The 144,179-nt window shown below is 45.5% G+C and overlaps 1 protein-coding gene and 1 long non-coding RNA gene across 2 annotated transcripts; both read left to right on the forward strand.

The window, feature by feature from the left end:
- Window positions 1-23,991: 23,991 nt before the first annotated feature.
- KCNK1 (potassium two pore domain channel subfamily K member 1) lies at window positions 23,992-77,904 on the forward strand. The gene is made up of 3 exons (XM_027046901.2): window positions 23,992-24,442; window positions 73,455-73,850; window positions 76,921-77,904. The coding sequence occupies exons 1-3, from the start codon at window positions 24,088-24,090 to the stop codon at window positions 77,178-77,180; spliced, it is 1,011 nt and encodes a 336-aa protein (XP_026902702.1). The 5' UTR covers window positions 23,992-24,087; the 3' UTR covers window positions 77,181-77,904.
- A 4,705-nt stretch (window positions 77,905-82,609) lies between these two features.
- On the forward strand, window positions 82,610-109,936 carry LOC128312625 (uncharacterized). The gene is made up of 3 exons (XR_008292144.1): window positions 82,610-83,812; window positions 100,507-100,648; window positions 109,153-109,936. It is a non-coding gene; the product is annotated as an uncharacterized LOC128312625 (long non-coding RNA).
- The last annotated feature ends 34,243 nt before the right edge of the window (window positions 109,937-144,179 follow it).

Genomic DNA, 144,179 nt, shown 5'->3' on the forward strand with positions numbered 1-144,179 from the left:
TTGCATTTCCCTGATGGCTAGTGATGTTTAGCATCTTTTCATGTGTCTGTTGGCCATCTGTATGTCTTCTTTGGAAAAATGTCTATTCAGGTCCTCTGCCCATTAAAAAAAATTTTTTTTAACATTTATTCATTTTTTGAGAGACAGAGCTGAGTGGAGGAGGGGCAGAGACAGAGGGAGACACAGAATCTGAAGCAGGTTCCAGAGCCCGATGTGGGGCTCAAAGTCACGGACCACGAGATCATGACCTGAGCCGAAGTCAGACGCTTAACTGACTGAGCCACCCTGGTGCCCTGCCCATTTTTTAATCAGATGGTTCAGAGTCTTATGTTGCATAAGTTCTTTATGTATTTTGGATATTAACCTGTTATCAGATATATCATTTGCAAATATCTTCTCCCATTCAGTAGACTGCCTTTTTGTTTTGTGGACGGTTTCCTTTGCTGTGCAGAAGCGTTTTATTTTGGTGTTGTCTGAATACTTTATTTCTGCTTTTATTTCCCTTGCCTGAGGTGCCAAACCTAGAAAAATTTCACTAATGCTGACGTCCAAGAGATTGCTGCCTATGTTTTCTCCTAGACCTTTTATGATTTCAGATCTCACATTTAGGGCTTTAGTCCATTTTGAGCTTATGTTTGTGCATGTCCTAAACGTGCCTTGTGTTTCAGATGCTTGTTATAAGGAACTACTGAGAAGGAAGACAGAATTCAGGCTGAAAGTGGAAACTGAACAGATACTAATATGCTTCTTGGCTATGACTCTTTACTGTAAATTAATATAGAATTCAAAAAACATTTATTTGAGTTGACATGGGCAGCAAGAGGACAGTAAGAAAAATGGGGCTAAGTTCAATGATACCAACTCAGTTTGGTAGTGATCTAATTATCATTTCCTGCTCATTCCCTGTGTATATTTCTATAGGACTTCCATCGCAGAATGTTTAAATATAACGCTCATGGGTTGTCTAAATCCAATTCCTAAATGACATTCATTTTAAAATTTCTGTCCACCTGACAAATTCAGACAGGAATTTATTGGAAATAGTGATATAGTTATTATCACAGAATGAATTAAAATTATATTTAGGCCAGATGCACTTCAGCGAAATAGGTTTTGGTTGGTTGGAACAAACTAGTTAGAAAAAGCAATTTGCTCTGTCAGTGTAACTAAAGTACACACACACATACATACACACACACACACATATGTAAGTATACACGTATATCGTAGACAAGTTATATAGAAAGACATCATTCCTTTATATACAATATCTTAGTAACTAAATAAAATATCTAACCTTGTATAAAAGGGCTATAAATTCTATTAGCCATATTTCCATCGTTTGTTAATAATTCTCACGCATGTGGGAAAAATTATGTCATTCTTATAACGCCTTCTATTTTAAGTTTCTCATGACAGATGTAATCTCTGTCAATGGGCTGGTGTTAAAGCATGGCCCATGTAAGTGTCTGTATTAGACTAGATTTTTGCTTCAGACTTCCTGTCCTTACTTCCCCACATCACCAGTTAACCTCTTTTACAGAAAATCCTTAGGGGCACCTGGGTGGCTCCGTAGGTTAGGCCTCTGACTTCAGCTCAGGTCATGGTCTCACAGTTTGTGAGCTCAAGCCCTGTGTCAGGCTCTGTGCTGACAGCTCGGAGCCTGGAGGCTGCTTCGGATTCTGTGTCCCCCATTCTCTCTGTCCCTCCTCTCTCTCTGTCTCTCAAAAATAAAATAAACATTAAAATTAAAAAGAAAATCCCTAATCCATCATTAATGCCAAACCTGCTAGAAATCTCGAGCATTCATTATTCTGAGGTGCCAGAGAATGGATAAATACAACCACTACACTTGAAAACACTTAAATACACACTGAATACTTGAATACACTTGAATACAATACAACACTTGAACACACACTGAAGCATTGACGATTAGCCAAATATTCATGTTTTTATATAAATTTTCTCTGTCAACTTCATAGAGAAATATAGATGTGAGGATGAAAGCCATTATCTCTTTATTTAGCAATTACAAATAGTATGCTCGGGGTGCCTGGGTGGCTCAGACGGTTAAGCATCTGACTCTTGATTTTGGCTCAGGTCATGATCCCTCGGTTTGTGGGGTCAGGCCCGTGCAGTGTGGAGCCTGCTTGGGATTCTCTCTCTTTCTCTCTCTCTCTCTCTGTCTCTCTGTCTCTCTCTGCTCCTGCCCCACTCACGTGAGCTCTCTCTCTTTCTCAAAATAAATAAATAATTTTGAAAACTAGTATGCTGAATTTTTACTGAACTAAAGCAAAATGTTTTCTGGGGTCCTCTCCTTTTAACTTATTTTCCCTGAAAATCTCTTGTAAGTGAAGCCGATACATTTAACAACATGAGTTTTCAGTATTTTCACTGATGCCTCGATTGGAAAACACCCAGTTTGGTTGAGATCACATTAAAAAAAAGAAGCAATTCTCACCATTTAGAATAAAGTTCAATGTAGCTGATTAGTAAAACAGGAAGATAATTCCTTGCTTCTGATAAAGGGAACAACTTCATGTATAAAGATTTTACAGCTATGATTTCACAAACGGAAATTTTACACTTAAAAACTCAGCATCAGGGGCGCCTGGGTGGCTCAGTCAGTTGAGTGTTGGACTCAGACAGATTTCAGCTCAGGTCATGATCCCAGGGTTATGGGATCGAGCCCTGTGTGGGGCTCTGTGCTGTGTGGAGAGTCTCTATCTCCCTGTCCCTCTGCCCCTCCTCTGTCTAAAATTAAAAACAAAAAATTTAACTCAGCATCAAAGTTTCCACGGCAATATATCTTTAGTCTCCTAGTGCACAACACGTGTATAAGCACTTTTCATGACATGGTCTAGCTGACCATGGGACATAGTCATAGCATTTCAAATGATATAAAAATAATTTCCCAAACCAGGTATAATATAGAGCTGTGGAGGAAAAAAGAATACTCTATTCCTGTTCACTTTTAAGTCTAGAAAAATCAATGAAAGGAGAAGACATAACTTGATATTTATTTACCACTTAAATGACTGCAGGTGCTAAATTCATAAAGACCAATAATGTATCGATTAATTATGGCTGGATTAAGAATTTCTTGGGGAGGAAATCTGAGGGCCCTAGGTCTTTTGTTGCAGGTTCCAGTCTCTTTCCTTTTGGAAATGACTCGAAGAACATGATCTGGGTGGGTAAATAGGAGTATCAGCCCAAAGCATCAAGAATGGAAATGCATGGGGCACCTGGGTAGCTCAGCTGGTTAAGCATCCCACTTTGGCTCAGGTCACGATCTCGAAGTTTGTGAGTTCGAGCCCTGCATCGGGCTCTGTGCTGACAGCTTGCTCAGAGCCTGGAGGCTGCTCTCGATTCTGTCTCCCTTTCTTGCTGCACCTCCCCACTCATACTCTGTATCTGTCTCTCTCAAAAATAAATAAACATTAAAAAAATGTTTTTAAACAATTTTTTTAATTAAAAAAAAAAGAGTGGAAATGCAGATTTGTAAGGAGTAGCTGGGCCTTATAAGTTCCCTGTTTCAAATAAAGAAAGAAAAGACTGACCAAGAAGGTAAACAGAAGCTTTTATTTGATATTTTTTTAACATTTATTTATTTTTGAGACAGAGACAGACAGAGCACAAGCAGGGAAGGGGCAGAGAGAGAGGGAGACACAGAATCTGAAGCAGGCTTCAGACTCCAAGCTGTCGGCACAGAGCCCGACCCTGGGCTTGAACCCACGAACTGTGAGATCATGACCTGAGCTAAAGTCAGATACTTAACCAACTGAGCCACCCAGACACCCTAACAGAAGCTTTTATTTTAAGGCTCCTGCAGAGAAGCATGTATCATGCATAGTGTAGGTTCTAACCATCTCATAGTTTAGATAAATGTTTCTTTGAGCCATATGAAATTGCTTGCATTTGACCTTTATTTTACTTATAAACAAGCCATTTCATACAATTCAACTGAATGTTTTAAAGTATAAAATACTTACTAGAGAGCCCAAGTAAAAATGTGGGGTCCCTACAATTTTATAATGATTTTTATGCCAAATCCCTAATCTTTACCTATTTCACTTAAAGGTTCAGACACTGGGTATTTTTACCTTTTATACTTCTGGCCAAGTTTGTTCTGATGAGATTGAAAACCACAACAAAAGGCTCCCCTTCCCTGATCTCCAAACACCTAAGGGCCGTATCCATTCTAAGAGTTGCTCACTGAGGGAGGTTTCTGCCCTTTAAAAATCTGGATTGAAAAGGCAGTCTTTTAGAGTTATAAAACTCTCAGAGCCACTGACTTAAGTCTATCAGCTTCTTTTGCAGCGACTACTCATTATTGTCTACAATAGACACCAAACATGCTCATTGTTTCAAATACAGCCACCGCTAGTAATCATTTTCATTATTGATTATCTGTCACTTGCACCTGCGTTTATGTAATTTTTCAGCACAGAACAAATATATTTCTCAGTGATTTAAAAGTCCTTGAACGATGACAAAGTAACAGTGACAGGAAGCTGTTATTACCAAGCCCTTAGGTTTCATTTTTAAATATATCATCGAGTACATCATAATCATTTTCTAGGCATGTGTGAGAGCCGTAAGTGCGCTCCGTGACTTTGTATTCAAAGGACAGGCCCCTTTAAAACACTGAAAAAATATTGAACAAGATGCCCTTTAAAAAGCAGTTCACAAATTCTTTATTTACTCATCTAGAAAAACTGGAGAGTAATGCCTGTCTACGTCCACAGTTACTGTAAGGAAGTTACTCTAATGAATGATTTATATGGAAATGACCTACAAACGTTAAAGCACTGAGTAAAATGGAAAAAAAAAAAAAAGGTGGGGGCGGGGAAGGAAAAGTAAAAGGTATTTAAAAGAAAAAAAAAGTGTTCTGAAATTACTTTACTAGCCATTCTAGAATGAAAACATCTAGCACGCAACCTCCATTCAGGGAACAGTAACACAGATGGGGGTAAGGCTGGTGTTCAGTTTACCGCGACAGTATTTCTCAAGCTGAAGGTGCATCTGAGGAGCGGAGGGGAGGTGCGCAGAGGCAGACGGCATTGCCTGGTGGCCAGGTTAACTGCAAGCCAGGGCCACACAGTCTTGAGTCGCACCTTGCACCTTGCACCTGCCCCTGCTTGGTACCACAGTTTGCTTTGAAGCCCGTTCATTCTGCTCTGCTGCATTTCTCCATCCTCTTGGTCACTTTGCAAAACATAGGCTCCTTTGCATATCCATGCTTTTTTGCGCTCTCATCTATAGTTCGTTCCGGCCTTCCTCTCCTCTACCTGTGATTTCCGCTGCTCCTCTCCTGTGCACAGTTTCTATTTTACCCTTTGTGACCTTCCCCAAACCCACTGCAACTACTCCTTTAGGCCAATCGCAGAATTCCTTCTGCCTTCCTGAAGCTTGGTCCTCTTGGCATACGTCCAGCAGCCCCCCGTGGTTGCCGCTCATTTTACTACATGTCTGGGCTGCAGAAGCGATTAGCATGGTCCCCAAGTTCCTAAATCAACTTCCAGTCAATCTCTCTCTTCAGTAAAAGGACCCTCAGTTGGGGGTCAGTCCCAATAGCAGTATTTCTTCCTCTGACCGCCATCTTTGTTAGCTACTAATCTCCCATGCACTCCTGAAACCCTGAAGATTTCTGCTCTTGGGATGTAGCCTCTCTCTCTTCTCCAGTTCTGGCATTGTCTCGCATGTCTTCAATGTCAAAAGACATAATCCTGGACTCATAGCTCATCCAGTGGCTTTCTTCCCTCCACTCTGGCAATGGCTAAATCCTAGAAATTGTCGTCACCGAGAATTCACTCCACGCTTCTAGAATGGATCTCCCCTCTTGTGACTACCACTGGCTCTCCTTTTGTTCCCCCACTGCCATATTGTGACCATTCCTAGCCTCCCGCCTCATGGAGACCACTAATTGCTTAATTCTCCATTTTCTTTCCAAGCTTTTAGCTCCTAACTCCCTTCATTTCCCTCTCTGTGCTACTTTGCAGACACCACAGTACATCATTTTAACTCCTTTCCTTGTGAGGGAACATTTCAGTCTTATTCTTTCACCCTTCCATATCCCCAGAAAAACTTTACTTTGACCTCATTCAAAGAATTGAAAACTGTGGCAGAAAATGCAAACTGAATGGGTGATGGCCATTACAAACAGTCTCCAACCTCGATGGCATTCTCCACATGTCTCAACATTCTCTGCTCCTTCTGTCACTTTTCTCTCCTGTTTTTCTTTCCTCAGACCCAGCACTCATCATCCTCCTAATCACACTTAGCAGATGATCTCACCTCCTACTTCCCAGATAAAATAGAAGTCACATAAACTCCCTCCACTTCCCACTTGTTTTCTGTGGAAGACAGCACGTGTTTTTGTTGCCTGACTTTCCCTTCCTATCCGTCTGTCTCATGAGAGGGCATCTTGTAAGGGACCAAGAGACAACATGGTACCTGACAAGGTGAGAATCACAGTGCCAAATGAATGAGCTTTCATGGTGCTCACGTCAGAAATTTCAGACACCTAAGGGAAGACTTTTGGAGGGGTAGGCCTTAAACTGGGGGATTACCGAGAGGGCGGTCTTTCTTGGCAGAGAGTTAGATGGGAGAAAAAAGAGAAAGAATGGCAATAGGCATGATGTTCCTGAAGACAAACCATTTCTTTTTTTTAAGTTAATTAATTAATTTATTTATTTATGTAGAGAGAGCAGGGGAAGGGCAAAGAGAGAGAGAGAAAATCCCAAGCAGGCTCTGCACAGAGCCAGACTCAGGGCTCGATCCCCCAAACCCTGAGATCACAACCTGAGCTGAAATCAAGAGTCAGACATTCAACCAACTGAGTCACGCAGACAGCCCAAGAAACCATTTCTAAGAAGTGCTTGGCCAGGGGAAGCAAGATGGCCCCAGAGGGGAAGACAAAGCACAGCCACCACCCGCACTGAGCAACCCTCCCTTAGCCCAAACCCCAATTCTCACTTCCCTACTCATGGCTTCCTCCTGGTTCTTCCATTTATTCATCTCACCAATATTCATTTTACATCTGCTCCGCGACAGGCACCATAAAAGATTCTATAGCTTCCACGTGAGCAAACCAGATGCAGTCCCTGCCCCTGTGGAATTTTACAAGTGGAAGGATTTATAGAGCACTTATTCTGTGTCCCATGTTGTGCAAACACTTTATATGCAATGTCTTGTTTATCTTCCCAACCCTAAGTGGTTGGTACATTTATTATTCCCGTTTTTACAGAAAAAGGGGGGAAAAAAACAAGGCTTAGAAAGGTTATATAATTTTACAGAAAGTTTACATTAACAATAGGTGGTGGAGGGGTTCCTGGGTGGCTCATTCAGTTAAGCGCCTGACTCTTGGTTTTGGCTCAGGTCATGGTCTCATGGTTCATGGGTTCGAGCACAGAGCCTGCTTCAGATTCTCTGTTTCCCTCTCTCTCTGCCCCTCCCCTGCTCTCACTCTCTCTGTCTCTCTCAAAAATAAATGTTAAAAAAATATTTTAAAAATAGAACCCAAAACAATAGATGGTGGAAATGATATTTGGAGCCTGGGTGGCTCCGTTGGTTAAGTGTCTGACTCTTGATTTCAGCTCAGGTCATGATCTCAGGGTTCGTGGTGTCGAGCCCTGGGTCGGGCTCTGTGCTGACAGTGCAGAGCCTGCTTGGGATTCTCTTTCTCCCTCTCTCTCTGACCGTCCCCCTGCCAAAAAAAAAAAAATAAAGGAAATGATATTTGAACCTAGATGATCCAACAGAAGTCCAAGCTCTCATTTGTTACAACAGTGTGTTGTAATTGTGTGTTTATCCTACAGCCTGTGTGCTTGTTGAAGGCAGGGACTTTGAACATTTTTAAATACCCAGAATATTTCCTTATTTCTGGAACAGAGTAGATATTTAATAGATCTGTTTCTTTTTACTTTTAAAAATCATTACTGTGGTCTATTAACATATACTATTTACATATATTATATTTACAAATAATAACATTCATATATTTTAAGCACACGCATCACTTTTGTGAGTGTATATCCCTGTGTAACCACCGCTCTAGACAACATGTAAATATTTCCCTCTCCCCAGAAAGTTTCTTTTTCTCTTGTGCAGTCAATCTCTCCCCCACCCCAGGAAACCACCAACCTGATAGCTACCACCACAGATTACTTTCACCTGCTAGAATTTCATATTTATGAAACCACACAGTACATGTTATGTCGTGCTGGCTTCTTCACACAACATATTGTCCTTAGATTCATGCATACTGCGTGTATCAACAGTTCATTCCTTCATTGCTGGGGACGACTCCGTTGGATGAACTCCTACACTCTAAACAAATTGTATTATAAATAAAGCTACTACAAACATTTGAAAACAAGCCTTTTGGTGACGTTTTTCTTGTTTTTAAGAGCTCTTCCTTCCTTTTTTTTTTAGTTTTGTTGAGGTATACTTGACAAATAAAATTGCAAGATTTAAAGTGTACAGAGTGATGATTTGATAAATGTATACATCGTAAAAGGCTTGCACCCATCAAGTTAATGAACACATCCCCCATCTCACATATGTCGTTTGTGTGTGTGTGTGTGTTTGGTGGGAACACCCGAAGGTTTCCTCTCTTAGCAAATTCCAATTCTACAATATAGTGTTTTCAACTATAGTCAATGACTGTTTTCATCTTCCTGGAATATATACCTAGAAATAGAATTGCCAGGTCAGAGGAAAATTTGCAGGATTAACTCGATGAGAAGGTATTAAGATGTTTCCAAACTGACTGCAACATTTCATATTCCCACCGACAATACAAGAAGCCTCCCAGCTACTCTCCGTCATGGACAGAACTTGATATCGCGAGTCTTTTTCTCTTTTAATTTTCACTCTGAAAGAAGTTTAGGCTTACAAAAAAGGTGCAAAGTAGTACAAAGACTTCCTCTGCGCTCTTCACCCGGTGTACCTTAACGTTAACAGCGTGTACAGACCTGGTACAATTATTAAAAGTTTAGAAATCAACATTGGTACAACACCAGTAACTAAATTACAGACCTGAAGAGGAGCCTGGGAAGATGGCGGAGTTGGAGGCCCCTGAGCCCGTTCCACTATTTCAGCTAGATATCGTCCACATCCGAGTCAATAAACCAGAGAGCGATCAGAAGACTGGAAGAACCAACACCACAACTCAATACAGAGAAGAAGCTGCAGCTAAAAGGTCACAAAGGAGGAGAGAGGCTGCCCACACAGGGGAGGGACCTGCCCACAGAGAGGACAGAGAAACAAGCCATCACACCCGGGAGCTCACACTGGGAAGATGAATCCCCGTGCGCGTTTGGCTTTAAAAACCAGAGGGGCTGAATATTCTGACTTTGTATAACCAGGGGGGGACTTGGACCCTGGAGCTTTAAAAGTCAGCTGACTCAGCGCTGGGCACCAGGAGGGTGAGTGATAGCTGGGTTCTGCCCTTAAAGAGACAGCAGCCTACGTGGAAAGGCAGCACGGAAATGATAGTTCACACAATGCCAGGGGCAAGCAGAAGTCACATCTGTTCATGCTGATTTCAGAGCGTGTTGGGGGAGGTCTCTGAAAATGAGGGAGCTGGCAGGGAGGTGCCTTCTTCCTCCCCCGCCCAGCATAAACATAGAGACACCTCCAGGAGGTGGTGTTGCACAGGCACCTGCTACCTAATCCACTAGCAGTGGGCCACACCGAGTTCTCCGGAGGACTCGCCGACTCCAAGCCTGCCAGCCTTGGCCCTGGGCTCACAGCAAATGTTGCTGATGCTGTGCAGGTGCCCCCGTGGCCCCGTGCCAGCCAACCTGTGCACAGCTTCCACCACCCACTGTCCACGTCTGACATGCCACACCCAGCCACCAAGCAAGGCCCAGCCACCACAGCACTTAAAGGGATCCAGCACGGGACTTGTGGCCTACTGCGAATTTTGCTAGAATCGCTGCCCTGCTCCCAAGTTCCCCAGGGGCATGCTCCCGTCCTCCAAAGGTGTCCTGCCTGGGTCCCAACCAACACCACAGAAATCAAGCACAGCCCACGAGGCTGAGAGACAGCACAGATGATGGCACTGAAAGGAAAACTGACTCAGACAAAACAGCAGGGCGTAAGAAACCCACATAAGATACTCTCCTGAAGGGCCAAGTTCTGGTGAACAGGGGACACTGGACTGCAGGGCACTCCAGGACCTCGTTTTAATAAAATCACTACTTTCAAGAGCAGAAGACACAGCTGACTTTCTTAACATGGAGAAACAGACACGGAAAGGCAGAGAAAATGAGGAGACAGAGAAATTTATTCCAAATGAAAGAACAGGACAAGGCCATGGCTGGAGAATCTAAGTGAAATAAGATATAAGTAACATGCCTAACACAGAATCTAAAGCAATGGTCATAAAGATACTCACTGGACTGGAGAGAAAAGTGGAAGACGTGAGTGAGGCCCTTAGCACAGTGATAAGTAACAACATAACAGGGATAAAGGGAGCAATAAATGAATGAGAAACACACTTGATGGAATGAACATCAGGAAGGAAGAATCAGAGGAATGAATTAGTGACCTAGAAGACAGAGTAACGGAAAGTAATTAAGCTGAACAAAAGAGAAAAGAATTAAGCAAAACAAGAACAGACTTTAGGGAACTCAATGACTCCATCAAACATAATAACATTCATATTACAGGAATCCCAGAAGAAGAAGAGAGAGAAAGGGGGGCAGAAAATTTATTTAAAGAAATAATCACTGAAAACCTTCCTAATCTGGGGAAGGAAACAGATAAAAGATCCAGGAGGCACAGAGCACACCCAACAAAATCCAAAAGCAGACCGACAGCAAGACACATCGTAATTCAAAATATAGTGATAAAGAGAACCTTTTTAAGGCAGCAAGACAAAAGATGTTATTAGCTCAGAAGGGAAAACCCATAAGGCTAGCAGGAGATTTTGCAACAGAAACTTTGTAAGCCAGAGGAAGTTGCATGATATAACCAAAGTGCTGAATGGGAAGAATCTGCAGCCGAGAATACTCTATCCAGCAAGGCTATGACTCAGAATGGAAGGAACGATAAAGACTTTACCAGACAAACAAAAAGCTAAAGAAGTTCTTGACCATTAAACCAGCTCTACAAGAAATATTAAAAGGGACTCTTTGAATGGGTAGGAGAGGTCACAAGTGACAATATAGAAGTTGGAAACACAAAAGCAGTAAAAATGAACTTTTCTCTAAAAAAAAAAAACAAAAACATCAGTCAAGCGGCGGGGGCTGGTGCCTGGGTGGCTCAGTCGGTTAAGCGTCTGACTTCGGCTCAGGTCATAACCTCGCAGTTTGTGAGTTCGAGCCCTGCATTGGGTTCTGTGCTGACAGCTCGGAGCCTGGAGTCTGCTTCAGATTCTGTGTCTCCCCCTCTCTCTGCCCCTTCCCCACTCGTGCTCTGTATCTCTCTGTCTCTCAAAAATAAATAAGCATTAAAAAAAAATTTTTAAATCAGTCAAGGAATTCACAAGGAAAAGATATAAAATACAATAACATACACCTAAAATGTGGGGAGAAGAGGAGTAAAGAATGGATTCATACTTAAGTGGCCATAAACTTATTATAGACTGCTATATGCAGAGGAGGTTATATACAAACCTAATGGTAACCATGTGTCAAAAACAATTAATAAATATTCAAAGAATAAAGAGGAAGAAATCCAAATATATCACTAAAGAAAATCAGCAAAACATGAAAGAGAGAAAGACATGAAAGGACAGGAGAAAAATCTTCAGAAACAACCACAAAACAAGTAATAAAACGGCAATAAATATGTATCTATCGATAGTTCTTTGAACATAAATGGATTAAGTGCTCCAATCAGAAGACACAGATGCAGTGGCAGAATGGCTAAAAAAACAAGGCCCATCTATATGCTGCCTAGAAGAAACTCATTTTAGACCTAAAGATATCTGCAGATTGAAAGTAGGGCATGGAGAAACATCTATCATTCTAATGGATGTCAAAACAAAGCCAGAGTAGCAATTCTTGTATCAGACAAAATGGACTTTAAAACAAAGACTGTAACAAGAGACAAAGAAGTATACTATGTAATAATAAAGGGGGGACAATCCAACAAGAAGATCTAACAATTAGAAATATTTATGCATCCAACATAGGAGGACCAAAATACATTAAACAGTTAATAACATGGGGCACCTGAGTGGCTTAGTTGGTGGAGCGTCCAACTCTTGATTTTGGCTCACATGATGATCCCAGTGTTTTGGGATGGAGCCCTGCATCAGGCTCTGTGCTGAATGTGAAGCCTGCTAAAGATTCTCTCTCTCTCTCTCTCTCTCTCTCTCTCTCTCTGTCTCTCTCTGCTCCTTTCCCCTGCTCATGCTCACTCTCTCTCTAAAAAAAATTGCTTTTAATTAAAATAATTAAAAATAAATTTTAAAAAAAATCTCTAAAAAAGTTAATAACAAACAAAGGAACTAATCTATAATAATACAATAATTGTAGGGGGCTGTAACACCCTTCTATATCAATGAACTGATCATCTAAACAGAAAGAACATCAACAGGGACGCCAGGGAAGCATGTGGGTAGAACCCGGTTCCTGTGGTTCATTGAGGTCCCCATTTCCCTGCTGGCTGTCAGGTGAGGGTTGCTGTCAGCTTCTAGAGGCATCCAAGTTTCCTGGCTTCACCAGCTCCCTGACCCCTCCTTTGCCTCATCACCTCTCTCTCTGATGGACTCTTTGACCTTCCTCTTCTGATTTTCAGGGCTCCTGTGATTACACTGGGCCTTGCTGGATGATCCAGGTTAATCTGTTTGTTTTAAGGTCAGCTGATTAATAACCTTAATTCCATTTGCAAAGTCCCTTTGCAGCAGTGCCTGGGTTAGTATTGACTGAAGAGCCCGGGGTGAGGGGCAAATTCTCAGGGGCTGCCTTGATGTCCTGATTCAGGCCAGTAGGAGGTGACCACTAATACAGCAGGTTTGCTTTAAAAACAAGTACAAGGGGGCGCCTGGGTGATTCAGTTGGTTAAGTGTCCCAACTATTGATCTCACTCAGGCCGTGATCTCACAGTTCAGGAGTTGGAGCCCTGCATCTGGCTCTGCACTGACCCCTGCTGGGGATTCTCTTTCTCCCACCTCTCTGCCCCCCCACAGCTGTCTCTCCCCAAATAAATAAACAAACATTAAAAAAAAAAAAAGTAAAAGCAAGTACAGGGCAAGCATATAAATACTGGAGCAAAACTCTGGACGCTTCAGGGAATAAAAAGGTACCACAGCAGTCCTAACTTTGCATTCTGTGGGAACGGCTCAGTCACCACAGGGAAGAAACACAAAGCCTCTTTATTTGGGATGTCGTCGCGGATCCGGGTCTCAAAAGATAGCCAGTTATGGGATATGGTTTCACCAAAATCTAACGAGGCTGAGCAGGAGGTGAGCTTTTGAGAAAGGGGCTGGGCCAGGCACTACACAGCTCGGATTTCAGCCCTTGATATTATCTATCTGCTGAGCCTATGATGCACACACACCCGCTACAAGCTCTCTTCCTATTACTCTTGACACGCTAACGATGACATTTCTATCCTTTCCTGAATACTGACACTGATACTACTTCATACCCAAAAGAATAGACAAACATTTTCTGTTCTTGGGAGAATAAAACCACATTTGAAAGAAAGCAGTAGTGGACCGATCTACGTTTTATTTCTACTTTGTTTATTTACTCAGAGTCTGCCTTCTATTGAATTTTCATTTTAGGGTCAATCTGTGGTTTGCTAATTCTTGTCGCAAATATTTTCCTTAAATTGTTTATTAACATAGGTCGGTATCTACCACCTGGTATTTGAAGTCCCAGCTCAAGAACGACTTCACTCAAGAAGACATTTTTGGGTAACCCCAGGCAGTTCACAATGTCGTTTATCTTCTGAATTCTTGGGGCTTTTATCGCAGCTCAGGTGTGAAAACTAAGTGCAGCCATGCCTTACTTTTCCATAGTGCTCAATTACATATTTATATAAAAATTATTCTCCTTGATTCCCATTGTAGGTAGAGACAGGTGATGAGTTATTACCACTCTGAGGGACATTCAGTGACTTACTCAAGCTGCATAGTTGGATGGAGGTAGAAACAGCGTCTTCTGAAACCTAGTCTCGTACCTTCCTTTGACCTGTGCACCTTCAAAGCACTTGGGGACAATTTCTCAACCTGTTCCCCTTGTTTCCTCTATCACTCCTCAGGTTCCTGAGGACTTTGGCACTAGGTTTATGCTGTCTCTCACACCAACCCCCACCATCTTCCTGGGAAATATTTGACATCCATGTGAGCGTCCCATCCAGCAACCAACATAGAGATCTGTGTTCTTGACCTTCTTTATGCCAGTAATCTTATACCTTGACTAAACTTCAGTCACTCACTTCCATTGCAAAGCCAAAACGGCCATTATCTAGAAGTGTTCCATATATGAATGTTAAATTGGATAACCTACCATGTGGATTTACATCTCCACCGGAATTCTCTGAGCTCTAAGCTTGTATACACAACTGCCTAGTGGGATGTGTTTCCTTGAGCATCTGAAAAGTAACTCACTCAGCTTGTCCTAAACTGAGATCATGAGCTTCTTGTGCAAACCTGATCGTTCTCCCAACTTAGCACGTAGCTCCCACTATGTGTCCAATTCTGTTAGCTACTGAACAGACAGTGATCCCTGCCCTTACTGCATTCACACAAGGAGGTAACCTGTCATCATTTGCCTCCTGGGAACTCCAATGGTCCCATGGCACCCACTCCTGCTCTACTCAAACCCATTCTTCACACTGCCAAGCAGCCATTTCGAAACGTAAATTCTTATGCTGAAAACCCTTCCCTGGATTCCAAGAAAAAGACCTGTATTCTTAAGCTGCCCTGCAAGGAAGGTCCTGTGTGATCTGGCCCCACTGCCTTCATAGCCTGTTTTCCCACCAGTTCCAGACGCTCCTGCAGGCCCACCTCTTTATTTTAGTTAATTCCTATCATCTTATAAACATTTTTTAAACATTTATTCATTTTTTGAGAGAGAGCGAGACAGTGCAAGCAGAGGAGGGACAGAGAGAGGGAGACAGAATCTGAAGCAGGCTCCAGGCTCTGAGCTGTCAGCACAGAGCCCAACGTGGGGCTCGAACCCACAAACTGTGAGATCATGACCCGATCCAAAGTTGGAAGGTTAACTAACTGAACCACCCAGGTGCCCCCAATTCCTATCACCTTTTAGCTCAGCCCAAACAGCATGGACTCAGGGAAGCCTTTCTGGTTCCCATATTCCGACAGAGTTCCCTGTTAGATACTTTATAGGTCCCTGGGCCTTGCTCTTTGTATTTAGTTAATGTTTGACTGTCACATTTGAATATGTTCCTTTAAGACAAGAAACATAAACATCTTGCTCACTATTACATTCTCTGAGCCTAGCGCAAGTCTTGCCACATGGCAGGCATTCAAACTCTATGTGTTAAATGAAGCAATAAATAAATGAATGAACAGACCGACCACTTAACTTTTTTCTCTCTTTGTCTACTTCTATGCTATTGAGTGCAGTCATGCCTACTTCCTCTGAAACCATTCTTTATTAAGTGTCTCCTTTTTCTTCCCTTGCTTAAACCCTACTTCTCCACTGGCTACTTCCCTGCAATACCCAGTCATGCTCAGCTCTCTCCCATCTTAAGCATACAGCAAGTCCACACCCACAACCACTCCCCCCTCCCATCCTGTATCCCCATTAGTGGCTCCCTTTTCTCCATGGGCTAGCTGGATGTTCTGAGCTTACTGTCTTCACTTATCCACCTTGTTCTTCTTTTATTATTATTATTATTATTATTATTATTATTATTATTATTTCAATGTTTATTCTTGCAAGAGAGAGAGGGGGGAGTGGGGGAGAGGCAGAGAGAGAGGGAGACACAGAGTCTGTAGCAGGCTCCAGGGCTCCGAGCTGTCAGCACAGAGCCTGATGCGGGGCTTGAACCCACGAACTCTGAGATCATGACCTGGGCGACGTCAGACGCTTAACCGAATGAGCCACCCAGGCGCCCTCCACCTCCCTCTTCTTAACTACAGTAACTTCTGGGCCCTCTACAACTGCACTGGGTAGGGTTTCCAACAACTCCATGATGGTCACACTTCAACCTTCTGTTTGAGTGTCCTCGTACAGCATCCAACCCTCTTGTGTATTTTCCTGGTTAATCTCTCTCCTCCTTTGTCTTACAGGTCACCACTCTCCCCTGGTTCTCTTCCTGCTCCACTTCCCAGTCCCTTTCTCGATTGTTTCCAATGTCTTTCTGTTAAAATCTCACCTTAAAATGATAGATGACACTCTGTTCGTTCCCCTAACTTCTGTTCTTTCTCGTCCCTTCTCACAGTCAAGCATTTTGGAGGTATTATCTCACCAGCTCTTTCTGCTTTCTCACTCTTGATTTACTGCTCAATCTATACAATCTCCCTCCCCCTCTCTCATTTCACTGAAGCTTTCTCTTCCATCTTTTCCTTTCTTGCTCTTCATGCAGGCAGTTTCCTTCTCTTGAACGTGATCCCTTTCAGTCCCAGCACCCCCAGTGCCTGAGAATCCCCACTGGGTTTTCAAATAATTGTAGGGAATCTGGTTGGTGGGCAGATAATCACTGGTTTGACCAGCTTTGGTTCAAACTCTATCCCTAGTCCAATCAGTCACGTTAGGGATTGGGTCATGGCCATAGTTCTGCTCCTTCTAGAATCTGTAAGAGTGTGTGCTGTTCTGTTGTGCCTTGTTTCAAAGGTGGTGCTCAGGACAAACGATCAAAGTTAAAGTCTAACAGACGACCTTTGCCTTCCATTGAATAAAAAAGAACCCGAGAAGTCTTCTTTATATATGCAAAATCCTAGAATCCCAATGGAACAAAATTAGCCCCAAGATAAAGCATCTCCTTGTCAAGGGCCCCTCGGGCAAGTCCTTGTGCTAAGAACCAGCTTCCTCACATTAAAAGCAATAACAAATACTTACTGCATAAACATGGATAGTTGACCATGGTTCTAAAAATATTTCTCACTAAACAAATCTTTCCTGCTGGGGAAAGTGTAATCATTGTGATTATTTATTAATCAAACAATCAAAGGTATTTACGGTACATACATCATGTGAAAAAACTGTGCAGAGCTTTATCAAGGATACAAAGAACTAAGAGACATAGGGATTTTTCCTAAGAGTGTACACCCTCATTGCAAGACAAAGCGTCTGTGGTTGACCCTTGAACAATGCAGGGGTTAGAGGCACCAATCCACCGTGCAGTTGCAAATCCACAAATAACTTCTGACTCCCCCCAAACTTAACCACTAATGGCCAACTCCTGACCGGAAGCCTTACCGATAACATAAACGGTGTCGATTAATACATATTTTGTATGTCCTGTGTGTTACATGCTGCATTCTTGTAACAAAGGAAGCTAGACAAAAGAAAATGTTATTAAGAAAATCATAAGGGAGAGAAAACACATTTACAGTACTGTGCTGTATAAAGTCTGTAAGTGGACCTATGAAGTTCAAACCCACGTCGTTCAAGGGTCCACTGTACTCATAAAAATAATGAACACTGGGAGCTATATGTTAGGGACCAGGAGGCTCAAACTGGTCACGTGTGTAGCATGAGGGGAGAGGTAGAGTTTTGTGTGTTCAGATAATTTAAATAAGTGACCTGAGGGGCAGATTTGAATGGGGTCTTGTAATACAGGAAAGTTTAAGCAGAAGTGTGATAGGGAGAAAAGTAAACTATTCTAGGATCTAGGGAAGGTACTAATATAGCAAACTCAGAAGTGTGTGGACTGAGCATTTATAGACTTCATTTGAAGTCCTGGCTCTAGTTCGGGGAGATTCAGGGGGCCAAGGGGGAATCTCAGTGTGCCCAGATTTGAAGATTTTCTGAGTAGGTAGGTTCTTGAAAAGTTAAACCACTGACCTTCAGCATAAAGTCACTGTCTGCTGGAGAGCTTCCTGAAGGACACTTGGGGTCTCGCGTGCAAACGCAATCGTTTATGAAGTGCAGTGTGCTGTCACAGAGCTTGCTGGCCAGGTCCTGTCACACGGCAGGAGCACTGATGATAACCAGCACCCAGGCTGGACCACTCCAAGAGGCAAAAGAGATACTGTCCAACACTTTTTTCTCTCTCTCTCTTCTGGCATTAGGGCGATAACCTCCCACCCTGTGTAGTAGTTTGCAACATGGGATAACCAAGCCATTCCTCTGCTCAGACACATGACCTGGTTTTGAACAGTGATGAAGCACTGAGTGAACAGTGCGGGGACCTCAGTTCAGGTGTGCAGGAGCTCAGAGGCAGAGCATGGTGGGGGACCGTGGTGGAGGTAAGTGCAGCTGGGGGTGGGGAACACTGTCCCAATGTGCATGGCACGGCAGAGCAGTGGATGTCATCAGAATACTCTTCTGGGCGCCTGGGTGGCTCAGTCGGTTAAGCGTCTGACTTGGGCTCAGGTCATGATCTCACAGTTGGTGGGTTCGAGCCCCGTGTCGGGCTCTGCGCTGACCACTCAGAACCTGGAGCCTCTTCAGATTCTGTGTCTCCCTCTCTCTCTGCCCCTCCCCCACTCGCACTCTGTCTCTGTCTCTCAAAAATAAACATTAAAAAAAAGAATACTCTCTAAAATAGCTCTTTTAATTAAAAAAAATTTTTCTTTAAGCTTCAGCTTCTCCCTCTTCTATTTGATCTCTTTCTCTTGCTTCCAGGAGAGCCCTATCTTCCTTTCCTTTCCCTCCTTATTCCTTGCACCCATGGAGGCCATGGCGAGTAACAGGTGAGCAGGGATCAATTGTTTTAACACGCACAGGTAAAGTGTGACTGGAGGCGTGGTTAAGAGACAGAGATGAGAGCAGGGAAATTGTGAGCATTGCTCAGGTCAAGGTGGACAGCCTGTCACAGGGCCGCGTGGGAGGGAGGACCTGAAGGGGAGTCATCTGTCGCTCGCTGCTCTAACACCAGACGCTATCTACACGCTGAACCTGATCTGCACTTCTCACAGGATGGACATCTCCCACCACAGTCAGGGGGGATGGCAACACCCTTTGCCAAAAATGGCAGAGAAGCTGGGGGGGGGGGCCCACTGTGTCGGGGTTCCCTGACACATGGTCATGACACCACCAGGAGCTGGCAGCTCAAGGGCCGGAGCGTGTCGGGGTTCCTGGCTAGGAATCTGTAATTTCAAGAGGAATCTCAGGGCAACTTTGTGTCTCACCTATTTTACTCCTGATCTCCTCATACACTTGACCTTGTATACACCGCAAGGGTAAAATCTCAGACTTGGAAGGAGCCTGAAGACGCTAAACGCTCTCCATTGTATCTTGCTAATTTGCGATTGATTGCCTTCTGCTCCAACGCTCAGGGCCGGGAGGTGTTTCCAGAGGCAGCTCATTCCATTGGTGGTCAAGTCATGATTAGAATGTTCTCTCTTAGAGTGATTTCTAAGTCCTACACCCTTTGAAGACACACAAAATAAATTCACATTTTTTTTCTTGGCATGCAGCTATCCGATCATCCTAAATTTTTTTCCCTCAGGGCAAATGTCTGCATTCCTTCCACCATTTCTCCAGGCTGAGTTTCCGGATCCATCACCAGCCTCCTGTATCTCATCTGGGTATGAGCCACATCACTGAGGAACTGTCCCAGTTCCCTGGACTGTCTCAACACTGTCCCAACACTCTCTGGAGATGAAGGATGTCTGCTTCTTCAAGGACCCACATCAGGGAGACAGCCGCTCGCTGGCGGGTGGGACAGCTTCAGCCCAGTCTTAATGACCACATTCCTACTGTCAACCCAAATGCTAACATTTTTTTTAAATGTTTATTTATTTATTTATTTATTTTTTCAACGTTTATTTATTTTTTTTGGGACAGAGAGAGACAGAGCATGAACGGGGGAGGGGCAGAGAGAGAGGGAGACACAGAATCGGAAACAGGCTCCAGGCTCCGAGCCATCAGCCCAGAGCCTGACGCGGGGCTCGAACTCACGGACCACGAGATCGTGACCTGGCTGAAGTCGGACGCTTAACCGACTGCGCCACCCAGGCGCCCCTTAAATGTTTATTTATTTTTGAGAGAGAGAGAGAGCTCACGGGAGAAGGGCAGAGAGTAAGAGGGAGAGACAGAATCTGAAGTGGGTTCTACACCGTCAGTGCAGAGCCCAATGTGGGGCTCGATCTCACAAACCTTGAGATCAAAACCTGAGCTGAAATTAAGAGTTGGACACTTAACCAACCGAGCTACCCAGGCACCCCAATGCTAACATTTTTTTAAATGATGGTAAAAGTGTGCAATTCAGCTGCATTAAGCACATTCCCATTACTGTGTAAGAATGACCGTCGTCTCCAGTATTTTTTCACCCTGCAAAACTAAAACTCTGTTCCTACTAAACACCAACTCTCTGGTTCCCCTTTCTTCCCAGCCCCTGGCAAATACAATTCCTTCTACTTTCTGCCTCTGTGAATTTGACTCCTCTAGATTTCTTACCGTGGAATCATATAGTTTTTACCCTTCTGTGATTGGCTTATTTCACTTAACGTAGGTCTTCTCAAGTTCATTTATATTGCAGCATGTGTCAGAATTTCATTTCTTTTTTTTAAATTTTTTAATGTTTATTTATTTTTGAAAGAGAGAGAGAAACAGAGCACAAGCCAGGGAAGGGCTGAGAAAGCAGGAGACACAGAATCCGAAGCAGGCTCCAGGCTCCGAGCTGTGAGCACAGAGCCACACGTGGGGCTCGAACTCACGAACCGCGAGATCATGACCTGAGTAGAAGTCGGATGCTTGACCGACTGAGCCACCCAGGTGCCCGATCTTAAGACTGAAACATAGGGGCACCTGGGTGGCTCAGTCGGTTAAGCATCCAACTTCAGCTCAGGTCACGATCTCGCAGTCCGTGAGTTCGAGCCGCGTCGGGCTCTGGGCTGATGGCTCAGAGCCTGGAGCCTGCTTCCGATTCTGTGTCTCCCTCTCTCTCTGCCCCTCCCCCATTCATGCTCTGTCTCTCTGTCTCAAAAATAAGTAAACATTAAAAAAAGAATTAAAAAAAAAGACTGAAACATATTCCATTGTGAATTTATACTACTTTTTGCTTATCTATCATCTGTTGATGGACACTGGGGTACTTCCACGCCTTGACTGTTGTGAATAATGCTGTGAACATGGCTGCACAAATGCCTCTTTGAGTTCCTGCTTTCAATTCATTTGGGTATAAACCTAGAAAAGGAATCATAAATGCTAATATTGTGTATGTGTTGCTGATTGGCTGGGTTTCCCTAACACCGTGTTTGTGAATTTCACTTTTTGTAAGTGAAACACTTTCCTAGAGAGCTACCCTGTCTATAAATAGTTCTCATTGTCTCAACCTGTTGAGAGAATAAAACCTATTTACAGGAACTGCTTGCCATTTATGCCTAATTATCATATAGCACAACGGTGATCATTTACATCATGAGCTCCGTGTCAGATTAACTTGCAAGGCTCTGCCTAGTGCAAGGTTTGTTTCTCACAAAGCTTAGTCAACTTGTCTCCAAATTATGCTAATTAATGTGAACACCCTGCAGAAAGCACCTCACTGCCTCTCTCGCCCACTGCACCCCTTCTCATCCCACTCTCCTCCCTTCTTGTGAATCTCTACCCTTTCCTCTGAGTTTTCTTCCATATTCCTTTTTACCCCCCTGAGAAATGCTTGCAATGTCCTCTGCCATGCTGAGGTGGGGGTAGGGTGTCAGGGATCTCAGCTCCAGCTCGCATGGTCACAGGGGGGATGTAGCTAGTCGACAAAAGTCCTGGTCTTGATTGACATTGCTGAGATTGCTAACTACCCTGAAGACAGGTGAATAGTGTATCCAGAGCAGTGGGCCAAGAAGAAGATGGGAGACAGCCAGCCTTTATTCTCATGATTTGGGTCAACTCTGAGAGCCAAAACCACAGAAATACTCGCACTCCCCAGCTCACTCCCATCTCCAGGCTTCACTCAACACATCTCACCCCGTGCAGCAAGACCTGGTCCCCACCAGACCACTCACATGGTATTTCCAATTTCTGCCGATAGCCTGAGGGTAACATACGATTTGCAAGTATTTGGTATCCCTGGCCTAGCTGTAATATGGAACCAAGGTAGAGTCTAAGTCAGAGAAGTGAAATATGGCAGACAATGACAAATTCATCCGAAGAAAACTTCTAACGATGATTTGTAAAGTTCAGCATAATCCAGATGCACGCTGTTCCAGGCACCTATCAGTGCATAAAAAGCTATCTCAAAACTTAACAGCTGAAAACAGCAACCATGTTCTTGCATCTCATGAGTTAGGCCAGGTTCAGCTGGGAGAGACTCAAATATGGAAAATATTTGTATTTTGTCTTATAAAATAGAACTGCATCTGCCTCACAGATCAACTATTTAGAAAAAAACATTTCTGCAGAAAATCAGAAAACCATAAAAATGTACAAGAAATAAAAGTCACTTATGTTCTCCACTATCACCCAAAGACAGCTGTTGGGAGCTAATTTACCTACTTGAGATTCTATACATAAGACTGTATATATTCAATACCTACAATTGCTTATGCTTCAGTGGTTTTCAAACACGTCTTTTTTATGTTTATTTTGAGAGAGACAGAGAGAGAGAGAGAGTGCACATGCATGCAAGAGAGTGGGGAAGGGGCAGAAAGAGAGAGGGAGAGAGAGAATCCCAAGCAGGCTCCATGCTGTCAGCAGAGCCTGATGCAGGACTTGATCCCATGAACCATGAGACCACGACCTGAGCTGAAATCACAAGTCGGAGGCTTAACTGACTGAGCCATCCAGGCACCCTGAAACACATCTTTAATAGCTATATAATATCCATGCTATAGTGATACCATAATTCATTCATTCTTCTATTTGGAACATTTTGGTTACTCTTGATCCTTAATTATTTCATAATATATACACGTGTATTGCATATATATAATATACATATACATATACACTATTTATGAATAATCTTGTCTATAAATCTTTGCCTGATTATTTTCTTAGGACAGATCATGGAGTCAGAGTACAGAAAATGTTCAAGGCTCTAGAAGCATTTGCCAATTTGCCTTTCCAGGAGGGTGTGCCAATTTTTACTCTCACCCACTGTCACCTTAAAAAAAAAGTGGCTCACTGACCCTGTCACCTTAAAAAGAGCATTCGGGAAAGCTCAGTTTCTTCTGTGGACCGTTCTTCCCCTCTTTATGTTTTAAAGAGGGAAGAGTTCAGAAATGTGACTTTTCCAACTCTCTTCAATTCTCGGATTCTTTTTGTAAGGAGTTGAGTGGGTGGGTGGGTGGAAAAAGACTTCTAACGTCCAAAGTGCCTTCCAACCCTGAGGTTCTGATATTTTCACCATCAGCATTGGCACCAGATTGCGAGCCTTGCTTGGACCAATAAGGCAGACGAAGGAAAGAATTCCAGTGCTCGCTACTTGGAAATGCAGGCTTTGATTAACAACAAATAGGTGGCAAGCAAGTTGTAGCTGGGGCCGAAGGCCTGGACAGGCAGCGCACGGTCCCACGCAACACGCGCACACGCTGTCACACCCCGCCCGCGGTCCGCTCTGGTTTGGTTACCCAAGGGGGGAGGACGCAGCGGGTGGCCGCGGCGGGCGGTTCAGGGGTCTGCGCGCCAGCGCCCGGCCAGCGGGACCACGCGAAGGGCGGGGGCCCCGGGGCCGCGCGCCCAGCCCCGGCGCTCCAGCCAAGTTTGCCTCGCGGTCTCGGCCGACTCGCGGGTTACCTGAGCCGCCAGCCACGTCAGCGCCACATCATCGGGGCCTCTTACAGTGCGAGGGAACAGGAAAAGAAGGAAGCAAAACCACTCCCGGGCGAGCCAATCGCAGGCACACGGCGCTGCCGGGGAGCGCGGAGGGCGCGCGTGGGGGAGTGGGCGGCGGGCCGGGGGCGGGACCGGGGGCGGGGCCAGGGCTGCCTGGGGCGGGGCCTGGGCGGGGCCGAGGGGCGGCGGGGCGGCGGGCCGCGCTCGGGCCGGTCTGCGGCGTGGGCCTCGGCTGTGGCGGCTGTGGCTGCTTTGGCGGCGGCGGGGGAAGATGCTGCAGTCCCTGGCCGGCAGCTCGTGCGTGCGCCTGGTGGAGCGGCACCGCTCGGCCTGGTGCTTCGGCTTCCTGGTGCTCGGCTACCTGCTCTACCTGGTCTTCGGCGCCGTGGTCTTCTCGTCGGTGGAGCTGCCCTACGAGGACCTGCTGCGCCAGGAGCTGCGCAAGCTGAAGCGGCGCTTCCTGGAGGAGCACGAGTGCCTGTCGGAGCAGCAGCTCGAGCAGTTCCTGGGCCGCGTGCTGGAGGCCAGCAACTACGGCGTGTCGGTGCTCAGCAACGCCTCGGGCAACTGGAACTGGGACTTCACCTCCGCGCTCTTCTTCGCCAGCACCGTGCTCTCCACCACAGGTAGGGGCCAGCCGCCGCGGCCACCCCCCTGCCCCCTCCGCGCCCGCCGCCCGCGCCCCGGCGCCCCGGGCCCTCCCGCGGCGCGCACACCCGGCGGAGCCGGAAGCCGGTGCAGTGGCCGCGGAACACGCCCTGGGTGTTGCCTCCCGTAACTCTTGGGAAGTGGTCCCCGAAGCCTTCGGCCCGGGGGGCTGCGGGGGCTTCGCGGGCTGCGTCCTGTGTTTTCGCGGTGCCCTGCACCAGACTGTCCGGTAGGAATCCGGAGCATCCCGGCCGCCACGCGGCGAGGCGAGGGGATGCTGGAAACTGTCCACTGCTCCGAGGGCGCTCACCTTCGTCCTGACCCCGTCCCGCAGGGCCGAGGCCGCGCTGGAGGGTCACCTTCCGGAGGGTGCCCTCTCTTTGGGTGATGCATAGATTTCTCGGCTTTTTGCTGTTTGGGGGGAGGTTGTGGGGGTAGCCGAGTGACATCACTCTGCTCTTCGCAGGTGACCTCCGAGCGGACAGGCGGATCCGGTTTCTTTTCAGAGTAGGAGGAGGGGTGAGGGAAGGGAGCATCCGATTGCCTAGGATCCGGCAAAATGGGGGCACCCTGATTCAGCAGTTTTTTTCAACTTTAGGTGTGCGAGGCCACCCTTCAACTTCGCAGCGACTCTTCCCCCACCCCGCACTACTCACCCAGCAGGACGCTCACGAATGGAAGAGCGTCCTCGGGTGAAAGCCGAGGCCGGCGAGTGCCCCAGGGCGCCCCGTACTCTGCCGGATTAGGTGAATGAAGGCTGCATTTTTCCCAGCGGCTAAGTGGGGCACGCACACTTGGTTGGAGATAATTATAAATTGATGTTTGAACCCTGGAAAGTATCCCAAAGAATGCTCAGCGAAGCCCCCCTTTTATCCATGAGATCCAGTCTTTGAACAATCCATCTTGGCGTGCACAAGGGCACACACTTACTACTTCCCAGTGTAGTTCTAGAATCTGGGCCTGGAGTGATCCCTGCCGGGATACTGGACCCGCCCCTGCCCCCACCTCCGGAGCAGGTGAATCAACTTCTTGTGGCGCCAACTCTTACATCACTCCACCCCTTCCACACTTCCCAGGGTTTATTTGTTTATATTCCCCTTGGGCTAAACCCAGTTGATTGTTTTAGTAATAAGTGGTACTGAGTAATAGTAAATAGTACACTTTCCACCAAGATCCTGTGAAGCAATGGTTTAGAAGTCTGAGGTGAATTTCTAAACTGTAGTAAACAGAATTCTAGCTTGTATTGTGATACGTTAAAAACTTAGCCCTAAACAAGACGTATTCTCTTACTTTTCACCTTTGCCAACACCACTCTTTAGCTGTATGTCTCCAAGTGTTCGCTTCCGTTGTCTTCAGCTGGGTCCCTTTCTGGGAACATTTAGAGGTCACCATGCTTTTCCTTTGCAGTACATTTATTCTGAATGGAGAATATTCATTCTCTGCAGAACTCTTTCCACTGGGTTACAGAAAGTCTACAACTGGGTCACGGTGCTGAGTGAACATTGGGAAGAGTTTTTCACTTTCAGTACCTTCTAAGTAATGGTATTTTAAGAGTAGAACAGTCTAAGAACAGTGTTGCGAGGAAAAGAATGCATTTGCTTTTACTGGGTGGGATTTTCTAGGACTGGCACAGCTCATGTATAACCTCATTATAAGCAGCTAATTAAATCTCAAAAAAATATGAGTTTACATCTCGATTAGACAGTTATTTCCTAGATTGTGTCTCCTCTTTTTTTTTTTAATTAGGAAAAATGCAGTTCCTGTATAAATAAGAAAAAAGGTGGGGATAGATGTCTTATTATTGGTATTCAGATTACATTGTAGTTCCTAAGAAAGTCTGTATTCATGCAAAACAAGAGTTCATTTAGGAAATCCGGTGCAAGGGGCACTTAAGGATAAACTAGATGAAAAAGGTGCCTCTCAGTTTGTAACATTAGCAAATCAATGAATTCTTGTCCTCGATAGAACTGACTTCATTAATTCAGATAGGGTTCCAGCAAACTTCAGAATTCCCTAAATCAAAGCTACTCTTCTCCTGGTTTTGTGTCGACCCGGTATCTGATACATTTTCATGTTCCACGTGGTAGCAAAACACCGGTCTCGTGGCCGGAAGTCAGACAGTTGGTCGGATGAAGCCAGTATACTTCATTACTAGAAAAATATGTCCTAGAAAATTACTAGACAACTCGAATTGGAGTTATGGTTCGTGCCTGTCTTTCGGGTAGATAGTAGACATGCTGTGGCCGTGGTTGGTTTGCTTGGTTAACTCCTCTCGCACTGTACGTGGCAAATCCCTGAGCTTATTGTCACCCAGTCAGTACAGCCAACCCTAGAATGGTTGCCTAGAATGGTAACAGTGGGGATTACAAAGTTGCTGTTCTCCTGGTCATCACCTTGATACAGGAACGGGATGTGTCTACGGCAGAACCTTCGCCTCTCACAAAGTCCAGGCTTCCAGTTTATGCGAGGAGCTTGGTGGTCTCTTGGGAAGAAGTCTTAGGTTGGTGATTCAGGGATGATCTGCAGTCTCCGCTCTGCCAAGGACTCTGGGAATTATTTCAAACAACTGAATGTCTCTTTATTTTTCCTTGATTAAAAAAAAATGCAGCAACACCTGCGTGGGAACCGTATGAGAGTGGAAGGGGAAACTGTGGTACACTTTTACCTTTCCGGAGGGAAGGGCTGTAGATAAATAGAAGGAGGCGTTATAGACTGAGGCATTTCCCATACAACTTTTATACCATGAATTTTTTTTCTCCCCCGAGGAGTAAGGAACGCTTGGGAAGGGAGAAATAATTAAGAACATGTCAGTTTACTGTAAGGTGACTTCTTTATTCATCCCCCTGAGCAAGGTTATATCATGCAGATGTTTGGTAAAAGTTTTGTGTGCATATGACTGTAAGGCTGTCACTTTTTTGCTGTGTTGTAAATAGGGGTCTGGATGATAGCTCAGTCCCTGTTGCTGTCAGTTGTAAGCATGGGGCCTTGCATCATGACGCTGCCTTATCCCTGTTTATGAAGAGAGGTTTTGAAACTTTTATTTAAAGTGCTCAGAACAGGGGAGCACCTGGGTAGCTCAGTCAGGTAAGCATCCAACTCTTGGTTTCAGCTCAGGTCATGATTTCGCAGTTGGTGGGTTCAAGCCCCACGCCTGGCTCCGCCCTGATAGCATAGAGCCTGCTTGAGATTCTCTCTCTCCCTCTTTCTCTCTGCCCCTCTCCTGTTGGCACCCTCTCTCTCTCTCTCTCTCTCTCTCTCAAACTAAAAAAATACACTTTATTTTTTTTTTTAATTTTAAGTTTTTTTATTTTTGAGAGAGAGAGAGACAGAGAGAGCCAGTGGGGGGAGGGGCAGAGAGAAAGGAAGAGAGAGAATCCCAAGCAGGCTCCACACTGTCAGCACGGGGCCCCATGTGGGGCCTGAGCCCACAAACTGTGAGATCATGATCTGAGCTGAAACCAAGACTCAAGCCGCTTAACTGACTGAGCCACCCAGGTGCCCCTAAATAAATAAACTTCAAAATAAATAAATAAGTAAGTAAGTAAGTAAGTAAGTAAGTAAGTAAATAAATAAATAAATAAATAAATAAATAAAGTGCTCAGAAAAGGAAGCTAATTTGGTTTGTTTTACAGTGGCCTTTACAGCTCCGGTCAGGTAGGGAGCTGCTATGGCATTGGTCGTTTTCAGGAAGAGAACATGGGAGAAGGAAACAGGGGTTCCAGGTTGACCCTTAGCTTTCAAACCATTTTCACTAGGAAAACTGGGTTATGGTTAACAACAAATACAGGTTGAGCTTTTAGAATCTAACAGCAGTGGGCAGATTGCAGCTTCTGGGCCAAATCTGACCCACTGCCTCTTTTTATGCGGCCCATGCTAAGAATGGTCTTCGTCTTTTCAGCTGGCTAAAAAGAAATCAAAAGAAAAGTCATGTTTCCTGACACGTTGACGTTTTACAAGAACCAAATTTCAGCACCCATACAAACTTTGAGCTGGCGTACAGCCATTTGTTTGGCATCATTTATGACTGCTTTCCCGCTGCAGTGGCAGGTTTGTGACAGGAGCCATGTGGCCCCCAAACCTCAACTATTTACAGCTTGGCCATTTGCAGAAAGAGTTGGCCGAACCCAGCTTTAGAATAAGCCTTAAAAGGAACTCTTAAGTCAGAGGAGTTCTAAGAGCTGTACTTCCTTTGGGAAAACTTTCCAGAAGACAGTTTAGCATCTGAGACTTCTTTGCACTGTGGCATGAAGCATTTAAATTAGTTGGTTAAAATTTTCAGGGGTATGCAGCATTTAGATTAGTAGCTACCATCCCAACCATTTCCAAAACAAATGATTGTTTATTGTAGAATGTCACTAGATTTTGGTCAAATCTGTGACACCACTGCCCTTTTTTTTAAAATTTGGAATGGTGACAAAGCCACACCTCACATTGGAATTGCCTTATCTAACATGCTTGGTAAATACTGTATTCTATCTGGAACAGAAATGCCAACGAGGAAAGGAATTCCCCCAGAAACAACCAAGCAAACTATTGACCTGGAAGAGAGATCTGAAATCCCACGTGCTGAAGTCTGTGGTCTTTATGTGCAGGAGAGCCTTTGGTCTTGATATGGAGCCTTTATGTTTAATTCTAACAAATTTAATTTTCTGGCTTCAAAGCCTCTAGTGGATTGAAGAAGGAAACGTACAGCTATAAGCAAGCCTAAGCAAAAGGTCACAAAAAGACAAATACTTTAAACATCAGAAAAATAAAGCAATATTATTTTTTTTAATTTTTTTTTCAGTATACGAAGTTTATTGTCAGATTGGTTTCCATACAACACCCAGTGCTCATCCCAAAAGGTGCCCTCCTCAATACCCATCACCCACCCTCCCCTCCCTCCCACCCCCCATCAACCCTCAGTTTGTTCTCAGTTTTTAACAGTCTCTTATGCTTTGGCTCTCTCCCACTCTAACCTCTTTTTTTTTTTTTCCCTTCCCCTCCCCCATGGGTTTCTGTTAAGTTTCTCAGGATCCACCTAAGAGTGAAACCATATGGTATCTGTCTTTCTCTGTATGGCTTATTTCACTTAGCATCACACTCTCCAGTTCCATCCATGTTGCTACAAAGGGCCATATTTCATTCTTTCTCATTGCCACGTAGTACTCCATTGTGTATATAAACCACAATTTCTTTATCCATTCATCAGTTGATGGACATTTAGGCTTTTTCCATAATTTGGCTATTGTTGAGAGTGCTGGTTTTTTTTTTTTAATTTTTTTTATGTTTATTTATTTCTGAGACAGAGAGAGACAGAGCATGAATGGGGGAGGGGCAGAGAGAGAGGGAGACACAGAATCAGAAGCAGGCTCCAGGCTCTGAGCTGTCAGCACAGAGCCCGACGCAGGGCTCGAACTCACAAACCGTGAGATCATGACCTGAGCCGAAGTCGGTCACTCAACCGACTGAGCCACCCAGGCACCCCAAAGCAATATTATTAAAAACAAACTTTTATTGAACACTTTATGTGTACCCCTATCTCAAGGAGCTAATGAGGTGTAGGGGTCATTATCCTCACTTTAAAAGAGACTGAAAGTAAAATTTAGGTTCAGGGACCTTAGCTAGGTCACAAAACTAGTAGTGGCCTTGCTTTGAGTCCAGATGTGTCTGGGTTAAGAGCTTGATATTTGCATAGTGTCTAGGCATAGGGGCTTGTTATGGGCTGAATGTGTCTCCAAAATTCGAATGGTGAAGTCCTAATCCTTATACTTCAGAATGTGACTATGTATTTGGAGATAGATCCTTTAAAGAAGTGACTAATGGGGTGCCTGGGTGGCTCAGACTATTAAGCATCCGACTTCAGCTCGGGTCATGATCTCGAGGTTCGTGAATTTGAGCCCCACATCAGGTTTTGCACTGACAGTACAGAACCTGCTTTGGATCCTCTCTCTCCCTGTCTCTCTGCCCCTCCTCTGCTTGTGCTCTCTCTTTCAAAAATACATAACATTAAAAAAAAAATCTAAAAAATAAGAAGTGATTAAGTTAAAATGAGGACCCGATGAGAAGGTGCCATCTGCAAGTTAAGGAGAGAGACCTCGGAAGATTCCAAGCCTGCCAGCACCTTGATCTTGAACTTCCAGCCTCCAGAACCATGAGAAAATGAATTTCTGTTGTTTAACCCGCCCAATCTGTGGTACTTTTTTATGGTAGCCCTAGCAAGGTAATACAGAAGTACTGTTGTGGTTTTTGGTTGTTGTTGTGCTAAAACAAAGAAACAAAAAACCAAATATAGGAACACAAGGAACAGAATTTTTATGTCTTTGCCATGTATGACATGCCAACAACTGCATATGCATGAATAAGACCATTATTTTAGGATACATTGTAATAATCGATATCCCTGAATGATCAGGAATAATGCTTCAACCTGACTCTATTTAGGAAGACAGAGAAATGCGTCATAAATCCTAGAAATGTTTCCACCCACTAATGGTCAAAGAGTATGTATTAATATTTACTAATACTCATGTGTAAGCCCATCCCTGTCTCTGAAACATCGCTTCTTTAGCATTTTGAAGGGGTTTTCTCCCCCAAAACTATACATTTGCTATTATCTATGCCTATTTTATGGCACTCGGAACATCCTGTTGCCATTGTAAATGATAATAACTTGAAAGAAAGCATGCATTTGCTTTTATGACATAACTGTAAATCTAGTCCAGATAGGATTTTCTCTTGTACCGGTAACCCAGTGGGAAATCTGGTGCCTTTCAGGACAAGTTGTTTCATGCACCACACGTTGGACTGCTGAGGGTGGGGAGACCATCTGTTGTCTCTAGCACAGAAGAGGACTCTGAAGTTGGAGCATGTGAAATTGCTTCATTGTTTTGACCCATACGGCGATTTCATGTGGTCCGACTTCCCGCAAGCTGGTTTCCGGGACAGAGAAACCGTTTATACCGTACCCTCTCTTTGGCATAGAATTGCACTGTGCTAGATTTTATTCTCAAGAAACCTCACTCGGTCTCAACTGTAGCCAAATCCATGAACTGCTGAAGTCCTTCTCTTCTCTGCTGACTGTGCCATGATCACCTTGTCTGTTACCGGTTGTCTAAGGGTTGTCTCCTTCTCAAAAAGCAGACAACTTTGGGGGTGTCCTCTAGACTTCTGTGATGCTTCTGTCTCCCAGACTCAGTTTGTGCTCTGACTTCTTTATTCATTCTGGGTGGATTCCTTGCCTTCAGAGTTGGTGGCCACTCCATCGCAGGGCCGTGCCCCTGACCGAAGGTCAAAGTGAAGAATGAGGCGGAGGGGGATTTGGAGGCACAGAGGAAGTAGAACCGGAAGGACCATGATTCTCTCCCTGGGTGTGAAGCAGACCCAGCAGTCTTGTATTTTCTGATTGTACTTGTGTTTCCGTTCTTTAATTTGTGAAACAGAATAGGTTCTTAAATCAAAGAGATTAACTGGGCTGTGTCTGACATTGGCCGTGTTTCCTCATTGGCTACTATCTGCTTGATTCCCCGTCAGGTTCTGTTTGCTTTGGGCGCTGTGGCTCAAGTTGACATGCTTTGTGAGATGAGAGCCCAAGCTCTGAAGCCTTTGTAGATTTAGTTATGGTACCCGGTGGTGAGGTTTGGGCAGAAAGCTCCCCAGGGACTCAGTGACCCAGGTAATGTAAAGTCAATATAAGCACAGTTTGTGGGTGCTGAGCAGAGGAAACAAAAACACACAATTAAAAAAAATGCTAGTTTGGGGCGCCTGGGTGGCCCAGTCGGTTAAGCGTCCGACTTCAGCCAGGTCACGATCTCGCGGTCCGTGAGTTCGAGCCCCGCGTCAGGCTCTGGGCTGATGGCTCAGAGCCTGGAGCCTGTTTCCGATTCTGTGTCTCCCTCTCTCTCTGCCCCTCCCCCGTTCATGCTCTGTCTCTCTCTGTCCCAAAAATAAATAAACGTTGAAAAAAAAAATTTTAAAAAAAATGCTAGTTTTTATTTCTCCAAGTGTGGTCAGTGGATTGCATATTAGCAATAAGAACTGAGGGGCACCTGGAGAGGATGTGGAGCAACGGGAACTCTCTTGCACTGTTGGTGGGAATGCAAATTGGTGCAGCCACTCTGGAAAACAGTGTGGAGGTTCCTCAAAAAATTAAAAATAGACCTACCCTATGACCCAGCAATAGCACTGCTAGGAATTTACCCAAGGGATACAGGAGTACTGATGGGGCACTTGTACCCCAATGTTTATAGCAGCACTCTGAGCAATAGCCAAATTATGGAAAGAGCCTAAATGTCCATCAACTGGTGAATGGATAAAGAAATTGTGGTTTATATACACAACGGAGTACTACGTGGCAATGAGAAAGAATGAAATATGGCCCTTTGTAGCAACGTGGATGGAACTGGAGAGTGTGATGCTAAGTGAAATAAGCCATACAGAGAAAGACAGATACCATATGGTTTCACTCTTAGGTGGATCCTGAGAAACTTAACAGAAACCCATGGGGGAGGGGAAGGGAAAAAAAAAAAGAGGTTAGAGTGGGAGAGAGCCAAAGCATAAGAGACTGTTAAAAACTGAGAACAAACTGAGGGTTGATGGGGGGTGGGAGGGAGGGGAGGGTGGGTGATGGGTATTGAGGAGGGCACCTTTTGGGATGAGCACTGGGTGTTGTATGGAAACCAATCTGACAATAAACTTCATATATTGAAAAAAATAAAAAAAAATAAAAACACTGGGTAGCACCTCAAAAAAAAAAAAAAGAAGAAGAACTGAGGGGCACCTGCGTGGCTCAGTCGGTTGGGCATCTGCCTTTGGCTCAGGTCATGATCTCGCGGTTCATGAGTTTGTGCCCTGCGTGGGACTCTGCTGTTAGCACAGATCCTGCTTCGGATCCTCTGTCCCCCTCTCTCTGGCCCTTCCCGTCTTGCACACTCTCAAAAACAAATAAAATAAAACATAAAAAAAAAAAAGTATTGAAATATAGACTTTGGTATAAACATCTTGTTGTATACCTGAAAGTAATGCAATGTTGTGTGTTAATTATACTTCAGTTGCAAGAGAAAAATAAGCACTGGAGGGTCAATTATAAGTGCTCATCCCCTATTCATGCTTAGAGCGGCATGGGGACCCAAATTAAGCTATTTACTCAAGGTGGTGCCTTCGCCCCCTCTCTGCTCAGCTTCGTGGAAGCCTCTTGAGGATTATTCAGGCTCTGGTTCGAGTCTGCAGCACAGTCCGAAGGAGACCTTTAGACCAAAGGCGCACCGAGGAGGGGAGACAGGAGAGGCACCCGTGTCTCGGAGAAGAGAAGAGTGCCACCCTGAGTGCGGCATCCTGAGCTGGGCACACACAGGCCTGGGGGCTGCACAGAAGCTGGCTGTGCTCCCCGTCTTCCCAGACGTGTACCCCATTTGTTCCTGCTCTTTCTCCTCTCTGGTTCCCACAGCATCTTGTGTCCTGCCTGATGTTGGACTATCCCCTTCTTCTGGTACAGCACTTACCACCTTGGACAGAATTATTTGTTTTCACGTCTCTCTTCCCGCAAAGGTGGTCTTGAGAATGAGTGCTGTCTTGGCCTCACGTTGTGGCATCCCTAGCACTCAGTAGGTCCTCATTAAAGGCAAAGGAAGGCACGTTTCTTCCCTTGTCTGAGTCTGTTTGCTCTTCTGTAAAGCAAGGAGATTTCTAAAGATGTTACTCATTTTCAAGAGACCTCAGATATATTGTCATTGTCTTGATAAGGAAACAGAGGCCCACATTGCTTAAATGACCTCCTACAGTTATTTATGTAAAAAGTTGTATCTGAGTGCCTCGTGTCTACTCACTGCACTGTGGAAGACTCTAAGTGATCCAAAGCGAGGAGAAAGGCATGCATTCCTGAGCAAATGTTTATTGAGCACTTAAGTTTACCAGGTACTGATCCAGGCACTTGGGGATCTTGCCTAACTGGATGTCTGTCTAGTAGGAGGAAGGAGATCCTGTAAATAAGATGATTAAGTGTGAGATAATGGAAAATATATATTGGTCTCTGCCCCAGGTTCCTGGCACAGAGCTCCTAAAAGCTTTGTAAATTCCTGATTAGAGCACTGGGAGAATCTTTTGTTCCGGAAGGCAGCTCTGCGTGTGCTCTAGGGATGGGGGCTGGTCATCAAGAAAGACCAAGCCATGATCAGAAGCTTGGAATTTTCAGCCCCACCCCCATCATCCAGAGAGGGGAGAAGCTAGAAATGGAGTTAATGATCTGTCATGCCATTGTGAGGACACCTCCATAAATATCCCAATAGCACGAGATTCAGGGAGCTTCTAGGTTGGTGAACACATCCACGCTAGGAGGGGGACACACCCCAAGTCCACAGAGACAAGAAGCTCCTGCCTTGGGACCCTCCCAGCTCGCCCCATGTATCTCTCCATCTGGCTGTTCCTGAGTCATAAAATGAGGAACCGGTGACCTAGTGAACGGACTGTTTGCTCTGTGAGCCCTTCTAGCAAATTGACCCTGAGGAAGGGATCGTGGGAACTCTGATTTATAGCCGATAAGTCAGAAGTACAGCTGCCAGCTGGACTTGACTTCGGAAGTGAGGACAGCTTTGCGGGACTGAGCCCTTCACCTGTGGGATCTGATGCCATCTCCAAGTAGACAGTGTCGGAATGGGACTGACTCACAGGACACCAGCTGCTGTCGTGCAGAATTGCTTGTTGTGGAGAAAAAAACCATCCATGCATACGGCGACCAGAGGTGTCAGAAGTGTTATGTTTTGTGTGAGGAGTGAAAGAGGTGCAGGATGTACACTGAGTGGAGTAAAATGCACAGCACGTTGTGTGGGGATAGATTGCTAAGGAGCAGCATCCCCTCCAGCAGAGAGAAGGAAGCCAAGGAGATAGGGAGACTTGGGTGTGTGTGTGGGGGGGGGGGGGGTGGTCCAGGACTGTGGTCTCTGATAAGGAAGTCACAAAAGGTCTCACTGAGTAAATGGCATTGAGTCAAGAACCAGAGGAGGTGATAGTGCATCATTCAGCTATCTGGGGGACTGTTCTAGAACACAATCCCCGTATCGGAGGCGCTGTGAGAAAGCCCTCATGGCTGGTGCTGAGTAAGACAGCGCGTGACCAGGTCAAGGAGAAGGGAAGCGGGCACACGGGGTAGGGTGTCCCAGGCTGCTGCAAAGCTTTGGGCTTTTCTCTGAGCGAGGTGGAAAGCCCTGGCCAAGTTCAGATACCACCCCCTTGTGTTTGGGCACAAGGGTAACGTGACCTGACCGATTGTTCTACCAAGTTCACTCAGGCTGGTGGAGGAAGGCAAGAGAGGAAGCCGAGGGCGTAAAGCAGGACATTTCCAATATCCCAGATGCTTAGAGCAGGCAGAGGAAGTAGGTGGTGAGAGGTGGTCAGATCTCAGACACAAATGGATGGCGGAACCAACAGGATTTGCCAATAGATTGGATGTGCGGTGTTGAAAAAGAATAATCAAGAACGACCCCAAGGTTTTTGATCTGAACCCTTCCTGGAGACAGAGAAGGCCGGGGAAGGAGCAGGTTTGGGGTAGACCTGGAGCTCAGTCATGGGCCTGTCAGACTTGAGGTCCCTGCTGAGTGTTCGGGGTCCACCCGTGGCTGCACTCACTCTGATGTGGCGTCCCCAGGGCCGTCCTTGCACTGGAGCCGCGTGCTGTGATTTCACATCACATCTATGTGTCATTCATCTGACTCAGACTTGAAGAAAGCTTTTGAGGGGTGATACCTGAACTTGGCCCTGAGAAATAGCATGTCTATAGGTAGAGAATAGAGAGAAGGTATTGCAGGTGAAGCATGTGAATTCTCTCGACCAAGTTGCCATTTGATTAATTCATTTAACAATAGTTTAAATACTTCAACTTCCCGGCTAAGAAACAGTCTCTAAACTGTAATATTATTTTCTAATTTAATATTATATAGGGCCATATGGAAAACTGGGAGAGCGGGACAGGAAGATTTGCTTCATATTTTTCTTAAAATTTTAACAACAGGATATTTAGTATCTGACATAATTGTTCAATTTAAAATTTATATTCTGTATAGTCCAGAGAACAGCAATAAATAAATACCTTCTCCAGTGCGGTTTTTAGATGCACCTAACATTAAATAAATTACCAAGAAGTCAGTGTAGGTCTTTTCTGTTTTTAGAAAGTAAATAAGAAAAACATAATTTTTTTTTCCACGAGGAATCAATCTCAGAATTTTAGGAGGTCGATCACCTTCAAATAAGAGTATTTACAGTTTGTGACAGAGGGCAAAGTTATCATGGGACCCGGAAAACTACCTGAGTAATTTTCACTTCTGCTTGTTTTTAAGTTTGCCGTAATTACCATTTGAAATGATGTCATTTGAATAACAGGGCTCCCAGCTACTCTTGGATGATCTAAGGTGCCCTCTCTATTCCCAAACACCGAATTTTGTCCAAGCCTCCTCCCTACCCCCACCAGCTTGTGACTTACCAGGAGGCAAAGTGGAATGTTTGAAACTAGAATTTAAAGGTTAAAGCATTCTTGTAGCTAAAATTCTTTAAATGTTTGAACACTGGTTACCAAGGAGCTCAATTATTTAAAGGCTGTGGTTAGGGGATTAAGTTAATTAAAGGCGGTCCGGAGAGGTTGCCTCCCTATCAGAGGGCTCCCCGAGTTCTGAGCTGGGAGAGGAGACCCCACGTCAACACCTACCTGCCACCCAGGGGTCGGGACACGAGCTCGCCCACGGGGAGCCTGCACAGATGCACCGCTCAGGAGGGGGTGCGGATGAGGCCCACGCTTTCACGCCCCTAAACAGCAGGGAGGAGCACCCGTGTGTGGACACGCAATCTGTCATCCGCTCGGCCGGGCCCATCCTCCCTCCCCGCCCCTGCTACTCTGCAGTGCATCTTCCGTTTAAAAATCGAACCAACAAAGGTGGAAAGAGCAAAACTAAGTTAACAAAGGGGGAAAAAAGGCAGCACACTGCCAATGGTAGTTTCTGGAACATGACCTACACCCACATTTGTTCTTCCAGCAACTCTGGCTGCCCACCTGTCATTTGCGAAGGTAACCTGGATGTGGCTGAAATGTCACACTGGCACCTGAACTTGTACGTTCAGGTTCCTGCTCTCATGTCTCTCACGACTACGTTTTGTGTGTCGATTCATGCTGGCAGTCGCCTCCTCCTGGTGAGGCTGCGTCCTGTTCCCCCTGGCTGGCGGGGGTCGGGGGTGTCTGGAGAGTTTCTTCGGCCATCCTGCTCTGTCCCCTCCTCAGTACACCACCAGCCAAGGGCAGGAGGGCTGCACAGCAGCGTCCCCTCATAGCCGGGGTTCAAGGGACGGATTTTTCCCTCGGGAGCCAGGGAATGGAGTTGTCTAGTTCGATTGTTGTGATATCAGACTGAATTCATATTAGAAAAGTACAGCCTTGGGGCGCCCGGGTGGCTCAGTTGCTTAAGCGTCCAACTCTTGATTTCGGCTCAGGTCATGATCTCACAGTTCATGAGTTCAAGCCCCGCATCAGGCTCTAAGCTGACAGCACGAGGCCTGCTTGGGATTCTCTCTCTGCCCCACCCCACCCCCCCCCCCCCCCCGGCCCCACCTCAAAATAAATAAATAAAACAACTTTAAAAAAGAAGAAGGAAAAGTACGGCCTGATTGAGTGAAAAGTGAAGATCATACATTATTTTTAGGGGGAGTTTTTATTTTCTGATATACTGAACACCCCTACATAAACGAAGTAAATGTTGCTTAGAGGTGTATTTTAGGGAGCTTTAAAAAAATAAGCCCCGGGGCTTAAGTGAAGGGCGGCCGGTATAAGAGGCACAAAAGCATCGATCCGTGGACCGGGGGCGGGCAGCCTGGGGTCTCTTCTGCCAAGTCACTGGCAACAAAAATTCACTGATAATTTCTCCAGAGCTGAGTCGTTTCCTCTCGATAACAAGTGAAGGGGCTGAAGAAGACCTTCCTCCATCTCTAAGCTTTGGGGGTTCTAGGCCCCTGGAAGGTTGGCTGAGAACCTGTCTACCCTGTGCCCCACACGTGAGGACACAGAAAAAATACTGTAAAGGGATAATCCCTGACCTTAAAAAAAGGCCTGCCGTCTAGCGGGGGAGACGCACACGTAAAGACTCGTGGAGAGCTAACCGCTGAATCGTGTGGGGCTGCGGGGTTCCGAGGGGGAGGCCAGTGTGGGCCGAAGCGTGCAGAGGAAGAGGGGACTCGCAGCGGCATCGACCCGTGGCAGGTGAACAGGCAGCATCGGCCAGTGGCAGACAAGAGGCGGAAAGGTGGAGGCAGAGGGCCTCGACGATGGCAAGCGGAGTTTGTGCTTCACTCGGCCGGCAAGAGGGAGCCACTTCGGTTCCTGAATGTGCTCTTGCCGTCCGGCCTGCAGCCTGGCTGAGAACAGGAGAAGCTGGGCAGCATGGCTCTGAGGCATGGCGGTCGCTCAAACGCAAGCTGTGAGTTGCACTGAAGAAGAGCGAGAACTGCCCAAAAGACCACCCGGACATGAAGACAGACTTGCGGGGACGGGGTGGGGGGAGCCGGGGGAGGACCCCCACAGAGCCCCTCGGTGGGCTTAAATGGGGACTCCTAGGCCCTGGGGCACCATGGCGTAAGAGGGGTTACTCTGGGCTGGCCTACCATGAATGCCACAGCCCGAACCCCGAAGCCCGCCCATCCTGAGGCTTGAGGGACAAGCCGAGTGGCTGCCGTACATGGGAGTGTGAGGTCTTTCCAGGTGTGTACGGGGCAGGGAGCACTGTAGGGAAGAGCCCCAGTCCTGTGCTCCTTCACCTCCCCACACATGCGTGGTTAGCCGGACCCCAGACACTGGGTGTGCTTCTGGGGGACACAGGGGGCTGTGGGGGCCGGGGTCCTCCAGCCCCAGTTCTCACGGATTCAGCCATAAGATAATGACTAAGCTGTAGAGGCTGTGGCTATAAGTGGCATTTGTGATTGGTATTTCAGTTGGTTGCAAACAAGCATTTCTCAATGGGTCAAGGAAGTCCAGTAAAATAGCCATTCCCTGTATCATGGCCTTGCTGGTAACCTGCTTTAAGGAAATTCTTTTCTGACCTACCCAAATCCCCACTTCAGCCCCGCTCCCGAGTGACCAAGCTGTGACTTAGGGAAGCTTTTGTTGTTAAAAGAAACACAGGTATTGGGGCGCGTGGGTGGCTCAGTCGGTGGAGCGTCCGACTTCGGCTCAGGTCATGATCTCACGGTCTGTGAGTTCGAGCCCCGCGTCGGGCTCTGTGCTGACAGCTCGGAGCCCGGAGCCTGCTTCGGATTCTGGGTCTCCCTCTCTCTCTGCCCCTCCCCCACTCATGCTCTGTCTCTCTCTCTCTCTCTCTCTGTCAAAAGTAAGTAAAACATTTTTAAAAAAAAGGAAACACAGGGATCGTAAATACAGTTCTTTGCATTTTATAACTGCTCAAGGGAATTTCTCAATGTATTGGACTCAGAATGAAGATGTCTGGCTTCTCTTTAATCGCTCAGTATTTTCAGTTTTTGCCTCAGGGTGTCCAGTATCCCAAGTCTGTTCTTACTTCACAGGGAAAGCTGTGATGACAGCTGCTGTGTGAACCTCGTGGATGCTTTGAGGAAAAGGCACCACTTAGCGCAAATCTTTACATTTATAATCTTCTTTTCTTTCTTGTCAGATGTGATTAAAAAAAATTTTTTTAAGTTTTTATTTATGTTGAGAGGGGGCGCAGGGAGGGGGCAGACAGAGAGGGAGAGAGGCACAGAATTCCAAGCAGGCTCCACACTGTCCGTGCAGAGCCCGACACGGGGCTCCTCGCCACCCATGAGGTCATGACCTGACCTGAAATCAAGGTCAGACGCTGGAGCAACTGAGCCACCCAGGCACCCCAGATGTGATTGTTATTTTATTTTTTTAATATTTATTTATTTTTTGAGAGTGAGAGAGACTGTGAGCGGGGGAGGGGTGGAGAGAGAGGGAGACACAATCCGAAGCAGGCTCCAGGCTCCGAGCTGTCAGCACAGAGCCCGACGCGGGGCTCGAGCTCAGGGACCGCGGGATCATGACTTGAGCCAAAGTCAGATGCTCAACTGACTGAGCCACCCAGGCGCCCCTGGTTTTTATCTTTTTAAAGTGCACACATGATCACACCTCCAGAGACTCCTTTCCCCCTTGCTACCTGGTTTGAAAGGCGTGAACTCAAGAACTGAGTTCCCTGTTGAACCCACATGTGCATGCAGAGCAGACAGATGAGGGTAAGTGACTCTTAGACCGAAGGAAGAGTAGTCTTTTAGCCACGGTATTGCCATAGCTCATAGGCAAGCCTGAGACATAGACCAGTCCGCGGACATGTTTGGAAAGCAAAGCAAAGTTGATCAGATTGTTTAATCTCTTCAAAACCTGCTGTGTCAGCTCTGAGCATGGGCTCTGGTGGATCTCAGGGTTAGACACGGCCCGCACTCCAGGGCTCCTGGGTCATCTGTACCCTCAGAGCAGTCAAGTGCCACAGATGACTGATTCACAGCTGCTTGCAGCAGGTGAACTTTGCATTTCTAAAAGATGTACTTGAAACAATTAGAGTGGGTTGAATATTATTCCTGTAGCAACGGCACCCTTACTTCCATTCTAACATGCCTTCTTGAAAAGGAAGAACCCTGGGGCACCTGGGTGGCTCAGTCGGTTAGGCGTCCCACTTCAGCCCAGGTCATGATCTCGTGGTTCATGGGTTCAAGCCCCGCATCAGGCTCTGCGCGGACAGCTCGGAGCCTGGAGCCTGCTTCAGAATCCGTGTCTCCCTCTCTCTCTGACCCTCTTCTGTGTGCGCTCTATCTCTCAAAAATGAATTAAGTGTTCAAAAAATTTTTTTAAAAAGAAAAGGAAGAAGCCGGGCCCTGAGAATCATGTATCATCCACGGTCTGCCTTACTTATACCTCTGTCGGTAAGTAGTAATTCTAATAGACATGATGGTTACTGACTATCCGAGTGATTCCCATTGCCGCTGAATGGCAGGGTTCTGACATTGGGAGTGAGCCCCTCACTGGATAGCTCATGTTTGTATAGCTGTTGGGGGGAGGCTGAGAATCAGGGCATAGTTTGGTTAGGCGTGCTTCATTATGTTTCTCCTTAGAAGCAAAAAAAAAAAAAAAAAGTCTGGTTGTGCCCTAACACCTTGAAGGACGTATGTGAGCTCACCGTGAATTTAATTGAATTCCTGCTGGCTTGTGTGCAGGGTGGTTTTGAAAGCCACTCTCCCTTCTGTCTCAGAGCGGGATAAAGTCACCCACCCTTATTTATCTGCTCTGCGTGTTCTGGGAGGTGGTGCTCTGCGTGTGTTGGGGTACACGGTGAGACCATTTATTTGTTTTCAAGTTTCTCCCCCCCCCCCCCCACTCACTTCCTCATCAGTGAAATGAAGCCAAGCTAGAACCGAGCTGTGTGTTCCTAAAGAAACATCCTTGGTGTTCTCACACATCGAGCTCACTCCTATGGTTGGTCTCATTAGATGCCCACGGGGTCCACCTTTTCTCCAAACACATTGCTCCCCATTTCCCATTAAATGCCAAGGCAGAGAATGTTGTGCCTTCTAGAAACTTTAGCAACTGGGACTGTCTTCTAGTTTGGCCTCCTTCCATTCGGGGCCAGAGCACTGCTGTTCCAGTGCCTCCAGAGGCCCTGGTCCTAGACGCCCAACTGTGTCCCCCAGCAGCAACCCCAGCAGATGGTGTCTGCCCAAGACACCATGACAGAATGTACCCACCTTGTTCTCTGCTTCTACCTGTGTGCTCCTAGCTTGGCTCAGAAGGAAAACACTGCTCTGTGTCCTGCTAACACAAGGCAAAATGACATTTGTCTGAAGAGCTTCTTAGCGTGGGTCAACCTGTGCCTTGCCCACTCAGTTCAGGGAATGTTCTCATTATTCCCCCAAAGTCTGCTGCCTAAGGTAATAATTCCTTCCGTGATGTGTTTTGCACAAACTCATTTTTACACGGATGGAGTTGCACTGTTTTCCCCCCCTGAAATTATCAGCTCTGATTTGAAGCTCGTAAGATTTGACGTGCAAACAGCCAAATTACCTGATGAAATCACAGAGAACGTTTTATTAGTCATTTTGACCACGTGAGATGGTTAAGGCCAGTTAATGGACTTTAAGATTCAAGGACCATTTTTTCATGATCCCACCAATATTGGGTTTAGCTTTGTTGTTTTTTTGTTTTTTGTTTTTTAACATTTATTCATTTTTGAGAGAGAGAGAGAGAGACAGAGCATGATCGGGGGAGGGGCAGAGAGAGACGGAGACACAGGATCTGAAGCAGGATCCAGGCTCTGAGCTGTCAACAACGGAGCCCGACGCGGGGCTTGAACTCACAAGCCGTGAGATCGTGACCTGAGCCAAAGTCGGACGCTTAACCGACTGAGCCACCCAGGCGTCCCTTAATGCTTGTTTTTGAGAGAGAGAGCATGCGCAGAGTTGGGGACGGGGCTCAGTGAGAGGGAGAAAGAGAATCCCAAGCGAGCTCCACGCTGAGCACAGAGCCCAATGCGGAGCTCAATCCCACAGGCTGAAATCAGGAGTCGGACGCTCAACCCACTGAGACACCCAGGCGCCCCTCATTCTCCATTCTTTCAAAAACATTTTTGTATGTCTTTATTTTATTGAGAGAGAGAGAGACAGAGTGCGAATGGGGGGAGGGGCAGAGAGAAGGAGACACAGCACCCGAAGCAGGCTCCAGGCTCCGAGCCATCAGCCCAGAGCCGACGCGGGGCTCGAACTCACGGACCGCGAGATCGTGACCTGAGCCGAAGTCGGACGCTTAATCGACGGAGCCACCCAGGCGTCCCTGTCTTTGTTTTTGACATCAGTGCAGACGCTGCTGCTGGCTCTCCTGGCAGAGGTTTGTCCCCGGCTTGCTGCCTGGACTTCCACAAGGGGTCTGGTCCTGTGATTCCAGTAATTACGACTGTTTGCCGACCACCTGCTGGGGGCTGGCCACTGGGCATGCTGCTTTGTCCTTCACGTAACTGGGGGCCTCTGTCGTCCATGTACGGATCTCGAGGTCACGGCCGCTCTTTCCTCATTACCCTGGGTCTGTGCCTCTTCCCAGAAGGTACCCCGGGTGCACTTCCTGCTCCACATCTCTGCTTGCTTTCCCTCCGGCTTTTCTTCCTCTTCAGATTCCCTTGCAGCTCAGCTCTCAGAACTTAGTTTGGGGGAGCCTCTCCTCTCTTACCGGTCTTGTCCTCTAAAGAGAGGAGCCAGAAGACTGTACTGTCTGTTCCCAGAAATGTCAGGCAGCTTGACTTCCGCAGCGTCTGGCATGCACCTGCTGTGCCACAGGGCTTCCTCGTTGGCCCCTCAAAGGTTAGGGGGTCCATTGTTAACTTGGGTTTGCTTCCCTGTGTTTCAGTGAAAACAGTGTTGATTACTGGTGAGTGAGTTGTGTGAAAATAGCAGTGAGATCCTCGAGAAGCAGGGCTGGAGAAGAGGTTACAGCCAATCCTGGGTAATTTTGTGACCCTTAGAAGTCTCTCTTGTATTAGATGGACCAGTCCTCCGACAGGTATGAAAGTATTCAAAGTATGTTTAAAAAAAAAAAACAACTGACATTTGGGGCACCTGGGTGGCTCAGTCGGTTAAGCATCCGACTTCGGCTCAGGTCATGATCTCGTGGTTCGTGAGTTTGAGCCCCACGTCCGGCTCTGTGCTGACAGCTCAGAGCCTGGAGCCTGTTTCAGATTCTGTGTCTCCCTCTCTCTCTGCCCCTCCCCCGTTCATGCTCTGTCTCTCTCTGTCTCAAAAATAAATAAACGTTAAAAAAATTTTTTAAACACATTTTCAGGGGCACCTGGGTGGCTCAGTCGGTTAACCATCCGACTTCGGCTCAGGTCATGATCTTGCGGTTCGTGAGTTTGAGCCCCACGTCCGGCTCTGTGCTGACAGCTCAGAGCCTGGAGCCTGCTTCAGATTCTGTCTCCCTCTCTCTCTGCCCCTTCCCCACTCGTGCTCTGTCTGTCTCTAAAAAATAAATGTTAAAAATATTTTTTTTTAAACTAACATTTTGGGGCACCTGGGTGGCTCAGGCAGTTAAGTGTCCAGCTGTTGATTTCAGCTCAGGTCATGATCTCACGATTTGGTTCGTGAGTTTAAGCCCCACATCGAGCTCTGTGCTGACACTGCGGAGCCTGATTGAGATTCTCTCTCTCCCTCTCTCTCTCTGCCCCTCCCCTGCTCTCTCTGTCTCTCAAAATAGATAAATATATTTTTTTTAAAGAAAAAAACACCTGACATTTTAAGAAGAAAACTTCATTAGAGTATGTATTTTTAGGGCTCTTCCCCAGGGCATTTCCCTCTAGGTCAATACATTTAAAAAGCCAGATTAACATAATATACTTGGGAAATGTTGATTAGCCCATTAAACTCATGTTTGTTTTTCTGAGGAATTCAAGAACTAATTCTTGAATCTAAGAATATTTGATTTTATCACATTCCTTAAACTGCCAATTTTGTGAGGCAGAATTTGGAGTCCTATTTGATCCTTATAGAAGAATAAACTTGTGGTGCTAATTTGTCTAAAATCTTGAATGATACCCTATGAAATGGTAAATTTGTTCAGTGGTAGAAACAGTCTGAAAAGGAGACTAGTTTTAATAGTTTCCAGTGTCTAAAATTCCATGTTTTGTTTTGGCGGAGATGTTTTGTTTGTTTTTGAGGTTCGGGGAGATGATTTGAAAGGAAATGATTCGATTTAAAGAAGCACATGATTTAATTGTTAATGGTAGATGCCAAGAAAAAACCATCATGGCTTTGAGGAGAGGCTGGTGGGGTGGAGTGTTAAAATACCCGTCTGTCCACAGTCCACACAAAACAATAGTTCTGTGTATTCTCTTACAAGTATTTTCTGGGCACACGAGATTGTGACAACAGGTGTTTGGCAATGACCATGAATAAGATAAAGGAGGGAACAATAAATACTTCATAAGAATATCTCCATTTCGATATTGCTTTAAAATTTTTCTGGCTGCTCTCACTGAAATTACTTTCTTTGTTAAAACATTCGTATGTGGAGGGACACCTGGGTGGCTCAGTTGGCTAAGTGCCAGACTCTTGGTTTTGGCTCAGGTCATGGTCTCACGGTTTGTGGGTTCGAGCCTCACATCAGGCTCTGCACTGACAGTATGGAGCCTGCTTGGGATTCTGTCTCCCTGTCTCCCTGCTCCTCCCCTGCTCGCTCGCTCTCTCTCTCTCAAATAAATAAACATTAAAAAGGAAAAACAAAACAAAACCATTCGTGTGTGGATAGCAGAGCAGGCCTTAATCAACCCGGTCTTACAGATACGAAATTGAGGCCGGAGAATGTAAGTGTCTTGTTTAACCTAAAGCAATTAGGAAGTGGCAGGATGGGGACTCCAGTCGGAATGTTCTGGCAGCCCTGGGAGGACTCTGAGAGATTCTGACAGATTCCGAGAGGGCTGACACGGTTTGGTGACAGGCTGTTAAGTAGAAGCCGGGCTCATGTCTTGTGGCCACCACCGCCCTACGTATGGTGACCTTCAGTCTTTGATGTGCCTCAGGTTCCTCTTTGGGAGAAACATCACCAGAAACCTCTACTGGGGCTGATGATCCTATACTTATGCTTCCTTCAAATCCATTAATGAAAAGCTGAAGGAAAAATCAAGAGCGTCATTTCCTGGGGAGTAGATAGATCCCAGAGTACATTTTTCAGTTTGCCAGGGCATCCTACTCAGGCATCTAAGTATGAAGTGATCGTTTTATCCAGATAGAACCCTTTTAAAAAAAAAATTTTTTTTAATGTTTATTTATTTTTGAGAGAGACGGAGACGGAATGCGAGTGAGGAAGGGGCAGAGAGAGAGGGAGACACAGACTCCGAAGCAGGCTCCAGGCTCCGAGCTGTCGGCACAGAGCCCGACGCGGGGCTCGAACCCACAAGCTGTGAGATCGTGACCTGAGCCGAAGTCGGACGCTCAGCCGACTGAGCCACCCAGGTGCCCCCAGATAGAACCCTTTAAATAGAAAGAAATAATTGTTGGGGCACCTGGGTGGCTCCATTGGTTTAGGGTCCGACTCTTAATTTCGGCTCAGGTCACGATCTTATGGTTCCTGAGTTCAAGCCCCCCCATCAGGCTCTGTGCTGACAGCAGATAGCCTGCTTGAAAATCTCCCTCTCTCTGCCCCTCCCCTGCTCTCACTCTGTCTTTCTCAAAAATAAATAATAAATAATAAATTTGAAAAAAACTTAGAAGAAACAATTGTTTCCTTCCAAAGTTAAGTTGACATATTATAACCCTCATTGTTACTCAAGGCTTCCACTCCTTGGCCCAACTCCAGAAGAAGGTTTAAACGTAACTTATCCTCTTGGGGCGCATCCTCTTGGGGCGCCTGGGCGGCCCAGTCAGTTGGGTGTCGAACTTTGGCTCAACTCATCTCATCTCATGGTTCGCGGGTTCGAGCCCCGCATTGGGTTCTGTGCAGACAGCTCAGAGCCTGGAGCCTGCTTCAGATTCTGTGTCTCCCTCTCTCTCTGCCCCTCCCCCTGCTCGTACTCTGTCTCTGTCTCTCTCTCTCTTTCTCAAAAAGAAATAAAGACATTAAAAAGAATTAAATGTAAGTTATCCTCTGGTCTAACCTGTCCATCGTATAGACCAGTTCTTTCAGATGGAATTATCTTGAGGTAGGAGGAGGGATAAACAGGTAGAGAGCACAGAGGATTTTTAGGACACTGAAGTTAACTCTGTGATGCTGTAACGATGGATGCCAGGGACCGTACATTTGTCCAAACCCATAGATCGTGGGGCACCACGAGTGAGCCCTTAGAGAAATACGGACTCTGCAGCGTAGGTCCGTCAGTTGTAACAGGTACCACAGGGGAGGGCCATGTCGACAGATAGTGAGGGAGGCTGTGGATGAGTGAGGGCCAGAGGTGTATGGGAACTCTCTGTACCTTCTGTTCAGTTCTGCTTTGAACCTAAAACCAGTCTCAAGTACAAAGCCTTTTCAGCAACGTAATTCTCCTGATCTCTGACCTGGGTAAATACCCTTTTTTTTTTTTCTATTTCAGGAACCACTTTAATGCTGCTAATAGCAGTGATCAGCCTTTGAATGGAAAGATAATCATCTTTTCCATAGAAAGGTTTTACTTGTATACCTGCATAGGAGGGAGGGGCCCTGCATAGGAGGGAGGGGCCCTGCAGGGCACCCCTGAGGTATATTCACCCTGGCACACTCAATAACTAATGGCAGCTCACCAAAATAAAAGTCACATTTAGTGTTCATTCAAGCCACAAATATCTCGTGAGTTCCCACTGTGAGCTGACCTCTGCTAGGCTTGAAATATGGGAATAAACAGATCAAATACACTCCTAGCCCAAAGGGAACCTGGCTCCAAGACCATCATGTTTTTGTTGTTTTTCATACTTTTAAGTGGCTGATAAAATGGAAAGTTTAAGCCAGTGTAACATCACAGCTGTATGTTTGTATTTGAAATTTTGGAACTTCTTCCCGTGTGATCGGTACCATGTTAATGAGGTACCAATGCCCAGTAACTTGGGTTTTTGTTAGAGATTAAGCTACGGATTTGATTCAGCCAAGGGAAATTCATTTACTCTCCCATTCACTCATGCATTCATTACTACTAGCGTAAAATACCTTTTGGGCAGCTGTTTTGTGCCAGGCACATTTTTAGGTGCTGAGGAACATCAGGAAACAACATAGACCAAAATGCCCACCGTGGAATATACACTCTAGAAGGGAAGAATGACAATATTATCAATATAAGTAAATAAAATACATGCTAAGGAAAAATAAAGCGGGGAAGGGTGAGGTAAGGTTTGAATTGAGGGGATCATTGATATTTTACATAAGGTGGCTTCTGTAGGCTTCTCTGAGTGAGACAGCTTTTGAATAAAGACCCGGAGTCCCTAAGGAAGCCAGCCAAATGGATAATTGAAGAAAGACCATTCCAGGCAGCAGGGGCAGCATGTGCGAAGGCCCTGAGTCAGGAGCATGCCTGTCACAGAGCTCCAAGGCCGGTGTCCCTGGAGCTGGGCACACAGCAGGATGTAATAGCAGATGAAGTTAGAGAGATGCAATGTGGGTCCTGTCATGTAGGACCATATGAGCCATACTGAGAGCCTTGGGTCTCATTGTGAGCGAGTGAGCCCTGCTGGAAGATTTGAAGCAGAAAAGTAACACAATCTGACTTGTTTCCCGAGCTTGCCATGCTGCTGTTTGGGGAACAGAGTACAGGAGGCTGCACAGATCAGGTAGACCCATCGGTGGGCTCGTGCTGTGATCATGGGAGAGATCTCCGTGGCTCGGACCATGAGCGTAGAGTGGGAGGTGGTGAGGATTGGTCAGATTCCAGACTTCCTTCTTTAGTGGTAGAGCCAATAGGATTGGCTGAGGGGTTGGACGTAGGTGGAAGAGAGAGCAGAGCATCACTAGGGTTATTGGCATGAGCCACAGCGAGATGGAGGTGCCACTACCTGGAGAGAGAGACCCAGGGAAGCAGGTTGGGAGACCCAGAGCTCAACTGGGGACGCAGTAATTTTAGATGCCCGTGTGCCAGCCCAGTGGAGGTACTGAGGAGGCGGTTGGATGTGTGGGTGTGAGGTGTGCCACATCAGAGGTCGGAAAGAGGAAGGATCCAATGAAAAGCCTGAGAGGTGATTGGTGATGTCATGGGAAAGCCAGGTGACTGCCGTGGCCTGGAGGCCGAGAAATCAATGATGGAGACGTTGCGAGGAGGTGTGAGTAGTGGTCTCAGATGCCGCTGATGGGTCAGTAGGTGAAGGCTGAGATCGCCATTGGATTTAGCAATGGCAGGGTCGTGGGTTGTTGGGGGTAAGTGGCCAATCTGAGTTAGATTCAAAAGAAAATGAGAGGGTTCCTTAGGTAGGTGGATGAGTAAATAAAGTGTGGTCCATCCAGAATGGAATATTCTTCACCACTAATGCACTACGAACGCATGAAAAGACTTGGAAAAACCTTAAATGCATGCTGCTAAGTGAAAGAAAACAGTATGTGCCATAGGATTCCAACTATATGACATTCTGGAAAAAGCGAAACTATGGAGACGATAAAAAAAATCGGCAGTTGCCAGGGGTTGGGTAGCAGGGTGTGAATGAGCACGGAGAAGTTTTAGGGCAGCAAAACTATTTTTCGTGACCCTGTAATGATGGATACAAGTCATTATACAGTTGTCTAAACCCATAGACTGCACACACCCAGAGTGAACCCCATTGTAAACTGTGGACGCTCTGGGAGACGATAATGTGTCCGTGTGCGTTCATCCATTGTATCAAACGTACTCCTGCAGTAGGGGATGCCGATAACCAGGGAGACCACGCATGTGTGGGCAGGAAGTATGTGGGAACTCTCTGTACCTTCAGCTCAGTTTTGCTGTGAACCTAAAACTGCTCTAAAAAGTAAAGTCTATAAAAAAAAGAGAGAGAGAGAGGTGATGAACTAGAGGCGGGAAGTTGATAATGGTTTCCTTTTTTTTTTTTTTTAATTTTTTTTTTAATGTTTATTTTTGAAGGAGAGAGACAGAGCATGAGGGGGGAGGGGCAGAGAGAGAGGGAGACACAGAATCCGAAGCAGGCTCCAGGCTCTGAGCTGTCAACACAGATCCTGACACGGGGCTTGAACCCATGAACCACAAGATCATGACCTGAGCCGAAGTCGGACCGTTAACCGACTGAGCCACCCAGGCACCCCGATAATGGTTTCTGAGAATACTGCTGCACAGAGGAATAGGAAAATGGGTGGTAGCTGGGAGGGAAGTGGTGGGTTAGAGGAGACTTAACTATGTTTATGGAAAGAAGGCAGACTTGCTGACCCGTGTCCTTGGGTGGGTGAATGGGTTTGGGGGGAGAGCTGGTCTCAGAAACCCAAGAGAAAGGCTGAGGCGGGGGGAGGAGGTCATTGTCACCGGTAGGTAGATGTGCCAGTGAGTTCTTATGGGAGCTCTTTTCTGTTGGCGTCTGTGTTCTCAGTGAGAGGAGAATGTAAGGAGCACTGGAAACAAAAGGATATTTAAAAATTCACCAATACGGGGGCGCCTGGGTGGCTCAGTGGGTTAAGCATCGACTCTTGATTTCGGCTCAGGTCATGATCTCACAGTTCGTGAGTTTGAGCCCCGCGTTGGGGTCTGCGCTAACAGTGCAGAGCCTGCTTAGAATTCCCTCTCTCTGCCCCTCCCCTGCTCTGTCTCCCTGTCTCAAAATAAATAAGTAAACTTGAAAAAAACTCACTGATATAATTTACCAATTTTTCTGCCCATCTCTCAGTTTTCACCATCATTTCTTTCAAGCTAGCCTCAGAGCTCTTTCAAATCAGAATTTCTCTTTGGCAGTGGATGGTTATCTTTTCTTAAACACAGAACTACTATGCTTTCAGGGCGACCTTTCTCATTGGTGGGTTAACCAGGGCCTGACCAGTGATGAGATTTTCTTACTTTTTTTTTTCAACTTTATTTATTTGTTTTGAGAGAGAGAGAGAGAGAGAGAGAGAGAGAGAGCCAGCAGGGGAGAGGGAGGGAGGGAGGGAGGGAGGGAGGGAGGGAGAAAGGGAGGGAGGGAGGGAGGGAGAGAGAGAGAAAGAAAGAAAGAATGAGAGAGAGAGAATCCCAACCAGGCTCCACACTATCACTGCAGAGCCCGATGCGGGGCTCTAAGTCATGAACTGCGAAATCATGTCCTGAGCCGAGATCACAAGTCAGACATATTGAGCCACCCAGTCACCCTGGGATTTTCACTTGTAGAAACCTACACCATAGGAGTTCTGTTCTTTTGGTACACTGTAATGGTCAGAATGTAATGTCCTTTTGGGAGCCTCTGCATTAAAAGTGAATTCAATTCAGTCGTTTGAAGCCCCAGAAAACCATTTTACATTTTAAATGGTTCTATTTATTGGGCTGATGAGACTCAACATTTAAGGCCTGTAAGAGCGGAGACTCTCAACAGCTAGGGGGGAGGGGAGGGATATGTAGTGTGAATACTAAGTATCATATTTTATGTTTATTTATCATGCCAGTTATAGAAATTAATGCTTGATGGAACGTTCAGGGCTATGGAAAAACAGAAAACATAAAAGGGTATTATTATCTCCCACCCCCACCCCTGCCCCCGCCCGGAGAAGCCAGACTCTCTCCTGAGATGGGTTTACTTTTCCTTGTGTTGTTTATCCAAAGGGAGCATTGATTTTTTTTTAATCTTTTTTAATGTTTATTTATTTTTGAGACAGAGAGAGACACAGCATGAGCAGGGAAGGGGCAGAGAGAGAGGGAGACACAGAATGTGAAGCAGGCTCCAGGCTCCGAGCTGTCAGCACTAGAGCCCGACGTGGGGCTCGAACTCACGAACTGTGAGATCATGACCCCAGCCGAAGTCGGATGCTTAACCGACTGAGCCACCCAGGCGCCCCTGATTTTAAAAGTTAGTAAAATGTTGGTTTGGATAGTCACCCCTTATGTGTCTTAAGTAGTAAAACAAAGCCCATGGAGTGTCTGGTGAGGTGCTTTAAAGTGGGGAGATCCCGTGTGCCTTCATTTCCCCCGACACTACAGTGTGCCTGCCCTACACGGGGAGCTCACGACAGCTGTTTCCTTATGTCACATAGAGTGGGTTAGGAAGGGAAGATGTGTGTGCGCTTGATGATCGATTTCCCCAAAAAATAAAAAAAATTAAAAAGAAAGGAAGGAAGGAAGAAAATTGACCCGCTTCTTAGCACACATGAGAATGCTTCCTTTCCCTTGGATGGGACGAAAGCCCTGTGGAATAAGTTCCGTCGTGCAGCAGCTTTGTGAACATTCCAGAAGCTGCCAGCCTCCCAGCCTCCTCTAAGTGGGGGTCGGTCTTATGGCCGTCCTTTCTGGCCGAGCTGCCCAATGGCACAGGTGCAGGGCTGTGGGGACCCAGCTGGTGCAGAGCGCGATGTGATGCACATTCCAGCACTGGCCACGGGCTGGGTGACTAAGTTGAGCCATGCGCTGTGGTGTTTTATGCCAGAAAGTCGTATTTTTAGAAAGGGAGGAGTTCACGTGATTCCTCCAAGCAGCTTGTTCTTCCTACGTTTGGCTCTAAAGGGGAGAGTGTGTGCCCACGGAAGTGGCAGATGGGTTTTTCCTGCTAGCCCAGGGTAATTGCCCACAAAACAAGTGATACCGCTCCCTCTTCGGACGAGTAAACCGTAAGCCTAATGACGATTAGTTGCCTCCAACCAAAAGTCTGCTCCCTGCAGTTTTGCACCCACGTGTGTCTTTACCCATGGCTTTTGGCCCTACAATTGGGCTCAGGTCCTGATGCACCAAAAGAAGAAAGGAATATACAGGATTTGAGTTTTTCATTCATGTGACCCTGAATCTGGACCAAATCAAAGAAAGGTCTACCACTGACCTCGTGTAGTGCTTGCCTCCCTCTCTCTGTATCATATAGTGCATTTTTCACCACTCAGCTGACCCCTAATCATTCACTGTTTTACATTTTTAAAAAGTTTTTTTTTTTTTTTTAGTGTTTATTTTTGAGAGAGAGAGAGAGACAGAGCCCAAGCAGGGGAGGGGCAGAGAGAGAGGGAGACACAGAATCCAAAGCAGTCTCCAGGCTCTGAGCTGTCAGCACAGAGCCTGACGTGGGGCTTAAACCCACCAACTGTGAGGTCGTGACCGGAGCCGAAGTCGGACGCTTAACCGCCTGAGCTTCCCAGTTGCCCCACTGTTCTGCATTTTTTAAGATGCTCTCTTTCCGTTTGCACATCTTTATTTTTCATAAGGTAAGAGGGGACATGTCTCTGGTCCTGTTTCTTCGAAGAACCTTCAGCTTCTAAAGCATCTAAAAGTGTTTGCTATATTGTAGATGTGTCATAGAGATCTGACCAGCACAACTGTATTCCTGCTTTTTGTGGTTAGATACGAGAGGATCTCTCGTATCTGCCAACTTTATGTTACCTGATGGAATCTCTCCTACAAGAGGTACCCTCCTTTTCACCAGCAGACTTCCTGTTCACTCCTCTGCCAAGAACATTTAAACTCGGAGGAATCTAATGGCTGGAGAAGCATTGAACGTTGTCTGTGTATGTTGAATACTTGATCCCCCCATTAATATCCTGGGGAAAGGAATCTGCTTTTTTTTTTTAACGTTTATTTATTTTTGAGACAGAGAGAGACAGAGCATGAACGGGGGAGGGGCAGAGAGAGGGAGACACAGAATCGGAAACAGGCTCCAGGCTCTGAGCTGTCAGCACAGAGCCCAACGTGGGGTTCGAACTCACGGACCACGAGATCGTGACCTGAGCCGAAGTCGGACGCTTAACCGACTGAGCCACCCAGGCGCCCCGGAATCTGCTTTTTAAGCTGTCCAGTTTTTAAAAGACCACAGGCTATCAGTCATCCCGTGAATTAGACATTGTGGCTTGTTCATGTTTGCTTGGTTGCAGTTTGTTTTCATTTTGTACTCCTGAATTTTATCCTGAAAACTCCTTTCTGCAAAGCAGTACTGAATGCTGATTCCTTGTTACATGTGTGGCCCAGGTTGGAAGTCACCTGATAGAGATCCTCAGGGGGGCCCTTCCCGCCTCATTCTTGCTTTATGCGGTTGCTAACATGGAGCGTTGGGGGTGAACGGAAAAGAGACTGATGACAAATTAAGCGTTTGTTGGGGGGGCTGCTGCTGTTACTTCAGTATTCTCGGTTTTCCCCTGAGGGTCTGCAAAAGGGATTTAGCAAACGTATCCAAAGAGAGATCTAAGATGAGAATTCTCTTGTCCAAACAGAAAGACCATAAGCACAACACCCCGAGAGTGTGGGAAGCAGCAGTGAGAGGAAGCCGTATGATACTGGTTTGAGGCTTTAAACATTTCGGTAACATTTAAATAAATTGGAAAATAGTCCTCTGATAAAATCTGACTTTTTTGCACCAGGGGTAGATTTGAAAAGTCGTGGAAACACTTATAAGACTTAACAGTTGCACAGCATTGGTGTCGCTATGGGCTTAACTCAGACTGATTTATTGCAAGCTGGCCAGGTGAGGAATAAAGGAGTAATTCACATTCTCATTGCTGAACTCTTAGGGACTTTGGGGAAGCCCAGCCTTGCTTTTGACCTAGTGATTAGCTTGAATTCAGCAGACTCATTATATTGCTAATTTCATCTCCATTGAAGGATAAAACAGACATGGAAGTAATTAATTATAATTAGACGTTAACGGTAAAATGAATTAGCCTCAAAAGTTATTTTGTGATCATGTGAACTCATTTCCCCATGATGGAAGTTTGGTTACATTTTACACATGTATTTTAATTTTTTTTTAATGTTTGTTTGAGAGAGAGAGAGAGAGAGAGAGACAGAGTGTGAGCAGGGGAGGGACAGAGAGAGAGGCAGACGCAAGAATCCATACCAGGCTCTAGGCTCCCAGCTGTCAGCACAGAGCGGGATGCGGGGCTCAAACGTGCGAACTGCGAGATCATGACCTGAGCAGAAGTCAGACACTTAACTGGCTGAGCCCCCCAGGCGCCCCATATGTATTTGTAATCTGTTGGGCAGGTACCCCTGTAAATTGCTCCAAAAGAGATGCTTTTCTGGAATAACGTTGAGAGTGAAGGTCAGGTCTGCCTCCAGTCTGCCTGTAACAGCCTGTAGGACTGCTTTCCTCCTGGGCGACGATGCTCAGAGCCTCGTGTAGCAGTGGGGCTCACCACTTGAGAGGCTTTGCTGGGTTCCAGAGTTAGAGGGAGAAAGAAGATAGGGCCTGAGGGATCAAGCATATCTTAAAGAACCCTGTAAACGGATCGTTATAATAGAATACCAATTAAGATTGCTTTCAGCCACGGTAAACAAAAATTGCAGTTTGTAATGGTTTAAATTGATGGGGTGGGGGGTGCTGTTTTTCTCCCATGATAAAGGTCTGGCTGTGAGCAGTTGCTGGCGTAGGGCTGGCTGCTCCAGGTGGCTGGTCCCTTCATCCCAGGCTGTTTCCGTCCTCATGCAAGGCCCTCAGAGTCACAAGACGGGCCCTGAGCTCCAGACACGCTGCTGGTGGTCGAAGCAGGAGGAAACAAAGGTTTCCCTCCAGCAGATTCCCACTCAGATCTCATTAGTCAGAGCCATGTCGTGGGGTCACTCCTGGCTTCTGGGGTGGCAGGGAAAGGAAATGCACAGCTTCGCCGGACCTCTGGGTCCCGGGTGCCTTGTGGCTGTCACAACATGTGTCTGCTGCTGTGGGAGCCTATGTGGGGACCAGTGCCCGAGGGGCTCGGGGGCAGGTCAGAAACAGGTAAGGGAGCAGCAGCATGTGCAAAATCACGTAAGTGTAAAGGGCACGGGGTGAGAACGTCTCTGGGTTCGCTTCGATCCAGCCATGACCAAGCAGTGAGGCTGGACACACGGGCACCGAGTGCTCACGGGAGGGACCTGAATTTTAGCCCTTTTTGTGGTGAGAAATGGCAGTGTGGGGGGATGGGCAGGGTAGGAGAAAAGCCAACAGGGGCTGTTCCTACGGGGGGACCGATGATAAAGGCCTCATCTAAGATCTCATGGTGGTGATAGAGAAAAAGGAGTAAATGAGAGACAGTCTTCCAAAGTCAATGGCCCTTGGTGTCCACTTGGATGTTAAGAGCGAGGGCTTACTCTCAGGCAGCTGGTGGGTGGACAGTGGAGGTGATCTCCAGCCTGGAGAAGGCAGGTCGGGGGGCGGGGGGGGGGGGGGGTCCTGACCAGCCCGTCTGTACGTTGGGTTAGTGGCAGCTGTGGGGCGTGGCCAGCTGGGTGGGAATGGGGGGACTGGGTTTGATGAAGAGAGGTGGGGGCCTGGAGTGTATACGGATTAGGGCCTTGGTGTGGGGGGGTGGTGCACGTTAAGTACTAGTTGAACTTAAATGGCTGGATGGGAATTCGGGGGTGAGGGAAGGGCCCACCCACCGTGCGCTGACTGGAATTCTTGTCTGTGTGAATTCAGTCTTGCTCTTGCTTCCCTCGTGTGCCATTTTTTCTGACGAGCTCCTATTTTTGGTACCGGACTTTTCCCAGAGTGACTTCCCTTTAAACTCTGAGCTTCCTCCCTTACTGTGCTTCTCCTTCCTTATCTTATCCTCGGTACCTGTTGTGACCCGTTTACAGAAGGCAGAAGAGGCATGAATGGAGACCTGGATTTCTTCAATGGGTGTGGGCTGCCCCATGGGTCTTAGAGCAGGTGGGCAGGGGTAGCTAAAATTGGCTCCCCCCTGCACCCCTGTTGCCTGGGTGTGATGTGGCTGAGTCCATATACGGACACCGCAACTATAGCCTCCTCTCCAGACAGGGCGTGGTTTAAGTTCACCTGGCCCCCCCACCCCCACCAGTCACGCTCAGGGTAGAATTTTTTTTTTTTAATTTTTTTTTCAACATTTATTTATTTTTGGGACAGAGAGAGACAGAGCATGAACGGGGGAGGGGCAGAGAGAGAGGGAGACACAGAATCGGAAACAGGCTCCAGGCTCCGAGCCATCAGCCCAGAGCCTGACGCGGGGCTCGAACTCATGGACCGCGAGATCGTGACCTGGCTGAAGTCGGACGCTTAACCGACTGCGCCACCCAGGCGCCCCCAGGGTAGAATATTTAGAACGTGGAGGGATGTGCACCCTACTGGCGAAGCAGCTCTTCCAGGCGCTTAGGCACGCAGCCGTGAACACGACAGAGGAGACCCCGGTCTCCGTTTTGGTTAGGGAGGCGGTCGGCACGTGATGGGGTTGGTGCCACAGGAAACTGCCAGCCGGGTAGGGGGCGTCAGTGTCTGGAAGGGGATGGAGCTACTTTAGAGAGGGTGACCTGAAAGCCTTCTCTTGCGGTAGTGATACTGAGGCTGAGGCCAGCAGGAGGGGGAGGTACTGGTCCTGGAAGACTGGGGAACAGCACGTGCAAAGGCTCTGAGGTCGGAGCTTGAACTTGCTGAAGAGTCGATCCAGGGCCGGGGTGTCCACAGGGTCATATGTGAGGGGGATGGTAGGAGGAAATTTGGTTACAGATAGGAGCCAAATCCTGTAGAGCCTTTATAAAACAGCAAGGAATGTCGGGGTTTCATTCTCTTTCTGGTACTTGCTGTGAAAAGGCGTTGGAACACTTTAATCTAACGAGGTGATGTGGTATAATTTGCACTATTAAAAGACACAGGGTTGTACTGGGTTGATGGTGCCCACCCCCACCCCCCAAATTTATGGTCATATCCTAACCCCTGTTACTGGTAACCGTAACCTTCTTTGGAAAAGGGTCCTTGCAGATGTAATGAAGAATCTGGAGATGAGATCATCTGTATTATTTGGATGGGCCCTGGATACAGTCACAACACATGTCCTGAAATGAGACAGAAAATGAGAAGGTGCAGAGGGGAGGCCGTGTGGAGCGGGAGGCGGAGACTGGAGTGATGTGGCCACAAGCCAAGGAAGCCACCTTCCTTGAAGCCTGGAGCCACCAGAAGCTGGAAGAGGCAAGGAAGGACTCTCTCCCCTAGAGCCTGTGGAGGGTGGAGGGCCCCGCCCCCACCTTGGTTTCAGACTTCTGGCCCGCAGAACAGTGACACAACACATTTCTGCTGTTTTAAGCCACCCCGTGGGTGGTAATTTGTGACGGCAGCCACGGGAAACTGACACAAGTGTCTCCTGTGCGTTAGAGGGTGGAGGACGGGCTCCTGGGGGGGCGGCTGTGAAAGTCACACAGGAAAGAAATCACGTGGCTTGGGTCAACAGGTGTGGGAATGATAAAGAGTGCTCTGATTTAGAACCTCTTCTGGAAGTAGAACCAATAGGATTTTCTGGGGACAGGGAGAGAAGAATTTTTAAAAATCTAGCTGGTACTTGGCCTGAAGAACTAAACAGATACTAGTGCTGTTGCTTGAAATGAGAACCACCAGGGGGAATGTGGGCCTAGGTTCCATGGTGACAGGTGATGGCAGGATGGGGATGGGGGGGGGAGGGGGGAGGCCCTCAGCATGACGTAATCAAGAAATCTTTTGTGGACATGGTAATTTTGAGGTGCCTTTGCCAAGTTCCAGATGGGATTTTGTCTTTGTTTTTAATATTTATTTTTCAGAGAGAGAAACAGAGCATGAGCAGGGGAGGGGCAGAGAGAGAGGGGGAGACAGAGAATCCGAAGCGGGCTCCAGGCTCTGAGATGTCAGCACAGAGCCCGATGCGGGGCTCGAACTCACAAACCGTGAGATCATGACCTGAGCCGATGTTGGACCCTTAGCCAACTGAGCCACCCAGGCGCCCCAAGAGGGCCCAGATGGGATTTTGAATTGGATGTTTGGCCTGAATTTGGAGCTCAGGAAACAGGTGAAGGCAAGTACATTTGGGAGTCATCAAATATAGGTCACTGGTTCTCAGCCCTAACTGGTGACTCTTGGGGAGCTTTGAAAAAAAAAAAAAAAGATACCTGATACCCACAGTCCATCCTAGAGCAGTTGAAAGGAAATTTCTATGGTATTTAAGACATCTCCCGGTGAAGTCAATGCCCTGCCAGGGTTGAAGGGCCACAGGTGTAAATGGTGTTGAAAGCCATAGGTCTGGATGCGATTGCCCAGGACGGAGCTGCCTAAAACGGAAGATGCTGCTAATAGGCCACAGGTCGGCTAGCCTCTGATCCCGTTGAGCTCTCCGGGGGGGCCAGAGGTTTAGGGTTAGCACCGTGTTTCTCTTTTTGTGGGCCCTGAGGCAGAAGACACAGGAAAGGGAGTGAGTGTAGATAGAGGGGATTTTGAGGGCCCTGAGGTGGCAGGCCCACCGAGGAGAAGGGACCAGGGGAGGGAACTGGGAAGAGTCTGGACACACTGGGAGACAGCCAGGGAGAGTCTGTGCGTCTCAGACAGAGGGAGAAAGTGTCTCAAGGTGGAGGAGAAGCGGGTTTGGTCAAATGGTGCTTAGAAACTGCAGAACATGAGGGTAGAATTAATTTTAGGATTTTTCTTCCTTTTTTTTTTTTTTAAGTTTATTTACTGTGAGAGAGAGAGAGAGAGAGCGAGCAGGGGAAGGTCAGGGAGAGAGCGAAGGAATCCCAAGCAGGCCCCACGCTGTCAGCGCAGAGCCCGACGCGGGGCTCGAACCCGTGAACCGTGAGATCGTGACCTGAGCCGAAACCAAGAGGCAGACACTTAACCGACTGAGCCACCCAGATGCCCCGATTTTAGGATTTTTCAAACCACCGGTGCCCTTGAGAAGGCAGACCTGACTCACCGGAGCGGCTTGGATAAAAACTCCGATCGAGCCAGTTGAAGGGAAGTGCGTTTTGAGCCTGCTGATCTCCCCGCCAAACCTGGGGCAGCCAGTGAGGCCTCGCTCTCTCTGCTTTCTCCACCCAAACTCCATCCCAGCCGTGAGCTAGAGACGTTTATTCCGAACGACTTTGTTGAACCAAATGTTTAATCTTGTGGAATGTGGTACCCGAGTCCCCTTATTAACCTGTCGGTGTTATAAACGAGATGTCATCTGCGCCTCTGTTCCTTTCATTTAAGTCTTCCTCGTCGAAATAGGACTTTGCTGCAGATGAAATCCTCTCGGTACTTCCCAGGGGTACGTGTGATTGTTTGGCTTCTGCGGGTCCTTTCTCCCGAGCCAGGGTGTTCTAGCTTCATGAATCAGAGCCTCTGCAATCGCTCGTGGAAACAAACGGTCTTGTCAGACCCGTCGCCTGGCGCACAGTCGGGGCTCAGCCAACATTAGTTGAAGTTTAGGGCTCATGTGAGCCCGTGGCAGACCACACTGCCCAGCGGAGAGCAAGGTGAGCACTGTGAGGTCCCTTGAGAGGAGGGTGTCCGTGCCGTGGCGGATGGGGGAGTGTCTGCCCTTCACGGGACCCACCGCCTTCCCTACCCTGCTGCCCCTCAGTGATCCCATAAACACCAGTGCCAGATGCTGATGGGGAGGGCGGCTTTGCCTTTTCGGTGCTGGCCGCCAGCTCTCCTTTCCTCCAGTGCTGTGCCCTCCATCCTCGAGTGCCATGCTAGTTTCACAGGATGATGGACGTCCGGCTCAGCCTGTGTGTTGTGTTTGATTGCTCCCTGGGCGGCGCCCCTCCAGCCTGTCAGATGGACCTGGGCTCCTCCAAGAATTCTGTCCCACATGCAGGAGCAGACAGCTGGCTTGCTTTAAACCCCAGAGTGTGGGGCTCCTGGATGGCTCAGGTCGAATGTCCGACTTAGGCTCAGGTCAGGATCTCATGGTTCATGGGTTCAAGCCTCACATCGGGCTCTGTGCCGACAGCTCAGAGCCTGGAGCCTGCTTCTGATTCTGTGTCTCCCTCTCTCTCTGCCCCTCCTCCTCCTTTCTCTCTCTCTCTCTTGCTCTCAAAAATAAATAAACATTAAAAAGTTATTTAAAAAGAATTTTTTTTTAAACCCACAATTTACTCCCCTCTATCTGGTCAGCCCCTGGACTTGTAGGTCGCTGTTGGCCCAGGAGTTTGTGCCCGCAAAGAACAACATGAGGTTTCAACTCCTCCATCCAAGGACATTATGGAATCATTGTAGGTTTAGAGGGCATTAAATTAAGAAATCACATTTGGCTGGATTGTAGTGTGTGTTATGTGCCACATTTCTGGGTTCTAATTCTTCTGTTATACTCGGAGTGCTGTCTGTAAGAAGCGAGATTCCAAGGCATGAAGAAAGTCTAGAACTCTCTCAGAGGTTGTCTAGATGAAAAGCTGTCCTTACATCCGCATTTCAAAGCCTCCACTTTTTTACTTTTTATGATAGGTTATTACAAAATTCGTACAAAATTAGAGAATTGTGTAACGAGGACTCCATGTGCCCACAGGCCAGCTGTCCACCCGCTCAATTCCACCATCCGTGCCTCATCCGTCCCACGTGCCTCCCCCACCTTCTTTTCATTTTTTCCTGGCGTATTAGTAAATTTTGGCAAGGCGGTGCTGTGGTGACAGGGCCCCCCCAATCTCCTGGCTTTACGGTAACAAAGGTCCGTGTCCTGGGTGGGTGCAAGTGACCCTGCTCCCCACCTTTATACTCTGGGGCTAAGGCAGGAAACTGAGTCTGTGAAGAGAAAACGGCTATTTTGAGTCGCCGCCCGGGCAGCGATGACCCTGCTCACACCCAGGGTCTGGACATTTAAATAAGGACCTGAGCTGCAGATTCCTGCCCCGTGTTCCCACGTTGCTTTTCCTGGGGCAGCTTTGAAAATAACCGCTTAGAGTCGAGCCCATAAAAAGTTAGGGACCTCCTCCCCAACCATCTGGTAAGTAACAGGTGCTTGCTGGCCTGCTGTCTACCCCAGCCTCCCCCAAGACCTAGGATGAAGGAACGCCCTTCCTCTGGCTTAGCCCCCTGCCCCCCTACCACGCTCCCCCCTCCCGTATCTGGGATCTGTAAGTCCTAAATCTTGTGACTTCCTTCCTTTCGGGTTAGTGGGTTGAAACTGCACAGGGTTGAATGACCCTGTGTTTTTTTTCTCTTCCCCCAAGTAAGAGCTCGGATGCTGAGGGAGCTGCCTCATATGGGTGGCTTGTGCGTCCTCAGTCAGCAAATCATAATCTGCATATTCTGAATTTAACACACCAGCTACAGCTACGGGCCTCCCAGCACAAAGGCCCCACTCACGGTTGCTCCTGAAGGGGAGCCTGCACTGACTGGGCCATAACCCAGCACCCAGAGCAGCAAGATTCCCTAGAAGGAAAGGCCTGTCCATTGTCAGACACTCAGAAGGAAAAAATGTTGTATTTTAATACCTGGAGAACGCGATAGCTCTCTTTTCAAGGAATCTGCACTCCAGAGGCCGGGAGTTAGCCTGCCAGGTTGCTAATTAGGACTGCTGGAGGGAAAGTTAGTTATCATTTGAAAGACTCTAACTAGGAATCTACTTTCCTAAGTCTACCTCAGCAGGTACCTCCATAGCTAGACCAGAGAGTCTATTAATTAGCATAAGGAGTACTTAGAGGTACTTTTCACAAGTTAAGAGTGGTGGTGGTGAATTTATGGGGATTAACTAGAGAAGTCGTTCATCTCCCCGGGCCTGAAGCGGGCATAAAATCTTCATGCACCCGGCAAATGGGTGTCCCTGGCAGTGGTAGTCAAGGCCTAGGACTCTGTCCTGTTCTGTGCTCTGCCACGTAAGGAAGGAGCTGAGGATTTTGTCACCTGATTTGACTAGAAAGTAGTTGAATCCGGCTTCAAGAAGAGTGTTCCATCTGACCTTTCAACGAACTACTCGTTCAAGTACCTAATGTAGAGAGTTTGAATTGCCCTCAGCCTACAACGCGTTGTATGACTGTTTTGTGCCTCTTTTTTGTTGTAATACACCACACTTAGTAGAGGAGTTTTGTGGGCGGGGACCTGGAGTTTTCACCTACCTTTGATCGTTGGAATCTGCTGGTATCTCCTCTTGGAAATGTGACTGGTTAATGGCCACCATATTGGGTCAGTTTACAATGGAGGGAATGAGAACCTGAAAGGGAGTCTTTGGGTTTTTCTGTTGGGCGGGGAGAGGCGGGTCGTTAGCAGCCTCCCAAACTACAGAGCGGCCACAAAGTTCCAGTATCAAATTGTTCCCTAAGTGCTGTTGTCAGGTCTTCAATCATTATGAGGGACTGCTTCAACCATTGCTGTGAAAGATGTCTGGAAGGATGTGAGGGAATTAAAATGTGTACAGAGAACAGAGGTGAGAAAAGAGAACTTCTAACTACTGTGCCTAGGAACAATACAAACACCTGGAAGAGTGTAGGTATTGTCGAGATAATTCCATTAGCTATCTCTTTCAGCATAAGAAGAGAAGTTTAACTTCCCTGGACTTCTTATGCACCCACATTTGTGCTCGTTGCTCTATGTGGGTTCTTTTATGAGGGGAGGAAGTATTATTCATATTTGACAGATGAGGAAATTAAGGCATCAAGTTTCTCAGGGTCACACAGCTCCTAAGAAGCAGAGCCTGGATTTCATTTAGGAAATCCGATTCCTCTTCCCCTAAGCACCACTTAGTTGACAAGTGTGGTATTTGCAAAGGACTTTTTTTTGTTTGCACCTTCCACCCTGTGTTCTCAAAGTTCAAGAGCCTTCAAGTCTTTACAGTCTGATGAAAAAGAAAAAGAACAACGTTTACTTTATTCCAGGAGGCTCTCCCTCCAAAAGGTGTAGAGATCTTCCCATCAAGGCCATTTGCCCATGGACACCTGTTTCCCTCCCAGACTCCCTAGAACCCTTGGGACATTACTGTTTTGAGTCCCTGTAAAGGGAAGAGTGGAAATGTGGTTTGATTCAGCAGATGTCTAGGGCTCCCCCCCCCGCCCCTTCACACCACATGCGAGTTTAGGACATACTTTGGCTTCTTCTAGTCTGGAGTTAAGCTTTGGGCCGGGCTAGGATCTCCATCTGTAATGTGATGGGTGGGAAGCGGGATTTCAGCACCAAGTAAATGGCGTGTCTTCTCGTTGTCACCCCGCACTTTTTCTATTACCTTTTGAGCCAGTCTTCCACAGGGCAAGGTGCCCAACTCTTTCGGGGGGAAAGAAATCCTGAGTTGCCTGCACAGCATACTGGGTTGGGGGGGCGGAGGGAAGCCAACAGCATGAATTGTGAAAGCTTGTTGTAAAAGTATATCACTGGGAAGCCTTTCCAGTGTAATCACTTTTAAACCTCGTGGTAGTCATGGCTGCAGGATAATCATGTCCAACCCGAAGGCAAACCCGAGGGAAGTGGCAGGGGTGGGGGGGGGGGGGGGACACTGCTTCAGTTTCTACGTCAGGAAGCCTTGTCTCAAATATTGGGGCTTTAGGAAAAACTAGACCCGCTGTTTCCTTTGCCTTCTTCAGCTTCACTGTGTTGTCCTGCTGACAGAAATTCCTAAGAAATGGTCAGGAACGAGTGAGAGGGGACAATAAAAATAAATAATAAAAAACACCAACAAGAGTATATATAATGTGTGATTCTTCAGCTGTGCCACTTTCAAGAACGATCAGACTTTGAGTCAGTGTTAACTCTTCCTACCAATGTCCCAGCGGTGGAAGGGTGGGGCCGTGGGTGACAGGCAGGTGGGAGCCTGGGCGCGTGCAGGTGTGCTGACCCCCGGTACAAGGGCTGGGGGTGGGGGGGAGCATGATAAGCAGCAGCTGGCATGGGGATGCCGGGGCCCGACCATGGCAATGCCCCCTCTGGGCAGGTGCTAATGTCTGCGAGCGATTATGTGGCTTGCATTCGCAGTGAGGATCGGATAAGCCCTCTTTTGCTCTTCTCATGGAATTGGGACCGGACAGATCAGAGATGACCTGGAGATTTCATTTAGGTTAGACCAAAGGCCAAAAGAAATCTTGGGAGTAACCCCAAGACAAAGGCAACAAATTAGAATTAGAAAACAGAAGTCTGAGGTCAATGGAGGATCCAGGATATGTTCTCCACCCCCCCCCCACCCCCCCCCCACCCCCCCGTAGGCTGGGGCCACTGGATCACCTGGGCAGGGCGGGAGAGTTTCTGGAAGCCCAGGGTTGGGTTAGCTCAAGTCCTGCGGTCATTGTCTTAGGTCTGTCTCAGAGTATTCTTCTCTTTGGAAGTATCCAGGGATTTCTCCAGCTTTTATTTCCCATGTAATCCGCCGTCACCCCTTTCTGTTTTCCCTTCGTCCTCCTCACCACAGCCCTGAGGGCCAGATTGAAAAGATCCGGTAAACGCAGGGTTCAGATCTGCCTCCCTCACATGCTCACAGTTAGAACTAATTGCATAGTCTCTTTTCTGTAAAAGAGGGACTTGCGTGCTTATCTCCAAGGGTTGGTATGAAGATTAAAGGAGATGGTGTTTATAAATCGCCCAGCATGGTGCCTGGGGCTCACACACCAAGCACTTCTCGTTACTTTTCTCTCTGGAACACTCTGCCCAGGTCTGCAAGGGCAACCCAGAATTAACAAGTAACAAACCTGGGGAGAATTTAAAGGTTCTAGGAGTTCAGTGCACAGAAGTTAGTTTCTTCATGGACCATGTTCTCTGACTTTTTTCCAAAATGCTCTCTGGCACGTCTCTCGGTCCCTCTATCCAGACCACTGCATCTTCCTGGTTTGGTTACTAGAACAGGCCCCTCAGGCTTGGCACTGCTCTGGGCATGCCTTTCCAGAACTAGGCTCCTGCTTTGCTGTCCTGTATTATTTCTTTTCAGTTTGATGCTTTGATCTCTTGGGGCCTTGCTGATCCAGAAGGAACCACCCTTCGCAGGGTTAACTAATTTTAGATAATAAAGGGCTTCTCTGTGAGCACACCTTTCATATACAGCCCAACCAATCGAGAGCCCACACCCCTAAGCACCTCCTTTCTGGGGCTCTCACCCTCCAAGCTACTGTCCTGCTGCCCTAGTGACCCCGGGGCCAGATGCTAGACAACTAGGGCCAGCCTCTGTGCCCCCACATCCACTGACATTATTCAGACCAGCCAATCCTAAGCCTGCTTACCCTGACTTTCCTGTTCCTTCCTGGGGGAAACCCAAGAAATGTGGCTGATTGGGATTCTGGGAAAGCTGTACTAAAAAGGTGACATAATTTGGTTATAAGCTCATGGTGGGTAGTGGGTCATGTGACCTAACAAAGCCCTTCAAACGCACTGCTCAACATGTGGGACAATTGAACAAGCTGGAGTTTGGGAAGGTAGAGATTATCACCTGATTTATTTATTTTTTCCACAGGGAGCAGGTGTAATTATGATGATAAGCAAAAAATGCCCTTGGCCGATTGTTCTCTGTGCCTCTACTAGGGTAACTTACAGCATCTTCCTGCAAGGGTTCCCGAATCATAACCGAACAATGTGACTGGCCTCGTCAGCACCTTGACAAAGTTAGGCTCACGAGGGAAGACAGTGGATCGGAAGCCAGGCTGTCCACCAGGTGCTTACCTGCTCATCAGCAGTGGCCGGAAAGAGGATGGGTCGTTTGAAAATGTTATGGAGCACGCTCACTTCTGTCTCCTAACTACAGTTTTATGAAGCCAGGCTTGTGAGAATTATGCAGAGGGCAGTGTGAGAGAAGACATGACAGGGACACAGGCCTTTAAAAATGAGGGAGAAACAGTTCTAGAAATAGGAAAAAAGAAACACATCAAAGAATCATTGTAATTTGAAATCTAGAGCTTAAAAGGTTGTGTGTAAGGAATCGCAAAACTAAATAGTCAAACAGTGCTCGGGAGAACGTATAGCAGTGAAACAGTAAGGATCAAGGAGAGTCAGGTATTAGGATTATTAGTTTGGAGGGGGTAAAATGTTTTAGAGTCCCAGGAAACTGGTGATGCTTCAGAAAGAAAGCATCCATAACAGGAATTCCTAAGTTGGCCAAACTACTTAAAGTTTAAAATGAGAAAATTTAATGGGGTGCCTGGGTGGCTCAGTCGGTTCAGCATCCGACTTTGGCTCAGGTCATGATCTCACGGTTCGTGAGTTCAAGTCCCGCATTGGGCTCTGTGCTGATGGCTCCGAGCCTGGAGCCTGCTTCGATTCTGTGTTTCCCTCTCTTTGCTCCTCCCCCGCTTGTGCTCTGTCTTTCTCTCTCTCAAAAATGAATAAACATCAAAAAAACTAAAATACAATGAGAAAATTAACTATTTTGCAGTTGGGTAATAACAGGTAGAAAACTATGAAAAACTGCGTATTCATTCAGAATCATCAAAAACCAAACGGAGTTGTTTATATGTGAACAGATTATATGTTGACTCTAGGATGCAAGAGGGAAAAAATGGTAGTATCATCAGCCAAGTAAACAAAAAACCAGACACATATAAAAGTGAGCCCAGGTGGAAGGGCCCAAGGGAAGCCAGTTCTCACCCAGAAGTCCCAGTCCCTGCATACTCGTGCCAGAAAAGGAGTTAGGTTATGCCAGCACCACCTAGGAACTGGGTGTGTCAACCCCCAGGAATGGCCTCTGCTGGGAGCTGGTATATTCTTCGTGCAGTGTAGAATTTATTCTTAGGTTTCTGCTAATGAGCTTTCTTCTGAGCTGGAAACGTGAGTAGCACACAAGGCGAGAAGGGAATGTTGGTGATCACAAGATCACAACTCACCACTGTGTGCTGCTCTTACCAAGGACCGGAGTACCCTAACGAAGCTGCTTTTGACCTGGAGCTTTGGCCAAGGAGACTTTGCCTTCACTGTCATTTTTTTTTGAAACTTTCACAACGAAAATGTACTTATGCATTGAGTAAGTGATCATTTTTACTTAAACTATTACCTGATATGTATATTATAAATACTCTGTCTATATATATTATACATTCTTGGGACTATAACCAATCCTCTGGGCCACTGGACAGCCTGTCTTATTTAACCGGTGTCTCTGCAGGTATATGTTTGTTTACAGACAGGGATTCCACACAGGTTATCGACGTGTAAGCTTAACAGTGGAATGGCAAGATAAGAATTTTAGTGAACCTTTTTCTGTGCTTCTATCCCTGATACTAGTTATTGCTGCAGACACTCTGCTTTCCAAGGTCGCCCCTAACTTGTTCTGATTTCGTGTTTTTCTCTCATTTTCTCATTCCTCTTCTCCATTTCTCCACTGATGACCCTGCCATTTACCCAGGTGGTCCACTGGAATTCGAGAACATGGGCCTCACCTGGCTTGTGCTCACACTCCATGGCCCTTATAGGTTTTGTGCTGACCTGCCCCTGATACCTGCAGCATTACCCAGGCTCCGTGTTCCCCTGCCGCCTCGCTGTGCTGTCCTTTGTCCCTGCTGATCACCGTTTCCCTTCCTCCTGCCCTATCCTGAGGCTCATTTTCTCATAGGCAGCCCCATGGAGCCACAGGCCAGACATGGCGCCCTTTTGCGGCGATGGCCAACACTGCCTCTTGGTCACCACGAGCTCCTGAGAAATAACGTTAGGACTTGAGTTGGCTTTAGAGGCATCATTGACCTTTGTATCAAAATGGATGATACAAATGGAAAGATTGTGGGCTCTATTTATTTATTTTTTGACTTCAAATACATTGTCTAAGCTCTCAGAAACTCAAGGGTTCTCATCTGTAAAGTGTGTATAATAACTCTTGGATTTGAATCTTGTCATGCAATTTGCAATTCTGCATACACTCAGACACACACATGGCAAGTGGCCCTGTTGGAGATTTTGAGCTCACCTACATCCTTTCTAGCACCTCAGTCTCCACAGGCTGATGGATATGTGGCAGGGGCCGGGCCCCTTTGCCCTCGTTACCATTTCTAACTGCTCTTCCACAGTGCTGCCATTTTGGGTTGAAACTCGCATTGCAAAACGTGCAGGGTGCTCCCACCTATGACATTCAGGCCATTTGCTAGGATCCTGTAGTTTTTAAGTGCAGTGTGTTGATACAGCCCATCTCTCAGAATGGTCACTCCAAGGTAAAGGATCAGAGCAGTGTCCTAACTAGGAACACCGCTGCCTCTCTCTCTTGGGACGTTAGCAAGAAACCATCTGTGATTGAGTAGAATCAACAAGAAGCATCCGAAAGATACTAAAAGAACGGGCTCCTAAACATAAAAAAGAAAAGCATGGCCATTTGCACCGCCAGTGACTTCTCACTTCTGTTCCCTCTTACCATCCGTGCCTCCTTCATCGCATGAAGAGAATGTAGCCCACTGTCAGGTTTTGCCGATATTTCTCTTCAAGTCTGTTTAGATTCCCCTGGAGTCTTCTCTCCCTTGTAAGCAACTTCGGTTATAAGCAAAGTAACAGAAGCTGTGCATTCCCTGCCCTGTAGCTACATGGATGGAAGGGATGAACAGAGTTTATCCCCGTGCGAATCTTTGGAAAACATTGCTGTAAAGCAATGAACTGTGAAGACCTATTGTGTGCAAGGTATCTAGAAGTCAACCACTTACTGACACTGTGGAGCAAAAATTTACTTCAAGCAAAGTCAACGTGACCAGAAGCCTGTTTGTTGCCACTTAGTGAATTTCTGGCCCTCCCAAATTTGAAGTCACTTACAACCCCAGTGTTAATTGCTCTTGGTGGACTGGATGGCACTGTGGTTGGGGAACCTGGAGAGCTTCATAGTAGAAAAGGACCTGATTTCCCCATCAGGGGCTCACGGTCTACTGGGAAAGAGATTAACCAATAAGCGAAAGCCAGGACTGCAAATGAATACTTGTTTTAGAGGAGAGGAAACACTGTAATTTATTTCAGTATCTCTACTGGGGTGGATTTCAGAAGTTGAGTTTCTTCTTTTGTAGATTTTTTTTAAGCAGGTATCAAACTAACTTGATGGAAAATGTAAGTGTTGTACGACATCATACTAAAGAATGTGAGTAAATGACAATATTTATTCTCTGTGCAGGGTCACAAGAGGTAGCAGTAAGGCATACCTCTCTCTCCCAAACACATCTGATAGGTGGGAGGAAGTTGCCTCACGGTGACTTGCTGTAATGAACTGAACAGGAGCCCGCAAAGGTTCTCTGTCTTGTACTCCATTAGGGAGGACTTAAATACCAGAAAAACCAGAAGGCCCAGATCCAGCATGGCATAGCCCCAGATTGGATGTTAGCTAGCATAGCATGACAGCTGTCATAGTAAGAGTGGCCAAACGGGAAGAGTGGCCTACATATGATAGTAGGACTCTCCCCGCTCCATTATACATACACTCCTACGATGCCCAAAAGTACGTGAATAGCCTCAGAAAATTTAAAGAACACCAAATATGTGAGGTTTATTAAAATTTTGCTACATTCTTCATAGTTTATAATGGATTTGAATATAATTATGAGATTTTTAAATACGAACTTTGCTTCATGATTTACCTGGGGGGGTTCAGTTGACTGAACTTGAGTAGACTATTCACCACTTCATTAAAACTCAGTAGCACTGAAGGTTGGCTTCCATGTGATGCATTAAGCTGGCTATTGCCAAAGAATTACCGTGCAATGGATTCCCCAATATGGCCTGTACCGAAAGCGTAGAGAATACCAATGAAATGCAAATTTAACAGTTCGTCTTCCATTAACAAAAAATTATTTATGTAAACACCAGGAGAAGAAACGGGCTTTCAGTAAGCAATCTACATGCTGCTGATTTTAAATCTCTTAGCGGAAACAGATTGCTGGCACAAACTCGCATTTACTGCGGAGAGAGATGTAGAGTCTCGCAATGAAGATCTCTGTTGCTCGGGGATAATGTTTTAGGAAATGGAGATTCAGTTAACGTTCTAATGAAAAGAGCTGTTGTCATTTGGAAGTGAAAATCACACCCCAACATATTTTAAAACTAGACATTTGTTTACTTTTGTTCCCTACTAGCAGCGAAATCAGGTACTGTGTTAGAGCAGATGGCACAGGAGAGGTGGGCTGCAGGAAACTGATGTGTTCTACTATCTGCAGAACAGATACTTTTTGAAAACACTACCACGACCCATAATACAGTCATGGACTTAAGGGCTTTGGGCGAGTCCCGCTGATGTGCGCGGCCTTCCATCTCCTCCACAAAATCCCTGCCACGGTGGACGCCCTCCCTGGCGTCTCTGTCAGGCTCCTCGGTCTCCTAGCACTTGCACAGGCCCGGAACCAAGTCTGCCATCACTTTCCAGGGGCTTTGTTATGATTGAGTAAGATGGCCTTTCCAAGAGATCTCTGAGCACGGGAACACCCCTCCCGATGCCTCGCTTCTCTCGTGGCGGTTACTGGCCCTGGTCTCCCGTCGTGTGGCAGCTTTGCTCAGTCCTCAGAGTAAACAGTCACTTCCTCCTGCTTCCTTCTGTGGCGTGAACATCATTTGGCACGCTGGCCCCATCTTTCCTGCTCTTCCCCGGATGCCTCCACCTGTCCCCTTCCCTCTCTACCGCGCCCCGACCCAGCACGCTACGCCGGGAGCAGTCGGGTGTGCAAAGGCCACACGGCTCTGGGCCCTGAGGCTCCCTCAGAACGACTGTTCCTAACGCTTTTGAGAATCTAAGATTCCAGAATGTCATCACAGAAAAATGGACAGGTGGGTGGACCCACTGCAAACAATTTCAGCAGGTTTCTGGGACTCCCTGCAGCGCATTCATAACCGGAGTGCCTTCTGGGCCAGCAGATAACCTCCTGACGGTTCTGTTGACATCGTGCGGGGGCAGAACCGGGAAAGCTTCCATCACCCATACCTGGGCCCTACCCCAGCAGGTGCCACAGAGCAGGGAATCGCGGCATCTAGAGCCGAAGGGTTTTCAGAGTTGTTTATTTTTAAGGGGGATACGTTTTAGAAATCAGGGTTTGAAAGAACTTTTCGGTCGTGACCACACATAGGAGGTTTCTTCAGAACCCAGCTCCACAAAAAACTGCGTTTAAAAAAAAATTTTTTTAATGTTTATTTATTTTTGACAGAGAGAGCATGAGCGGGGGAGGGGCCGAGAGCGAGGGAGACACAGAATCCAAAGCAGGCTCCAGGCTCGGAGCTGTCAGCACAGAGCCTGACGTGGAGCTCAAACTCATGACCTGTGAGATCATGACCTGAGCCAAAGTCAGACGCTCAACCGACTGAGCCACCCAGGAGCCCCCAAAACTGCGTTTTGTTGGCTTTTTCCTGAACTGACTTGTTGCGGCCTGTTAGGCCTTTCAGGATGAAGTGCTCCTGAAATTTTAAAAACAGGACACAGAGGGGCACCAGAGTGGCTCAGTCAGTTGAGTGTTGGACTTTGGCTGAGGTCACGATCTCGCCGTTCACGGTTTCGAGCCCCATGTCAAGCTCTGTGCTGACAGCTCAGAGCCTGGAGCCTGCTTCGGATTTCTGTGGCTCCCTCGGTCTCTGCCCTTCCCCTTCTCACACTTTGTCTCTCTGTCTCAAAAATAAGTAAACATTAAAAAAAATTTTTTTTAAAACAAAAAAAAATAGTACACAGAGCCTCAGCCCCCTGGATTCTCTCTTGCCAGCATTTGTTGGACAAAGAGTCTTTTGAATGGCTTAATTTGGGCATGATTCAAACCTAGTGGAAAGCCAAACAGACCTCTGTTTTGACCATTGGCCCTAATGTGTTTTTTTCTTTAATGTTTGTTTAAGGGAACTTATGGCATCTTGGAACCTTCAGAAATAACAAAGAGGGAGTAAAGGCTAAAAAAGGTTACAGTTGGGGGCATGGGTGGCTCAGTCGGTTAAGCATCCGACTCTTGGTTTTGGCTCAGGTCGTGATCTCACGGATTGTAGGTTCGAGCCCCGCATCAGGCTCTGCGCTGAGGGTACGGAGCCCGCTTGGGATTCTGTCTCCCTCTCTCTCTGCTCCTCCGCACCTTGCTCTCTATCTCTGTCTCTCTCTCAAAAATAAATAAACGTTAAAAAATTTTTTTAAAAAGGTTACAGTTTCTGAATATGCCATTTAGCCAGATAATGGAGCAAAATATTTTAAAAGAAACGTTCCATCCTGTGGCTTGGTGTGCTTAAATCTTAATTTTTTCTTCTTTTGTGATGTCTTTATCTTCATGGAGTCTTCTTTGCCTGCCCATTGTTCAGCCGTCCCTGTTAGAACTCTAGTTCTGTGAGCTGTCTGTTTTGGATGCAAGTGTAGACTGGTGTTTGGATACTAATGAGGATCCTGGGAGGCAGGGGTGGAGGGGCATATCTCGTGTGTTTTCCCTGCTGGTCTAGGACAATGGGCATCAGCCCCTTCTCACACAGAACCTCTGTCTATTCCAGCCTGACAGCAAATTCAAAACCAGACTCGGATGTGTTGGAAAGAGCTGGTCAGGTTTTATCAAGGGCAATAGCATCCTCTGTTGAATTTTACTGCAGTAAAAATTCTGATGGAGCCTTTAAAGTATCAGACCCTTTGGGGCGCCTGGGCGGCTCAGTCGGTTAAGTGTCCAACTTCAGCTCAGGTCATGATCTCATGGTTCGTGATTCAAGCCCCGTGTCGGGCTCTGTGCTGATGGCTCAGAGCCTGGAGCCTGCTTCAGGTTCTGTGTCTCCCTCTCTCTGCCCCTCCTCTGCTTGTGTTCTCTCTCTCTTTCTCTCTCTCTCTCTCTCTCAAAAATAAATAAACATTAAAAAAAAAAGTATCAGACCCGAAGACTGATTCTTTGCCTAGGTTTGAGGGGCCAGGGGTGGGTGGCAGGCACTTGTCATTTACAGATGTGTTTTCCGGCCCCCTCTTCCTTGCAGGTTATGGCCACACTGTGCCCTTGTCAGATGGAGGTAAGGCCTTCTGCATCATCTACTCGGTCATCGGCATCCCGTTCACCCTCCTGTTCCTGACAGCAGTGGTCCAGCGTGTCACCATCCATGTCACCCGCAGGCCTGTCCTCTACTTCCATGTCCGCTGGGGCTTCTCCAAGCAGGTGGTGGCCATCGTCCACGCCGTTCTCCTCGGGTTTGTCACCGTGTCCTGCTTCTTCTTCATCCCGGCGGCCGTGTTCTCCATCCTGGAGGATGACTGGAACTTTCTGGAGTCGTTTTATTTTTGTTTTATTTCCCTGAGCACCATCGGCCTAGGGGATTACGTTCCTGGAGAAGGCTACAATCAAAAATTCAGAGAGCTCTATAAGATTGGGATCACGTGTGAGTAGCCAGGCTCCCGGACTCTACTTCCTTGGCCTCTTTTGCTATTCCCACACCCCTCCTCACCTACCAATGAGGAGTCATTCATAAAAGCCCTGATCTCTTTTTCACTGATAAATCTGCAAACTCTTTATGCAAAAATCTTACTGCTGAGACTTACTTTTTTCCAGGTACTTAAAACTGCTGATCAGTTTCTTACTAATAACATGACTGATCAATCTCTTACTAATAACATTATAAATTACAGCGTAAAAATGCACCACACAAAATATACTGGATTACCAACTTTTTTTTTTTTAATTTTTTTTTAAACGTTTATTTATTTTTGAGACAGAGAGAGACAGAGCATGAACAGGAGAGGGGCAGAGAGAGAGGAAGACACAGAATCCGAAACAGGCTCCAGGCTCTGAGCTGTCAGCACAGAGCCCGACGCGGGGCTCGAACTCACGGACCGTGAGATCATGACCTGAGCCGAAGTCGGACGCTTAACCGACCAAGCCACCCAGGCGCCCCTGGATTACCAACTTTTAATTAAAAAAAGAAAAGTTGCTATTTTTATCAAATGTTTTAAGTTCCAGAAAACTAGGGCTACAATGGAGCCCATTAGTAATCGATCGTGTTCTTCAATTTACCAGGAAAATCTTAAATTCGGATAGCCAGTGGTTTACAATTTTTAAACAGTTTTTTAAAATTCGGTATGATATGGAAGGGCACCTGAGTGGCTCTGTCAGTTAAGCGTCTGACCAGCTCAGGTCATGATCTCACGGTTCGTGAGTTCGAGCCCTGCGTCAGGCTGTCTGTTGTCGGCACAGAGCAGGCTTCGGATCCTCCGTCCCCCTCTGTCTCTACTCTCCCTCTGCACATTCTCTTTCTCTCTCTTTCTCCCAAGGTAAATGAGTAAGAACTTAAAACTCAGTATGATATGAAGAACTTAGAAATTCTTAATTTTTGTGTGCTCCTTTCCTATCTTTTGCATCTTGATGTATAACAGTTTGCATTTCTGCTGTCTCAAGATGTTTTCAAGACTTGACTCATGTCGTGTCTCCTAGAAAATCTTAATAGATGCTCTGTCCTGGCCCTGTCTTGTAGTCTTAACCTGACAACATGCTTCGTTGAATTATGTATATTTTCACATCTCCATTAAACCACGGGCTCCCCCAGGACAGAGACTTCCCTCACAAACCCCAATGCTTTGAACAATGCCTTGCTGCCATACGAGTTCCATAAATATTCACCAAGTGGTTACAAGGATGATTTCATATCTCCTCCAGTTACCGTAATTATTTTCAATGTCCACATAATGTTCCATCCCTGGCTATACCATAATCTAACCATGCCATGGGGGCATTATAACTAACACTACAGTAAATATTTTTGTACGTTTACACTTTTTCTACTTTGCTGTCTTTCCAAGAAGTGGGATTGACGGCCCAAAGTGAATATGCCTGTCCTGTGACTCACAGAACACAGTGACCCGGTGCTTTCCGAATGGCATTATGAGCTCAGACTGTCCTCAGAATTATGTGGGCGTAACGGTTTCCACTCTCACAGGGTGGTATAGACCCGTAGCATTAGGGAGGGTCTTGTTGCACTTGGTACCTCTGGTAAACATTATCTCAACTTTTTTTTTTTTCACCCATCAGGTAAAATATTACCTCCTTGTTTTAATTTAGTTTGTTTATGACTCCGAGAAGTTGAGTGTTTCTGAGACTGTGTTTGCTAGCTCTACTTTTCTCTTGGGTTTATAGTCTTCTCATAAATTCTGCCCAACTGTCGCACACCTCAGTTTTTCACATGACGCTAAATCCTTTCGGATCATCTTCACACTCGTAACAATATGAACCGGGTTTTCTGGAGCCGTCTACATAGCATATGTGCTGACTGGAGCAAAAGAATATTCCAGAGGCATATTGGGTTGTGGATAGGGTAGAATCCCACAGTTTTTACCTGAAACCCCATGGATATTTTTGCCAGTGCTTGATCAAGGCTTCACTAAACACTAGATAAAGGAAAAGGAGGGGAATTGTCAATGAGTTCGACAATGTCATTGCTATTTCTAAAATATACCATGCTGTCATCAAAACTTAATAGCCAAATTCTAAAGATGCTAGAACCACATCTCCGTGCATTCTTGAGATAGTCCGCCTCCTCGTTCCCACTATGCCGCTCCTTCTAGCCCGCTCATTTGTTTTCTGACAGTCCTCAAGCATTTTACCACTAGGCCATGAAATTGGAATTTTTGTTATTTTTAGTTTTCATTTCCACTTTCCTGTTCCTTTCCATGATGGAATTTTTTTTTTTTTCTGGAAACCGATTTTAAATGTGTAGGAACTGAGTTAAAAGCACCATTTTCCCCTCACCGAATTCAAAGAACACCACTCAACCTGAATCAACGGGTTATCTTTTATTTCGGAGTAAGAAGCTGGCAGAGTCAACCGGTGAGTGTGGTCCGTGTGGCCCCAAAATAACTGTCCCACAATGGACAGCTTAGTGGGCAGCTGGATCCCGGTCAGGTGCAAATCACCACACGCCAAGACCTGTTCCCCGTATGCATCCATTCCTGGAAGGATTTTCAGTTAGCTTACTTCTCTCGCGACACTTCTTATTCGGTAGTGGAAATACTGACACGAGTATTGAGTGCTTAAGAAAGTGTCACCCTCTGTTCTGAGCACTCATGACCATCAAAAAGTCTTCTGACGTGTGTCACTGGCTTTTTGAGAGCCGCTGATTATGAGGCCGAGGTGGAGAGCCCTCCCCCGGCACGTTACCCTTGTGTGGCGGGCATTGCAGGATGCTACTTACCTTTAACGATGCCAGGTCAACCCCATCTTTTTGTTTCCTCAAAAATTACACCCTGGGATCCTGAGCATCCCACGTTTGCACAAGGGTAAGTCATTCTTCATTTTCCTGTGGGTAACCCGTCTTGGAGCCACGGACCTCAGAACGTTCCTAGAAATTCGGAAAGCGGCAATGACTTGATTTCACGCACACGCTTTCCGTGGCGTCCCTTGATTCATCCGTGACTCGAGCCCACTGAGACACTGTCTTTTTTTTTTTTTTTCTCACTCAGGTTACCTTCTGCTTGGCCTCATTGCCATGCTGGTAGTTCTGGAAACCTTCTGCGAACTCCACGAGCTGAAAAAATTCAGGAAAATGTTCTACGTGAAGAAGGACAAGGACGAGGATCGAGTACACATCATAGAGCACGACCAGCTGTCCTTCTCGTCCATCGCAGACCAGGCAGCCGGCCCAAAGGAGGACCGGAAGCAGAACGAGCCTTTCGTGGGCCCTCAATCCTCTGCCCACCCCGACGGCCCCGCAGGCAACTGAGGGCTTTGCCGTGTTGTGCGGGAGCAGCCGGGTGAGGGCAGCGAGCGAGACCCTTTGTCTTGTTTATTTGTATGAGAACGTAGACACCAAGATAGTATTTTAACAAATACCTACTGTCCAAAATATTTACAAAAAAACAAAAAACAAAAACAAAAAACAAACACACAAAAACCCCCCCAAAATAACAGAACAAAGGAAGCTTTTACTCTGGAGGACTGTCTAATATCCGAAGAAATGGGATGTGTACCTATGATTCCCATGGGACAAAATTACCTAGACTTTACTAATGGGTAAAGAATACTTGAAGAAGTGTGCTGCGGTGGAGAGAAGTGGATTTTATATTTTTAATTGGGGATTTGGGGATTTGCATTTAAATCGTTTTAGCTGATGGCTAAATAGAACATTTATATTTAAAAGGAAAAAAAGAGAGAGAGAGAGAGGCATAGAGATGTGTTTTATAAATAAGTTTATGTGTACCAGTCTGCATGTGCCCATCCAAGATCATTATTTTTGTAGAATCTAACTTAAAACTACTATTTATAATGAATAGGTTGCCATTAACTGTGTACAAACAAGTCCAAATATGTTTATATCTTGTACATAGAGGGTTTAGGTCACCAGATCTCAGCATACTTCTGAACCCAAGATTGTAGATACTTTTCCTTTTGATTTCTCTTTATACTGAAGAATCGAGAGTTGCTACAATAAAATAAGGGAAATAATACACTTAAGAGTGAGTTACTGTCATATTCTACAATAAATGTTTCTACCCTTTGCATTGGAATGATACCACATGTCTAAGATGTCTGTAAGCGTTTCTCCGGAGGTGGACAAACAATGAAGAATATGATTTGTAAAGGAAGTTATTTTGTGATTCGTAGTCACCTAGTGCGAAAGCCCAGATCGTGAATTAATCAGAGAGTTTTTTAAATTTACAAGCTGACATCAATAAAAATCCTAGCTGGTTGCAATCTTTATGCTTTAATGTATCAAGGAAAGCTCTCGACTATGCAGATAATATGTAAGGACTCCTTTATAGAAACCATTATGGCAACATGTAAGTGATACACACAGAACACTTAAGAATTCTAGAAGAGAGGGGCGCCTGGGTGGCTCCGTCGGTTAAGCATCCAACTTTGGCTCAGGTCGTGATCTCACAGCTCGGGAGTTCGAGCTCCGCGTCGGGCTCTGTGCTGACAGCTCAGCCTGGAGCCTGTTTCAGATTCTGTGTCTCCCTTTCTCTCTGCCCCTCCCTCGCTTGTGCGCTCTCTCTCTCTCTCTCTCCAAAATAAACATTAAAACGCTTTTTTTGTGGCGACAATTCTAGAAGAGAAAAAGACCCTGCGTGACAACTGATGCCCAGTGACCCCCTCACCTGCGTCTTCTCTCCCATGGGTACCTGCCTGGGAGGTGGTGCTCGAGATGTTGATAGAAATCTGTGCCCTGCTCATGAGGCAGCTGAGCAGCGCGACCTCACCTTGGGGACGTCACTCAGAAACATCTCCATGACGTGCACCCTGAGCACACAGTTACCAGCCTTGCCCTGCTGGCTGCTGGCTTACATGAGCAGGGCCTTCTTCGTTGTAGGAGATCCCATCTGGCCTCAGAGCAACAAAGCTGTAAGAAGGATGTATCTCGGCTCCAGAGCTTCGGTGATGCTGTCAGTAGACCCCCGCTCCCCCCCTTTCCAGTGTTCAGTTCCAAACGTGTTCTGTTTTTCTGGATCTGGGTGATGCTGGGTGATCCAGTAACACGTTTCTGTCTGCACCCCATGCTAACCGTGTCCCCATGGTGGAGACTGCCCTTAGACGGGGTTGGTGATTGGTTAAGGAGTGGAACAGAGACTCTTTAGAAAATAGGGACATGCATCAAGGACATGATCGGGTCCGGAAAGTTCGCTGTGACCACAGTTCTTGGTATGGTGTAGGGGCGTTGAAGGATAAAAATTGCAGAAACGGTGGATTTTACACGGGGAGAGTGTCTTTATATTCAATGCGGGAAAAAATAACAAGTGCCACCACCGCTTGACTAATCTGAGTGGCGAGTCCAAACTACAGAGAACGAGAAAGAGCAGAACGGGAAAACTTGGAATCAGGATGCCGTCAAGTATCAAAGTGTCAAGGTCATTTTCAAAGCTTTTATGAAGCTGCAGAGAAGACACCCTTAACGCCCTTCAAATTGCTTTTGTTGTTTCTAATGTGAAGCAGGGGGTCCAAACGTGGGGGGGCAAGTTTTGTCTCCCGCACCCTTTTGGGTGCAAACTATAAGGCAGCGTATCTTTTCTATGCTTGTCTTTTGTCCTTGACCAGTGGGCAGGTGCTGCCCTGTGGTCCGGAAGGCGGAGCGAGCTGTGAATCAGAGAACGGGCAGGACAGGCAGCGTGCAGCAGGCCAGCGCGGCACCTGCCAATGCTGACCTTGGAACCCTCTAGCTGGAGGCGAGCAAGGGTGCAGCTGGAAGTGGAAGTGAATATTAGCAAAGACGATTGGGAGTGATGAGTAGAGGATAAGCCCAAGGATCCAGCTCTTGCACTAGAGTGTTCTAAATTGAGTTCTTAAGAATCTTGGGACGCCTGGGTGGCTCAGTCGGTTAAGCGTCTGACTCTTGGTTTTGGCTCAGGTCATGATCTCATGGTTCTGGAGTCCAAGCCCTGCACCAGTCTCTGTGCTGACAGCGTTGAGCCTGCTTGGGATTCTCTCTCTTTCTCTCTGCCCCTCTCCTGCTCTCTCTCTCAAAATAAATTAAAAAAAAAAAAAAAAAATCCTGTAGAAGGCCCTCGGGATAGAGAAGCGGCAGAGACCCTTGTCCTTCAAGGACAGCACTCCTGTGTGTGAGTGTTAAGTTACATGTGTCCAGTAGGTAGGTTGACATTCGGTGCAGCAGATACGCTCAGTGTGAGCAGAGAACAGCGTGTTGGTGGAGGAAGCGTTCTTACCCTCCCAGAAGTCAGAGGCACCGCATAGGCTAGGAGCAGCCTCCAAAAGGAGGTAATAAAGGAAATACACAAAACAGACATTTGGCCCAGATGACTCCGTGTATGAGACTGCAGTCTCCGTATGCCCCCAGGAGATTTAGAACGCCATATGTTCAAAAGTCGAAGAGGAAGATGCGTGGGTGGGAAAAGGGAATGCTTTCCAAACAAATAAATACGATGTGACTTAAGGAAGAAACGTCTGGGAGTTATCAGATTAATAAGACACGGGGTCACTTTTCTCACCTGACAAAATCATGCCCACACTCCACAAACCAGCCTTCTGTGCCTTTTGGAAAATGGATGGGGAGATACTTACAAATCTGGAGACGTCGAAATAACTGAAAGATTCAACGCAAAACCTTTTAAACCCTTTAAAGCTATCAGTAGTACGATGTCTTCGTGAGAGCGGCGGATCTTTGCTTGGAATAAGAGTTTGTTTTCAAGTTGGCCCAACAAGCACGCCCTGCAAGGTGACCGTAAGATTCGCTGTCTCCTACTCGGAATGCAGTGAGCAGAGCTTCATGATTGTGTGGCGTATGGTACAGCCATCCCATGCCGAGGAGGGCTGTGATAAATACTGATATCCTCGAGTGAGGAAACCAGTCCTCTGGGATCGAGTTTCCGAAATGCGTACGTGGTCAACCGGATCGTGCCTTGGCAAATTTAGAAACGAAACTTCCTTGTGATGCCGAGCCTGAAATCATATGGAGCTCAGCTACGTATTTGTTGCTGCCCAGTACAATTTTCAACCTGTCTCTAACAGTTTTAAAGCTTTTCCCGTAGTGATGTATTCTTTTCCAAGAGTTCTACTTTATGAAAATTGGGTGCATCCGAGTGTTTTGTGTGAAGGCAAAACATGAAATTGTTTGCTGAAGACAACTTTCCAATCATTTATCTAATAGGTATTGTCAGGCCAATTCAGCTTTCTAAAATACAGTAAGAATGCAGTGTGTGGGTGGCTCAGTCAGTGAAGCTTCCGACTCTAGGTTTTGGCTCGGGTCCCGATCTCATGGTTCGTGGGCTCGAGTCCCGCATCGGTCTCTGTGCTAACAGCACAGGCCTGCTGGGGATTGTCTCCCCCTCTCCTTCTACCCTTCCCTCAACTCGCTCACATGCTCTCTCTCTCTCTCTCAATAAACATATAAAGCAAAACAGAGTAAGGAACCCAGAAGTAAAACTGTAAGTATTTTCACAGCCTGGCAGTGAAGCACATTTAATAAGCCAGCCCCTTTTCTTCCCTCATAGCTTACCCACACTTTGCACACCGCTCCGATAAAGTGACTGCTCTGGGTTCGAACCCACAGAGAATACAGGAGAGCAATGCTACCCAATAGTTCTCAACGTAGGAGTTAGCGTACTCTTCGTGTTGTAATTTTTGGTGGCAAAAGCATTACAAGTCTCGGTGCAAATTGGCAGGAGTCACTGGGCAGTCCTTACCTTAGGCAGCCTTAAAGTTAATGCCGTGGCTCTGTGCCTCTAAAAGCGTCCACGGTTCCTGCACCCCCCACTTGGATCCCCTGTGCCACCTGCTTGGAGAACCACGTGTTAACAGCTAGTAAGTGCACTGAGAAGGGCTGTTGAGAGCCTAACATTGAAAGGCAGACTCAGACTCAGAAAGGAACTGCCTCACAGAGCCCTCCCAGGCAGGGGCAAACAGCCCCCAGGATAGCTAGCACATTTGTTTGTTCATGTTATTTCAATATTGTAATTTTCCTAACAATGTTCAACTACTGTTTGCCTATAAAATGATTAAAATTAGGTTTTTTAAAGATTTTAAGTAATCTCTACAGACAACGTGGGGCTCGAACCCACAACCCTGAGATCAAGAATCGCACCCTCCACTGACTGAGTCAGCCAGGCTTCCCTTAAGAGGTTTGCTTTTCTTTCTTTCTTTTTTTTTTTTTTTTAATGTTTATTTATTTTTGAGAGAGAGATAGAGTGTGAGCAGGAAAGGGGCAGAGAGAGAGGGAGACACAGAATCCGAAGCAGGCTCCAGGCTCTGAGCCGTCAGCACAGAGCCCGACGTGGGGCTGGAACCCACGAGCCACGAGACCATGACCTGAGCTGAAGTCGGACACTTAACCAACTGAGCCATCCAGACACCCCAAGAGGCTTGCTTCTTAAATATAACTTCCACTGTCTGAAAACTTCATTTAGGCTAAATCTCTCATTTTTCAGCATGAGATAGCAAGGTTGTGAATGTATTGCCTTGCTGTCATTTACCTGACCACTAAAAACTTCTATAAATAAATTAGTATTTATTTTTAGTTGGAGAAATTGAGTTCTGAGGGCTTTTTTCATCCTCTTCCATTATTTATATAAATTATGATCATTATACGTATATGGTCACACATATACCTCAGCACTTCCTTTCCATTTTTTTTTTTTTTTACTTTTTAAAAAATGTTTATTTATTTATTTTAAGAGAGAAAGAGAGAGCGCGTGCACAAACGGGAAGGGGCAGAAAGGACAGCAAGAATCCCAAGCGGGCACAGAGCCAGACGCAGGGCTCAAACTCATGAACCATGAGGCGATGACCTGTGCAGAAATCAAGAATCGGTTGGACCCAGCCACTTCATTTCCATTTCTAAGCCGTGGCTGGAAATCCAGAGCCCATTGGTGGTGAGATATTTAATTTCCCAGAGTCCATAGGCGCTCAAAGACATCAACATAATTTACCCGAAACTCCTGCATGACTTTGTGCTTGCTCTAAACATTATGGCTTTAAAATGCTACATTAATGTGGGAGGAGTGCCCTTTTTATGTCCTCACTTGCATGATGAAAGCCTTCCTCGGTGCCTTTGTTACCAACTTGGTACCTACCAGGTGGTGATTGCAATTTAGGACAATGTGAACTTAACATCGGGACTAAGCCTGTTGCCACCCATTTGGCAGTGACCAAGCTAGATTTTAAAGGTCACTGCATAATTTATGGCACGAGCGAGCAGTTAGAACTCTCTGACAACGTAAAATAATAGACTGCCTTTTTTTTTTTTTTTTTTTTTTCCACGGTCTATCATTTTCTCTGCGCTGCTCCCTCTGAATCTGGGGAGGTAAGAGACCAGGCTGCCCTGGGTGCCCTTGTCTTGGGTCAGAGAGCAGCAGAGCCCAGGGCCAGGCCAGACGTTGACTCCACATGTCCCTGTTGGTGACCCGTTCCTAGGAAGGGACGCTCCCTGGAGAAAGACGAGCCCCGTATATCAGCCCGCGGGAACCTGGCTGTGCCATCAGGGACATGTTTCAGATCACTGTGGAAGGACTTTAAGAAAAGAGCCAAATAACCTATATTTACAATTGTTTCTTTCTGACTGATCTGCATTACTTGGGTCTCTGAATCTCAAGTTTTCACGGCTACATCTAAGGCAGAAGGAAAAGAGGTATCTTATACATGTTAAGAGGAGTATCAGGTCAAGTGGCTGTTAAAAGCTATTTACCCAGGTGGTAAAATAGCAAAATCACGTGGGCTTTTCTCCCCGCGTCCGTAACGTGTACGTAACGTAACATACGTAACGTGAGAATCCCTGTCCCTAAATCCCCCTGGAGCGGCAGATTGCTGAGAAGGGGTGCGTGTGACGGTCATCTCCTGCCAGCTTTACCTGTGAGCTAACAAGAAAGATGCTATCCTTGGAGGCGGAGAAAGAATGAGGCGTTCCCCTGAGTAAGTTACAGACTATTTATGCAGAAAAGAAAAAAAAAATCCAATTTAAGCTGCCAAAAATCATCTGAAAGCCTAGACTTCCCGCGTTTCTTTTTCAATTTATCAGAAGCAGGGATTAAAACTCAGTATCACAACAAAACTGTAAATAAGTCAGTGTCACAGTGAGTCATTCATTACCTGTAGAGGTAAATAGATGGGCTCTCTGGGTGTATGAAAAATTCAAGAAAATTTGACATCATTGGCACGCTTAAGTTTTGGACCCTTCCTACCAGTTTTGCACGTGGCTCACGCCTCCCCGCCCAGATCGCCCGTGGAGCCCCCAGTTCATGCAAAGAAGCTGTGAAGGGGTCGCGGTTAGGAGATCTCCCCTAGTCTGGTTCTAGAAGGAGCTTGGTTCTTGTGGAAACAGGTGAACCTAAGGGCTGTGTGCAGGTGTTAGAGCTCAAGGGCTACCCGGGGGCGTTTCCAGGGGGCGTAAGGAGATGGTGAATGCAAAGCAATGAGCCAGTAGTGCCTGGGGCTTCCGTGGCAAACTTTCGTGACTGTTAGCTGCTACCATTACAACCAATTGTAGGCATTTTCCTACATTTTCCTAAAAGGCAAGATGACAGCTAGTGCTGTAGAAGTGATGGACGGTGCAGGTTCTCCAGGAAGTCACCTGCTCTTTTATGTGGAGAATAAACACACACCAGTTAGCAAGACAGGGCCATAAAATTCCAATGCGATGTGGTATCTGGCAGATAGAAAATGATAATGAACTCAAAGGAGGAGGAGGAGGTCCCTGGGAGCGGGGGTGGATATTGTCAAAAGTCCAGAAACCGGGAAAAATAAAACCGGGTAAGTAAACTCGTATCTGGGAAGAGTTTGTTGCGCGTAAAACAACCTGGGAGCTTTCGAACCCAAAACTGATACGAGGCATGACGTTGCAGAATGGCGTAGAAAGTGAAAATGAGGAGCCGCTTAGCCTTCACGATGATGGGTTATTACGATGGAGGTTTCCAAACGGCAGGTGGTTGGCGAAGAGTGGTTATCTCGTACCAATTTAGCAAGAGACTTAAGTTTCTTTAGTGATTGCCAGAGGCATTTACAAGAAATAACCTAAGTTTTACCAACGTTCTCGACAGACAAGTGTTAGCTCTTGGTTTAAATGGCTCATGTGGTTTAAATGTTGTTGTCCGCTCAGGGAATTTTCAAGCCTGGTCTCCATTTTGTATTTCACTTTAGGAGTAGGAAAGGTTTTGTGGGGCAGCTGGGCCTTGGAGACTGAGGGTAAGGGTATTCTAGGTGGCCAGTGTAAGCCAAGATGCGAGCCTGGCCGGGCAGCCCGTAGAATGGGGCTCTCGTGATACAGGGTTCTTGGCTCGAGGCACAGGTCCTGCCCCCCAGGCACAGCTTTCTCTGGTCATGGGGTTGTGGGAAAGCTGCTGCTAACCTCAGTCGGCTCACTTCCTAGCTGGGGAGAATAGTACCTTCTTTGGGGATGTAAGGGTCCTAGCGATTTCTTGAAAAGTACTTAGTGCAGCACCTGGCACATGATCCATCATAATAAAATTCAGGTGCCAGTATTATTTAATAACCATTCTGAATCCCGACATTGAAATGCTTCTACATTCAGCTTGTTTCTTACATAATAATGATATGGGTAACTACGTATGATGAGGGATGAGGAGAAATATTAGGTAGGGTGTTTTGAAAACTTCATCAAAGGGCCTGTGCACTCTGAGAATTAGAACACAGACACCGAAGGCGTGGTGCTAGGAAGGTTAGCAAAGGCTAGACCACAGGAAGGGCACTGGAGCTGGGTAGGACGGCTGGGACCCTGTCACAGTCCTAAGACATGTGCCGATTGAACATGACCTAAAAGGAAACAAAGGAGGAGGAAAGAAGCGGTAAGGGAATACAGCCAGAATACTTTCAAGGGATATTAACATGACTACCTACTCATAAGTTATAATGAAGAAGCGGACAAAAGCTTATAACCCAAACCCAAAATCGTGCTCTAAAATCAGTCGGGATGGCTGTTACCAAAAGGCAAGAAATAACCAGGGGAAGCAAGGATGTGGAGAAAAGGGAACCCTGTGCATTGTTGGTGCAAATGTAAATTCATGCAGCCCCTGTGGAAGGCGGTATGAAGGCTCCTCAAAACATTTAAAAATAGAGCTGCCACATGATTCTCAATTCCACTACTGGGTATCTGAAGAAAATGAAAACGCTAATTTGAAAAGATGTATGTACCCCCTGTTCATTGTAGCATTATTTATAATAGCCAATACATGGAAACAACCCACGTGTCCATCAATGGATGAATGGACAAAGAAGATGTATGTATATATCCCATGGAATATTACTCGGCTGCAAAAAAGGAATGAAATCCTGCCATCTGCAGCAACACAGATAGAACTTGAGGGCATTATGCTCAGTGAAATAAGTCAGACAGAGAAAGACCAATGTCAAGATGATTCCGCTGATACGTGGAATCTAAAAAACAAAATAACCAAACGAAACCTAGACTTACAAACACAGAGAACAGATGGGTGGCTGCCCGAGGGGAGGGGAATTGGGGGGGTAGGCAACATGGGTGAAGGGGGTCAAGAAGCTAATTTCCACTTATAAAATAAGTAAGCCACGGGATGACTTATTAATAATAAATATGGCGGCTATAGTCATAATTGCGTTCACTTTGTATGGTGACAGATAGTAACTGGACATCTTGTGACCATTTCACAGTGTGAACCACTATGTTGTAATAAGATATCATATGTCCGTTATTCCTCAATAAAAACAAACCAACAAATAAGAAGGATAGAAGTACAAGCTGAGAAGGGAAGATGAGTTTGGTTTGTGACAATGCTGGGTTTGGTACAATGCAGACCTTCCCAGGGATTGAATGATAGAAGGTGTGCAAAAGACCTAGTATGGTGCCCATTTGGAAGGAAGGTATCAAGACGCAGAAAGTGGTCAAAGTGTCGACTGCTGGAAAATTCCAAATGGGCTAAACAAAAGGACATTGGATTTAGCGAGCAGGTGGACTCGGTGGCTTTGTGAAAGCAGAATTGGGATAAAGGGACAAGCAGAGGCTGTCAGTGGGATAAGGGGATGAGGAGAGGCTGTCAGTGTAGACACCCGGAGTGAAGGGGTGGTGGCCTTAATGTCTATAACGCGGTGAGTCTGATCCACTTTTTAAATGGCATATATGAATAATTGGAAACAAAAGACATATACCCACCTGTACCTTCTGAAATATTCAGCCATAATCTAAATAACGTTTTGTATCCTGCATAAAATTCCAGTTTTACACACACACACACACACACACGACATCTAATGCCAGTCATTTTATTCTTATGTGGCTAGAGTCTTAATTTTAGGGAGCCAATTTGGTAAAATGATGGCTAATTACAGAACCAGCTTCATCTACAGCTCTTTTATAGTAATGCATTATACTACACATTTTATTTTTATTCCACTCGATGTAACCGGTGAAGGTTATTTGGCAAATGCATCCAATTCCAGAATGACTTCCCTACCCAAGAGACCTCATGGACAAAGTGTTAGTCCTATGACCGCCTGGGTAGGCCCAGATTTGGAGGTCACTGTCCCCGGGTCCCACAGTGAGCTCTCACACTTCAGGCGGGGGACCTGATCCCAGTGACGATCAGTTTCAAATCCGTTACCACGAGGGAAAGAGTTTCCCACATAATTCTGAAAGAACATTTGCTTGTGCCTACTTAAATGTGACAGTTTATAACCTCATATGTCCAGGTAATAATAAACCAGCTATCAACTAGGAATTTTTTTTAACTGGCTCTTGCTTCGAAATGATAATTAATGCTCGCTACAGTTACACTGGGACTATTCAGGAGATTTCAGTGCCTTTGGAATCATTAAAGAAAGATGAAATCATATCCGGTAGAGTAGCTCTGCATGAGCCTACTGCACAGTGATGTTTTGGTAATGACTATTCTTGGTTACTCCATTAAATTTACACACCATTCCCCAACTGTATCTACATAAAATAATGGTGCAAATATGTACTGTGGTAAACAGTTCTTAAAGTTGGTCGATAGTGCGTACGTATGAACTGCGATATCTCTGATTTTCTTTCTTTTAGTGGATATTTGTAGGTGAACAACCCTGGAAGGAAGACACTGTGTTTTCATCTGTAGATATGCCAAGATAGCAGGAGAGATTTCTTCTTCCTCCTCTCAAAATGCTAGGTCTGTGTGCTAGGTGATGCCAGGCTGGCTACTTATCACTTTCACATTTTTTTTTAAGTTTATTCATTTATTTTGAGAGAGAGAGAGAGAAAAAAAATGGGGAAGGGACAGAGAAAAAGGGAGCCAGAATCCCTAGCAGCCTCCACGCTGTCAGTGCAGAGCCCAATTCGGGACTTGAACTAACGAACCGTGAGATCATGACCTGGGCCAAATCAAGAGTCAGTCGCTTAATGGACTGAGCCACCCAGGTGCCCCTCTCTTCTGCATTTTAATTTATTCCTCCTTAGATGGGGTGCCTGGGTGGCTTAGTCGGTTAAGCGTCCACCTTTGGCTCAGGTCATGATCTTGCAGTTTGTGGGTTCGAGCCCCGCGTCGGGCTCTGTGCTCACAGCTCAGAGCCTGGAGCCTGCTTTGGATTCTGTGTCTCCCTCTCTCTTTGCCCCTCCTCTGCTCATGCTCTGCCTCCCTCTCTCTCAAAAACAAAATAGATAAACATTAAAAATTGTCTTAAAATTTATTCCTCCTTAGAATGGAACAAAATACCAATGGTCTCCACATTTATTGGGCACATCATCAATCACCATTATTTAAATATCCATTGGACATGTTTATAAGGAGTGGGAATTGGTAGAAAAGTAAGTTATTTCTTTGGTGGAGGTGCAAGGGGAAAGGGGATCATTGAAGACCTGTGACACTTAGGACAGAGGCACAGCACTGACATGAGCTACATGGTGAGGAGGGGATACTCTTATTTTCATTGTCTTGGTCTTGAGTGTGAAAATGAAATGCACCCATGGAGCCAAATATCCTAGTTGCCAAAAAACCCACAAAAAACCAGGATCTTTGCATTTCAGATTCTACCCCAAAAGCTTGCCTTGGAAAAGATTGTAGAGATCAGACAGCCTCACTGAGGACTGAACTGTAGAAACCCCAGTGCTGTTCCTTGCCCACAAGAATATTCCCAAGCTTCTCTTTGTCCCTCCACTTCTCCACATGGATCAGACTCAACAGGGCGACACGGAGCACACCATGTTCTGTGCAGTGTTGGCCCGGATGGATCGTTCTTTCTCTGACCCAGGCCAGCCCATGATTCCCACTGAGCCTACAGTTTTGAAAGGACACAGTCGTTCCTTCATAAAGTAGCACCCAATGTGAGATAACATATCACACAACATATCACACGGTGTGATACGTTCAAATGGCAGCAGAGTGAGCTAGACCAGAGTGTCCTGAGATGAATCTGGACAGACCTGCTGGGTTATAGGAAAGACTGACGCTGTACAAAAGTAGGTCAGAAGTCAGAGGCTTGAGGTAGAAAAGGAGTGGTAGGGCCTAAGACTTAGGAGCAGATTACCTAACCCAAGGTCAAGGTCTGTCTCCTCACTTAAGAGCAAGGAGGCTAGTGACATAATTCCAACCAATCCCTGCCAAACAGACCACCAGGTGAGCCAGAAGTGGTGGTGAACTCCGTCACCATCAGGGTCAGTAAAAGCACTGGGGAATATTAGGCTCAGGGTGACCAGATGTCCCGGTTTTCCTGGGACTGAGAGTTTTACAGAGGTGTAGGGCTTTTGTTGCTAAAACCAGGACGGACGGCCCTTGGCAAAGCCAGAAGGTTGGTCACTCAGCCTGGATTCATTTATTCTTCAACCAGCATTTATGGAGATCCTGGACTGTGCCAAGTACGACACTAAGCACTCGTAAAACAGTAATATGTTATCCTCAAGAAGCTTGCACTGTGGAGGCCAAGAGAGGTGTTGACTAAATAGCCCACGCACCGTAGTGGACGCTGTCGTGGGCAGCCCAGGACCCCTTCCGGTGCCTGAAGTGTTGCCAGCCGATGGCTCACCGCCGAGTCCTTCAGTTGTCGTCCTGCGTTGCAAAAGCTGCCTTGCCCAAGGTGTCACCTGCTCCCTGGAGTCTCTGATGACAGTCAATGCCAGGTTCAAAGGCCTAGCCCTCTTGCCCCATTCCAGACAAACTCCAAGGGCTATCTTAGCCGCAGCCCCACCCCCTGTAACCACTCACCAACATACTTCTCACAAACAGACTTCCGCGGCTCAGAGCCAGCCTCCCAGGGAAGCCGGCCTAGGACCAAGGGCTAGAGTGGCAACCGTGCAGATGACCTGAAAGAAAGGTGCACGGTGCCCTGGGAGCCCAAGGGAGAGACTTGACGTAGGCAGGGTTTGAGAATGAGCAGGAGCTCACTATGTGGACAAGGTCGGGGGGGGGGGGGGGGACGGTCCAGCCACGGTGGAGACCACAAAGACGATCATGAGGGATGAGTGTGGCCGCAGCAGAGAAAGTGAGTGTGGGGGCATGGTGGGGGCCAAGGTCGGAGGGGCAGACCCAGGGGGAGGTGAAGGAGCAGCGTCTGTGGCCTGAGCGCAGTGAGAGGTCACAGAAGGGTTCTAGGCTGGCGGGTAGCAGGATCCTTTCCAAGCGCAGGAAATCAAATTCACTTCGATGAGAGCTGGTAGCAAGCAAGAAAAGTCCAGGACCCTGGCCTGCTTGTAGCTTCTTCCTGCTGCCCAGGGTCAGCACCGGGCCCAGTTTGGCAAATGGCTGAGCCTATTTTCGGGGGTCTGAAATGCAGGGGGTCCAAGAGCTCCAGCTGAGCCATATAGGACCTCAGGGCAAAGAGCCAGCTCCGCGGCTACAGGAAGGCAGACAGGTGTATATTATTATACTGGCATACTCAAATTATCTATGTTTCAGGTAAAAAAAGAAAGAAAGCAGTGGGCAGAGGCTTTGATTAGGGGTATCCTCTATTCTTTTTTAAAAATTGATTAATTTCTTTTGAGAGAGAAAGAGAACACAAGTGGGGGATGGGCAGAGAGAAGAAAGGGGGAGAGAGAATCCCAAGCGGGCTCCGTGCTGTCAGCGCAGAGCCCGACACAGGGCTCAATCTCAGAAACTGCGAGATCACGACCTGAGCTGAAATAGAGAGTCAGCCGCTTAACTGACTGAACCACCCAGGCGCCCATCCTCTCTTTGTTCTTGACATAAATTTAAATCTCCAATAGCTCTTGGCTTGTCTTCTCTCTCCTGCTTTGCTATTTTCCTCTGCTTCTGTAACCGAAGTGCCTGACTGAGCTTTCTCGTTGTGGAGACATCCGTGTCTAAAGACATCCATCTTGACTAAACACGTTGCCGGCTGTGCAACACAGCTACCAGCAAAACTACCAGGTAAGGAACTAGACCTTCACCTCCCACGAACTTCCCTCTTTCAGAAAGTGCTGGGTGCCAGGTGGCTGACCTGTTGGGTGAAACTTCTTACCCCTCCCATGCTCTAATTCCCACTTTTATGTTTAAATGCGCCAATAAAGAGTGAACCCATTTTCCACTCATTAATGGAATCTAAAAAAAGAAGATGGGGCGCCTGGGTGGCTCAGTCGGTTGGGCGTCTGACTTCGGCTCAGGTCATGATCTCACGGTTTGTGAGTTCGAGCCCTGCGTCGGGCTCTGTGCTGACAGCTCAGAGCCTGGAGCCTGCTTCGGATTCTGTGTCTCCCTCTCTCTTTGCCCCTCCCCCGCTCACACTCTGTCTCTCTCTCTCTCTTAAAAATAAACATTTTTAAAAATTTTAAAAAAGATGAATAAACTAACAAACACAAAGTAGAAACAGACCTATAAATACAGATGATATACGTGATGGTTGCCAGAGGGGATGGGCAAAGTGAGTGAAGGGAAGAAGGAGACACTGTCTTCCAGTTAATAAATGAATAGGTTATGAGAATAAAAAGCACAGCATAGGGGACATAGTTGATGGCTTTTTTTTTAAGGTTTCTTTATTTTCAGAGAGGGAGTGTGTGAGTGGGGGAAGGGCAGAGAAAGAGGGAAAGAGAGAATCCCAAGCAAGCTCTGAGCCCAACACCAGATTTGATTCCATGAACCGTGAGATCATGACCTGAGCAGATATCAAGAGTCTGACACTTAACCGAGTGAGTCACCCAGGCACCCTTATAGCCAATGATCTTGAAATAGTGCTGTATGGTGACACATGGTAGCTATGCTCTTGAGCACAGCGTAGTGCAAAACTTGTCGAATCACTATGGCGTACCCCTGACACTCATGCAACGTTGTGGGTCAACTATACTCAAAGAAAAAAATTTTTATTAAAGAATGAACCCATGTAACTCCAGACACCCCACCCTCAGACCCTAATAAAGGCAGAGCCCCAGGTCTTCTCTCTCTCTCTTTCTCTCTCAACTGGTAACCTTGCTGTGTGGCCCTTGGCTGTGCCATGTACCTTCCAGCCCCATCACTGGCCCCGGTCCATGGAGGCTTGCTACCCAGGTGAGTGCCCAGGTGTTCCTAGCCAATAGCATCACTAGCAGTAGGCTGGGACCAACACAATAACTTCATTTATTTGTCTCATCTTCATTTTGTGAACTTTATTTGCCAATAACTACTGGGTGATAACAGCACACAGGGAACCAGGCATGGTCACCATGGGAGGCCTCATCCTCCACGGTGACCCTGTGTGGGTCATTGTAGAGCTCAAGGGAGAGAGACCCTTGGTGGTTTCCCTATATCCTCAGTGCTCTGAGCTTTCCAAATCATCCTCCTCTCCAAGACAACACTCAGGCCCGTTCAACCTGAGTGCACGTCACCACCGGTTCTAGTAAATGTTTAATAAGAAAAGGAGTTATGGGAACTGAGTGGACTAGGGCAGATTCAAGACCTGTTAAATCACTTGAGCTTGGAAACTAACCCTGTGAAAGACCTTGCCTCTAGAGCCAACCACTTTGCTGGCTCAGAGAGTTGTTTGGGACATTCCCCAAACACCCACCGTTTCCAAAAATGCGCTAAAGTCTCTTAACCAGGAAAGCAGAAAGCTCTGTTGGAAGGGTGTAGCTATTAAGTGAGAAGAGAGGCAAGGTATGTCTGTAATTGAACATCCTGGTAAGAGTAATATTCATGGAGATGAGTGGATTTGGCTTTCTATTTATGAAGGCAAAGAGTTAGGAACTTTGACCCTTCTAGGTCTGGAAAGATCTTAGTCCTCGCAAGGAAGTGTGTCTGTTTGGAGTACATAGGTGTCAGATAGATGAGCTGTAGGAAGAAATGCAGACATGAGGGAGGGTGGGGTTAAAAATCAAGTAGGATTGGGGCACCAGAGTGGCTCAGTTTGTTGAGTGTCCGACCCTTGATTTCAGCTCAGGTCATGATCCCAGGGGTCGTGGGATTGAGCCCTGCATTGGGCTCCACGCTGAGTATGGAAACTGCTTGGGATTCTCTTTCTCTCCCTCTGCCCCTCTACCCTGCTTGCATCCTCTCATTCTCTCTCTCTAAAATGAAACGTAATATATGATTTGGGGGGGGGGAGCATATACAGTCAGTATTTAATTGCGCTCATTCTAATATTGCATTTCTTCCCCATGATTGTCTCCCGGGCATTATGAAGAGATCTCAAAGCAAGCCATGACTATTAGCTTTTTACGCATAAAATTGTTATAATTAGGAAACAAAAACAAAACAAAAACATAAAGATTCATAGTGTGAGAAGTATAATTAATGACCTAAGAAAGTAGGGTCACGTTTTCTTGTTGACATCAAGGGTCTCCTTCCATATAGAATTTGACTTACCCCTGGCTGATGGAAAACACATGCAGGCAAACACTTGGTTTTTTATTGCCCAAATCACAAATGGAAGTAGAGTCAGATCATGTTCTGTAATAGAAGGCAATGTTCATTGTATGAAAACATTGTATGAAAAGTTAAGACCTAAGCCTCTTTATGGGTGGTAAGCACGTCGCATACACTGTATTATCATTGACGCCCACGGTATTTCCATGAGAGAAATCAGTGTCACTGTCTTTGTGGTAGAGGTGAAGACGTTCCAAAAAACACAGGATCATTTTATCCTGTAAATACGCAAGTAAATACTTGCGTGGCCTTGGCTCGGCTGACGCATTTAGAAGAAGTAAGGTTTTGCCTGAGGGCTTCTTTCCTTTAGTACTGATGGTGGCATGACCATCTCAAGGCTGAAGAAACAGGAATTTACCTTAGATCTTTAGATCTGATCATCGGGTCTTCCAACTCATCTGCTTCCTGGAAATTGAAATACTGTCACCTTTTTCTCTTCAAGTGAGGCATTATTCAATTTTCTGGGCAAATCCTTGACCTCCACGCTATTCATACTTCTCTTTGCAGTAAGTTTCTTTCCAAGAGAAGGCATTACAAGTATCAATGAATACTCCTACTGTAAGTTTATTTCTTTAAATGTAAGCCTTCCTTTGGTGAAAGCAAAAAACAGGTTTGTTTGTTTGTTGTGTTTTGTTGGTGTAACTTGAGGCTCAAAATATGTTATCAGGTCTGAAGATTGGTGGCTGCAATGGAACAGAGTGTGTTTGCTTCACAACCACAGCAGCCTGCATGCAATTCCACTCCTCCATGGGAGAGGAGTGTTTCCCCTCATCGCCGCCCTCTGTCTCTCCCCGCAGAATGCGGAGGCACTATTCTGTGAGGCGTTCAAAGAACATTAGTTGTCATTGTTCTTTATTTCAGAGAAGAACTCCAGATGTGGCAGAAAGGAAGGCTTAAGTTTCTATCTGTCAGCTCTTAAAACCACTTCGTCTCCATTCTAGGGCAAGACTTGGAATGACTTGGGCATCTGCCAAAGGGCGTTTGATAAGCTGAGCCTGTAACCTCGGCTCCTCATCGTGCTGGGGACCTGGACCGGGCCGTAAACTCACTTTGTTGGCTGATGGAGGAGACTCCAAACACAGCCTGGTCACTCCTCAGCACAGAGGTGCAGAGTTGGGGTGTCTGACTTGAGATAAAGGAAGTTGTGTCTGCCTTGAGATGAAGTTGAAAGTGGGGGAGAAATCTCATCATAATTACCAAAATCCAGAGAGAGGTCTTTTAGGAACAATGTGTAGACAGTATCTGGGCAAAAGAGATGTGCTTCTACTGTAGATACAAGTAAGCCTAAAGGGCAAATGTAGGGGAGATGTTACAAGGCAGCTGGAGTACTTTGAAATGCTGGAGCGACCCCTCATGACTTCTGCCCACAGCCCCTCAGTGCTGGCCTCTGATTAAATAGAGCATTAACCATGAATTTGATTTCTTAAACATCGATGAGACTCACTTAGCAGCTTGCTGCTTCAAAACATTTGACGTGACTTTGTTTTTTCAAGGGGAGACTGTTTCACAACCTCCTGAGAAGGTCTGACACTTTCACGTTTACGAGGGTGGTGTCATGTGAAAGGAGTCAGAATCTTAAGGCAACGTGACTTCTTTGGGGGCTTTGCCACGGGCTCTGTGTGGGTCTGAAGCTTTATTCTATTAAAGTTTCATTTTCCTCACCCCCAGCTTTGCCTTCCCTTCTTTTCGTTTTTAATTGAAATCCATTTTACATACAACATTGTGTAAGTTTGAGGTGTACAACGTGTTGATTGGATGCATTTATATGTTACACTATTATTGCCATCACAACATTAGTTACCACCTCTATCACGTCACATAATTATCATTTCTTTTTTGTGCTGGGAATAATTATGATCTAGTCTCTTCGCAAGTAGGAGTAAACTTAGAGTTCTTCACCTAGGAAGACGGAGTTAGAGGTATTTCCCCCTATTCCTCTCACTGATTGCACCCCGGACATTCTATATAAAATAAACACAAGAAGACTCTGAACAGTGGAGCCAAGAAGACACAACAAGCACACATCGCAAGAAAAAACAAAACAGTGGTCCTACCCCATGGATGCCGGCAGAGACAGATTGGGAAGCCTAGACTTCTATCTTCAGCGGGCTATAGTGAGGGACCCCAATAGTGTCGACCCAGGTAGTGTAAGAGAACACCTTGCAGGGGACTGCTTACTGGGCAGTCATATGCATCCTTGTCCCACCCACTCCCCGCTTTTCCAACAGTATCAGTAGAGCCTGACTTCACCTGACAGGTGCCCCTCCCTCTCCTGCTGGGATGGTGTCAGAGGAGGCCTAGTAGGTGGTCAGGACTTTAGTCGCCACCCGTGGTAATAGACCACCCACGCGATGGTGTCAGCGGAGATCACATGGAGAGCCAGAATTCCCACCCCCGTATAGAAGTAACATTGAGCCCCCTTCCTCTCAGGTATCCGTGAGACCAAACGACTTCTGTCTCCTCCCGTTAGTAATGAGGCAGTGCCCCTCACCACGCCCTGCCGAAGCCGTATCAGAGAAAGCAAATGAAAACGGAAGGTTTAAGTAAGACAGAGTCTCGTTACATAATACGAAGCGGTTCAGGTTTCAATGGAAAAACGCTCATACCAAGAACCCAGAAGGTCTCCAACTTAATGAAAAACAGACGCTAATGACATGACTTAGATGTTAGAATCACCTGATGAAAATGTTACAGCAGCCCTCATAAAACACAGTTATGAACCTGCTTGAAACAAATGAAAAAATAGAAAGTCTCAGCCGAGAGGGCTTCCTCTGCTTGATAAACAGCATATACAAACAAAACCAACCAAATAAAAAACCTATAGCTAAGAGTATATTTAATGATGAAAAACTGAATACTTCCCTCCTAAGAATGGGAACAATGCAAGGATGTTTGCTATCACCATTTTTATTCGCCGTAATTCTGGACACTGTATAATGTCCAGTGCAACAAGTCAAGAAAAGGAAATAAAATGCATAAATATCTAAAAGAAAGAAATAAAAACTGTCCCTATTTGAAGATGACAGTGTATGTAGAAAATCTTAAAGAATCTACAAATACTGTCTAGAACTCACAAGCAAAACAAGGAAGTTGGACACTAACCTTGATACCATATACTAAACTTAACTAAAAATGGATCAAAGTCCTACATGTAAGAGTTAAAACTATAAAACTCTTAGAAGAAAACATAGAGGAAAAGCTTCACAACATTGCACACAGCAGTTATTTCTTGGATATGACAGCAAGACACAGGCAACAAAAGAAAATAGATACATTTGACTTCATCAAAATTAAAGACTTCTGTGCATCAAAAGACGCTATCAGGGGCACCTGGGTGGTTCAGTCGGTTGAGCGTCTGACTTTGGCTTAGGTCACGATCTTGCAGTTTGTGAGTTCGAACCCCGCATTGGGCTCTGTGCTGGCAGCTTGCTCAGAGCCTGGAGGCTGCTTCAGATTCTGTGTCTCCCACTCTCTGCCCCTCCTCCCATGCTCATGCTCTGTCTCTCTCTGTGTCTCAATAATGAATAAATGTTAAAAAAAAAAAAATTTAAAAAAAACACTGTCAAAAGGTGCCTGGGTGGCTCAGTCAGTTGAGTGTCTGACTCTTGATTTTGGCTCGGGTCATGATCTCAGGGGCGTGGGATTGAGCCCCACATCAGGCTCTACACTGAGTGTGATGCCTGCTTGGGATTTTCTCTCTTTCTCCTTCCCTCTGCCACCAACACCCCCGCCCACACTCCTTCTCTTTCTCTAAAAAAAAAAATATACATATATAAAGAAACTATCAAGAGACTGAAAAGGCAACACAGAAAATGGAGAAAATATTTGCATATGACATATCCGATAAGGGATTAATATCCAGAATATATAAAGAACTACAACTCAGCAACAAAAAACAAGCAACCTATTTTTTTTTTTAAATGGGTAAAGGGCTTGTCTAGACATGTATCCAAGAAGATATACAAATGGACCACAACACATGCAAAGAGGATAACTAAGCATTAGGAAGATGCAAGCGAAACCACAGTGAGATACGTCTTTACGCCTGTTAGGATGGCAATTATTTAAAAAGAAAAAGAACTCACAGGAAAGAACGGAGTTTGTGAGGATGGGGAGAAATTGCAGCCCTTGTGAATTATAGATGGGAATGCAAAATGGTGCAGCTGACGTGAAACACGGTATGGTAGTTACTAAACAAATATGCACGAAGTTAAAATATGATCCAGACATTCTACTTCTGGGTTTGCACCAAAAGAATTGAAAGCAGGGTCAGTCTCGAAGAGATACTTTTACGCCCATGTTCACAGCAGCATTCTTCCCAATCGCCAAAAGTGGAGACAGTCCAAATGTCTATTGATGGGTGAATCGATAAACAAAATGAGGTGTACATATACAATCGGATATTATTCGGTTTTTAAAAGGAAGGAAATGCTTCATTCCGGTAATATGGCGGTTTTAGTTTTAGCTGTGTCTATACAATGTCTGTTCTGTAAGAAAACTAAATTAAAAAAAAATTAACCAACAGGCTGTTCACCTCCAAAACACTGAGCACTGGAGGTAGATCAGTCTGAAGACAGAATTAAAATGTCCTCAGAATGTGTTCTGGCATTATGGAGGGCTTGTCTTTGTCTATTAAAATAAGATAGATGTCTAGATTGGTTAAAAAAGAAAACAGGAAAGAAATTCTAATACATGCTACAACTTGCTTCGCAGTACGTATGTCTACATGTTACACCATGGATGAAATGTGAAGACTTGTTAAGTGAAATACTCACAACACAAAAGGACAAATGGTGTATGATTCCACTTATATGATGTGTCTGGAATGATCAAATTTATGGAGATAGATAGTGGTTGCCCACATCTGGAGAAGTGGAGAGTGGGGAGTTATTATCTAACCACTGCCGAGTTTCAATTTGGTGTGATGAGAAAGTTCTGTTGATGGATAGTGGGGATGGTGGGTGTACTTAATGCCCCTGAACTTAAATATGGTTAAAATGGTAAATTTTATGTCATGCATATTTTATCACAATAAAAAAAAATCCAAGGAATTAATGAGTGCCACAAAGTCACAGGATACAAGATAAACATACAAAAAAGTCCATAGTAGGGGTGCCTGGGTGGCTCAGTTGTTTAAGTGTCTGAGTTTGGCTCAGGTCATGATGTCATAGTTCATGAGTTCAAGCCCCCCATCAGGCTCTCTGCTGTCAGTGCGGAGACTGCTTCGGATCCTCTCTTTCTCTCTCTGCCCCTCCCCACTATGCACGCACACACACACACACTCTCCCTCTCTCAAAAATAAACATTTAAAAAATCAATTGTATTTCTATATACTAGTAATGAACACATAGACAACAAAATTTAAAATACCATCCCATTTACAATCGACTCAAAATAAAATGGAATATTTAGATATAAATCTAACGAAATATGTACAGAACTTAAATTTTGAAAACTACAAAAGCTGATGAAAGATATTAAAGATGATATAACTAAATGAAGAGACATAACATGTTCATGGATTGGAAGATGCACATAGTAAAGAAGTCAACTTTCCTCAAACCGATACCCAAGTTTGATCCAAATTTTTTCAAAGTCCAGCATATTATTTTGTAGGTATAGACAAAATTATTCTAAAATGTATATGGAAATGAAAAGGAACTTGAATAGCTAAACCCATTTGAAACATAATGAAGTGGGAAAAATCTATCTACCTGATTGTTTAAGATTTATTACATAGCCAGACAAATTGGGCAGTATTGGTAGAAGGACGGACACATCAATCGATGAAACAGAGAACCCAGAAATAAGCCCACACTAATATGACAAACTAACTTTCGACAAAGGTATAGAAACGACTTAGGGGAAATACAACTTTTTCAACAAATACAAATGGGGCAGTTGACAACCACAGGCAAAAAAAAAAGTCGTTTTTCAAAACTATCTTGAGGTACATTTTGTAAGTATACGGTTGTACAAAGATTAACTCAAAACGAACCATGGACTTAAGGATAAAACATAAAGTCATGAGACACTTAGAAAAAAGAAGAAAATACTCAGAATCTAGCAGCAGGCAAAATGTTTTTAAACTTGACATCTGAAGCATGATCCATAAAAGGAAAAAAATGACACACTGGACTTCATAAAAATTAAAATTTGGCTGGGGCGCCTGGGTGGCTCAGTCGGTTAAGTGTCCGACTTCGGCTCAGGTCATGATCTCACGGTTCGTGAGTTCAAGCCCCGTGTCGGGCTCTGTGCTGACGGCTCAGAGCCTGGAGCCTGTTTCAGATTCTGTGTCTCCCTCTCTCCCTGACCCTCCCCCGTTCATGCTGTCTCTCTCTGTCTCAAAAATAAATAAACATTAAAAAAAAATTTTTTTTTAAATTAAAATTTGGCTCCATAAAAGACTCTGCTGAGGGGAGTCCCTTTCTTCATATAAAACCAGTTTTTTTAAATGCGGAAGCACCATATATGAGTAGAACAGGTAAGAATGTAGCTACAGACGTTTGGATATTGAAATGGTGTGGGATTCAGAGAAAGAGGCCCTTCCTTTGCTGTACATCCCAGCTTTTCTAGAGTTTCCCACGGGACCACTGCAGAAACACTGGGGCTCTAGGAAGAGCAGGGAGAGAACCATGGTGTGGAGAGAGAGAAGCATCATCTACTTCGACGAAGGCAGAGTTGCACAGACACGTTAGAAATGGAAATATTTGGAAAAGAGGTGTGATCCCAGAGGATCAGTATAATTTATCCAAGTGTTAAGACATATCGGTTCTTCAGTGTTGAGAAATAACTCTCTGTGAACATTTTCGTATTTATCCACAGTCAGAGTCTTCGGAGCAAAAATCACCAGCCACTTGGGTGAGAGGATGACTGAACGGCAAACGTACCTCAGAAGTTAGAGACTGTGAATTGCTCTGGAGAATGTCAAGTTTTGTCTCCTGTGGAGCCATTTGCTTACTTTCAGGTGGGTAATAAAAAGGTAGGAATGGCTTTTGGCTCAGTTGGTTAAGTGTCCAACTCTTCATTTCAGCTCAGGTCATGATCTCATGGTTCGGGAGTTCGAGCCCTGCATCGGGTTCTGCGCTGACAGCGTGGAGCCTGCCTGGGATTTTCCTTCTCTCCCTCTCTCTCTTCCCCTCCCCTGCTCACACTCTGTCTCGCTAAATAAATAAATAGAAACTCCTTTTTTTTAAAAAAAGGTAGGAACATCCTCTCCTTTCCCAGAGAGTATTTGTGTACATTCCAGAGCAAAAGTCTCTCTCTCTCTCTCTCATCTCTCCCTGCCTACCTCCCCTCACCCATCCTGCCCAAAGAGGAAAGGAAGGATAAATGTGCCAGTCACCTACATAAACTCAGAGTTTCTTAGTGTCAGGGTTCCTCTCTTGTGGTACAGTCCTGCTCATGTAGGCACATCAGGCCTTTGTTATGTCACCCCATGAGAAGTTGGGGTACGAGAACCAGTACTGCTCAGATGCTCTATGGCCAAGTCTGATCCGTGACCCGGAGACCTCATGTTTCCTGTCTCGATGCATAGATATACATAGATATAAACACTTAAAAGACAGGTTCTCTTGGGGTGCTTGGGTGGCTCAGTTGGTTAAGCGTCTGCCTTCAGCTCAGGTCAACAAGATCTCATAAACCATGAGTTCAAGCCCTGCATCAGGCTCTATGCTGTCAGCACAGACCCGCTTCGGATCCTCTCTCCCCCCTCTCTCTGCTCTTTCCCTGCTTGTGCTCTCTCTCTGTCTCAAAAATAACAAAAGTAAAAGACGCGTTCTCTTGCAAAGCAGGTCTCACTTTCCAAGAGTGATGCTGCATTTTTATATTCCCTTTCAAAGTTGAGGCTTCGTAATGAAATTTTCTACCAAGTTACATGTTCTCATTTATCACGCACTGACCGAAAGCCTCCTAATGAAGACCTTCTTCTACTTTCTCTTTTCTTTGGAGCATTAATATACTTGAATATGATTCGTCCACATGACAGATCAGGACCTACAGAGAGTCCTATTATTGATATAGAGCCATCCTCTCAGGGGGTCCTGGGGTTCCTTACAGGGGCTGGCATCCCCAAAGAAACATACTCTATCTTCTTTTGTTTACTCCTCCCAGGAATTTAGGGGAAATACAAACATGCTGTTGAGGGGGAAAGAACATGCCATGTAAACCCTTCAGCTATATGTCTTGTCAACAAAGTCCCAGATGCCAAGCTTAGCACAGCGCCTACCGCGCAGTAAAGGACGTGTGGGAACCGGTGCGTGTGAGAATGAGCGGGTCTTATACTACGTGTTCATCTGCCTAACTTCAATTTTACTGCCACTTCGGGTTCTACTCGCTTCCTCTTTTATTTGCCATCGTCGTTAGCACCAGCTCAGCGTCCATTTCTCCCGCCTGCACTCAGCTTGGTGTTCTAACAACCCAATGCTGTTCCAATGCCAGCTTTCACCTTTGTGTCTCTACTGATGCCAGTTATAGCCCGTTCCTGCTGTTTCCAATTTTCTCTTCCTCCCTCCTCCTTTCCACCCTACCACCTGCTGGGTACCGACGTGACATTCATCTCCAGATTCTTCTGTTGCTGTTTCAAAACTGCTCCCTCGAGTAATGCTGTTCAATCTCCATGTTTTCTCTTCATCCCTTCCCCTATGTGGTTTGGCTACATCTCACATTATATTTTTTTCTTTTTCTCCTGGATGGATTTTTATATCTTGCTATCGAGTGATTTTGTCAGGCCATTGAACAGGAGCCATGTCTAATCCTGCCTTATTTCTCATGTCTGGCAAGAGTGACCTGAATATTTGCCCAAGACAGGCAAGATATATGGGGAGCAGAAACGTCTTAATGTTGTGTTCATGCATAAAAACGTGGAAATGAGGATAGTGGACTAACAAACATTTATTTTATCAACAAATATGTTTTGAGCTTACATTAGGAAGACGCTTCCCATGTGCCAGGCCCCATTTAGATCATTTGCATATGTTATCTTATTCCCAAATGGCATTAAGAATGTTCTTTTGACTGAGTCTTCATTCTCTTTTCTGTGAGAGGTGGTCAATGCCTGCCTCATAAGGTAAATGTTAGGACACTAATAATTATCGGGCACCTATCCTGTGCCTGGCATCTATTTTAGGTTCTTTGTAAGCGCTTCTTCACCAACTCTATGAAATGAATGGTCTTGTCTCAATCAGGTTAAAAAACTCAAGTATCAGAACCATAGAATAATTTGTTTAAAGTCACATAGCTCCTAAGTGGGAGACATTAGCTCAAACCAACTCCTGTCTGATTCCTTATGCTGCCTCAGGAATGATTCAGGTGGAAGTTGTTGTTTATTGAGTATCTTTTACGTGAAAAGTAATATGACAGTACCGAGATAGATTAAAATTGCCGACATGATGTTCCTGCCGTAAATAACTTCACAATCTCGTGGGGGAGATAAGTTTCATCCCCACTGTTACAATTAAAACAATTTATTAGACTATGGCAAGGTGGAATAGAGTCCAGATGAATTGATTTAGGACACGTGAAGGTTTGCTTTTCATCCCGGGGCTGATACATATTGGTTTTGAGGGACCTTTGGGACGTTTAACAGTTGAGGGCCAAAGGCAGTTAGGCATGTGGTTGCAGATCTCAGACAAAACTGTAGCTGTAGAAGTTGGAACTGTGGAGTGGATGGAATTATCCTGGACTAGTCTGTAGAGCAGTAGGGAAAGATGCTGGTCTGGACGGCACCCAAGGGACACTAACATTTAAGGCAGCGGGCCCCAAATTTGATGGTTCATAAAAACTGCCTAGGCAATGCTTCCCAAAGCTTTTCCCCCTCTTGGCATCTATGCAAATGATCCTATTGGTAAGAGACCTGGGAATAATGAATGAAACTGTTCATGCAGCCCAACCAGCCCAGAGCCTGTGGCTTCCTTTGTTCCCAGACACTAGAAACCTGGGGGGGGGGGGGGGGGTCAGGGACATCTGTATCTTGTTTAATTCATTTGCGGCAGGCCGGTTGGGAAGTTCTGACCTAAAACGTATGCTGACAATTCAGTTTCTCAGGCCATGTCCCCAGTGATGCTGCTTTAATAAGTCCAGGATTCTAGATTTTTCATTAGCACCTACAGTGATTCTGATCCAGGTAGGCTGAAGACCTTCCTGCCAGAAACGATTCTAAGGGTCATACGGAAGGGGAAGTTTCCATTCTCTGAGAAGCGGAGTCCAGAACAACAACTACCAAAAAAACCAAAATGGACGGGGATGGTGCCACGAAAGCCACGCAAATCCAGAAGGGAGGCAGAGGCTGACAGTCAGGGATGCCAAGAAGCCAGGGAAGATACGAACGGAAAAGCGTGCATCTGGTTGCCAGCAAGGGAGAGTGACTGTAACGTTGAGGAGCTCAGAGGGGCAGCGATCAGGCGTCGAAGATAGAGGAGTGGAGACGTTGGGTAGAAAAGCAACCCTTGTCTGGTTGAAACAAGAGCTTAGCTGGAGAAAAGCCTGGGGTTGAGGAAAGATGTTTTGTTTGTGTGTTCCTTTTTAAAGACGAAAGACTGGAACTTGTCGAGTGCTTAAGGAACAGCCAGCAAAGGGGAAGAGGTTATCATTTATAAGCATGAGACGATGTGCTCTCTAGAATTCTCTGAGGGGACAAGAGATGGAGGAGGGCCAAGGGGCTTATTCTAGAGAAGAGCTATCATCATTTTTGGAGGACTCTTCAAGGCTGCACTTCTCAAATGCGTAATCACCAGAATGACAAGGGAGCTTAGAAAAAAATCAAATGTCTCCCCCTTCTTCCAACTCCTGGAAAATCTAATATCGTAAATATGGAGATTTCAATATAGTGAAAAGGCAGCAAACCGATATTGTTTTAAAACCCTCCAAAGGAAGTCTGATAGTTATCCAAGCTTTAAAACTATTGGCTGAATGTTCATTCACTGTTGAAAAAAGCACCTCCTCTTAGCCTTTCCTAGAAAGTAAACACCAAAACACTTGGGGGGAACACAATATATTCTGGGTCTGAGTACTTGGAAGCAGGGAGCAGGATCAGTTAACCTTCATTCAAACAGTGTTCAAGGAGCAAGGCTGATCCATTTCTCAAACACAGTAGCAACCTTCATTACCTTGGGGCGTCAACCACCTTGAGCATGGATGCATTTCGTCGCTTGTGGTTGTGGGAGCAAAAGAGATGAGAAAAAAATCTATTTGCAAAAGTACAACACGGGGATGGACTTACCCTTGATTTCACTATAGAAACACAAAAAGCGCCTGGGGTGGGATGATGACATTAGGGAAATCAAGACCCAAGGGCTTCAGCATTTGAGCCAAAGAATCAGGGCTGCGATTTCAGAGCCCAGGTTCAGTTTCAAGTTCTTCCAGCACCTGCACATGTCATCAGGAGCCAGACATCAGTTTTCTGCTCTATATTACTGTAGGCAATACTTCCAGTCCCCAACTGCCTTTTGGGAAGGTCGCAGCATTAAAATGACATAATAGACGTGGTGACATTTTGCTATAAACAGCCGTATAGGCCCAATTATCGTGCTGGCTGATGGCCTCCATGGAAAATTTATCGCCTTAAATAGTTTGCGAAACTGGACTGTAAATCCTGCAGGAACTCGGCTTTCTAGATGACGCACCAATTCCATCCACCTGCTATCAGAAGGAAAGTAATGGAGAAGCGTTTTCTGGCTCTTTACCAGTTTACTGATCATGGGGACATGGTAGGCAGATGACATAAAAATCTGCATAAAAAAGCAATGTGAATCTTATTCAGTTTCTTCAGCTAACAATTTCAAGGATCCCTGGTTTCCAGATAGACAAGGAACAAAAGCCTTTTTATAAGCCTTGAGTTTTAAGTGAGTATTAAATCTCCTTTTACCCCACCTCATCTTAATCACCACTTACAATATGTAAGATCCGTCTAAAGTTGGCGTCTTGGCAAGTTCAAAGTCTCTCCTCGGCAGAGGGCATCATCATCACACCTTTATGCTTAAGCCCCAAACCCAAGATTTATCCAGTTACCTCCTGAAACCTCAGACCTTTTGCTCCTTCAATTCACTAGCTACAAGCGTATCAGATTATTTTCAGTTGCTCAAGCAAGCCAAGCCTTTTTTTCACTTACAAGCTTTTGCATTGGTGTGTTACATTGATGTGAAGGCATACTTTTTTAACATATTTTATTTTATTTTTAAATTTTTTTAACATTTATTTATTATTGAGAGATAGAGACAGAGAATGAGCATGGCAGGGCCAGAGAGAGGGGGAGACACAGAATCCGAAGCAGGCTCCAGGCTCTGAGTCATCAGCACAGAGCCCGAGGCGGAACTCCAACCCACCAGCCGTGAGATCGTGACCTGAGCCGAAGTCGGATGCTTAACCGACGGAGCCACCCAGGTGCCCCTCTTTTTGACATATTTTAATATCTCTGGGATCAAAATGTGTTTTGCAATCCATGGTGATTTGCAATGATGATTACATTGCCTTTTTTCTTTCTTAGAGGTCTAGTAGTGGTGTCTTGAATCCGAAAAATACAAAAATAAAATGAAGAAGAACAAAGAATCAATATAAAAATAAAAGAATAAATAAAAAAATACAAAAAGTAGGAATCAATACAAAAATAAAAATAAGTTTAAAAAACAGAGACAAAAGCAAAGCCAGCAGTGTTCTCTTCACCCCACAGATCTCCATGTGGCTGGCTTAGTCCTGGCCTTCTTGTCTCAGCTCTGGCCCACTGACCACCTGCTCAGGTAGATGTTCTGGCACCACCTTCCCTGAAGGTCTCCACACCCTCCCATCCCATCATGCTGTTCATTTCCCTCCATTGCGTTTCTGCGATTAAAAAAAAAAAAATCTAATTGCTTCCTTGCTTATTGTCTGTCTTCCCTACAGCGTGTAACCTCCATAAAACAGGGGTTTTGGCTTGTTCTCTGATATATCCCCAGATTTGGTGGGTGATCAATGAGTATTTCTTGAAGGAATCCCAAAGCAAGAACATCTCTTCTTTAGGAGATTACGTGGCCTATTCCCACTACCTCAATATCCAAGATGAGCAACTCCTTCCCCTTCCCCATTGCTCCCATCCCTCCACCACAAGTAATTGCTATTTAAAATCTCCACCATCACTGCTAGGAATTTACCCAAGGGATACAGGGGCACTGATGGGTAGGGGCACGTATACCCCAAACTTTATAGCAGCGCTTTCAACAATAGCCAAATTATGGAAAGAGCCTAAATGTCCATCAACTGATGAATGGATAAAGACATTGCGGTTTATATACACAATGGAGTACTACGTGGCAATGAGAAAGAATGAAATATAGCCTTTTGTAGCAACGTGGATAGAACTGGAGAGTGTTATGCTAAGTGAAATAAGTCATACAGAGAAAGATAGATACCATATGTTTTCACTCTTATGTGGATCCTGAGAAACTTAACAGAAGACCGTGGGGGAGGGGAAGGAGAAAAAAAAAAAAGTTAGAGAGGGAGGGAGCCAAAGCATAAGAGACTCTTAAAAACTGAGAACAATCTGAGGATTGATGGGGGTGGGAGGGAGAGGAGGGTGGGTGATGGGTATTGAGGAGGGCACCTGTTGGGATGAGCACTGGGTGTTGTATGGAAACCAATTTGACATTAAATTTCATATTAAAACAAAAATAAATTAGAAAAATAAAAAATAAATAAAATCTCCACCATCTAAAACTCAGCAGGACTTTCGGAGTAGTGGACAGTACCATGAATAGAATTCCTGTAGGGAAAGGCATCTGGCAAAAACAAAAAACAAACCCAAAAAACACCCCAAAAACCAAAAAGCTATTTGAAATAACTCTGTCCTTTAATCCACTGTTGGTATGAAGGGTAAGGGAGTCTCAATTCTGAGGCTTTGGTGGTGATGGATGAGAATAAGTCTCCTCTAACATTGTGGTCTGTTAGCTTGAGGCTGGCTGGTTTTATAAATCAGATGAGGGGTGCCTGGGTGGCTCGGTTAGTTAAGCGCCCGACTTCAGCTCAGGTCATGATCTTGCGGTCCGTGAGTTTGAGCCCTGCATCGGGCTCTGAGCTGACAGCCAAAAGCCCGGAGCCTGCTTTGGATTCTCTCTCTCTCTCTCTCTCTCTCTCTCTCTCTCTCTCTCTCTCTCTGTCTCTGTGTGTGTGTGTGTGTATGTGTGTGTGCCTCTCTCATTCTCTGTCTCTGTCTCTCAAAAATGAACATGTTAAAAAAATTTTTTTAATTAAAAAAAAAATCAGATGGAAGTATACAGATTAAGAAAGTTCTGTTTCTTGGAGACTGACTGATAGAGAACCACATGGGTGCTTGACGATAGGGATTCAGTTACCAGTTGGCCCACCCCGCCCCCCTCACCTCCTGACCCCAGCCAAACACATCCAGAATTCCTGAGACTGCAGGAAATCATATCTGGAAACTGGAACGTGGGACCAGCATTTAATGAGTGGACTGGGGCCGAAGGCAAAAGACCAGAAAGGAGAGGAATATTCCTTGTTGTCTCTACTGCGATAGGGAAAAACCGAGACAAGTGGAAATTAGGCCTCTTTATAAACCAGCAAGTTACCACTGTTGCTGTGCCTCTTATGCGCAAAAAGCTGCATTAAAAAGTCTTTCTCAAAAGAAAAATCAGTTTCCAAATTCCTGAGAGTGTGTGCTCCGTAGAGACAAGATTACGTTCCCATCATTCCTCGATGCTGTGACAGGTTAGTATGAAGCCGGCCGTCAGCCTTCTCCATTCACCCGTTTACAGTTGGCACTGTGGGCAGCTTGGAACATTCCAGGGCTCCCAGGCTGCAGTGGTTGCTGGAGGCACAGAGCCACATGCCTCCCAGGCTGCTGGCGGACTGGTTTCACTACATCCCTGGACGGGGGCCTCTTGGGGGCCTCTTTTCCCCCCCAAGTCACTCTCGACATTGTAACATAGGCCACGTCTGAAACAAAAATACCCTGGGAATCTTGTGATGCGTAAAGACAAGCCTGGTGAACCACCTGGGAAGGCAGAGAGTCTGTGTGTTACACTCTGAGGTTTACTCGCCGACCATTTGTACCCCGGCCCAGAGGCCCCTGGAACTGAGAAGTGCTCTCACCCCTTGGATCCCCTGCTTCAGGGGGAAACTCCGCTCTCTGAGGTTTTCCTAACAACCACAGCCCGGCCCTGCTGCATCTAAGCAGAGCAAACAGCTCAGGTCTGTGATTATTTTGTTTTTAGACGATGGCATTTTCTCTCACCCCGTGAGCTAGTCTGATCCCGTCCCCGACTCTCCTGTTTTTATTCCGACATTTAAGCCTGCTGTGAAACCCAACTGAGCCCCAGAATGGAAAACTAAGGCGGCCACCTTGACCAAAAATTTCACCAAAAGGGTTAGCAGTGATGTGACAGCTACTGTCGACTATAGAGGCTGCGCTCTTTTTTTTTTTAAATCTTATTTTAAAAAAAAAAAAAAATTTTTTTTTTTTTTTTTTTTTTTTTTTTTTTTTTTAAGGAACCTTGAGATCACGACCTGAGCTGAAGTCTGACGCTTAACAGACTGAGCCAGCCAGGCGCCCTCCAAGGCTGCGCCCTTTCATAAAATTGAATGAAGGACCCCGCTCCCTGCAGCTGAATCCCAACGCTGCTGATGGAAACAAAGAATTCTGCGGTGCTGGATGCAGCTACCACGTGACCCTTCACTTTGACCGTGGCTCCAGCTGCCTGCGTCCCAAACTGACTCTCCCATTGATTGCAGCCGCTGCCTTCCCATAGAAGGAGCCAATATTGCTGCAGCACCCCCCACCCCCACCCCCACCCCGGGTAGACCTTCCAGGTACACGGAATATAAAAACCCTTATGTTCCAGACTCCATTGTCACGGCGCTCCCAGAAGCCCAGGGGCCGGTGGACGGATCCTTGTAAAGCACCCCTATGGCCCTGCTCGCAGGGGACAAGGGGCTCCCGGAGACACGCCCACGGAAATGGGTTCTGGCCGTTGTAGGACTTGGCTGCACATTCATACGTCCGTACGCTTCCGGCTTAGATTAAGTCATATCTGAATGAGTCATTTCTCCACCTCCCCATTTCTCACTCTGACGCCTGCACCCTAGACGCGACAGTGCGTCCTTAACCGGATTTCTCTCTGTACCCAGCCTGTCACTCCCAGCCCTCTCAGCGGACACCAGCTGGCCTTTCCAAATGCACATTTAAGATGTCACTCTTCAGCTTAAGTATCTTCTTTTTTTTTTAAGTTTATTTGAGACAGAGCTAGCATGAATGGGGGAGGGGCAGAGAGAGAGGGAGAGAGAATCCCAAGCAGGCTCCGCACTGCCAGCACAGAGCCCCTCAAGGCTGGACCTGAACTCACGAACCGTGAGGTCATGACTCGAGCCCAAACCAAGAGTCCGGAGGCTTAACCAACTGAGCCACCCAGGCGCCCCAAAATGTCACTCTTCAGCTTAGAAAACCCCTGGGGGCTCCAGGCAATGCCTGTCTGATGAAATCTATACCACCCCTCCCCTCCCGCATCCCCCTCCCCGACTCTGGCACATGAGGCTTTGAGGGCTCAGTCTCCCTGGCTTCATCTGCACTGATTTCCTCCCAGAACCCCCCTCCATTCCGCGGCCCATTCCCACCAGGCCCACTGACGCCTCATGTACCCATGTCAAGGGCAGGCCTGTCACTCCGCTTGGGGCTCTCACACCTGGATGCAGAAGGATCCAAGGGGTACGAATCTGTGGCTGTGCTCAGGCCCACGAGGAGCCAGGCAGATGCCCACATAGTCAAAAAAAAAAAAAAAAAAAGATGTTCAAAGATCTTTTATTTCCCGGACACCCAGGAAACCTTTCGGTGCCTCTATTGTGGAAGGCTTTTTGCATGCATAACAAATCCGGTCTCCCTTCTGAGCACTGAGTTCCTGAAAATTATTTCCCCACTCTCCAAAGGAGGGGGAAAAAAATCCTTTCAGGGATTTTCACATTAAATACAACATAGAGGTTACTATTTCTCTCAGTCCTAAAGAAATTATTTTCTGCCGCTCGGAAGCAAATTATTGGAAGTCTTCCAATAATGATGTATCAAATGTAACAATACTATTTTTGGAAACAGAGGTTTGCTGTACCAATAGCACTCTTGCTCAAACCTGGTTCTAATGGAAAAATCTTCCCTGAAACGGATTACATAAATACAGAAAAAATATTTGATAGGGAAATGTAATACAATTTTAATAAAATGTATAAAAATGGTTTCAACCAAGCTGCTAAATAAGGAAACTTTCCTTATTCTAATGCTTTCTTTACAATTCTCAAATTTTTACATTTCAAAATTCAATTTAATTTTAGTTTTAATAGTAAAGTTAGATTTAAAAAAAACCCAAGTGTCATTTGTTTGGGGGAGGGGGGGTTCTGTGTTTCCTAGTTTTATAATGCTCCAGAATTCACACTTCAAACATAATTCACTGAAGTCATAAACTCCAAAGTGGATGTGTCTTGTTATTATAACATTGGGGTCTCAAAGTTCATTATGTATCTAGAAATTTCCTAGAATGTATGATTTGAAAAAGCAAACACATGAAACCTCAAAAAATTGTACTTTCCTTATGAACATTAATAACTTCCCCTACAAGGAGTGCCTGGGTGGCTCAGTTGGTTAAGCATCAGATTCTCGATTTCAGCTCAGGTCATGATCTCATGGTCTGTAAGTTTGAGCCCCGCATCGGGGTTCGAGATGACAGCACGGAGCCTGCTTGGGATTCTCTCTCTGCCCCTTCCTCGCTCTTTCTCTCTCTTACTCAAACTAAATAAACTTAAAAAAAAAAAAAAGAACTTCCTGTAGGAGACATAAATTTGGAGCACAGTTCAGCAGATGGAACACAGTCATACAACTGTGACCATGCAAATCCTGTGTCACTGGAAGCCAACAGCCCCTGCACAGGCTTTCTGATCTGTCCCAAGGTTGCAGCCAAGGTGGTATGATCCAGAAGCTACCAGTTAGGATTACCAGAGGCAGGGTTAGCAGTTATTTGTCCTGAGGGTCCTTCCAACAATTCTGTAGACCCCTTTTCCCTGTATTAATCCCCTTTTGATTAAAGTACCTGGAGTGGTTTCTGGTATCTCCTTCTGAGTAATACAAAAACTAATCCTTCCTATAATATGATAAGGCAGATGTTATTTCCCCCATTTCAGAGATGAGGAAATTGAGGTGTCCTGGTGATTCATTTCAAAGACTAATTCCTCCTTCTCCTATACCCTCTCTCCTCATGGAAAAAAATACTTATGAGATAAATTGCTTACTTTTCATGCTTATGTGAGAAGCATGAAAAGTACTCAATCATGGGTAAGAAAAGATGTAAGATGCTTATTAAATAAACTGAAGAAGTCAGCCTTGGACTTAAAAAAGACTTTCATCGGAATGTCAGACTACTCCAAAGAAGGTAAATTTGAGGCACTCTAAGAGGTGCACTTCAGAGCAATAAAAACAGCAAGATTGGAGTGTGTGTTTAACCGGTACCAACGTTCCTAAGAAATGTGCCTCCTTTACTAACCTTCAGAACAATGTATAAGATAGACATACCTGCCAAAGCCAGGCTATGGCAATTGTTGGTGCTCCCCGTTGAGGCGGAGGGATTATGTATACGATGGGTCATGAGAACACGTCTCTTGGATCTCTAACCACTGGGAGTTTAGTCAATCAAAGGCTTCAGCGGCTATGCCCTGAAATCTACAACCGAATTTGCCCTGAAGTTTTGGATTCAGCCAATAACTAGAGCAACCAGAACAATAGAGCAGGACCATTCCCTAGAGCCATGACGTCTCTGACATCTGATTTGGCTTGGGGACCCCTGATGGCCCCTTGCATCTTCCTGAGATGGCCCTGGTCACTGCCAACGGACATTCCCTTCCTCTCTGCTTGACTCCGTTGGGTTTGCATTGTGGTCAAACAGCCTTCCTAGACTTCAGGGCTCCTTCCCTATTTCCTCTCACAGGTGTGGCCCTAATAAAGTCCTTAATATTTAATCTCATCTTGGCATTGACTTCTCCCAGCACCTTGACTAATGCATTCACTAAGTATCAAAAAAAAAAAAAAAAAAATCTCATTCTCTGCAATTGAACCCAGGGAATAAGGACTCACTCACTTCCAAAATGAACTGTGTTTGATGGTGAATACAAGTGAGAGACACCCTAAAATGCCTTCTTGAGTATTCACTCTGCAGCAGGCACTGGGATAAGAGATATTCTGACATTTGTAGTGAGGTCATACTTTCACCAAGGCTGAAATTTAGATATGCAAAGTCTCTATAAAAATTTGGTCTGTCTAGGGGCTCCTGAGTGGCTCAGTTGGTTGAGCGCCCGACTCTTGATTTCAAGGTGGATCATGATCTTGCATTTCTCGAGTTCAAGCCCCACATTGGGCTCTGTGCTGACAGTGTGGAGCCTGCCTGGGCTTCTCTCTCTCTCTCTCTCTCTCTCTCTCTCTCTCTCTCTCTCTCTGCCCCTCTCACTCTCTCTCAAAATAAATAAATTAAAAAATATATATTGAAAAAGGTTTGGTCTTCCTACCAAGCCCTTAACTTTATTCATTTTAAAATGTAGATTGATCTGATAATTCATATAGTCCCATTCGTGCCTTTGTGCCTGATTTCCTTTTTTTGTTTGTTTGTTTTTAATGTTTATTTTTGAGAGAGAGGGAGAGATAGAGCTTGAGCGGGGAGGGGCAGAGAGAGAGGGAGACACAGAATCCAAAGCAGGCTCCAGGCTGCGAGCTGTCAGCACAGAGCCCAACACGGGGCTCAAACTCATGAACAGTGAGATCATGATCTGAGTGGGAGTTGAACGCTTCACCGACCGAGTCACCCGGGTGCCCGGTGCCTGATTTCTTTGAATTAAAAAAGTTGTCTCTCTGGTAGCCTCTTCTATTTCCTGCCTCCCTTCCTGAAACAGTGGCTGGCCTGTGGAAGGAATGTGGTGAAGGAATCTTAGCTCCTCTTTCTCTGCTTGTTCAGAATCCCACAGGGCTAATAGCGGCTGGTTTGTCCTCACCCTGGTTCCTGCTGGTGCGGGTCCTCAAGTCTCCGTCACATCCTCCATCTGGCCTTTGCCAGTGTCTGCCATGGGGCACTTGGCCCTGCCTCAGCAGGCACATCACGGTCCCAGACATCTGGGCCCCATCTCAGCATCCACACTGAGGATGGCTGTAGCAGATATGTCTTTCGAGGTGACGTGGCCAGTCCCACTAGATGAGGAGGTATTGCAAGACGTGGCAGCTTAATGGAGTTGGAATGGGGCCAAGGGCACCAATACGTCCACCCTTGATTTTGGTGTAAGGCTCACCTATCTAAAACTCTCACCCTGGGGCGCCTGGATGGCTCAGTCGCTTAAGCATCTGACTTTGGCTCAGGTCACGCTCTCACGGTTCGTGAGTTCGAACCCTGCATCTGGGTCCATGCCAACAGTGGATTCTCTCTCTGGGATTCTCTCTCTGCCCCTCCCCGACTTGTACACGCTCAAGCGTGCGCAGGCTCTCTCTCTCACTCGCTCTCAAAAATAAATAAATAAACTAAAAAAAAAACAAAACAAAAAAACAACTCCCACCCTCACCACACACACACACACACACACACACACACACACACACACACTCACACTGCTGACCAAAGCCTGGAAAGGAGAAAATCGAGGGGCACCTGGGTGGCTCAGGCGGCTGAGCATCTGACTTTGGCTCTGGTCATGATCTCGTGGTTTGTGAGTTCGAGCCCTCGTGGGGCTCTGTGTGGACAGCGCAGAGCCTGGAGCCTGTTTCGGATTCTGTGTCTCCCTCTCTCTCTGACCCTCCCCTGCTCACGCTCTGTCTCTCCCTCTCTCTCAAAAATAAATAAACATTACAAAAAAAATTGTTTTTAAAAGAAGAAAATCGAGACACATATGCCTGAATGTCTACCATTTCCCCAAGACTTAATAGGGCATGCTTTCTGTCTCTCATTATGTCCTGTTTCAGACTTCAAATGTTCCACGAAGCCATCATGGAGAGCAGTGAGTCCTGACTTGGGGACATCTGTTGTTGGGGGGTGCAGAACATGCATTTTGTTGGTGCAGGCAGAGTGTGTTTTGGGAGTTCTCAATTCATCCAACAGCTCCCTGGTTCCACAGCTTCCTGTTATGTCAGGGGACATTCTTCATAGAAGCTCCACAAGAGTCTACTCCTCTGCCAGTGATTTGTCAACTGCGAATGCCCCCAAAATAAATCCCTTCCCACTTCGGGGAGCAATAGTGGATTCTCTCCTCTACTGCTGAACACTGACCAGAGCAACTCCATATTGAAATTGTTTAGTTAACTGTCTTCCTCACCTCACCCTTGAGCTCCTTGAAGATCGCACGGTATTTTCATCTCCGCAGCCTCAGCAGTGACTACCTTACTCGGGGCCCAGTAGGAACAAGAAGGAGCTTTTCTTAGGGATGAAATAGCCCACGGGGAAGGCGTGGAACAGAGTCAACTAGGAACTTTGTATCAGAGCCCAAAGTATACTCTCTTATTCTTCACTTGATCTTAGCCAAAAGGCCGAGAAGTGATATATACTCTCTTATTCTTCATGGGGGCTCAGGATCCTTGGGTCTCTAGCTGATAGCTTTGCTTTAGCAGTTCATCACTTACTGCCTTCATTCTGTCCATCACCTTATTGTGTAGGTTAAAAAATCGAACAAACTGTGTTATTCCCTCGATATGTAGCTTGCCTACCACATTATCTTAGATTTGTGGATGAATGAGGCTTATAAATATTTTCTTTGTATATATTCATTTTGTCTTCTTTCAAGTGTCTTTTGTTCAGCTCTTTGGAAAAAAAATAGATATTTTAGACAGTTTTAACAAATGTGAATCTTTCTGCCACCAAAAATGTCAAACTCAGATTAAAAACATGGTTAAAAATTTCATCTGATATAGATTTTAAAGAAATAGTCTGATATCTTCTCTGGATTGTTACTATTAAATGAAATTGTCCTCCAATTTTCTTGGAGGGAGAGAATTGCTTTGGGGGATCTTTAGAGGTTTTCTCTTTATTGATAAGAGGTACAGGGGTCAGTCTTCTAAATGGCAACATTTATTTGTTCTAACTCTCTATAACGATAGTCTTCTAAGTTTAAAACCAACCTTAAATCACTAGCTTGTAATAAAACAAAATTCTCTGCCCGGAAGGCAATATTAAACCACCTTTCTTTCCCAGATTTGTCTATTGTGTTATGATGAAATCCATGTTACTATGCTAATGGACTTAAAGATTTTAGAAGAAAGAAAAGGAGGAAAAAGTGTTATAAAATGATTAATAACTTCTTGGTCTCCCTGACTGCACAATTCGTGGTGCTAATCCCCTGACTACAAGAATACTTTTTGCAAAAAAAAAAAAAAAAGTCTTACTGAGACCTGCATTATGTCAAGGGAGGCAGATTGGCTTTGCTGTGTCTCTACAAAGGGTCAATGTCAGTTATACACCCTGCGCTTTACACACTCACTCAAGGAAAGCCCGCCGCCCCTTCCCCAATGCCTCCCTCCCTTCCTCTCCCTTCTCCCTGCTCTTCCTTTTCTTCCTTTTTCTTTCTCTCCTACTTTTTACTGTAAAATATGATTATACTTTAAGCCCCTTTAAGGTCCTCAAACTAAGCAAGTTCAATTTTGTCTTCTTCATAATTCTGCCTACCGTCCACCATTGATCAATGGAAAACTTTCTGAAAAGTCATATTTGCGTATATTTTAAAAATTAAACCTATAGGAAGGTATACTATGAAAAGCCCAAGTCCTTCTCTGCGCCCCATCTCTCAACATCACCTACCAAGAGTACCATTACTAACCTTAATATATGTATTTTTTATATCCATATGTATACATATGTAAAGGTTAGAAATATATTTGTGGGTATGTATGTAAGGATAGATTTCATCTGTGTGTATATATTGATTGATAACTATAGATACTGATGTAGATTTATATATGTGTGTGTAAAGATTCATGTATGCTTAATTTTTTTTTGTATTTATTTTTGAGAGAGACACACACACAGAATGTGAGCAGGGCAGGGGCAGAGAGACAGGGAGATGCAGAATGTGAAGCAGGCTCCAGGCTCTGAGCTGTCAGCACAGAGCCTGATGTGGGGCTTGAACCTACAAACCGCGAGATCATGAACTGAGCCAAAGTCAGACACCCAACTGACTGAGTCACCCAGGCGCCCCATACATGTATATTTTAAAGTTAATACTGATGATTATACAGTTAATAGTTATAATTATACAGGTTTGATGTTTTTACCTAAAACTATATTCTGGATTTCTTTCCATTCATAATTGCTGCAAAGTATTATAGCTTGGATGGCTATTCCCTAAACGGGCTGCTACTCTTTTTTTTAATTGGATTATTTCCTATTTATAAAATCATCTATGTCCATTATTGAAAATTCGGAAAACACACATGAGAGTGATGAAGGAAATGAAACCCATCTACCATGGTATATTTGTGCTTTGGGACTACCTGCCAGGACTGCCCATGGAAAGCTGTGCCCAAGAAGACCACCTCTCCAGCCTGAGGAGAGAGAATTCTTACCGAGAGCTCTTCTCAAGGACTCAGATGGGTCTCTGAAATGACACTGGCCCTGTGAAGTCAGTACAGACTGTATAAGTGACCAACGCCAAGAGATATTTTAAAAAGGCTTATCAGTGGGGGGGCCCCTTGGTGGCTCAGTTAAGTGTCTGACTTCAACTCAGGTCACCATTTCATGGTTTATGAGTTCGAGGCCCGCATCGGGCTCTGTGCTGACAGCTCAGAGCCTGGAGCCCGCTTCAGATTCTGTGTCTCCCTCCCTCTCTGCCACTCCCTCACTCACACTGTCTCTCTCTCTCTCTCTCTCTCAAAAATAAACATTAAAAAAATTAAAAAAATAAAAAGGCTTTTCACGGTCAATTACTCCTTTGACATAATCAGTAATTAATTTTCTTCAGGGTACTTGGAGTGTTGACCTTGGAGAGGGAAGTTTGTGGAGGAGCGATCATCAGTTGGTCAAGGAAATTCAGTGTGCTCTAACGAAGAATGTTTCTGGTCTTTGTCCCCGGTTCCTGACACAGCTTCAAAAACTCTAGGATCTTCTGAGTCATAGGAATATCCTTGCTATGCTCGTGATCTGACTGGAGATGGGCCCCAGATAGGGTCAGGATGCAGTCTGGTCACCAGAAAGATTGAGCAGTTCATTAGAGGGTTGAAAGTCCTCCAGGAGATTGAGTTCAATCACAGGACCGTTGAGTTCATCAATCCTGCCTATGTAATGAAATCCCAGTTAAAAACTCTTGACGCTAAGGCTCTATGCCCACATTCCCTCCAAAGCACAGCCCCCCCAAATCATGTGTATGTAAGCTTTGCCTTATTCCTGGAGCATTTAATAGGGGTGCTTTACTAAATTTCTGCAACGACACAATCTCTGGGTGACAAACCACACGAAATTACACTTCCTGTTGGTGTTGCTAAGTATAATGGGAACCATCAGAGCTGGTTTCTAATCCTTTGTTATTAACAAGACCTGTGGTCTGTGGAGTTATGTAACTTTCCGCTGCCTTAGTTTCTCATTCGTAACAGAGGCAGTGAACACAGTGAAACCGAAGAACAAGATGACATTGGAAAAGTGCTTTGAAATTTTCAGAAGTCCTAAGCACCACGATCTTTACCGCCAGCACTCAGATTATTCTAGTGTTGACTCATTGCAGTGGATCCCAGGGGACTACAAGTCTCTAGAATTAGTATTTGCACTGATTTCTTCCTGAGTTTACACAAGCTGAGGTACATGAGCGCTTACGCTTTGCTAATTTGCCGTGGATTTCCTTTTTCAATGTTATCTTACTCAATGTTTGCAACAGACCTGTGAGATAGATACTCTGATGGTTCCCATTTTATGGATGAGGAAAATGAAGGTTAGCAAGGAGAGAATGAAGCTATTCATGGATATCCGATTAGTAAGTAATGGAAACCAAGGCTGTTTGCCTCTGGAATTCTTGACCTTGGCTACAATCCTCTCCACTTCTTAAAATAGACTCCATCATACCAGATCCCTATTCCTCTAACACAGTTAAGGAAGAAAAGGAAAACAAGCTGATTGTCAGTCATTCTACTTTTGTGTTCTTCACTTTCCGTATTTGTCCCCAGCAATAATATGTTCTTTGCAACAACATTGTTGCTTGAGCACTTGGATGCCGTTTTTTTAAAAATTTTTTTTTTAATGTTTATTTATTTTGGAGAGAGAGAGAGAAAGACAGAACACAAGCGGGGGAGGGGCAGAGAGAGAGGGAGTTACAGAATCTGAAGCAGGCTCCAGGCTCTGAGCTGTCAGCACAGAGGCCGACGTGGGGCTCGAACCCACAAACTGTGAGATCGTGACCTGAGCCAAAGCTGGACGCCCAACTGACTGAGCCACCCAGGCGCCCCCCTTGGATGCTTATTTTTAAGGAGCTTTTCTTTAAGGAGCATTATTAACCATTTTGACTATCAATTGCCTTTTCTTCCAGTATTGAAATTATGCTTGATTGCATTCATTTTTATTTTATTGCATTGGTTATGCCATAGTTAATTATGTCCTATTTCTGAATTCCTCTGCAGAAGTTACTCTCTGTTATCTTCATGCAGTGGACTGTGTTGCATAGAAATTCTCTCACCTGCTTAGTAAGTAATTCATGTGCTACCAGCAAAATACAATCTATAAATCCTATAACTATGCTATCTTAGAAATTACCCTTGATTTGTGAAGGATATCGCATAGGCTGAAATTGTTTGACATAAATATTTTTTAGCTCGCATGTCAATGTGCTTTCAACTGTAATAGGCCAATTTTGAGAGAGCCTTATATTTTCTGTATGCTGGTTGATCACACAGCATGCTAAGGAGAGGAGCTACAATGTGCCCAGGAGATCCACATTCACACGCATAATGTTTGAGCTCTTCTGCAAGGGTGTCATTTGAAATAATAGCATCCTTTATTCTCTCCTGGTCCCCCAACCTTCCCACCCCAATTATCAGATATGGGAAAACAGTAAAAAGTTGTTAAGCTCATGAAGACAAGGCATTGGCTAGGTTCCTGTATCAGCTCAGACAATTCAAGTTTCTCTACAAAGAAATCCCAAATGCCGGAGGTTTGCAACAGCAGAATTTAATTTTTCCTGATGTGACAGTCCAATGTGTGTGGACTGGGTGGCTTTCTGTGCAGTGCCTAAAGATTTGGCTCGTTCTGTTTTGTGGCTCCACGCTCTCCCAGGGCTTTAGCGTCCTTTATTTCCAGCTGGAAGAGAGCCCTAGCATCCTGAAGAATACCAAATTTGGTTTCAATGTCAATAGCAGCTGAATGAAGCAGATGACCTGGAGAGAAAAGAATGAAAGCAAAGGATGTCAGTTACATGATATGAATATTCAGTGTCACCAAGCTCTGGCTTCCTGGTATGTCCATCTTCACAGCGGGGATATCTGCAGGAAGGTGAATCTCCCTATAGACAGTAACTGGACGAACACTGCCAACTCTGAGACTCTCCCTTGCCTGTGCTCCCTTTTGCAGACCAGCTCCTTCTGACCCATCCATTCTTTCTTGTTAACACAGGCCCGCCATATCTAGGAAGATTTGAGATGGAATTCTTGGCATCACTTGAGAGCAAGCCCTCGTTCTACTGACCGCCCTTCCCCCACTTTCAGTGCCCCCCCCCCACCCCGCACCGTGCTCACTTTGAGGACCTAGATGGATATGGGTCACGCTCTAGGTTTAATGAGATTCATACTAAAACAATTGTAAAGAATGCAGAGAAGATAGAACATCAGCCAACAAAGCTTCAATGGCATTTACGTTGTGTAGACTATGTTATGAAATGCGATAATTTAAATGTTGTGGATTCACACCATTTTATAACTGTGTCTCGTGAGCCTGTTTAGCACTGGGTCATTAAGATTCCCATCTCCAGAACCACACCCCGCGCCTCCATGATTATATCGGGATGTGAGTGTTACCACCAATTAGGCTCCCGTCTCTGAGGAACCTGTGTATACCTACTGCGATCGGGGGATCCACTGGTGTGCCCTCTCACCCCCACTAAGTGACTACATGAGACATTTACTGATTATTAGTTCTCATCATTAATGATGATTTATTATAACACTAAGATATTCTATGCAAAAAAAAACCCCTACACTATAAATGCTACTAATAGGCAATTAAGCAGTTTTGTGGGAAATTGTTGGGTTGAAGAGACCCATTTCCCATAAAGTGAGTGCATGGCACTTGTAAAATAATAGAAAATATACATATCGGTTTCTGCCTCCGGTTCCTGGCATGGGGCTCTTAAAACTGTTGTTATTTCCTAAATGATAAGAGCACTAAAAGCATCTTTTGTTCCAATCTTTCATCTTTGACCCAGGCTCCTGCAGAGTTCTTGAATCCCTCAGGATTTCCTGGGTGACAGTGGTGTCTTTGTTTTAATGAGGCGACTGGAGAGGCTGGTCACCAGAAAAAACAAGCCATGATGAGAAGCTTGGAATTTTCAGCCCTCACCCCCTGCATCCTCCAGAGGAGGGAGATGGGTTAGAAATGGAGTCGATGACCTGTTATGCCTACCAGAGGAAGCCTCCAGCAAAATCCCAAGAGTACCGAGTTTGGAGAGATTCCAGGTGAATGAACATGTGGGGGTCTGGGGAGAATGGCGTGCTTGTAGGGAACACGGAGGCCTTGCACCCCTTCCCATGTACCTTGCCCTCTGTATCTCTTCCGTCTGGACCTTCATCTCCAGACTTTATCACATCCTTTTGCAATCAACTGGTGAAAACACTAAGTGAACATTTTTCCCGAGCTATGTGAGCTGCTTTAGCAAATTAATTGAACCGGAGAGCCTCAGATTTATAGTCAATTGGTCAGAAGCACAGGTGATAACCTAGACTTGCAATCGGAGTCTGATGAAGTCGGGGGGCTGGGGGGGGGGGCAGTCTCCTGGGACCGAGCCTTTCCCTGTGGGATCCGGCACTAGCCCTAGGTACATAGTGTCCGAGTTGGGTCAAAGCGTGGGACGGCCCGCTGGTGTCACAGATGGCTTGGTGTGGGGGACAGAAGTGCTATGACAGCGGTGGTCATGTGGGAGTACAGGAGACACCAGAGGACAGGTGCATTTTCCCTGTACAGCACTGGACAAAGTTTGGTGGTGACCTAAGGAAGCAGACGGTTTCCCGGGTTGTCTATTTCGAGAGCGATTAAAAGAAGAAAAAGAAAAAGAAAGAAAGAAAAGAAACACCCAGCTAGCTGTTCAGTCACTTCTAGCTTGGATGCAGTAGCGAAACAGAGCATGAGTGGGGGAGGGGCAGAGAGAGAGGGGGAGACCCAGAATCCGAAGCGGGCTCCAGGCTCCGAGCTGTCAGCACAGAGCCCGACGTGGGGCTCCAACTCACAAACCCCAAAATCATGACCTGAGCCGAAGTTGACGCTTAACTGACTGAGCCACCCAGGCGCCCCTCAAGGCGAGGATTTTAACTTGTTTTGTGCTTTGTTCTATCCCCAGTTCCTAGAGTGATGTCTAAATGATTTTATGCACTCAATCCACATTTGATATTTGAATGAATGAATGAATGAATGAATGAGTGAATATTAATCATGGTTAGGGTGCTTTGCATGCTAGCTAAGTTAAATCTTCAGATCTGGGTGAAAGCTACTTTGCACACGTACCCCATGTTGATTCTAAAGAAATTTTTTTAAATATTTGTTTATTTATTTTGAGAGAGAGATAGAGATCGAACACGGGAGGGACAGAGGGAGAGGGATTCACAAGCAGGCTCCACGCTATCAGCACAGAGAACCGTGATCTCACAGGGAACCGTGAGATCATGACCTGAGCCGAAACCAAGAGTTGGAAGCTTAACCGGCTGAGCCACCCAGGCACCCCTGATTCTAAAGAACTTTAGAGTAAGTTGCCACATGGACAGTAGAGCAGGAACACTGTTCAGGAGTGGCCTCAACATACGTGGGTTGTGAAACGATAGTAGAGATGGGAGAAAAAGCTCCCTGAATCTGCTCAGGTATTAGAATGTTTTTTATGCGCTTAATATCTCTGCAGGTACCCTTGAGCGATTCTAAGAATGGACCCTTCACAACCCCACTCCTGTTCCTGACTAATCTCTTAAACCTCCGATTATCCATGTGTGTTCGTATTTAGTAGAAGGTTGATAACTATTACTTCTGCTATTATTAGCTGTTCAAAGGTTTCATCCACAACTATGTTTAACACAATGCACTGTATTCCTCATATCCTGCGCTTGGGTAAGAGCTCTTTAGAATCATCTGAAAAAAAAGAGTGTGCTTATCACATGTGTTTGGTAGATTGACACCTCTCCACTTACGCCTGCCAGTAATGACTTTGCTATCTGCCGAAGAGAACATTTCTCCTCCACATGCCTTCCTCTCTCTGCTCGCAGCTGAAAAGCTGATCCCACTCTGGCATGTATTCTGGAACCATCTATCTCGTCTTATTTTAACTGGGCACGTGCTAATTGGGCAGGAATAGGGCCAGAGTGAAGATGCATAGCAGTTAAGGTGAAGTGTTGCCAGAGAGAAGCCCCCCCACCCCCCAAGGGGACAGTAACATCCATCGCAAGGAAAAAGATGGGCTCTGTAGGAAGTGAGTATTGATTTGGTCCATCCATCCACTCGTTCTTTTTTGTGCACCACTATGAAACAGGAACTCTGAATCAAAGATGAATAAAACCCAGTCAGTGCCTTGGAGGAACACAAGGTCTGGGATGGGGGAGGGGGGAGGCACACACATACAGTGTGCGGGGTCAGAGGTATGCATGGGGAATTAGGAGAGCAGAGAGGTGAGACAAAAACCAGCTTGAGGAGGTAGGGAAAGCTGTCCAGAGGTAATAGATAAGACCTACCAGATATACTTCTGAAGTGACGAGGTTTTTTAACTTCATGGAGATGACACTAATGAGGGAATCATCAGGCAACAGGAGAGGTATGTTGAATAAATATTTCAGACAGATGGGGAGCTGGGGATGACTCTTAAATCACAATATTTGAGTGGTATGTCTTCGACACAGAAGCAGTTCTTTTTATCTTATATAGAATCCACAAGAATTATAGGGAACTTGGTTAAAGGAATAGCAATTTCTCAGCACCAGGCGCTTTTTCATCTTAAAGCTGAGCTGGGTAAGGGGCATTATTGAACTCTCTTCTTCCCGGCTTGGTAACTAGCAGGTGCTTTATTTGTTCATTTCTGTCTGGCTTGCAGGAGAAGGGAAGGTTGTGTTCTAGCCAGTGGTTTGCTAATGCCGTTGTTCTTTCCCAGAGTGGCCCTTGCATGCCCTCTGATGGAGAACCCAGGGTGATGATGGCGGACCCAGCCCAGGTCAGCCTGTGAGCACCTCGGACTGGGGGACACTGGAGGTTTCTGCCATGAGCTGGGTGCACCCCAGTACCTCCACGTTGACACTATTTGCAGTGGGAGAAATTCACTCCTTAAAGTTTGTGTTGGTTTGATTGTTTTCTGGGAAAAAAGTAGTTGCAGTAGGGTTATCATTTTAATCATAAGTCGTGTGTCCCTCTGAGGATGTGGGCATGTCGGACGGATCTAAAGAGCTGGTGACTGGGGCCCTGAAGGGGTTATTTACACGATGCATAAAGAAACCACCAGAGCAAATCAGTCACCTTAAGACACATGAGGGCAAAGGTGTTGGAGCTTATTACAGGAGGAGGAAAGGAAGCATGAGAGGGAGGGAGGATTTTGAGAATAGTGCCATCTTTTTTTTTTTTCTTTTTTCTTTCATCCAGGTTAGTTAGCATATAGTGCAATAATGATTTCAGGAGTAGATTCCAGTGATTCATCCCCTACTTATAACACCCAGTGCTCATCCCAACAAGTGCCCTCCTTAATGCCCCTTACCCAGTTAGCCCCTCCCTTTAGCCCTGACCCCTCCAGCAACCCTCAGTTGAGAGTTGACCCTCAGTTGACCCTCAGTTGAGGGTTATATTTAAGAGTCTCTTACGTTTTGTCCCCCCTCCCTGTTTTTATTTTTATTTTTGCTTCCCTTCCCTTATGTTCATCTGTTTTGTATCTTAAATTTCACATATGAGTGAAGTCCTATGATATTTGTCTTTCTCTGACTAATTTTGCTTGGCATAATATCTCTAGTTCCATCCATGTCATTGCAAATGTCAAGATTTCATTCTTTTTGATTGCCAAGTAATACTCCGTGTTTTATATATATATATATATATATATATATATATATATATATATATATATACATACATACACACACACACACACACACACACACACACATACACACATACATACCACATCTTCTTTATGCATTCATCCATCGATGGACATTTGGGCTCTTTCCATACTTTGGCTATTGTCAATAGTGCTATAAACATTGGGGCGCATACACCCCTTCGAATCAGCTTTTTTGTATTCTTTTGATAAATACCGAGTAGTGTAATTGCTGGTTCATAGGGTGGTTCTATTTTTAACTTTTTGAGGAACCTCCATACTGTTTTCCAGCATGGCTGCACCAGTTTGCATTCCCACCAGCAGGGCAAAAGAGATACTCTTTCTCCGCATCCTCGCCAACATCTGTTGTTGCCTGAGTTGTTAATTTTAGCTATTCTGACTAGTATGAGGTGGTATCTCATTATGATTTTGATTTGTATTTCCCTGATGATGGGTGATGTTGAGCATTTTTTCATGTGTCTGTTAGCCATCTGGATGTCTTCCCTGGAAAAGTGTCTATTCATGTCTTTTGCCTATTCTTCATTGGGTTATTTGATTTTTGGGTGTCGAGTTTGGTAAGTTCTTTATAGATTTCTGATACTAACCCTTTATCTGATATGTCATTTGCAAATATCTTCTCCCATTCTGTCAGTTGCCTGACAGATTGTTTGCTGATTGTTTCCTTTGCTGTGAAAAAGCTTTTTATCTTGATGAGGTCCCAGTAGTTCATTTTTGCTTTTGTTTCCCTTGCCTCTGGAAACGTGTTGAGTAAGAAGTTGCTGAGGCCAAGGCCAAAGAGGTTTTTGCCTGCTTTCTCCTTGAGGATTTTGATGGCTTCCTGTCTTACATTTAGGTCTTACGTCCATTTTGAGTTTATTTTTGTATATGGTGTAAGAAAGTGGTCCAGGTTCATTCTTCTGCATGTCGCTGTCCGGTTTTCCCAGCACCATTTGCTGAAGAGACTGTCTTTATTCCATTGGATATTCTTCCCTGCTTTGTCAAAGATTAGTTGGCCATATGTTTGTGGGTCCATTTCTGGGTTCTCTATTCTGTTCTGTTAATCTGAGTGTCTGTTTTTGTGCCGGTACCATATTGTCTTGATGATTACATCTTTGTAATACATTTTGAAGTCCAGGATTGTGATACGTCCAGCTTTGGTTTTCTTTTTCAGGATTCCTTTGGCTATTCAGGGTCTTTTCTGGTTCCATACAAAGTTTAGGATTGTTTGTTCTAGCTCTGTGAAGAATGCTGGTGTTGTTTTAATAGGGATTGCATTGAATATGTAGATTGCTTTGGGTAGTTTTGACATTTTAACAATATTTGTTCTTCTAATCCATGAGCATGGAATGTTTTTCCATTTTTTTTATGTGTCTTCTTCAATTTCTTTCATAAGCTTTCTATAGTTTTCCGTGGATAGATTTTTCACTTCTTTGGTTAAGTTTATTCCTAGATATTTTATGGTTTTTAGTACAATTGTAAACGGGATAGATTCCCTGATTTCTCTTTCTATTGCTTCATTATTGGTGTATGGAAATACAACCAATTTCTGTGCATTGATTTTATATCCTGCAACTTTGCTGAATTCATGTACCAGTTCTAGCAGTTTTTGGTGGAATTTTTTGGTTTTCCATATAGAGTATACCGTATGTCTGTGAAGAGTGAATGTTTTACTTCCTCCTTGCCAATTTGGATGCCTTTTATTCCTTTGTGTTGTCTGACTGCTGAGGCTAGGACTCCCGATACTATGTTGAATAACAGTTATAGTGCCATCTTTGATAAGAAGAATCTCAGGACAGGTGCCTGGGTGGCTCAGTCAGTTAAGCATTCAACTTTGGCTCAGGTCATGATCTTGCGGTTCGTGAGTTTGAGCCCCACGTCAGGCTGCGCACTGATATTGCAGAGCCTGCTTCTGATCCTCTCTCTCCCTCTCTCTCCCCCCTTCCCTGTTCATGCTCTCTCTCTCTCAAAAACAAATAAAACATTAAATAAAGCAAAACAAACAAAAAACTTTAGAAAAAGAAGAATCTCAGGACAAGACAGCTATCAAAATAAGTTGTATTACTCAGGAACAACAACAAAAACAAACAACCCCATTAAAAAATGGGCAAAGGATTTGAACAGACCTTTCTCCAAAGATACGCAGATGGCCAAAAAAACACATGAAAAAATGCTCGACATCACTAATCATTAGGGAAATGCAATGAGATACCCCCTCACACCCATTACAATGCCTGTTATCAAAAAAACTGAAAGCAAGTGTTGCTGAGGATGCGGAGAAAATGAAACACTTGTGCACTGTTGGCAGGATTGTGAAATGGTGCAGCTGCTTCAGAAAACGGTATGGCGGTCCCTCAAAAAATTCAACATAGAATTACCATATGATCCGGCAATTTCTGGATATATACACAAAAGAACTGAAAGCAAGGTCTCAAAAAGGTATCTGAACACTCAGGTTCTTAGTATTATTCACAATAACCAAAAGATGGAAACGGCTCAAATGTCCATCAGCGATGAATGGATAAACAAATCGCAGCATATACACGCAAAGGAATATCTTTCAGCCTTTAAGGAGAAGAAAATTCTGACACATCCTACAACACGATGAACCGCAAAGACTAATTATGCTAAGTGAAATAAGCCAGACACGAGAGGATAAGTACTGTTAGATTGCACGTATATGAGGTACCTAGGATAAGCAAATTTATAGAGACAGAACGAGATGAATGGTTGCCAAGAGCGGGAGGGGATGGGAGAATGGAGTTACTGCTTAATGGGGACGGTGTTTCAGTTTTGTAAATGTTTAAGGTGGTACCTTTTATGTTATGTGTATTTATTCGAGTGAAATTTAAAATTAAAAATTTTTTGGTGGGAGGGTGCCTGGGTGCCTCAGTCAGTTGAGTGTCTGACTCTTGATTTCGGCTCAGATCATCATCCCACGGTCATGGGATCTAGCCCCGAGTCGGGCTGCATGCTGAGCATGGAACTTGCTTAAGATTCTCCCTGTCTCTCTCTCTCTCTCTCTCTCTCTCTCTCTCTCTGCCTCCCCCCACCACCAATAAAATAAATAAATACAATTTTCGAAAGGTGGGGAAAGAGAAAACATGTTAAACACATTCACTTAGTGAATGAAACAGAGAGTGTCTCCAGTGACAGGAGCCATGGGCAGCAGGCAGGACAGGCCACTCTGATGCAGGTCCCAGCAAGCAATCATGAAATCGATCGTGTGGCTATTTCGTGCGTATATCAGGTGTGCAGAAAACTTCATCTTCTTAACATCGAGTACCTTTGACTTCCAAGACTGCCACGTCCCACGTGGCTGCCCCAACCCCAATCCCAGGAGGGGAATCCAATCTCAGTGATGATTGGAGCTGCACCCACACTCACTCTAGTATTTTGCAGGGTTACCTGGCCCTGTCATTTGTCTGGTCTTCCCCCAGGCCCGCATTGCGGAGGCTGTGGGCCCTGCCTCATCCTTGATCTGCTCTACATGATCCTTTCTTATCCGAAGGCTTTGCCACTTCCCAGCTAGGCTCCAAGAGGCAGGGTCTCTGGTAAAATTGTGAGACCTATAACTGGATCTAATTTCTCCTGGGGACCATCCCTTCTCCCCAGATGCTTTTTCCCCGTTTAGAGCTATTACCAGAAGACCTGCGAAGATCTTCACTCATCAAGGGACTGGCTGCTCTCCCTGTCTATTCCTTGTTATTTTGCTTCTTAAAAGCATTTCAGTCAGCTCTCCTCAGGCACACCCAGCAACACCAGAGGAGGCAGTGTTGACTTCAGGCTGTCTTCCTATCCAAGGTGACTGAGCCTCTGAGGCAAAAAATTCCAAAGCCTGGCTGCTTACTTGATTGGGGGAGGTGGGGGAGGGGGCAGGTATAGGGAAGACAAACACAATTTGATTTTTAAAATAAAGTATCTTGGGGTGCCTGGATAGCTCAGTCGGTTAAGTGTCCGACTTCGCTCAGGTCATGATCTCATGGTTCATGAGTTCGAGCCCCACATTGGGCTCTAACAGCTCAGAGCCTGGAGCCTACTTCAGATTCTGTGTCTCCTTCTCTCTCTGCCCCTCCCCTGCTCGTGCTCTGTCTCTCTCTCTCTCTCTCTCAAAAATAAATAAACGTTAAAAAAATAATTTTTCAAGAAAGTATCTTGCCATGATGACCACTGCTCCCAGTAGCAGCAAAGCTGGCTCCTTAGCATATCTGTCACCTTCCCTTAATCATTGAGTTTCCTAGAGAGTCGAGACTTTGTGTCAAGGGAGGAGTAGGTGACAATTCAGTTCTTAAACAGTGTCGAGGACCCCTCCCTTCTTTTCTCTGATCCTCCCTCAAGGGGGAGCTCAGTAAACTTCAGAGATATGGCGGGAGAAATTGCCTTATTGACAGGGTTACTTTGAGTCTAGTATTAGTGGATCCTTCTATCTGGCTGGGATGCCTACGGTGCTTGGTGTAGACGTACTTCTAAGCAACTAGGCTTATAAAATGGAAATTCCATGTGCTAAAGAACCAATTCCAAGGAGCCTTCCCCAGGGGTACTATCACGGAGGATGGAGAGGTCCCCTCCCATGCCTTTTTACAGGTGACTGTTTTTAGATGTTCAGTATCTTGTCAAAGAACATCCAAACCACAGGAGGACCTATCCCAGATCTTTTTGAAAGGTCAGCACTAAAGAAGTATTTGTTCAGTGAATGAATGGATGTCCTCAAGGTTCCTGCATTTGTAATTCTATTCAGGCTCCTAATCCTACCTTTCCAGATGCCTTTTCCCCAGAGTGAAAAGAGCCTCTCTGCCTGGAGGGATCATTAACTCCCTCCTTTGATCTGATTTTCTTTCTAGAAGGCACAGTGGGAAGGACGGAAACAACCAGCCCCCCCCCCCCAATGGGACATGAATCCTTTCAACTCCATCTGGCCAGCAGTGCACAGGGCTTTAGCTAGGGGCTCAACTGTAGGGCCAGACTCACCTCCTACCTCCCACCTCCCACCTTACCAGGGCCCCTCTGATCCGCTATCATCAGGATCCTGATGATACAAGGGAAGCACTTGGGACATGCTTATGAAAACCGCTCAAAATTTTTGATGCCTGGTCCATAGTCAGAAACCTGGCAGGTACCCGCTCCCATCCCTTCTGGGCAGTCTTTAGGCTCCTACACACCGTCATGCTCTAGCTTGCCCACACGGCACCTTGACGTTCTCCAGGAGGAAGGAACCGGCTGATGGCAAGTTATGGTTCAGTACACGAGATAGTCTGCTCTGTTCACGCAAAGAAGAGGAAGGATTTGCCAAGCACACCCAGGACACGGGTGCCCCTCAGAATCTGATAGCGCCTGCCTGAGGGAGGCTAGGGCACTTCCGGACAGTGGCCCTGGCCTCTGGTCACAGGAGACTGCTGCAAATGCCATTTCCCTGTGTGCCTGTCTCTGTCTAAATGTGCCTCTGTCTCTGCTTAAACTCTCCTCTGCTCCCTGTACTATAATAACAGCTGTTTATGAACCATCTACTATGTGCTGGGAAATTTCTGAACCCTTTACATGTTATTAATTCACTTAGTCTTCAGAACAACTCTAGGAATGAGGATTACCATTGCCTCTTCTATTGCATAGAAGTTCAGTAACCTGCCCAGTGTGACGCTGACAATGAGTGATGGACATGGGGTTGAACTGAGGCTTCCAGATGCCAACGATGAGGCCACGGGGAACCCTTGCCTTTTCTAGCCAATTCTATCTGATTCACAGAATATTTAGTCCACTGAGGCAAGCATAGCGTACGTTTTTTAGTTGTATGATAAGTAAGCTATGTCTATCTTGGCGAAGATGCTTGGACACCATGTCATTCCCAGTCAAGCTGTTCCCTTTATCCTCATGCCTAACTGGCCCAACTGAGGAAGCTCACCCCCTCGGCTTCTTCTCAGCCGCTAGTTTTCCCCAGCTTTTGGGGTCAGAGGCATAGGAGGCAAAAGTGGCAAATTGGAGAGAAGTAACTCTCTTGTCAACTTCCAGTTTCTGCCTTTACTTAAAAGGGCCGTGCGGAGTGATAGATGACGGCCCAGAATAGCTAAGCCCAGTGAAGAATCCGCTTTCCGGCTTCCAGGCAATCGAGTGCCATTAGAACCATTCCGCTCTTTCTTGGCTGTGACCTATCATGTTGTAACAGTGTTCTTATTTCGTGTGACGGTCTCTCTTCTTATGGCAACACCCCCTTCCCTCGAGATGCTTTCATACTCACAGGATCACCATGACATGGGCTCCCAGGCTTACTTTGTTTTATAGAGCTAGGTCAGCCACGCTAGCCTGCTTCCAGGGCTGCAGGGAAACAGTGATAAAACCGGTTACACGGTGGACTGCCCTAATCAGCTGTGGTCATTATCCATGGGTTTGTTATTAATGATGTGTTCTGATTCCGTCTAGGTCCTTGGATCCTCATATAGCCCAGCAAACCCGATCCTTTGCCCTTGGCAGTGACTGGCAGGTCTTTTCAGACACTCGGAGCAGCCAAGATTGCATTTTTAAAAGTGCCACTCTATATTTAGCGGGCCAAATTGCCTATGGCTCAGTCTCCCTTTGTACTTGCGTCACCTAAAAAAAGATCACCTTCACATACAAGGTCATACAGATCGGGCAGACATTGATTCTGCTGTCTGTGGGACCCAGGATAACTCCACTATGGAAAATGCCACACAAGGGGGGGCAACTGAAAAAAAAAAAAAATGGATGCTATCCCATTCAACTTTGGCAAAGTGCGGAGCCAAAGATAATTTTTGCAAGGTGAGTGCAATAGAGGTCCTGGCTTGCCCCAGAGAATTCCAAGTCCTGTCAGGCCAGAAGAAGTCTCAGAATCAGTCTGGCAAAATGCCCTAAGGCTCCCACTATAACTTTTCCATTTCCTCTTGTAATCTTTTGTCTGTCATTATTGTCCTCTTTTGTTCTCCTTCCTTCTATCCTCTTTCCCTTCTTTGCTTCCTCCCTCTCTCCCTCACTCCACTGGTTCATTCCTTTCTTCCTCCCTTCCTCTGTATCGTTCACAGTTATTAAACTCTGACTGTGTTTTGTGCACTGTAAAAGGCACTGGGATTATCAGTTAATAACCCAAACATTACTGTCCCCGCTAGAAGAGTAGACGAACAGAGCATCATCCTGGGCCATTGTAACAGGGTGACACAGAGAGAGGGCACTCAGCTGGCCTCCAGGGGTCAGGGAAGGCTATGCAGTGAGGGTGGCCCTGAGCTGAGTTACTCCTCTCCTCACAAGATAAAACTGGCCCAGTCTTAAATCATCAGGTGCAGAGGGGAACACTCTCCTTATTTTTCTTCTTTTAAGCTTGCACGAAGAAGAAAGCAACATCAGGGGCTCTCATCCTGGCAAACCCATCATCAGCTCTCTCCTGGCTTCCTTTCCACTCCTCACATTCTGGCCCCTCGTTAGAGAGCCCACACCTCTCCATGGAGGTTAAGAGAAGGTCTAGAACTCAAAAAAAACAAAAACAAAAAAAAAAACTCACAGAAGAAAAACCGTCACACTCCATTGTATGAGCAAAATATTTTAAAATTTATTACCTGCATTTTCAAGGGACGAGAGCTCTGGGGGTTAATGGTGTGCCTCGCGGCTGCCATAAGTAATAAACACTTAAAGGTGAATAGAGATATCTAGTCTGAAATAAGCTTTTTTATCCAAAGTGAGTCTTTTAAATAAGAGAGTTTGCCCTTGGCTGTTGTCTTGAGAGTCAGAAGATGTTTTACGGGGTCTGTGTGCACAGTCAGCAGTTAGATCTGATGTTCGTAAGAATGACCTTGGACCAAGGTCTCCAGTATCTTGTGATTCTGCTAGTGAATTACTGTGCGGATTATCACATATGGAGGGAAGAACTTTGTTTTCTGAAAATGAAGTCAACTGAGGTCTGAAGTCTCCACTTAATTCTGCCTGTTCAGGGAGGTTTTGTTTCTTTCAGGTTAAAAGTTCAGGATTTTCAGGCTTTGAACTTGATCAAACTGAAGTTCAGTTTCTCTGCGATTTCTGTTCTGCCTTCCTCCAGTCTCCCAGGTTGTGTCTGCATGCAGGGCGTTCCAGTCTTGGTGCTGTCACCTGGGTCCTGTTGACCCCACTGGCTGGGCTATCATGCTTGATCTTTGTAAGGCAGGTCTCTAGTCCCACTGCCTGTGCTATGGACCTCCCTGGTCCCACCTGGCCCCAGGCAGATGCCAGCACCTGCTGCTGAGGTCCCTGTCCCTGCCATACCCTGCAGTGTCTTCTTACCAGCCCACGTCCCTTCTAGTGCCTAGCCCCCTCTACTGTCCCGTGATCCCCACTGCATATGCAGAAATATCTGCATCTCCCTCAAGGCAGGCACAGGGTCTAGGGAACGTGCTATCTTAGGCCTTTTTTCTCTGCAACTATCCTGCTGCCATTCCTATAACACTGTCTCAACCCGTCATAAGATTGGGGCTCCTTCTGAGATGCTTCTCTTTCAAGACATCCAAACAGGAAACAGGAGGCAAGTCTCATCAAGTGTCCCCCTTTTTTTAAAGTTTATTTATTTATTTTGAGAGGGGGTGCAGAGAGAGAGGGAGAGAGAATCACAAGCAGACAGACTTCACACGGTCAGCGCAGAGCCCGAGGTAGGGCTCAAACTCACAAACCGTGAGATCACGAGCTGAGCTGAAATCAAGAGCTGGGCACTCAACCGACTGAGCCACCCAGGTGCCCCTCATCAAGTGTTCTTTATCTGTTTCCTGCCAATCCCTTCTGTTTGTTCACACATTCATTCGAGGGTCTCCGCCGCATGCTTTTCCAGCCCAGGAAGAGTTTCCATGTCTTCCTTTGAGCCAGGGAAATTCACTTGCATTTTGTCCTCATCCTCATTACCTACGGTTTATTGTATAAACCCAGACTCTAAGAAGCCTGGCCTCACTAGGATCTGCAAATCCCCTTTTCACCCAGAAAAGTCTAGCTCTAGCTTTTTGCAACTGTTTTTGAAGAGAGCTTCAGGAGCATTTCTGGGAGTCACAAGGTGACCATTAATTCCTTTGTTCTTGTTTGGATCTTGTCCTCTCCCCACCCCCCCCCCCCACCCCCGCAAGGAAGGCTGCCCCTGTGTCAGTGCAGGGACAGCCTCAGGGCTGCAAAAGTGACACAGGTGGATCTTGCTTTTGCTAGCCAGTGGCCATAGGGGTAGATTGTTCCTTTATACTAAATTGTTATGTGAGCTTGCACGTACACAGGAATGGAGAATGCTCTCAGGTCATATTTCAAAATATCTGTCAGCTGCCTGCAAGCTCTCTATGTGCCCACCCTCGATGGCCCGGTAACCCCTTCCTCTTGGCCTTGTACCCTTGCCACCTGCTCCATGGCTTCTGAGCCACAGGCAGCCCTCCGTTGAAGGGAGAGGTGACTGCAGTCGCAAATGCCCATTCCTGTCCTTGGCAACAGTTCCTCCATGGGAAGAGGGAAGGGAGTGTCAAGAAGGGTCATTCTGCCACTGTCACAGCTCTTATCTAGATCGGAAATTAAGCCTACCTTCCATATGGTAAGGCAAAATTCAAGCGAATAGATTTGATAGGCACCATTGAAGTCTGATTTTACTGACCTATGGCTGAGCCAACAGGAAAAAGGGGATTTATATACTCAGTTGAGAAAAGAATACCTAAAGGAGATGGGTAAATTAGATACAAAGTTAAAACAAACAAACAAACAAACAAACAGGGGAGCCTGATTGGCTTGGTCGGTTAAGTGTCCAACTTCGGCTCAGGTCCTATCACGGTTTGTGAGTTTGAGCCCCGTACTGGGCTCTGTGCTGACAGCTCAGAGCCTGGGGCCTGCTTCAGATTCTGTGTCTCCCTCTCTCTCTGCCCCTCATCCACTCATGCTCTCTCTCTCGAAAATATCATGCTCTCTCTCAAAAATAAATAAACATTAAAAAATTTTTAAACAAACAAAAACTTCTGACGGTAACTTCTCTAACAGGTGATCAACATCTCTCTTAATCCTTTCCTGACAGGCTGTTAACATAAATGTCATCTTTTCCTAACTGATGTAAGCAGTAAGTGCCTCTGTCAGCTGGGGATTGATAAGCAAATCTACAGTGACAACACCATGCAATGCCACGGGGCTGTCAGATGGTGACCAATTCAGGAACAGCAAAACCCCATTTTCTCTAAAGTGGGCTTCATCTAGCATGGTATGAAACCTGTAGCAAAGAGTTTTTCTTTTTTGTAAGTTTGGTAAATATATATATTATACATCTATATATCGATTTAGATATTTTCATCTCTGTATTTTCTTTCTCACATGTATAAAGGTCGGATGTCTAAAACATAGAGATTCTCACTGTTGAAAAGAAGTAGGTTACAAGGAGACACGTGTTGTCACCCTTCTGAACTTGAACACCTCAAAAGCTCTCTTTTTGATTGGTTCCCTGAGGCCAGACTCATGACGGTCTTTCCTGGGGCTATGTTAGACCTCCAGCAACCCTCAGTTTGTTCTCCATATTTATGAGTCTCTTTATTTTGTCCCCCTCCCTGTTTTTATATTATTTTTGTTTCCCTTCCCTTATGTTCATCTGTTTTGTCTCAAAGTCCTCATAGGAGTGAAGTCATATGATTTTTGTCTTTCTCTGACTAATTTCACTTAGCATAATACCCTCCAGTTCCATCCACGTAATTGCAAATGGCAAGATTGCATTCTTTTGATTGCCGAGTAATACTCCATTGTATATATATACCACACCTTCTTTATCCATTCATCCATCGATGGACATTTGGGCTCTTTCCATACTTTGGCTATTGTTGATAGTGCTGCTAGAAACATGGGGGTGCATGTGTCCCTTCGAAACAGCATACTTGTATCCCTTGGATAAATGCCTAGTAGTGCAATTGCTGGGTCGTAGGGCAGTTCTATTTTTACTTTACTGAGACACCTCCATACTGTTTTCCAGAGTGGCTGCACCAGCTTGCATTCCCACCAACAATGCAAAAGAGATCCTCTGTCTCCACATCCTTGCCAACATCTGTTGTTGCCTGAGTTGTTAATGTTAGCCATTCTGACAGGGGTAAGGTGGTATCTCATTGTGGTTTTGATTTGTATTTCCCTGATGATGAGTGATGTGGAGCATTTTTTCATGTGTCGGTTGGCCATCTGGATGTCTTCTTTGAAGAAGTGTCTATTCATGTGTTTTGCCCATTTCTTCACTGGATTATTTGTTTTTTGGGTGTTGTGTTTGGTAAGTTCTTTGTAGATTTTGGATACTAACCATTTACCTGATATGTCATTTGCAAATATCTTCTCCCATTCTGTCAGTTGCCTGTTAGTTTTGCTGATTGTTTCCTTCGCTGTGCAGAAGCTTTTTATTTTGATGAGGTCCCAGTAGTTCATTTTTGCTTTTGTTTCCCTTGCCTCCAGAGACGTGTTGAGTAAGACATTGCTGCGGGCAAGATCAAAGAGGTTTTTGCCTGCTTTCTCCTCGAGGATTTTGATGGCTTCCTGTCTTATATTGAGGTCTTTCATCCACTTTGAATTTATTTTTGTGTATGGTGTAAGAAAGTGGTCCAGGTTCATTCTTCTGCATGTTGCTGTCCAGTTTTCCCAGCACCACTTGCTGAAGAGACTGTCTTTATCCCATTGGATATTCTTTCCTGCTTTGTCAAATATTAGTTGCCCATACATTTGTGGGTCCATTTCTGGGTTGTCTGTCCTATTCCATTGATCTGAGTGTCTGTTCTTGTGCCAATGTTTATTTTATTTTTGAGAGAGAGAGAGAGACAGAGTGAGAGCCGGGGAGGGGAAGAGAGAGAGACACACACAGAATCCAAAGCAGGCTCCAGGCTCTGAGCTGTTAGAGCCCAATGTGGGGCTCGAACTCGTGAACCATGAGATCATGACCTGAGCCGAAGTTGGACACTTAACCAACTGAGCCACCCAGGCACCCTGATGCCTGCCTTTCTGATCTCAGATATGCCCACCAGGGATTCCATCAAAGGAGATATTACAAAAAGCTCTCCAGGACTGTTCAAGAAGCTAGGTATAGTGGGAATTGCCCTTGACCTGGATATTAAAACCATTCCAGGAGGATTCTGGCATTTTGAACTCTTGCTCCCTGGCTAACACTTCTGTGAGAGATAATATTTTCATTTATTTTCCCCACTCATGTTAATATTATACATTAATATTATACATCCTGTTATACACCATGTATATTCTAGGCATCAGGGCATAGGAATGAAGAAGACAGATAGCGTGTCTGCCCTCACTGATGAGCTTCATGCCCTATTTTGATAAATATTTAACATTCACTAAGATGTGTATTGAATGTCTACACGGTGCCAGGCACTGCTTTAACGGTGAGAATACAGGTGTGGGCAAAACAGAGCTCTCCTCTCACAGAGGGACAGAAGTGATAAGCCAGCAGAGCCAGGAACGATACAATGTTTCTCTGCCCCCTGTCATTTCTGTATTCCTCTCCTCCCCACCCCATCCAAGCCCTTGGAAGATTTTCTGGCTATAAGAGTTTGAAATTAGATAATTCCCCTCCACGGTTTACATGGTCACCAAAGTTTTTTACTAGGCAAAGAGGGAGGACTCAGAACATTTCGTCCAACTCTTCCATGTTATATTTGCAGAATTTGAGATTCAAATAGGTTGTAACTTGGCCCTCAATCATTACTGCACGGTATAGTCAACACTGGAGCCCACGTTTCCTGATCCCCATCCTTGAACTCATCCTACTTGGTCCACTGCTTGTATGAAAACAGCTGATGATAGCTATATTTGCCATACATGATCAATGATTGACTTTAAAATAAGAATGGACTTATTTTTTTTTCATATGGAAGTGGTTTTGACCAGAAAGTAATTAATTAAGTGTAAAAAAGGTAGACCGGAAGTGTGCAGAAACATTGTTATCTCTAGGGAATATTAATGGTCAAAACTTAAAACTTGAAAATCATCATGATTTAGATTGTTCTTTGTAATGGATACTTGGTTGTGGGACGAAAGTTTAGAGATTACATACAGTCTGGAATTAGGTCATTGCCAATAAAAGATCATGCTAATATTAAAAATTTGTAACCCAATGTTCTTTGGTTTGGAAGGATGTTATTTATTGTTTATATATGTATCTACTCACTTAGAGAATTATTTTCCAAGGTGACCTTGTCATGGAATGCAGAGTTAGTACAGAAATATCCCTGGAGTGTCCTTATAGCCACCTAGAATTACAATAGACAGTAAGAATCTAGCCTCATAAGGGCTAACTTGGAACATGTAGAGGAAAGAAAAGGGCTAATGGAAGGTGAGAGATTTAGATACATGTTTCAGGATTCAGCTCTGGGTTTTGTGACATCAGGGAAACCATTGTCAGCAGAGCTTTGACCTTCTTGGGAGACAGATAATAAATCTAGCACATCAGAGTGATGGTGGTGCTGAACTGCTGAATGACAAATAACCGTGTTGCTGATGGGCTGTGGTAGAAGCCTAGCATGTGAATGTTCTGGAGACGCTGTCCTCTCTCTGAACACCAAAATACCTGTCACTTCAGGGGGTTGACATCTTGTTCTTCTCAAGCCATTGACTGCATTTATGTTGCAAGACAGAGAATATGGCACAAGCAACAGTTCTTAGTAATTTGATTCTTATACATACAATGCTTAAGGGTCTAATTGAAATATAATAACACGCACCCATGTTGTACCAGTGAATTTTGCCACACGCATACACCTGCACAGTCACTACACTGTGAAGACAAAAACATTTCTCCTACCTGGAAAATTTCCTTACCAGTCTGCAGTCAATTCGCTCACTGGAGTCAGTTGCTGTTCTGCTTTGTAACAATGTAGTTTAGTCTTGCCTGATCTAATATTTTTGTATGAGTTGAATCAAACATGGACTTTTTTTTTTTTTTTTTTTTTGGTCTGGTTTCTTACATGTGGTGTAACGTTTGTGAGATTCATCCATGCTGTGTTAGTAGTTCATTCCTTTTCATTGTTGAGTAGAATTCCACATGAAACCTATTCACTTGATGTTCCTTCAGGTGTTTTCTAATCTGGGGCTATTATGAACAAAGCTGCTATGAACGTTCTTGTACAAATCTTTTCAGGGACCTGTCTCTCTTTTGAAGAAACACACAAGAGTGGAATTGCTGGGATATAGGTTAGATGTATGTTTAACTTTTGTGTGTGTGTGTGTGTGTGTGTGTGTGTGTGCAAATTTCCAACATTTCCAAGTGGTTGTGTTATTTACGCTCCAGCCAGTAGTGTACAAGAATTCCATTTGCTCAATCTCCATACTACCAACTTCTGAAATGGCCTGGTTTCAATTTCTTTCTTTTGCCCTGCTAGTGGTTGAGTAGTATCATCTCAGCCTCTTCATGAAAACTAATAATTCTGAGCATCTTTTCTTACCCTTATAGACATATTCACATTCTTCTGTGAAGTGCTCAATTTTTATTGGGTTGTTTTTTTTTTTATTTTTATTTTTTGACCTTCTTGTTTTTATTTTAATTCTAGTAAACATACACTGTTATATTCGTTTTAGGTGTACAACATAGTGATTCATCATTTCTATATATTACTCAGTGCTCAGTGTGTCTCCTTTCTTAATATTGACATAGTAGTTCTTTATATATTCCAGTTACATATGTCAGATATAATGTATCACAAACATATTTTTTAGTCTGGGTCTCACCTATCATTTTCTTTTTTTTTTTTAATGTTTATTTATTTTTGAGAGAGAGAGAGAGAGAGAAAGAGAGAGAAGGAGGCAAAGAGAGAGAGAGAGAGAGAGGGAGACAGAAAACAAAGCTGGCTTCAAGCTCTGAGCTATCAGCACTAAGCCAGAGGCAGGGCTCCAACCCATCAACCCTAAGAGCATGACCGGAAGTCAGAGGCCTAACTGACTGAGCCACCCAGGCACCACACACACACACCTATCATTTTCTTAATGGCACCTTTAAAAAATATATTTTAATAAATTATAATTTATTTTCTTTAGTAATTATAATCATGAAATCTTTGCTCCCCTAAGGTTGCACAGATGCTCTGTCATCTTTAATATTTTTCTTCCACGTTCGAGCCCATTTACTTGGTGTCAGGTGCACCAGGCCTGCATCACCAGCCTGGGTTTCTCTCCCTGCGCGGATACTCCCGAGCCCGTGAAGCCCGTGCCACCCGCTGCAGCATGCCGGTGTCCTGATCCAGGAGCTTCTCCCGATTCACCGGGTCCACCACGTCCTCCGCCATCAGCTTCATCCTGCGCTCCAGGGTGACCACGACCGCAGAAGGCCAGAGCAACGGCGTGAGGCACGGCACCTCTCAAGCTGTCGCGGGTCACGCACACACGTGGCGCGGGCTGAGCTTGAGGAGCCTCACGTACTCCATGAAGGCGGCGAACGGCGTGGGGCGCATGCGCCATGAGGTCTGACATGCGCCGTGACGTCTCTGCCGTAGGGACAGTGGCGGTGCACGTCGGCTTCCGAGCTTGGCGGTCTTGGCTTGGGGGGGTCAGCGACGGGATGCGGAAGCTGGGCAGTGCTTTGTCTTTGTCCTGCGGGACCTGCAGTGGCCTGGCTCAGGCGTCTTCTGGGCCTGTTCCCCAGGCGGCCTCGGGCATGAAAGGTTGAGCAGCAGCTCAGTGTGCACGATGGCCGCGTCCTCTTCCGGGAAGCCGTGGCCGCCGCGGCTGTTTCTGCACCTCACGCCCAGCCCCCGGCTGCTCCTGGATCCTCATCTTCGCCGTGGTCTCCTTCTGGTGCGAAGTGTACGCCGGGATTGCCTCGCGCTCACGCAGGTAGCCATCTGGGGGTGACGAGCGGTCGTGGCGGGGCCGCGCACACAGGTGGCAGCCCTCCACATCTTGAGGGCTTGCTGGAATGTTCTGGGTCCTGCAGCCTGTGGCTTTTTTCTCACTGTAGGGGCAGGCAGTCCCCACCCTGCAGTTCTTGCCATAATGCCTCCCTCACAAACGACTCCTTGCCCCTTCGTTGCTTCTTCAACTGTATCTGTGCCTTGCTTTCTTAAAGAAACTTCGTGGCTTTGTTTATGTGTGTGATCCACCCCAAATTAATCTTTGTGTTTTAGCGTAAAGTAGGAGGCACGGTTCATGTTTTTCTACACTTAGTTATTCCATTTGTTGCAAAGACCTTTCTTTAATGAATTGCTTTGGTGTCTTTGTTGAAAATTATTTTGGAATCTCTGTGTGTCTATTGCTGGACTTTATTTTTACACCAGTACCACTCTTAAATTATCTTAAATACTGTAGATCATAACGAATGTTGTGATCAGAGTTCTTTTTCAAGATTGATTTGGTTTGGCTAAAATTGGACCTTGTCATCTGCATATAAATTTTACAGTGAGATTACCAGTACCTACAAAGAAGCTACTGGGTGTTAAGTTTGGGATTGTGTTGAGCCTATAGATTTGGGGAAAACAGGCATATTAAAAATATTGTCTTTCAATCCAGGAATGTGTTATGTATGTCTGTTTATTCAGAGCTTTAAAAAAAACTTTCTTTCTGCAATTCATTGTAGTTTTTAGCATATAAGTCTTACACTTGCTTTGTTAAATTTATTCCTGAGTTAAATTCTTTGCATTCTTACCAGCGAAACTATTTTTAAATTTTGTTTTGTTTATACCTATTACGTAGAGGTGCAATAGACTTTTGAATATTGACCTCATATCATGACCTCATATCAATATCAAGCTTGCTACATTCACTTATTGTAGTGGCTGGTTCGTAGACTCCTTGTGTGCATACATCATCAGGTCATCTGTGGATAATCACAGCTTTACCTCTGTTTTCTGATTTTAAGGTCTGTCATTTATTCCCTTGCCTTATTGTACTAAGATCTCCAGTACAATTTGAAGAGAAGTATACTGCAGTATACTTGCTCTGTTCCTGAAATTTGGAGGAAAGGATTCGGAAAGGTAGCAAAATATGCCACTTGACTTTCATTATTCAATTCAGTTCAACCTTTCATTATTATTCAAGGCCCCTCATTGTCTTGAAGCCTACAAAGTTTGGTGTTAGTATAGTTATATCAGCTTTCTTTTGCATTATTTGCATGGACTATGTAAAAAAAGTTTCTTGTGAGTTCTTGTTTTCTTGCCTTTGTCGAAAGGTATCATTTGGTTTCCAAAATATTTGGAGATACATTGGTTGTCCTAATGGTACTGATTTCTAACTTAATTCTGGTGTAGTCAGAGACTATGCTCTATATGATTTCAGTCCATTGCAATTACTGGGACTTGTTTTATAGTCCAGCATAGGGTCTATCTTACTGATAGCCTTGTAGAGGCTTTTGGTCTTGTGTAGGCTCTTGGGTTTAGGCTTTGCTAGAGTAGGTCTCTTTCTTGTTTTTCATGGTAGGGTAGGGAAAACTACTCCTGAGATATGATCTTTACTCCTAAATCATGGCCCTCTGGTGTCCAGTGAAAGCAAGATGTGTTTTCCATGCCTCCACTAGAGCTGGACCCAAACCCAAACTCCATCTGCTCAGTCTGGGGCATTGCTGAAATCTCTATGCAGCCATCTCAGCCTTTCAGAGTAAATTCTTTGATTCACCTCACACATGTGCAGTTCAGGTACAGTCAAGGATTGGGGCTCCCCTTACTATAATTTTTCTGTTCCAGGATTTCTTTCCCCCCCCCCCCCCAATTTCCATCTCCTGTCTCCTCAGGCCCATACAGCTGAATCTTTCTACTTGAGCTCTGTTAGAGGTTATGCCGACTTAGAAGTGTCTTCAGGGGAAAGGCTGAATAAATGTGCATTTCACAGATGTGGGTCCTTTGTTTGATTGCATGCTCTCCATCGTCAGCTTGCTTTCTTTGCTCATCAGTACCTTCAGGTATTGTCTTCAGTATTTTATACAGCATTTATAATTGTTGTTTATAGGAGGATAGTCAAATATGTTTTTATTGGAAGTCTGAACCTGTGCTTCAATTTAGAACACAGATACCACGTTTGGAATCTTGATCTAGACCGTCTGGATTTGCATTCTGGCCATGTCACATTTAGCTATGGCCTCTTGCAGTCTTGTGTATTCTAACATTCTCACCTATAAAATGGAGGTGATAATAGTTCTAAGTCACAAGGTGAGAATAAAACAAGTTAATTCATGTAAAGCTCTTAAAATAGTATCTGACTCTGACGTTTGACAAATATTAGCCAAATCTCTTTGGAGGCCCCCTGTTTTTCTTTTGTGAATAAAGAGAAACACTTTGTCTTTAGCTGTTTCTCTTTGACTTAATTCCAGAATGTGATTCCAGTTAATTCGGGTCATATTAAATTATATAACTCTGCTGGTTCTTATTCCAGTGTATTGCACTTGAGGTAAATGATATTGTACATATACTTTGCATGCCAACAGAGCTCTTGTTTATTTATTTTTTATTATTATTTTAGAGAGAGAGAGACAGCATGCACATGTGAGTGAGGGAGAGGCACAGGGTGGGTGGAGAGAATCTCAAGCAGGCTCCAGGCTCAGCCTGGAGCCTGACACGGGGCTCACTTCCACGACCCTGGGATCGTGACCTGAGCCGAAATCAATAGTCGGATGCTCAACTGACTGAACCACCCAGGCGCCCCAGCAGAGCTCTTATTAATGATGTAGGTCGTTCAGTAATTTCTTTCATCAACCTTTTCCCCCTGAAAACTTAAGATTTGCTTCTCAATTGAAGGTATATTTAATGTGCTTTTCTCTTCAAAATGCATATTAAAAAATCTTCAAAGCTGAATTTATAAACATGATGCCAGAAGTAAAGGAATGGTCATATTTTTGCTGCTTCGTTCACTTTTTAAAATAGAATCAAGGTAATATTTTTGAACTCCATTATCTCGCTGCCAAATTGGGACTTTTTATTTTTATCTCCAAACAAGCACTTTTTTTCTTTTGGACTGACCTTAAGTAGCAGTGAGTCACCGCACTTGTAAAAGCAAATTCCAAATCCAGGCAGGACAACAAAATACACTAATGTGGTAGCACGTGAGGGGTAGCATAAAATGCCGCTCCAAAATGTGATCGTACGAGTTGAGGACTGGCCGCCCCCAAATAGGCTGCTTTGGTATATTGATTATCTTGAACTGTAGACAACTGAAAAATAGCAAATGCAGAGAGAAGCTTATCTGCCTAAAGACAGATGCTCCACAAGGAACTCAATTGCCATAGGTCCTCCTTGGGGAGTTTAATCAACCAGAAAAGATCAACTCCTGTAACAGGAGAGGAAGCTAGAAGTCAACACCACACCCAGACAAACCGTGTCCCAAACTGTCATACCTCCCATCTCTTCTTGAGGGCCCATGCA

The sequence above is a fragment of the Acinonyx jubatus genome, chromosome D2 (genome assembly GCF_027475565.1).
Source record: "Acinonyx jubatus isolate Ajub_Pintada_27869175 chromosome D2, VMU_Ajub_asm_v1.0, whole genome shotgun sequence".
Classification (NCBI taxonomy): domain Eukaryota; kingdom Metazoa; phylum Chordata; class Mammalia; order Carnivora; family Felidae; genus Acinonyx; species Acinonyx jubatus.

Excerpts from the sequence above, each read along its gene's own strand:
- KCNK1 (XM_027046901.2), top strand. The coding sequence starts at position 24,088 with ATGCTGCAGTCCCTGGCCGGCAGCTCGTGCGTGCGCCTGGTGGAGCGG. Across the intron at positions 24,443-73,454 it reads CACCGTGCTCTCCACCACAG|GTTATGGCCACACTGTGCCC; the intron begins GTAGGGGCCAGC and ends TCTTCCTTGCAG. Across the intron at positions 73,851-76,920 it reads CTATAAGATTGGGATCACGT|GTTACCTTCTGCTTGGCCTC; the intron begins GTGAGTAGCCAG and ends TTTCTCACTCAG.